General features: G+C 44.7%; 8 protein-coding genes and 1 pseudogene across 9 annotated transcripts in view; all 9 read right to left on the reverse strand.

The window, feature by feature from the left end:
- Positions 1-3,211: 3,211 nt before the first annotated feature.
- On the reverse strand, positions 3,212-15,779 carry LOC308167870 (uncharacterized protein; the record flags this gene model as incomplete). The annotated part of the gene is made up of 3 exons (XM_080542348.1): positions 3,212-3,259; positions 4,789-6,224; positions 14,147-15,779. The coding sequence occupies 3 exons, from the start codon at positions 15,777-15,779 to the stop codon at positions 3,212-3,214; spliced, it is 3,117 nt and encodes a 1,038-aa protein (XP_080398474.1).
- Positions 15,780-20,818: 5,039 nt separating this feature from the next.
- LOC308167871 (inverted formin-2-like) lies at positions 20,819-30,255 on the reverse strand (the record flags this gene model as incomplete). Its single annotated transcript, XM_080542349.1, has 3 exons — positions 20,819-20,866; positions 22,261-24,340; positions 30,242-30,255. 3 exons carry the CDS (start codon positions 30,253-30,255, stop codon positions 20,819-20,821), a joined length of 2,142 nt encoding a protein of 713 aa, XP_080398475.1.
- A 21-nt stretch (positions 30,256-30,276) lies between these two features.
- LOC308167872 (inverted formin-2-like) lies at positions 30,277-49,182 on the reverse strand (the record flags this gene model as incomplete). The annotated part of the gene is made up of 4 exons (XM_080542350.1): positions 30,277-30,324; positions 31,604-33,805; positions 42,908-43,265; positions 49,169-49,182. 4 exons carry the CDS (start codon positions 49,180-49,182, stop codon positions 30,277-30,279), a joined length of 2,622 nt encoding a protein of 873 aa, XP_080398476.1.
- A 21-nt stretch (positions 49,183-49,203) lies between these two features.
- Positions 49,204-58,645, reverse strand: LOC308167873 (inverted formin-2-like; the record flags this gene model as incomplete). The annotated part of the gene is made up of 3 exons (XM_080542351.1): positions 49,204-49,251; positions 50,646-52,725; positions 58,632-58,645. The coding sequence occupies 3 exons, from the start codon at positions 58,643-58,645 to the stop codon at positions 49,204-49,206; spliced, it is 2,142 nt and encodes a 713-aa protein (XP_080398477.1).
- Positions 58,646-58,666: 21 nt separating this feature from the next.
- LOC308167874 (inverted formin-2-like) lies at positions 58,667-61,773 on the reverse strand (annotated as a pseudogene). Its single transcript has 2 exons — positions 60,109-61,773; positions 58,667-58,714 (listed from the first exon to the last, which is right to left on the reverse strand). The product of its transcript is annotated as an inverted formin-2-like (transcript).
- Positions 61,774-68,127: 6,354 nt separating this feature from the next.
- LOC308167875 (inverted formin-2-like) lies at positions 68,128-71,645 on the reverse strand (the record flags this gene model as incomplete). Its single annotated transcript, XM_080542352.1, has 3 exons — positions 71,292-71,645; positions 69,453-71,213; positions 68,128-68,175 (listed from the first exon to the last, which is right to left on the reverse strand). The coding sequence occupies exons 1-3, from the start codon at positions 71,595-71,597 to the stop codon at positions 68,128-68,130; spliced, it is 2,115 nt and encodes a 704-aa protein (XP_080398478.1). The 5' UTR covers positions 71,598-71,645.
- Positions 71,646-77,590: 5,945 nt separating this feature from the next.
- Positions 77,591-81,108, reverse strand: LOC308167876 (inverted formin-2-like; the record flags this gene model as incomplete). The annotated part of the gene is made up of 2 exons (XM_080542353.1): positions 78,916-81,108; positions 77,591-77,638 (listed from the first exon to the last, which is right to left on the reverse strand). The coding sequence occupies exons 1-2, from the start codon at positions 81,058-81,060 to the stop codon at positions 77,591-77,593; spliced, it is 2,193 nt and encodes a 730-aa protein (XP_080398479.1). The 5' UTR covers positions 81,061-81,108.
- Positions 81,109-87,050: 5,942 nt separating this feature from the next.
- Positions 87,051-99,750, reverse strand: LOC308167877 (inverted formin-2-like; the record flags this gene model as incomplete). The annotated part of the gene is made up of 3 exons (XM_080542354.1): positions 87,051-87,098; positions 88,376-90,572; positions 99,737-99,750. 3 exons carry the CDS (start codon positions 99,748-99,750, stop codon positions 87,051-87,053), a joined length of 2,259 nt encoding a protein of 752 aa, XP_080398480.1.
- Positions 99,751-99,771: 21 nt separating this feature from the next.
- Positions 99,772-107,240, reverse strand: part of LOC308167879 (inverted formin-2-like) — a gene marked incomplete at both ends in the record, with an annotated part of 7,978 nt that continues 509 nt past the window's right edge. The window contains 2 exons of the mRNA XM_080542356.1: positions 99,772-99,819; positions 101,214-103,302. Coding sequence (XP_080398482.1) covers positions 99,772-99,819; positions 101,214-103,302 — 2,137 coding nt within the window. The remainder of the gene's footprint in view (positions 99,820-101,213; positions 103,303-107,240) is intronic.

Raw genomic sequence — 107,240 nt, forward strand, 5'->3', positions numbered from 1 at the left:
GGGGTCGGCAATAGGCGGCCCGTGGGCCATTGCTGGCCCGTCACCAATAATATTTGGCCCAGCAGATTATTTTGAGAATCCACTTTTTATTTTTTATTTTTTTTATTTTTTTATAATAATATCGGACCGACAGTCCCACATATAGCGCCTATAATGTCCGAATAGAGAATCGAACTCCACCTGAATAATGCTTATTGTACTTTTATCCATGTTGAGAGTGAATGACACAGGGACAGACAATCAGGCAGCAAGGTGCACCGAAGCGCACTGACGCTGAACCCCTCAGAGTGAATCATAAGCAGGTGGACAACGCGTCACGGTGCTGAAATAGCCGACATACCGTGTGTGGTTTGAACAAAATAACACGAGCTCAGTAAGCCATTCAAACGTAATGTTTACGTATATGTGACTGCAACACACATATGAACAGTAACAACGCAAATTCTGTTTAATTTTCTGAAAAACATTGAAAACAAAATCGGCGCAAACAAAAAGCATCTCCCATCGGTCAGTATTTGCTTGATATCTGGTGATATTGACGTCACTTTAATCCACAGGCAGTTCTCAAGGTTTTTATGCATCCATCGATTCCTCTCGTGCGTCTTTATCGCATTCATTGACGAAAAGGACGACTCGCGTATAGAAAGGGAACATTGTGAGCACGGAAAATGTCTCTCACAACGGCTTTGCATTGATGAAACCAGGTAGGATGAACGTATAGTTCGCTGTCCATTCCTCTTTAAATGCCCTGTTTCCACCGTCAACTTTCCTCTTTAGACCTTTGGAGAGTGACATTATGTTTCTCTTGCTAGCAGGTTAAATGTTTGGCTAACTTCACCCGGCACGCAAACAACCAATCCAATAATAATAATGTGACCTTGTCTGGGAGGAGGGGGGAATAATTATCAGAATGAAACTGTTACATAATTATTAGAATAAGTTAGGCTACGCTACATCGTCAGTCCACACATTTATTATTCAAAAATATGGAAAAGTGTGAAACTACGTTTCAACGTTGTTGAGAATCACAACACAAACTCGCTAATCAAGCCAAAATACTGCAACATAATGGATTGGACAGCTACCTAGTTAACTAGAACACTACTTTACATTGTTAGCAGGTTCACAAAACAAGCTGTGTTAGTTGACTAGCGATGTGTACAGTCGAAAGAAAAGTCAAAGCATTAGAACGTGTCACATTTTAAAACAATCAATTACTTAAATTAGCCTTTGATTATGTTCGGGCCCGCCATCTAGTGGCTCAAAAAAAAATTGGCCCGAGGCCAAACCTAATTGCCGACCCCTGCCTTAGGAGATGAGTATAGTAGTCTGATCCATGCAATAAAAGTGGGTCCAAAGCCAAAAGCTTTCAGACATTCAAATAAGTACGCCCACTCCACTCTGTCAAAAGCCTTCTCCGCATCCAGGGAGAGAACCACCTCAGGTACCTCCTCGGACGTAGGAGAATGTACGACATTTAGAAGGTTTCGGATGTTAGAGAATGAGTGGCGGCCCAGCATGAAGCCAGTTTGATCAGGGGAGATCACCTCGTCTGTGACGGACTCTAGACGCCGGGCGAGTGCTTTAGCTAATATCTTGACATCGCTGTTGAGCAGCGAGATGGGGCGATGTGAACCACACTCCGTTCTGTCTTTCCCTGGTTTCGGTAAAAGGGTTATGAATGCCTCTGTTAGCGTCTGTGGCAGGGCCTCATTATCCATTGAGTCATTGAACATTTCTAAGATGAGCGGAGTTAATTTGGTTGAGAATTTTTTGTAGAATTCGATGGGGTATCCATCAGGGCCCGGGGCCTTACTACTTTGCATAGCTGTGATTGCATTATAAATGTCGGTGTCTTGGAAGGGTAGTTCAAGTTCTGCTTTATGAACAGGGTTGATAACAGGGGCATTTAAATTTGTGAAGAAATGTTGCATATTGGTATCATCATTGGGTGCCTCAGAAGTGTACAATTTGGAATAAAATGCCCTAAAAGTCTCATTGATTTCGAGGGGGTCAGTTGTAAGCTCCCCATTTTCTCTTTTAATTTGTGGAATCTGTTGGTCAGAGGATTTACATTTTAATTGATGCGCTAACATTCTACCAGCCTTTTCCCCATGCTCATAAACAAAGCCTCGTGATTTCAGCAGCATACGTTCTGTCTTATCGGATGTTAATAACTCGTATTTGGCTTTGAGATTCAGCTTATTTTTGTAAAGCTCCGGGGTGGGAGAGTCAGAGTATTGATGATCTATGTCAATCATTGAGTTGAGAAGTTGCTCCTGTTCTTGCCTCCTAGCTTTGTTCAGCCTAGATGTGTATGCAATAATGTCCCCCCTTATTACTACTTTAAGGGTCTGCCAGAGCAGGGAGGGAGAAACAGTGTCGTCCCTATTGGTTTCCAAGAAATTGTCTATGGCAGTTGAAATCATTTGGCAGAATTCTTTATCTGTTAGTAGTGTGGTATCAAGTCTCCATGGAGCGCGGTCAGAGTAGTTAAGTGGGAAGGACAGATCCAATAGTACTGGGGCATGGTCAGATTCAATTATGGTTGAATATTCTACGTTTTTGACAAAGGGAAGTAGTGTTCTGTCTATAAAGAAGTAATCAATTCTGCTATACGAATGGTGGACGTGTGAAAAAAACGAGAATTTTTTATCGTGAGGAAATTGGAAGCGCCATGGATCGACACATCCAATTTGGTCCATGAACGCTGACAACATTTTAGCTAGGGATGTCCCGATCCCACTTTTTCACTACCGATACCGATACCGATACCTGGGCTTCGGGTATCGGCGATACCGATACCGATCCGATATTTGTATACATTTTTTGACCCCTGAATATTATATATATATATATATATTTTTTCTTCCTAACACCAGGGGAGCCACCCCTCCTAAATTTCGTTGTTTGGTACCTGTACTGTAGCAATGACAATAAAGACCATTCATTCATTCAAATACCTCCCCAGTATATAGTCCACACCAACAACAGTTAAATTAAAGACTGCCAGCCTTTATTAAAGCAACAAAAATAGTACTCTGCAGTACTCAGTGACCGTATGTCAATATTTTTTTTTAAATAATGTTACTTTTCATTTGCACCTGATGCTGGCCCATTAGGGGTAACTTATAACTAATGCCCTCGATATTTTGATGTTTTACTTTCAGACGAGCCTTGTCTGTGCCATCTTAAAGCCACTATTCTCTGTTCAACGATAGTAACCCCCTTGACGCTTGATCTGCACCTGATGCTGGCCCTAGAGGGCAGATTATGACGTCAGTTTTATTTTTTAACACTTTCTGTGTAACAAGCATACATTTCTCTACTCTTTCTCTTTTCTTGAACTGAATTGGTGCTTTGTGCTTCAGGTCCTGTGGAGACAACTTTCCCTGGTCATGCTTGCTGTGTCCCTAGGCACATCCATGACCATGTAGTGTCTAGTCTCGTGGTTCCAACCATGGAGGTAGAAAATCGGTGGACAGGCTTATTGTAATGCATGGAATCGAATGAGGAATATAAAAACACACGACGTCCTTCGATTTCTGCCTCAACCAGCCTCGGTGTGAACCCGTGCCAACCCCCTGCACGCTGGTCTCAACAAGTCTCTGTTGGCAGGAACTGGCAGGGGAGCTTTTTTGGCGCTTGTCAGTTTCACGTTTTAGTATATCCTCAATTTAAGCCCAATCCTTTCCACAGCCACAGGCTGCTCTCTCTACTTAACTCCTCAGAGAAGCTAAATCCTGCTCCACCACATTTACCAGTTGTCAAGGACATCGGCTACTTGAATCGTACATTAAATCTTTTGATCTGTGTTTTATTTCGGTAACTACAGTGGGGAGAACAAGTATTTGATACACTGCTGATTTTGCAGGTTTTCCCACTTAGAAAGAATGTAGAGGTCTGTAATTTTTATCATAGGTACACTTCAACTGTGAGAGACGGAATCTAAAACAAAAATCCAGAAAATCACATTGTATGACTTTTAAATAATTAATTTGCATTTTATTGTATGAAATAAGTATTTGATCACCTACCAACCAGTAATAATTCCAGCTCTCACAGACCTGTTAGTTTTTCTTTAAGAAGCCCTCCTATTCTCCACTCATTACCTGTATTAACTGCACCAGTTTGAACTCGTTACCTTTATAAAAGACACACTCCACACACTCAATCAATCAGACCCCAACCTCTCCACAATGGGCAAGACCAAAGAGCTTTTTTTTATTTTTATTATTTATTTTTTGGCTGTGAGAGTCAATTTATTTAAGCCCGCTGATTTAGGTGAATTTACCCTTGAACGTGTCACCTTAACCATCAACGCAACAATTGCCCCCCCTGAGAGATTTGGCAGGAGCCGCCACTGATGCCCTCATCTCTCTCTGAAGATCCCTCCTTGAGCAGGGGATCCAATCCAGGATTGAGGGGGGCGATGGTCTCTGATTAATCCAGTTTGAGTCCTGTTGGAAGGCCTGATGTGGACTCCCCTGTGTGTGGCAGTCTGTCCTGCGATCCTTGCTGAATGGTTGATGCCACCTTGTCCACTTCTATGCCATATTGGGTATCTACGGCTGATGATCGCTCAAGCTTGGCATGTTCAGGCTGGGTGCTATCCCTTTTCTTGTCATTAGAGGGCAGGCTGCCCCTGTCTGCCTGGGCCCTGGTGGTCTTCCTTAGTGCATTGCCCTTCATCATAGCCAACAGGTGGTCCAACATGATGCAGCCCTCCTCCTGGACTGGGGGGGCTTTACGAATTATTTTTCCGTTCTCCCCCCTCGGTCTCTTGGCGTCATCCTCCTCTTGCTGTTTCTTCCTCTTCTCTGCCTTGATGGCCTGCTCTCTCCAGGTCTGGTTTTCCTTGATTGCTTTAAGGAAGAGTCCTCTGAAGGTCTTGATGGTGTTGAACAGCTCCTCTAGTGAGAGGCGGGACGTGTCCTCACACAGATACTCTGCTAGCTCTTCCTTCTTCTTTTTGATGGAGGCAAAGAGCTCCTGCAGCTTCTCACAGGCCTCCAGGTTCCCCTTCATAGCAGTGAGATACTGCTGCTTGATATCCTCCTGAGAAGAAGAGGACACTTTTTTCTCAGAACCCTTCAACCGTTTGACCAGTGAGCTCGACTCTGCCTGAATAGAATCCACATTTATTCTAGCAGCCTTTTCACAGATCTCTAGATCATCCGGAAGGTTCAGCAAGTCAGCATGGGTTTTCTCCGCCTCCTCCAGGATGTGATGGAGCAATGTGATACGGGACTTGTTGGCTTTGGTATCTGTGAGCTTCAGCAAGGTGCTGATCTTGAAGCCATCTGCATTGCCTATGTGACTCCCATAGTTGAGGAAGTTTCCAATGTCAAGTATGAGCTTGCAGAAACTTGGAAGGCGGGTGCTCTCCTTCAAACTCTCACAGGCTGCGTCCAGCAGCTCAGCTTTGGGTTGCAGCATCTTTAACACAGAAGGGGTCTCCTCACAGAGAAGCATGCACTCGATCCTCATGGTGTAGCATGAAACTGATAGGAGCTCGAGGTAGAACCGATCCACACCGGCCAGCTTCTCTATCTCCCCTTGGTATGACTTGAGGTTCTCAATCTCATGTTTCTCCGGCAGTAACGTCTGCATCTGTTTCAGCACCTCGACGTCAAACTTGGAACGGTCCCCATTTTGGATCATAGCTACAAAGTCTTTATGTGAGCATCTGAACTGCTTCAAGAATATGTTCAAATCTAGATTTTTCTTGGCATCAATGAAGGATATCTCTTTGGGCTCTCGTTTGACCGTAGTGTTGGTACTTTTGGCCTTTGAGTCAGTCACTGGCAGACAGAAGAGCTCCTCAATGCTGGAGTAGTCAGGTTCCAGGGAATCAGACTGCACTGACGACCACATGGATTGGCTTTCAGACACCACTCTGGAGGGCAGCTTCTGCCAGTTGAGCTTCTTCATGCGCAGTGTGGGACAGCGGCTGGCCTTGGGGAGAGGAGCGTTCTGGGGCACAATAATACCTCCTCCAATACCTGGGGGAGGGGGTGGTGGGGGAGGGGGGCCCATACCAGGCAGGGGAGGGGGAGGTGGGGGGCCCATACCAGGCAGGGGAGGGGGAGGTGGGGGGCCCATACCAGGCAGGGGAGGGGGAGGAGGTGGACCTCCCTGCCCCATCCCTGGTAGAGGTGGTGGAGGAGGAGGTGGCATCCCAGGTAAAGGAGGAGGTGGTGGGGGTGCACCATAAGTGGTGCCTGGCAGGGGTGGGGGTGGGGGAGGAGGAGGGTTTGGGGTAGCAGCAGGAAGTGGAGGGGGAGGAGGGGGAGGAGGGGGAGTTACGGAAGCCATGTCTGATTGGTTGGTTGTGCTGCCGAGCAAGTCTGTCTGGATTGCCCTGTTGGTGGTCTTGGTCTTGGGACTGGCTGAGATCTGTTGTCTCTTGGAAGAGAGCAGGCGCTCCATCAAACGTTCAGCGGAGTCCATTTGTGAGTCGTGGGCCAGCAGAGTGGCACGGACAGCCAGGGCCTCCAGGGTCAGCCACACGTCTCCCCGTCCTGGAGCCACCAGCAGCAGAGCCTGCAGGATGGACAGCAGCTGGACAGAGGCTGGGGAGCTGCTCACTTTGGTGAGGAGGGAGGTGAAGACCTCCTGGTGACTGCTCATGTCGATGCCTCCGTACACCCTCTCCATCTCCTCCGCATCCTCGGCCATGGAATCCTCAAAGGCCTCACACTGGATGTTCAGGTCCAGGTCCTCAGTCTCCCTGTTACATAAACACACATGCACATATGCACGCACACGCACACACAACATAGGTATTGATGTTTGGGAAATCTTACAGAAAGTGACTGTGACTGTTGTTCCACCAACATTTGATTAGCATTTAATGCATCCCACACCTACCTCAGCATTGGCAGTATATCCAAAACTGGAAAATACATAATTAAGATGAATCCCAGTACTTTCAATATCTCAATATCTCTATATTATCTCAATGGCCAATGCACACAGTGTTTTTGTAGCACTGTCAAATGTTGCAAATGTTGTAATAGTTTCTTATTGCATCACAATGGGACAATTGGAAAAACTTCAACATTCTAAATTGCCTGACACAGAAGAGCTTGCCTTGAAAACGCCTTGTCTAATGGTTTCTATTTTATTTTTTAAAATAATTTTTTTACTTTCTTTTTATTGAGATGTTACAGATATACAAAAATAATACTTTTCAGTTTTGGTTTGTTTTTACACAAAACACAAACATGTCCCAACCCCCCCCCCCCCCCCCCCCCCCCACAAAATCCCAAGTGGTGCATCCCAGGACGAAGGATATAAATAAACAACAATAAATAATAATAATAATAATAATAACAGTGGTGATAGGTAATGAAGACAGTACAGGTAAGTAATCAAAGAGATAAAGAGAAATAAAGTGCAATTCATTTGTAAGTGAGGATAGATGAGATGGTCGTGTTGGTCTGTGATACCATGTCTGTTATGATTGTAATATGTCCCTCTCTAGAACGAGATGATGTATCTCTAGGGGTTTATCCTGATAAATAGATTCACAACATATGTCATCACTCAGCATCCAGCGCACTTGCATTGTCAGGGAGGGTTTTTAGTTTGTTGAAATAGGATATTATTGGGTTCCAGGTGAAATAAAAGCGGTCTTTGGACCCCCTAAGTGTATATTTAATCTTTTCAAGTTTCAAGTGAAGCATAAGGTCAGTCAACCATAAGGAGGAATTCGGTGGTTTGGGGGATGTCCAACAAAGCAAAATCCTCCGTCGAGCAAGTAGAGTGGCAAATGCCACAATGTCTTTATGCTTGTTAATAATCTGTTGGTCAGTTGGCGCTATGCCAAAGATAGCTGAGTAGGCGTTAGGTTGCAGGTTCAGATCTAGTGCCTGTGAGAGGGTCCTGAAAACTGCTGACCACTAATCAAATAATAAGGGACATGACCAAAACATGTGTGTTAGCGTTGCCGGAGCGTTATGACATCTGCTACAATTCTCATCCACGTCAGGATAGATTCTGGCTAGCCTAGATTTGGAAAGGTGAATTCGGTGCAAGACCTTAAATTGGATTACGCCTAGTCTAGCACATGATGTGCTCCCGTTAACTCTCGTCAGAGCCTCAGTCCAGGAGTCATCGGGTATTACGTCCCCTAGCTCCTCCTGCCATTTCTCTTTAATTTTGTGGAGGGAAGTGTCTCCGAGGGATGATATGCTAGAGTAAATACTTGATATTAGGCCTTTTAGATTGGGAGGAATTTGGAGGATATCATCTATAGCAGAAGGTTGTGGTGCATTTGGGAAGTTTGGATCCAAACTTTTAATGAAATGTCGGACCTGGAGGTATCGAAAATAACTTGAGCGGGGAAGGTTGAATTTTTGAGAGAGGTGATTAAAGGTCGAGAAGACGCCCTCAGTATAGAGATCTTTAAATTTGGAGAGACCGAGTCTTTTCCATAAGGCGAAAGCATTGTCTATTCTGGCGGGGACAAAAAGGTGGTTATTGCAGATAGGGGCTAGGTTGGAGAAATCTTTTAAACCAAAGTGGCGTCGAAATTGTGACCATATTCGTAATGTATTAACAACAACAGGGTTAGAGGTGTAGTGTGGGGGCAGATAGAGGGAGTTTGGAGGTAATCAAGGCGGAGAGGGATGTTGAAAGACATGACTCATTTTCTATTTCGCACCAAGACGGCTGTGGTGAATGGACCCAGTATATGATTTTCTGAATATTGGCAGCCCAGTGATAATAAAGCAAATTTGGTAGGCCCAGTCCGCCCTGGGACCGATGTCGCTGTAGAAGTCTTTTCTGTATTCTAGGGACTTTACCCCCCCCAAATGAAAGATGATATGGACTTATCTATGGACGAGAAGAAGGACTTTGGGAGGAATATAGGGAGACATTGGAAAAGGTAGAGGAATCGGGGTAGAACGTTCATCTTAATGCTTAATACAGTTGATCTTCCCTGCCAGTGATAAATTAATGGACCTCCATTTCTGTAAATCATCTTTTAATTTATTAACAAGGGGCGTGAAGTTTTTTTCATGTAGTTTAGAGAAGGACCGTGTAATATTAATTCCCAAATATTTGAAGCCAGATTTAGACAAATGGAAGGGCAAGTCACATTGTGGGATTGCGAGATCTAGGTTGTTCACTGGAAAACATTCGCTCTTAGTGAGGTTGATCTTGTATCCCGAAAAGCTACCAAATCTATGCAGCATCTGAACTATATGGGAAATGCATTGCACCGGTTCAGATACATACAACAGTAAGTCGTCGGCATATAGCGCCACCTTGTGTTCCTTCCCCCATCTAGAAATTCCATTTATTATTGGAGAAGATTTTAACATGATAGACAGAGGTTCGATGGCGAATGAGAATAGGAGTGGGCTCAGCGGGCACCCCTGGCGTGTCCCTCTCGACAATGAGAAAAATGTGGAGCGTTTCCCGTTCGTAACTACCGATGCCTTAGGACAGGGGTCGGCAATAGGCGGCCCGTGGGCCATTGCTGGCCCGTCACCAATAATATTTGGCCCAGCAGATTATTTTGAGAATCCACTTTTTATTTTTTATTTTTTTTATTTTTTTATAATAATATCGGACCGACAGTCCCACATATAGCGCCTATAATGTCCGAATAGAGAATCGAACTCCACCTGAATAATGCTTATTGTACTTTTATCCATGTTGAGAGTGAATGACACAGGGACAGACAATCAGGCAGCAAGGTGCACCGAAGCGCACTGACGCTGAACCCCTCAGAGTGAATCATAAGCAGGTGGACAACGCGTCACGGTGCTGAAATAGCCGACATACCGTGTGTGGTTTGAACAAAATAACACGAGCTCAGTAAGCCATTCAAACGTAATGTTTACGTATATGTGACTGCAACACACATATGAACAGTAACAACGCAAATTCTGTTTAATTTTCTGAAAAACATTGAAAACAAAATCGGCGCAAACAAAAAGCATCTCCCATCGGTCAGTATTTGCTTGATATCTGGTGATATTGACGTCACTTTAATCCACAGGCAGTTCTCAAGGTTTTTATGCATCCATCGATTCCTCTCGTGCGTCTTTATCGCATTCATTGACGAAAAGGACGACTCGCGTATAGAAAGGGAACATTGTGAGCACGGAAAATGTCTCTCACAACGGCTTTGCATTGATGAAACCAGGTAGGATGAACGTATAGTTCGCTGTCCATTCTTCTTTAAATGCCCTGTTTCCACCGTCAACTTTCCTCTTTAGACCTTTGGAGAGTGACATTATGTTTCTCTTGCTAGCAGGTTAAATGTTTGGCTAACTTCACCCGGCACGCAAACAACCAATCCAATAATAATAATGTGACCTTGTCTGGGAGGAGGGGGGAATAATTATCAGAATGAAACTGTTACATAATTATTAGAATAAGTTAGGCTACGCTACATCGTCAGTCCACACATTTATTATTCAAAAATATGGAAAAGTGTGAAACTACGTTTCAACGTTGTTGAGAATCACAACACAAACTCGCTAATCAAGCCAAAATACTGCAACATAATGGATTGGACAGCTACCTAGTTAACTAGAACACTACTTTACATTGTTAGCAGGTTCACAAAACAAGCTGTGTTAGTTGACTAGCGATGTGTACAGTCGAAAGAAAAGTCAAAGCATTAGAACGTGTCACATTTTAAAACAATCAATTACTTAAATTAGCCTTTGATTATGTTCGGGCCCGCCATCTAGTGGCTCAAAAAAAAATTGGCCCGAGGCCAAACCTAATTGCCGACCCCTGCCTTAGGAGATGAGTATAGTAGTCTGATCCATGCAATAAAAGTGGGTCCAAAGCCAAAAGCTTTCAGACATTCAAATAAGTACGCCCACTCCACTCTGTCAAAAGCCTTCTCCGCATCCAGGGAGAGAACCACCTCAGGTACCTCCTCGGACGTAGGAGAATGTACGACATTTAGAAGGTTTCGGATGTTAGAGAATGAGTGGCGGCCCAGCATGAAGCCAGTTTGATCAGGGGAGATCACCTCGTCTGTGACGGACTCTAGACGCCGGGCGAGTGCTTTAGCTAATATCTTGACATCGCTGTTGAGCAGCGAGATGGGGCGATGTGAACCACACTCCGTTCTGTCTTTCCCTGGTTTCGGTAAAAGGGTTATGAATGCCTCTGTTAGCGTCTGTGGCAGGGCCTCATTATCCATTGAGTCATTGAACATTTCTAAGATGAGCGGAGTTAATTTGGTTGAGAATTTTTTGTAGAATTCGATGGGGTATCCATCAGGGCCCGGGGCCTTACTACTTTGCATAGCTGTGATTGCATTATAAATGTCGGTGTCTTGGAAGGGTAGTTCAAGTTCTGCTTTATGAACAGGGTTGATAACAGGGGCATTTAAATTTGTGAAGAAATGTTGCATATTGGTATCATCATTGGGTGCCTCAGAAGTGTACAATTTGGAATAAAATGCCCTAAAAGTCTCATTGATTTCGAGGGGGTCAGTTGTAAGCTCCCCATTTTCTCTTTTAATTTGTGGAATCTGTTGGTCAGAGGATTTACATTTTAATTGATGCGCTAACATTCTACCAGCCTTTTCCCCATGCTCATAAACAAAGCCTCGTGATTTCAGCAGCATACGTTCTGTCTTATCGGATGTTAATAACTCGTATTTGGCTTTGAGATTCAGCTTATTTTTGTAAAGCTCCGGGGTGGGAGAGTCAGAGTATTGATGATCTATGTCAATCATTGAGTTGAGAAGTTGCTCCTGTTCTTGCCTCCTAGCTTTGTTCAGCCTAGATGTGTATGCAATAATGTCCCCCCTTATTACTACTTTAAGGGTCTGCCAGAGCAGGGAGGGAGAAACAGTGTCGTCCCTATTGGTTTCCAAGAAATTGTCTATGGCAGTTGAAATCATTTGGCAGAATTCTTTATCTGTTAGTAGTGTGGTATCAAGTCTCCATGGAGCGCGGTCAGAGTAGTTAAGTGGGAAGGACAGATCCAATAGTACTGGGGCATGGTCAGATTCAATTATGGTTGAATATTCTACGTTTTTGACAAAGGGAAGTAGTGTTCTGTCTATAAAGAAGTAATCAATTCTGCTATACGAATGGTGGACGTGTGAAAAAAACGAGAATTTTTTATCGTGAGGAAATTGGAAGCGCCATGGATCGACACATCCAATTTGGTCCATGAACGCTGACAACATTTTAGCTAGGGATGTCCCGATCCCACTTTTTCACTACCGATACCGATACCGATACCTGGGCTTCGGGTATCGGCGATACCGATACCGATCCGATATTTGTATACATTTTTTGACCCCTGAATATTATATATATATATATTTTTTTTTTCTTCCTAACACCAGGGGAGCCACCCCTCCTAAATTTCGTTGTTTGGTACCTGTACTGTAGCAATGACAATAAAGACCATTCATTCATTCAAATACCTCCCCAGTATATAGTCCACACCAACAACAGTTAAATTAAAGACTGCCAGCCTTTATTAAAGCAACAAAAATAGTACTCTGCAGTACTCAGTGACCGTATGTCAATATTTTTTTTTAAATAATGTTACTTTTCATTTGCACCTGATGCTGGCCCATTAGGGGTAACTTATAACTAATGCCCTCGATATTTTGATGTTTTACTTTCAGACGAGCCTTGTCTGTGCCATCTTAAAGCCACTATTCTCTGTTCAACGATAGTAACCCCCTTGACGCTTGATCTGCACCTGATGCTGGCCCTAGAGGGCAGATTATGACGTCAGTTTTATTTTTTAACACTTTCTGTGTAACAAGCATACATTTCTCTACTCTTTCTCTTTTCTTGAACTGAATTGGTGCTTTGTGCTTCAGGTCCTGTGGAGACAACTTTCCCTGGTCATGCTTGCTGTGTCCCTAGGCACATCCATGACCATGTAGTGTCTAGTCTCGTGGTTCCAACCATGGAGGTAGAAAATCGGTGGACAGGCTTATTGTAATGCATGGAATCGAATGAGGAATATAAAAACACACGACGTCCTTCGATTTCTGCCTCAACCAGCCTCGGTGTGAACCCGTGCCAACCCCCTGCACGCTGGTCTCAACAAGTCTCTGTTGGCAGGAACTGGCAGGGGAGCTTTTTTGGCGCTTGTCAGTTTCACGTTTTAGTGTATCCTCAATTTAAGCCCAATCCTTTCCACAGCCACAGGCTGCTCTCTCTACTTAACTCCTCAGAGAAGCTAAATCCTGCTCCACCACATTTACCAGTTGTCAAGGACATCGGCTACTTGAATCGTACATTAAATCTTTTGATCTGTGTTTTATTTCGGTAACTACAGTGGGGAGAACAAGTATTTGATACACTGCTGATTTTGCAGGTTTTCCCACTTAGAAAGAATGTAGAGGTCTGTAATTTTTATCATAGGTACACTTCAACTGTGAGAGACGGAATCTAAAACAAAAATCCAGAAAATCACATTGTATGACTTTTAAATAATTAATTTGCATTTTATTGTATGAAATAAGTATTTGATCACCTACCAACCAGTAATAATTCCAGCTCTCACAGACCTGTTAGTTTTTCTTTAAGAAGCCCTCCTATTCTCCACTCATTACCTGTATTAACTGCACCAGTTTGAACTCGTTACCTTTATAAAAGACACACTCCACACACTCAATCAATCAGACCCCAACCTCTCCACAATGGGCAAGACCAAAGAGCTTTTTTTTATTTTTATTATTTATTTTTTGGCTGTGAGAGTCAATTTATTTAAGCCCGCTGATTTAGGTGAATTTACCCTTGAACGTGTCACCTTAACCATCAACGCAACAATTGCCCCCCCTGAGAGATTTGGCAGGAGCCGCCACTGATGCCCTCATCTCTCTCTGAAGATCCCTCCTTGAGCAGGGGATCCAATCCAGGATTGAGGGGGGCGATGGTCTCTGATTAATCCAGTTTGAGTCCTGTTGGAAGGCCTGATGTGGACTCCCCTGTGTGTGGCAGTCTGTCCTGCGATCCTTGCTGAATGGTTGATGCCACCTTGTCCACTTCTATGCCATATTGGGTATCTACGGCTGATGATCGCTCAAGCTTGGCATGTTCAGGCTGGGTGCTATCCCTTTTCTTGTCATTAGAGGGCAGGCTGCCCCTGTCTGCCTGGGCCCTGGTGGTCTTCCTTAGTGCATTGCCCTTCATCATAGCCAACAGGTGGTCCAACATGATGCAGCCCTCCTCCTGGACTGGGGGGGCTTTACGAATTATTTTTCCGTTCTCCCCCCTCGGTCTCTTGGCGTCATCCTCCTCTTGCTGTTTCTTCCTCTTCTCTGCCTTGATGGCCTGCTCTCTCCAGGTCTGGTTTTCCTTGATTGCTTTAAGGAAGAGTCCTCTGAAGGTCTTGATGGTGTTGAACAGCTCCTCTAGTGAGAGGCGGGACGTGTCCTCACACAGATACTCTGCTAGCTCTTCCTTCTTCTTTTTGATGGAGGCAAAGAGCTCCTGCAGCTTCTCACAGGCCTCCAGGTTCCCCTTCATAGCAGTGAGATACTGCTGCTTGATATCCTCCTGAGAAGAAGAGGACACTTTTTTCTCAGAACCCTTCAACCGTTTGACCAGTGAGCTCGACTCTGCCTGAATAGAATCCACATTTATTCTAGCAGCCTTTTCACAGATCTCTAGATCATCCGGAAGGTTCAGCAAGTCAGCATGGGTTTTCTCCGCCTCCTCCAGGATGTGATGGAGCAATGTGATACGGGACTTGTTGGCTTTGGTATCTGTGAGCTTCAGCAAGGTGCTGATCTTGAAGCCATCTGCATTGCCTATGTGACTCCCATAGTTGAGGAAGTTTCCAATGTCAAGTATGAGCTTGCAGAAACTTGGAAGGCGGGTGCTCTCCTTCAAACTCTCACAGGCTGCGTCCAGCAGCTCAGCTTTGGGTTGCAGCATCTTTAACACAGAAGGGGTCTCCTCACAGAGAAGCATGCACTCGATCCTCATGGTGTAGCATGAAACTGATAGGAGCTCGAGGTAGAACCGATCCACACCGGCCAGCTTCTCTATCTCCCCTTGGTATGACTTGAGGTTCTCAATCTCATGTTTCTCCGGCAGTAACGTCTGCATCTGTTTCAGCACCTCGACGTCAAACTTGGAACGGTCCCCATTTTGGATCATAGCTACAAAGTCTTTATGTGAGCATCTGAACTGCTTCAAGAATATGTTCAAATCTAGATTTTTCTTGGCATCAATGAAGGATATCTCTTTGGGCTCTCGTTTGACCGTAGTGTTGGTACTTTTGGCCTTTGAGTCAGTCACTGGCAGACAGAAGAGCTCCTCAATGCTGGAGTAGTCAGGTTCCAGGGAATCAGACTGCACTGACGACCACATGGATTGGCTTTCAGACACCACTCTGGAGGGCAGCTTCTGCCAGTTGAGCTTCTTCATGCGCAGTGTGGGACAGCGGCTGGCCTTGGGGAGAGGAGCGTTCTGGGGCACAATAATACCTCCTCCAATACCTGGGGGAGGGGGTGGTGGGGGAGGGGGGCCCATACCAGGCAGGGGAGGGGGAGGTGGGGGGCCCATACCAGGCAGGGGAGGGGGAGGTGGGGGGCCCATACCAGGCAGGGGAGGGGGAGGAGGTGGACCTCCCTGCCCCATCCCTGGTAGAGGTGGTGGAGGAGGAGGTGGCATCCCAGGTAAAGGAGGAGGTGGTGGGGGTGCACCATAAGTGGTGCCTGGCAGGGGTGGGGGTGGGGGAGGAGGAGGGTTTGGGGTAGCAGCAGGAAGTGGAGGGGGAGGAGGGGGAGGAGGGGGAGTTACGGAAGCCATGTCTGATTGGTTGGTTGTGCTGCCGAGCAAGTCTGTCTGGATTGCCCTGTTGGTGGTCTTGGTCTTGGGACTGGCTGAGATCTGTTGTCTCTTGGAAGAGAGCAGGCGCTCCATCAAACGTTCAGCGGAGTCCATTTGTGAGTCGTGGGCCAGCAGAGTGGCACGGACAGCCAGGGCCTCCAGGGTCAGCCACACGTCTCCCCGTCCTGGAGCCACCAGCAGCAGAGCCTGCAGGATGGACAGCAGCTGGACAGAGGCTGGGGAGCTGCTCACTTTGGTGAGGAGGGAGGTGAAGACCTCCTGGTGACTGCTCATGTCGATGCCTCCGTACACCCTCTCCATCTCCTCCGCATCCTCGGCCATGGAATCCTCAAAGGCCTCACACTGGATGTTCAGGTCCAGGTCCTCAGTCTCCCTGTTACATAAACACACATGCACATATGCACGCACACGCACACACAACATAGGTATTGATGTTTGGGAAATCTTACAGAAAGTGACTGTGACTGTTGTTCCACCAACATTTGATTAGCATTTAATGCATCCCACACCTACCTCAGCATTGGCAGTATATCCAAAACTGGAAAATACATAATTAAGATGAATCCCAGTACTTTCAATATCTCAATATCTCTATATTATCTCAATGGCCAATGCACACAGTGTTTTTGTAGCACTGTCAAATGTTGCAAATGTTGTAATAGTTTCTTATTGCATCACAATGGGACAATTGGAAAAACTTCAACATTCTAAATTGCCTGACACAGAAGAGCTTGCCTTGAAAACGCCTTGTCTAATGGTTTCTATTTTATTTTTTTAAATAATTTTTTTACTTTCTTTTTATTGAGATGTTACAGATATACAAAAATAATACTTTTCAGTTTTGGTTTGTTTTTACACAAAACACAAACATGTCCCAACCCCCCCCCCCCCCCCCCCCCACAAAATCCCAAGTGGTGCATCCCAGGACGAAGGATATAAATAAACAACAATAAATAATAATAATAATAATAACAGTGGTGATAGGTAATGAAGACAGTACAGGTAAGTAATCAAAGAGATAAAGAGAAATAAAGTGCAATTCATTTGTAAGTGAGGATAGATGAGATGGTCGTGTTGGTCTGTGATACCATGTCTGTTATGATTGTAATATGTCCCTCTCTAGAACGAGATGATGTATCTCTAGGGGTTTATCCTGATAAATAGATTCACAACATATGTCATCACTCAGCATCCAGCGCACTTGCATTGTCAGGGAGGGTTTTTAGTTTGTTGAAATAGGATATTATTGGGTTCCAGGTGAAATAAAAGCGGTCTTTGGACCCCCTAAGTGTATATTTAATGTTTTCAAGTTTCAAGTGAAGCATAAGGTCAGTCAACCATAAGGAGGAATTCGGTGGTTTGGGGGATGTCCAACAAAGCAAAATCCTCCGTCGAGCAAGTAGAGTGGCAAATGCCACAATGTCTTTATGCTTGTTAATAATCTGTTGGTCAGTTGGCGCTATGCCAAAGATAGCTGAGTAGGCGTTAGGTTGCAGGTTCAGATCTAGTGCCTGTGAGAGGGTCCTGAAAACTGCTGACCAATAATCAAATAATAAGGGACATGACCAAAACATGTGTGTTAGCGTTGCCGGAGCGTTATGACATCTGCTACAATTCTCATCCACGTCAGGATAGATTCTGGCTAGCCTAGATTTGGAAAGGTGAATTCGGTGCAAGACCTTAAATTGGATTACGCCTAGTCTAGCACATGATGTGCTCCCGTTAACTCTCGTCAGAGCCTCAGTCCAGGAGTCATCGGGTATTACGTCCCCTAGCTCCTCCTGCCATTTCTCTTTAATTTTGTGGAGGGAAGTGTCTCCGAGGGATGATATGCTAGAGTAAATACTTGATATTAGGCCTTTTAGATTGGGAGGAATTTGGAGGATATCATCTATAGCAGAAGGTTGTGGTGCATTTGGGAAGTTTGGATCCAAACTTTTAATGAAATGTCGGACCTGGAGGTATCGAAAATAACTTGAGCGGGGAAGGTTGAATTTTTGAGAGAGGTGATTAAAGGTCGAGAAGACGCCCTCAGTATAGAGATCTTTAAATTTGGAGAGACCGAGTCTTTTCCATAAGGCGAAAGCATTGTCTATTCTGGCGGGGACAAAAAGGTGGTTATTGCAGATAGGGGCTAGGTTGGAGAAATCTTTTAAACCAAAGTGGCGTCGAAATTGTGACCATATTCGTAATGTATTAACAACAACAGGGTTAGAGGTGTAGTGTGGGGCAGATAGAGGGAGTTTGGAGGTAATCAAGGCGGAGAGGGATGTTGAAAGACATGACTCATTTTCTATTTCGCACCAAGACGGCTGTGGTGAATGGACCCAGTATATGATTTTCTGAATATTGGCAGCCCAGTGATAATAAAGCAAATTTGGTAGGCCCAGTCCGCCCTGGGACCGATGTCGCTGTAGAAGTCTTTTCTGTATTCTAGGGACTTTACCCCCCCCAAATGAAAGATGATATGGACTTATCTATGGACGAGAAGAAGGACTTTGGGAGGAATATAGGGAGACATTGGAAAAGGTAGAGGAATCGGGGTAGAACGTTCATCTTAATGCTTAATACAGTTGATCTTCCCTGCCAGTGATAAATTAATGGACCTCCATTTCTGTAAATCATCTTTTAATTTATTAACAAGGGGCGTGAAGTTTTTTTCATGTAGTTTAGAGAAGGACCGTGTAATATTAATTCCCAAATATTTGAAGCCAGATTTAGACAAATGGAAGGGCAAGTCACATTGTGGGATTGCGAGATCTAGGTTGTTCACTGGAAAACATTCGCTCTTAGTGAGGTTGATCTTGTATCCCGAAAAGCTACCAAATCTATGCAGCATCTGAACTATATGGGAAATGCATTGCACCGGTTCAGATACATACAACAGTAAGTCGTCGGCATATAGCGCCACCTTGTGTTCCTTCCCCCATCTAGAAATTCCATTTATTATTGGAGAAGATTTTAACATGATAGACAGAGGTTCGATGGCGAATGAGAATAGGAGTGGGCTCAGCGGGCACCCCTGGCGTGTCCCTCTCGACAATGAGAAAAATGTGGAGCGTTTCCCGTTCGTAACTACCGATGCCTTAGGAGATGAGTATAGTAGTCTGATCCATGCAATAAAAGTGGGTCCAAAGCCAAAAGCTTTCAGACATTCAAATAAGTACGCCCACTCCACTCTGTCAAAAGCCTTCTCCGCATCCAGGGAGAGAACCACCTCAGGTACCTCCTCGGACGTAGGAGAATGTACGACATTTAGAAGGTTTCGGATGTTAGAGAATGAGTGGCGGCCCAGCATGAAGCCAGTTTGATCAGGGGAGATCACCTCGTCTGTGACGGACTCTAGACGCCGGGCGAGTGCTTTAGCTAATATCTTGACATCGCTGTTGAGCAGCGAGATGGGGCGATGTGAACCACACTCCGTTCTGTCTTTCCCTGGTTTCGGTAAAAGGGTTATGAATGCCTCTGTTAGCGTCTGTGGCAGGGCCTCATTATCCATTGAGTCATTGAACATTTCTAAGATGAGCGGAGTTAATTTGGTTGAGAATTTTTTGTAGAATTCGATGGGGTATCCATCAGGGCCCGGGGCCTTACTACTTTGCATAGCTGTGATTGCATTATAAATGTCGGTGTCTTGGAAGGGTAGTTCAAGTTCTGCTTTATGAACAGGGTTGATAACAGGGGCATTTAAATTTGTGAAGAAATGTTGCATATTGGTATCATCATTGGGTGCCTCAGAAGTGTACAATTTGGAATAAAATGCCCTAAAAGTCTCATTGATTTCGAGGGGGTCAGTTGTAAGCTCCCCATTTTCTCTTTTAATTTGTGGAATCTGTTGGTCAGAGGATTTACATTTTAATTGATGCGCTAACATTCTACCAGCCTTTTCCCCATGCTCATAAACAAAGCCTCGTGATTTCAGCAGCATACGTTCTGTCTTATCGGATGTTAATAACTCGTATTTGGCTTTGAGATTCAGCTTATTTTTGTAAAGCTCCGGGGTGGGAGAGTCAGAGTATTGATGATCTATGTCAATCATTGAGTTGAGAAGTTGCTCCTGTTCTTGCCTCCTAGCTTTGTTCAGCCTAGATGTGTATGCAATAATGTCCCCCCTTATTACTACTTTAAGGGTCTGCCAGAGCAGGGAGGGAGAAACAGTGTCGTCCCTATTGGTTTCCAAGAAATTGTCTATGGCAGTTGAAATCATTTGGCAGAATTCTTTATCTGTTAGTAGTGTGGTATCAAGTCTCCATGGAGCGCGGTCAGAGTAGTTAAGTGGGAAGGACAGATCCAATAGTACTGGGGCATGGTCAGATTCAATTATGGTTGAATATTCTACGTTTTTGACAAAGGGAAGTAGTGTTCGGTCTATAAAGAAGTAATCAATTCTGCTATACGAATGGTGGACGTGTGAAAAAAACGAGAATTTTTTATCGTGAGGAAATTGGAAGCGCCATGGATCGACACATCCAATTTGGTCCATGAACGCTGACAACATTTTAGCTAGGGATGTCCCGATCCCACTTTTTCACTACCGATACCGATACCGATACCTGGGCTTCGGGTATCGGCGATACCGATACCGATCCGATATTTGTATACATTTTTTGACCCCTGAATATTATATATATATTTTTTTTTTTTTTCTTCCTAACACCAGGGGAGCCACCCCTCCTAAATTTCGTTGTTTGGTACCTGTACTGTAGCAATGACAATAAAGACCATTCATTCATTCATTCATTCAAATACCTCCCCAGTATATAGTCCACACCAACAACAGTTAAATTAAAGACTGCCAGCCTTTATTAAAGCAACAAAAATAGTACTCTGCAGTACTCAGTGACCGTATGTCAATATTTTTTTTAAAATAATGTTACTTTTCATTTGCACCTGATGCTGGCCCATTAGGGGTAACTTATAACTAATGCCCTCGATATTTTGATGTTTTACTTTCAGACGAGCCTTGTCTGTGCCATCTTAAAGCCACTATTCTCTGTTCAACGATAGTAACCCCCTTGACGCTTGATCTGCACCTGATGCTGGCCCTAGAGGGCAGATTATGACGTCAGTTTTATTTTTTAACACTTTCTGTGTAACAAGCATACATTTCTCTACTCTTTCTCTTTTCTTGAACTGAATTGGTGCTTTGTGCTTCAGGTCCTGTGGAGACAACTTTCCCTGGTCATGCTTGCTGTGTCCCTAGGCACATCCATGACCATGTAGTGTCTAGTCTCGTGGTTCCAACCATGGAGGTAGAAAATCGGTGGACAGGCTTATTGTAATGCATGGAATCGAATGAGGAATATAAAAACACACGACGTCCTTCGATTTCTGCCTCAACCAGCCTCGGTGTGAACCCGTGCCAACCCCCTGCACGCTGGTCTCAACAAGTCTCTGTTGGCAGGAACTGGCAGGGGAGCTTTTTTGGCGCTTGTCAGTTTCACGTTTTAGTGTATCCTCAATTTAAGCCCAATCCTTTCCACAGCCACAGGCTGCTCTCTCTACTTAACTCCTCAGAGAAGCTAAATCCTGCTCCACCACATTTACCAGTTGTCAAGGACATCGGCTACTTGAATCGTACATTAAATCTTTTGATCTGTGTTTTATTTCGGTAACTACAGTGGGGAGAACAAGTATTTGATACACTGCTGATTTTGCAGGTTTTCCCACTTAGAAAGAATGTAGAGGTCTGTAATTTTTATCATAGGTACACTTCAACTGTGAGAGACGGAATCTAAAACAAAAATCCAGAAAATCACATTGTATGACTTTTAAATAATTAATTTGCATTTTATTGTATGAAATAAGTATTTGATCACCTACCAACCAGTAATAATTCCAGCTCTCACAGACCTGTTAGTTTTTCTTTAAGAAGCCCTCCTATTCTCCACTCATTACCTGTATTAACTGCACCAGTTTGAACTCGTTACCTTTATAAAAGACACACTCCACACACTCAATCAATCAGACCCCAACCTCTCCACAATGGGCAAGACCAAAGAGCTTTTTTTTATTTTTATTATTTATTTTTTGGCTGTGAGAGTCAATTTATTTAAGCCCGCTGATTTAGGTGAATTTACCCTTGAACGTGTCACCTTAACCATCAACGCAACAATTGCCCCCCCTGAGAGATTTGGCAGGAGCCGCCACTGATGCCCTCATCTCTCTCTGAAGATCCCTCCTTGAGCAGGGGATCCAATCCAGGATTGAGGGGGGCGATGGTCTCTGATTAATCCAGTTTGAGTCCTGTTGGAAGGCCTGATGTGGACTCCCCTGTGTGTGGCAGTCTGTCCTGCGATCCTTGCTGAATGGTTGATGCCACCTTGTCCACTTCTATGCCATATTGGGTATCTACGGCTGATGATCGCTCAAGCTTGGCATGTTCAGGCTGGGTGCTATCCCTTTTCTTGTCATTAGAGGGCAGGCTGCCCCTGTCTGCCTGGGCCCTGGTGGTCTTCCTTAGTGCATTGCCCTTCATCATAGCCAACAGGTGGTCCAACATGATGCAGCCCTCCTCCTGGACTGGGGGGGCTTTACGAATTATTTTTCCGTTCTCCCCCCTCGGTCTCTTGGCGTCATCCTCCTCTTGCTGTTTCTTCCTCTTCTCTGCCTTGATGGCCTGCTCTCTCCAGGTCTGGTTTTCCTTGATTGCTTTAAGGAAGAGTCCTCTGAAGGTCTTGATGGTGTTGAACAGCTCCTCTAGTGAGAGGCGGGACGTGTCCTCACACAGATACTCTGCTAGCTCTTCCTTCTTCTTTTTGATGGAGGCAAAGAGCTCCTGCAGCTTCTCACAGGCCTCCAGGTTCCCCTTCATAGCAGTGAGATACTGCTGCTTGATATCCTCCTGAGAAGAAGAGGACACTTTTTTCTCAGAACCCTTCAACCGTTTGACCAGTGAGCTCGACTCTGCCTGAATAGAATCCACATTTATTCTAGCAGCCTTTTCACAGATCTCTAGATCATCCGGAAGGTTCAGCAAGTCAGCATGGGTTTTCTCCGCCTCCTCCAGGATGTGATGGAGCAATGTGATACGGGACTTGTTGGCTTTGGTATCTGTGAGCTTCAGCAAGGTGCTGATCTTGAAGCCATCTGCATTGCCTATGTGACTCCCATAGTTGAGGAAGTTTCCAATGTCAAGTATGAGCTTGCAGAAACTTGGAAGGCGGGTGCTCTCCTTCAAACTCTCACAGGCTGCGTCCAGCAGCTCAGCTTTGGGTTGCAGCATCTTTAACACAGAAGGGGTCTCCTCACAGAGAAGCATGCACTCGATCCTCATGGTGTAGCATGAAACTGATAGGAGCTCGAGGTAGAACCGATCCACACCGGCCAGCTTCTCTATCTCCCCTTGGTATGACTTGAGGTTCTCAATCTCATGTTTCTCCGGCAGTAACGTCTGCATCTGTTTCAGCACCTCGACGTCAAACTTGGAACGGTCCCCATTTTGGATCATAGCTACAAAGTCTTTATGTGAGCATCTGAACTGCTTCAAGAATATGTTCAAATCTAGATTTTTCTTGGCATCAATGAAGGATATCTCTTTGGGCTCTCGTTTGACCGTAGTGTTGGTACTTTTGGCCTTTGAGTCAGTCACTGGCAGACAGAAGAGCTCCTCAATGCTGGAGTAGTCAGGTTCCAGGGAATCAGACTGCACTGACGACCACATGGATTGGCTTTCAGACACCACTCTGGAGGGCAGCTTCTGCCAGTTGAGCTTCTTCATGCGCAGTGTGGGACAGCGGCTGGCCTTGGGGAGAGGAGCGTTCTGGGGCACAATAATACCTCCTCCAATACCTGGGGGAGGGGGTGGTGGGGGAGGGGGGCCCATACCAGGCAGGGGAGGGGGAGGTGGGGGGCCCATACCAGGCAGGGGAGGGGGAGGTGGGGGGCCCATACCAGGCAGGGGAGGGGGAGGAGGTGGACCTCCCTGCCCCATCCCTGGTAGAGGTGGTGGAGGAGGAGGTGGCATCCCAGGTAAAGGAGGAGGTGGTGGGGGTGCACCATAAGTGGTGCCTGGCAGGGGTGGGGGTGGGGGAGGAGGAGGGTTTGGGGTAGCAGCAGGAAGTGGAGGGGGAGGAGGGGGAGGAGGGGGAGTTACGGAAGCCATGTCTGATTGGTTGGTTGTGCTGCCGAGCAAGTCTGTCTGGATTGCCCTGTTGGTGGTCTTGGTCTTGGGACTGGCTGAGATCTGTTGTCTCTTGGAAGAGAGCAGGCGCTCCATCAAACGTTCAGCGGAGTCCATTTGTGAGTCGTGGGCCAGCAGAGTGGCACGGACAGCCAGGGCCTCCAGGGTCAGCCACACGTCTCCCCGTCCTGGAGCCACCAGCAGCAGAGCCTGCAGGATGGACAGCAGCTGGACAGAGGCTGGGGAGCTGCTCACTTTGGTGAGGAGGGAGGTGAAGACCTCCTGGTGACTGCTCATGTCGATGCCTCCGTACACCCTCTCCATCTCCTCCGCATCCTCGGCCATGGAATCCTCAAAGGCCTCACACTGGATGTTCAGGTCCAGGTCCTCAGTCTCCCTGTTACATAAACACACATGCACATATGCACGCACACGCACACACAACATAGGTATTGATGTTTGGGAAATCTTACAGAAAGTGACTGTGACTGTTGTTCCACCAACATTTGATTAGCATTTAATGCATCCCACACCTACCTCAGCATTGGCAGTATATCCAAAACTGGAAAATACATAATTAAGATGAATCCCAGTACTTTCAATATCTCAATATCTCTATATTATCTCAATGGCCAATGCACACAGTGTTTTTGTAGCACTGTCAAATGTTGCAAATGTTGTAATAGTTTCTTATTGCATCACAATGGGACAATTGGAAAAACTTCAACATTCTAAATTGCCTGACACAGAAGAGCTTGCCTTGAAAACGCCTTGTCTAATGGTTTCTATTTTATTTTTTTAAATATTTTTTTTACTTTCTTTTTATTGAGATGTTACAGATATACAAAAATAATACTTTTCAGTTTTGGTTTGTTTTTACACAAAACACAAACATGTCCCAACCCCCCCCCCCCCCCCCCCCCCACAAAATCCCAAGTGGTGCATCCCAGGACGAAGGATATAAATAAACAACAATAAATAATAATAATAATAATAATAACAGTGGTGATAGGTAATGAAGACAGTACAGGTAAGTAATCAAAGAGATAAAGAGAAATAAAGTGCAATTCATTTGTAAGTGAGGATAGATGAGATGGTCGTGTTGGTCTGTGATACCATGTCTGTTATGATTGTAATATGTCCCTCTCTAGAACGAGATGATGTATCTCTAGGGGTTTATCCTGATAAATAGATTCACAACATATGTCATCACTCAGCATCCAGCGCACTTGCATTGTCAGGGAGGGTTTTTAGTTTGTTGAAATAGGATATTATTGGGTTCCAGGTGAAATAAAAGCGGTCTTTGGACCCCCTAAGTGTATATTTAATCTTTTCAAGTTTCAAGTGAAGCATAAGGTCAGTCAACCATAAGGAGGAATTCGGTGGTTTGGGGGATGTCCAACAAAGCAAAATCCTCCGTCGAGCAAGTAGAGTGGCAAATGCCACAATGTCTTTATGCTTGTTAATAATCTGTTGGTCAGTTGGCGCTATGCCAAAGATAGCTGAGTAGGCGTTAGGTTGCAGGTTCAGATCTAGTGCCTGTGAGAGGGTCCTGAAAACTGCTGACCAATAATCAAATAATAAGGGACATGACCAAAACATGTGTGTTAGCGTTGCCGGAGCGTTATGACATCTGCTACAATTCTCATCCACGTCAGGATAGATTCTGGCTAGCCTAGATTTGGAAAGGTGAATTCGGTGCAAGACCTTAAATTGGATTACGCCTAGTCTAGCACATGATGTGCTCCCGTTAACTCTCGTCAGAGCCTCAGTCCAGGAGTCATCGGGTATTACGTCCCCTAGCTCCTCCTGCCATTTCTCTTTAATTTTGTGGAGGGAAGTGTCTCCGAGGGATGATATGCTAGAGTAAATACTTGATATTAGGCCTTTTAGATTGGGAGGAATTTGGAGGATATCATCTATAGCAGAAGGTTGTGGTGCATTTGGGAAGTTTGGATCCAAACTTTTAATGAAATGTCGGACCTGGAGGTATCGAAAATAACTTGAGCGGGGAAGGTTGAATTTTTGAGAGAGGTGATTAAAGGTCGAGAAGACGCCCTCAGTATAGAGATCTTTAAATTTGGAGAGACCGAGTCTTTTCCATAAGGCGAAAGCATTGTCTATTCTGGCGGGGACAAAAAGGTGGTTATTGCAGATAGGGGCTAGGTTGGAGAAATCTTTTAAACCAAAGTGGCGTCGAAATTGTGACCATATTCGTAATGTATTAACAACAACAGGGTTAGAGGTGTAGTGTGGGGCAGATAGAGGGAGTTTGGAGGTAATCAAGGCGGAGAGGGATGTTGAAAGACATGACTCATTTTCTATTTCGCACCAAGACGGCTGTGGTGAATGGACCCAGTATATGATTTTCTGAATATTGGCAGCCCAGTGATAATAAAGCAAATTTGGTAGGCCCAGTCCGCCCTGGGACCGATGTCGCTGTAGAAGTCTTTTCTGTATTCTAGGGACTTTACCCCCCCCAAATGAAAGATGATATGGACTTATCTATGGACGAGAAGAAGGACTTTGGGAGGAATATAGGGAGACATTGGAAAAGGTAGAGGAATCGGGGTAGAACGTTCATCTTAATGCTTAATACAGTTGATCTTCCCTGCCAGTGATAAATTAATGGACCTCCATTTCTGTAAATCATCTTTTAATTTATTAACAAGGGGCGTGAAGTTTTTTTCATGTAGTTTAGAGAAGGACCGTGTAATATTAATTCCCAAATATTTGAAGCCAGATTTAGACAAATGGAAGGTCAAGTCACATTGTGGGATTGCGAGATCTAGGTTGTTCACTGGAAAACATTCGCTCTTAGTGAGGTTGATCTTGTATCCCGAAAAGCTACCAAATCTATGCAGCATCTGAACTATATGGGAAATGCATTGCACCGGTTCAGATACATACAACAGTAAGTCGTCGGCATATAGCGCCACCTTGTGTTCCTTCCCCCATCTAGAAATTCCATTTATTATTGGAGAAGATTTTAACATGATAGACAGAGGTTCGATGGCGAATGAGAATAGGAGTGGGCTCAGCGGGCACCCCTGGCGTGTCCCTCTCGACAATGAGAAAAATGTGGAGCGTTTCCCGTTCGTAACTACCGATGCCTTAGGACAGGGGTCGGCAATAGGCGGCCCGTGGGCCATTGCTGGCCCGTCACCAATAATATTTGGCCCAGCAGATTATTTTGAGAATCCACTTTTTATTTTTTATATTTTTTATTTTTTTATAATAATATCGGACCGACAGTCCCACATATAGCGCCTATAATGTCCGAATAGAGAATCGAACTCCACCTGAATAATGCTTATTGTACTTTTATCCATGTTGAGAGTGAATGACACAGGGACAGACAATCAGGCAGCAAGGTGCACCGAAGCGCACTGACGCTGAACCCCTCAGAGTGAATCATAAGCAGGTGGACAACGCGTCACGGTGCTGAAATAGCCGACATACCGTGTGTGGTTTGAACAAAATAACACGAGCTCAGTAAGCCATTCAAACGTAATGTTTACGTATATGTGACTGCAACACACATATGAACAGTAACAACGCAAATTCTGTTTAATTTTCTGAAAAACATTGAAAACAAAATCGGCGCAAACAAAAAGCATCTCCCATCGGTCAGTATTTGCTTGATATCTGGTGATATTGACGTCACTTTAATCCACAGGCAGTTCTCAAGGTTTTTATGCATCCATCGATTCCTCTCGTGCGTCTTTATCGCATTCATTGACGAAAAGGACGACTCGCGTATAGAAAGGGAACATTGTGAGCACGGAAAATGTCTCTCACAACGGCTTTGCATTGATGAAACCAGGTAGGATGAACGTATAGTTCGCTGTCCATTCCTCTTTAAATGCCCTGTTTCCACCGTCAACTTTCCTCTTTAGACCTTTGGAGAGTGACATTATGTTTCTCTTGCTAGCAGGTTAAATGTTTGGCTAACTTCACCCGGCACGCAAACAACCAATCCAATAATAATAATGTGACCTTGTCTGGGAGGAGGGGGGAATAATTATCAGAATGAAACTGTTACATAATTATTAGAATAAGTTAGGCTACGCTACATCGTCAGTCCACACATTTATTATTCAAAAATATGGAAAAGTGTGAAACTACGTTTCAACGTTGTTGAGAATCACAACACAAACTCGCTAATCAAGCCAAAATACTGCAACATAATGGATTGGACAGCTACCTAGTTAACTAGAACACTACTTTACATTGTTAGCAGGTTCACAAAACAAGCTGTGTTAGTTGACTAGCGATGTGTACAGTCGAAAGAAAAGTCAAAGCATTAGAACGTGTCACATTTTAAAACAATCAATTACTTAAATTAGCCTTTGATTATGTTCGGGCCCGCCATCTAGTGGCTCAAAAAAAAATTGGCCCGAGGCCAAACCTAATTGCCGACCCCTGCCTTAGGAGATGAGTATAGTAGTCTGATCCATGCAATAAAAGTGGGTCCAAAGCCAAAAGCTTTCAGACATTCAAATAAGTACGCCCACTCCACTCTGTCAAAAGCCTTCTCCGCATCCAGGGAGAGAACCACCTCAGGTACCTCCTCGGACGTAGGAGAATGTACGACATTTAGAAGGTTTCGGATGTTAGAGAATGAGTGGCGGCCCAGCATGAAGCCAGTTTGATCAGGGGAGATCACCTCGTCTGTGACGGACTCTAGACGCCGGGCGAGTGCTTTAGCTAATATCTTGACATCGCTGTTGAGCAGCGAGATGGGGCGATGTGAACCACACTCCGTTCTGTCTTTCCCTGGTTTCGGTAAAAGGGTTATGAATGCCTCTGTTAGCGTCTGTGGCAGGGCCTCATTATCCATTGAGTCATTGAACATTTCTAAGATGAGCGGAGTTAATTTGGTTGAGAATTTTTTGTAGAATTCGATGGGGTATCCATCAGGGCCCGGGGCCTTACTACTTTGCATAGCTGTGATTGCATTATAAATGTCGGTGTCTTGGAAGGGTAGTTCAAGTTCTGCTTTATGAACAGGGTTGATAACAGGGGCATTTAAATTTGTGAAGAAATGTTGCATATTGGTATCATCATTGGGTGCCTCAGAAGTGTACAATTTGGAATAAAATGCCCTAAAAGTCTCATTGATTTCGAGGGGGTCAGTTGTAAGCTCCCCATTTTCTCTTTTAATTTGTGGAATCTGTTGGTCAGAGGATTTACATTTTAATTGATGCGCTAACATTCTACCAGCCTTTTCCCCATGCTCATAAACAAAGCCTCGTGATTTCAGCAGCATACGTTCTGTCTTATCGGATGTTAATAACTCGTATTTGGCTTTGAGATTCAGCTTATTTTTGTAAAGCTCCGGGGTGGGAGAGTCAGAGTATTGATGATCTATGTCAATCATTGAGTTGAGAAGTTGCTCCTGTTCTTGCCTCCTAGCTTTGTTCAGCCTAGATGTGTATGCAATAATGTCCCCCCTTATTACTACTTTAAGGGTCTGCCAGAGCAGGGAGGGAGAAACAGTGTCGTCCCTATTGGTTTCCAAGAAATTGTCTATGGCAGTTGAAATCATTTGGCAGAATTCTTTATCTGTTAGTAGTGTGGTATCAAGTCTCCATGGAGCGCGGTCAGAGTAGTTAAGTGGGAAGGACAGATCCAATAGTACTGGGGCATGGTCAGATTCAATTATGGTTGAATATTCTACGTTTTTGACAAAGGGAAGTAGTGTTCTGTCTATAAAGAAGTAATCAATTCTGCTATACGAATGGTGGACGTGTGAAAAAAACGAGAATTTTTTATCGTGAGGAAATTGGAAGCGCCATGGATCGACACATCCAATTTGGTCCATGAACGCTGACAACATTTTAGCTAGGGATGTCCCGATCCCACTTTTTCACTACCGATACCGATACCGATACCTGGGCTTCGGGTATCGGCGATACCGATACCGATCCGATATTTGTATACATTTTTTGACCCCTGAATATTATATATATATATATATTTTTTTTCTTCCTAACACCAGGGGAGCCACCCCTCCTAAATTTCGTTGTTTGGTACCTGTACTGTAGCAATGACAATAAAGACCATTCATTCATTCAAATACCTCCCCAGTATATAGTCCACACCAACAACAGTTAAATTAAAGACTGCCAGCCTTTATTAAAGCAACAAAAATAGTACTCTGCAGTACTCAGTGACCGTATGTCAATATTTTTTTTAAAATAATGTTACTTTTCATTTGCACCTGATGCTGGCCCATTAGGGGTAACTTATAACTAATGCCCTCGATATTTTGATGTTTTACTTTCAGACGAGCCTTGTCTGTGCCATCTTAAAGCCACTATTCTCTGTTCAACGATAGTAACCCCCTTGACGCTTGATCTGCACCTGATGCTGGCCCTAGAGGGCAGATTATGACGTCAGTTTTATTTTTTAACACTTTCTGTGTAACAAGCATACATTTCTCTACTCTTTCTCTTTTCTTGAACTGAATTGGTGCTTTGTGCTTCAGGTCCTGTGGAGACAACTTTCCCTGGTCATGCTTGCTGTGTCCCTAGGCACATCCATGACCATGTAGTGTCTAGTCTCGTGGTTCCAACCATGGAGGTAGAAAATCGGTGGACAGGCTTATTGTAATGCATGGAATCGAATGAGGAATATAAAAACACACGACGTCCTTCGATTTCTGCCTCAACCAGCCTCGGTGTGAACCCGTGCCAACCCCCTGCACGCTGGTCTCAACAAGTCTCTGTTGGCAGGAACTGGCAGGGGAGCTTTTTTGGCGCTTGTCAGTTTCACGTTTTAGTGTATCCTCAATTTAAGCCCAATCCTTTCCACAGCCACAGGCTGCTCTCTCTACTTAACTCCTCAGAGAAGCTAAATCCTGCTCCACCACATTTACCAGTTGTCAAGGACATCGGCTACTTGAATCGTACATTAAATCTTTTGATCTGTGTTTTATTTCGGTAACTACAGTGGGGAGAACAAGTATTTGATACACTGCTGATTTTGCAGGTTTTCCCACTTAGAAAGAATGTAGAGGTCTGTAATTTTTATCATAGGTACACTTCAACTGTGAGAGACGGAATCTAAAACAAAAATCCAGAAAATCACATTGTATGACTTTTAAATAATTAATTTGCATTTTATTGTATGAAATAAGTATTTGATCACCTACCAACCAGTAATAATTCCAGCTCTCACAGACCTGTTAGTTTTTCTTTAAGAAGCCCTCCTATTCTCCACTCATTACCTGTATTAACTGCACCAGTTTGAACTCGTTACCTTTATAAAAGACTAATACTCCACACACTCAATCAATCAGACCCCAACCTCTCCACAATGGGCAAGACCAAAGAGCTTTTTTTTATTTTTATTATTTATTTTTTGGCTGTGAGAGTCAATTTATTTAAGCCCGCTGATTTAGGTGAATTTACCCTTGAACGTGTCACCTTAACCATCAACGCAACAATTGCCCCCCCTGAGAGATTTGGCAGGAGCCGCCACTGATGCCCTCATCTCTCTCTGAAGATCCCTCCTTGAGCAGGGGATCCAATCCAGGATTGAGGGGGGCGATGGTCTCTGATTAATCCAGTTTGAGTCCTGTTGGAAGGCCTGATGTGGACTCCCCTGTGCGTGGCAGTCTGTCCTGCGATCCTTGCTGAATGGTTGATGCCACCTTGTCCACTTCTATGCCATATTGGGTATCTACGGCTGATGATCGCTCAAGCTTGGCATGTTCAGGCTGGGTGCTATCCCTTTTCTTGTCATTAGAGGGCAGGCTGCCCCTGTCTGCCTGGGCCCTGGTGGTCTTCCTTAGTGCATTGCCCTTCATCATAGCCAACAGGTGGTCCAACATGATGCAGCCCTCCTCCTGGACTGGGGGGGCTTTACGAATTATTTTTCCGTTCTCCCCCCTCGGTCTCTTGGCGTCATCCTCCTCTTGCTGTTTCTTCCTCTTCTCTGCCTTGATGGCCTGCTCTCTCCAGGTCTGGTTTTCCTTGATTGCTTTAAGGAAGAGTCCTCTGAAGGTCTTGATGGTGTTGAACAGCTCCTCTAGTGAGAGGCGGGACGTGTCCTCACACAGATACTCTGCTAGCTCTTCCTTCTTCTTTTTGATGGAGGCAAAGAGCTCCTGCAGCTTCTCACAGGCCTCCAGGTTCCCCTTCATAGCAGTGAGATACTGCTGCTTGATATCCTCCTGAGAAGAAGAGGACACTTTTTTCTCAGAACCCTTCAACCGTTTGACCAGTGAGCTCGACTCTGCCTGAATAGAATCCACATTTATTCTAGCAGCCTTTTCACAGATCTCTAGATCATCCGGAAGGTTCAGCAAGTCAGCATGGGTTTTCTCCGCCTCCTCCAGGATGTGATGGAGCAATGTGATACGGGACTTGTTGGCTTTGGTATCTGTGAGCTTCAGCAAGGTGCTGATCTTGAAGCCATCTGCATTGCCTATGTGACTCCCATAGTTGAGGAAGTTTCCAATGTCAAGTATGAGCTTGCAGAAACTTGGAAGGCGGGTGCTCTCCTTCAAACTCTCACAGGCTGCGTCCAGCAGCTCAGCTTTGGGTTGCAGCATCTTTAACACAGAAGGGGTCTCCTCACAGAGAAGCATGCACTCGATCCTCATGGTGTAGCATGAAACTGATAGGAGCTCGAGGTAGAACCGATCCACACCGGCCAGCTTCTCTATCTCCCCTTGGTATGACTTGAGGTTCTCAATCTCATGTTTCTCCGGCAGTAACGTCTGCATCTGTTTCAGCACCTCGACGTCAAACTTGGAACGGTCCCCATTTTGGATCATAGCTACAAAGTCTTTATGTGAGCATCTGAACTGCTTCAAGAATATGTTCAAATCTAGATTTTTCTTGGCATCAATGAAGGATATCTCTTTGGGCTCTCGTTTGACCGTAGTGTTGGTACTTTTGGCCTTTGAGTCAGTCACTGGCAGACAGAAGAGCTCCTCAATGCTGGAGTAGTCAGGTTCCAGGGAATCAGACTGCACTGACGACCACATGGATTGGCTTTCAGACACCACTCTGGAGGGCAGCTTCTGCCAGTTGAGCTTCTTCATGCGCAGTGTGGGACAGCGGCTGGCCTTGGGGAGAGGAGCGTTCTGGGGCACAATAATACCTCCTCCAATACCTGGGGGAGGGGGTGGTGGGGGAGGGGGGCCCATACCAGGCAGGGGAGGGGGAGGTGGGGGGCCCATACCAGGCAGGGGAGGGGGAGGTGGGGGGCCCATACCAGGCAGGGGAGGGGGAGGAGGTGGACCTCCCTGCCCCATCCCTGGTAGAGGTGGTGGAGGAGGAGGTGGCATCCCAGGTAAAGGAGGAGGTGGTGGGGGTGCACCATAAGTGGTGCCTGGCAGGGGTGGGGGTGGGGGAGGAGGAGGGTTTGGGGTAGCAGCAGGAAGTGGAGGGGGAGGAGGGGGAGGAGGGGGAGGAGGGGGAGTTACGGAAGCCATGTCTGATTGGTTGGTTGTGCTGCCGAGCAAGTCTGTCTGGATTGCCCTGTTGGTGGTCTTGGTCTTGGGACTGGCTGAGATCTGTTGTCTCTTGGAAGAGAGCAGGCGCTCCATCAAACGTTCAGCGGAGTCCATTTGTGAGTCGTGGGCCAGCAGAGTGGCACGGACAGCCAGGGCCTCCAGGGTCAGCCACACGTCTCCCCGTCCTGGAGCCACCAGCAGCAGAGCCTGCAGGATGGACAGCAGCTGGACAGAGGCTGGGGAGCTGCTCACTTTGGTGAGGAGGGAGGTGAAGACCTCCTGGTGACTGCTCATGTCGATGCCTCCGTACACCCTCTCCATCTCCTCCGCATCCTCGGCCATGGAATCCTCAAAGGCCTCACACTGGATGTTCAGGTCCAGGTCCTCAGTCTCCCTGTTACATAAACACACATGCACATATGCACGCACACGCACACACAACATAGGTATTGATGTTTGGGAAATCTTACAGAAAGTGACTGTGACTGTTGTTCCACCAACATTTGATTAGCATTTAATGCATCCCACACCTACCTCAGCATTGGCAGTATATCCAAAACTGGAAAATACATAATTAAGATGAATCCCAGTACTTTCAATATCTCAATATCTCTATATTATCTCAATGGCCAATGCACACAGTGTTTTTGTAGCACTGTCAAATGTTGCAAATGTTGTAATAGTTTCTTATTGCATCACAATGGGACAATTGGAAAAACTTCAACATTCTAAATTGCCTGACACAGAAGAGCTTGCCTTGAAAACGCCTTGTCTAATGGTTTCTATTTTATTTTTTTAAATAATTTTTTTACTTTCTTTTTATTGAGATGTTACAGATATACAAAAATAATACTTTTCAGTTTTGGTTTGTTTTTACACAAAACACAAACATGTCCCAACCCCCCCCCCCCCCCCCCCCCCACAAAATCCCAAGTGGTGCATCCCAGGACGAAGGATATAAATAAACAACAATAAATAATAATAATAATAATAACAGTGGTGATAGGTAATGAAGACAGTACAGGTAAGTAATCAAAGAGATAAAGAGAAATAAAGTGCAATTCATTTGTAAGTGAGGATAGATGAGATGGTCGTGTTGGTCTGTGATACCATGTCTGTTATGATTGTAATATGTCCCTCTCTAGAACGAGATGATGTATCTCTAGGGGTTTATCCTGATAAATAGATTCACAACATATGTCATCACTCAGCATCCAGCGCACTTGCATTGTCAGGGAGGGTTTTTAGTTTGTTGAAATAGGATATTATTGGGTTCCAGGTGAAATAAAAGCGGTCTTTGGACCCCCTAAGTGTATATTTAATCTTTTCAAGTTTCAAGTGAAGCATAAGGTCAGTCAACCATAAGGAGGAATTCGGTGGTTTGGGGGATGTCCAACAAAGCAAAATCCTCCGTCGAGCAAGTAGAGTGGCAAATGCCACAATGTCTTTATGCTTGTTAATAATCTGTTGGTCAGTTGGCGCTATGCCAAAGATAGCTGAGTAGGCGTTAGGTTGCAGGTTCAGATCTAGTGCCTGTGAGAGGGTCCTGAAAACTGCTGACCAATAATCAAATAATAAGGGACATGACCAAAACATGTGTGTTAGCGTTGCCGGAGCGTTATGACATCTGCTACAATTCTCATCCACGTCAGGATAGATTCTGGCTAGCCTAGATTTGGAAAGGTGAATTCGGTGCAAGACCTTAAATTGGATTACGCCTAGTCTAGCACATGATGTGCTCCCGTTAACTCTCGTCAGAGCCTCAGTCCAGGAGTCATCGGGTATTACGTCCCCTAGCTCCTCCTGCCATTTCTCTTTAATTTTGTGGAGGGAAGTGTCTCCGAGGGATGATATGCTAGAGTAAATACTTGATATTAGGCCTTTTAGATTGGGAGGAATTTGGAGGATATCATCTATAGCAGAAGGTTGTGGTGCATTTGGGAAGTTTGGATCCAAACTTTTAATGAAATGTCGGACCTGGAGGTATCGAAAATAACTTGAGCGGGGAAGGTTGAATTTTTGAGAGAGGTGATTAAAGGTCGAGAAGACGCCCTCAGTATAGAGATCTTTAAATTTGGAGAGACCGAGTCTTTTCCATAAGGCGAAAGCATTGTCTATTCTGGCGGGGACAAAAAGGTGGTTATTGCAGATAGGGGCTAGGTTGGAGAAATCTTTTAAACCAAAGTGGCGTCGAAATTGTGACCATATTCGTAATGTATTAACAACAACAGGGTTAGAGGTGTAGTGTGGGGCAGATAGAGGGAGTTTGGAGGTAATCAAGGCGGAGAGGGATGTTGAAAGACATGACTCATTTTCTATTTCGCACCAAGACGGCTGTGGTGAATGGACCCAGTATATGATTTTCTGAATATTGGCAGCCCAGTGATAATAAAGCAAATTTGGTAGGCCCAGTCCGCCCTGGGACCGATGTCGCTGTAGAAGTCTTTTCTGTATTCTAGGGACTTTACCCCCCCCAAATGAAAGATGATATGGACTTATCTATGGACGAGAAGAAGGACTTTGGGAGGAATATAGGGAGACATTGGAAAAGGTAGAGGAATCGGGGTAGAACGTTCATCTTAATGCTTAATACAGTTGATCTTCCCTGCCAGTGATAAATTAATGGACCTCCATTTCTGTAAATCATCTTTTAATTTATTAACAAGGGGCGTGAAGTTTTTTTCATGTAGTTTAGAGAAGGACCGTGTAATATTAATTCCCAAATATTTGAAGCCAGATTTAGACAAATGGAAGGGCAAGTCACATTGTGGGATTGCGAGATCTAGGTTGTTCACTGGAAAACATTCGCTCTTAGTGAGGTTGATCTTGTATCCCGAAAAGCTACCAAATCTATGCAGCATCTGAACTATATGGGAAATGCATTGCACCGGTTCAGATACATACAACAGTAAGTCGTCGGCATATAGCGCCACCTTGTGTTCCTTCCCCCATCTAGAAATTCCATTTATTATTGGAGAAGATTTTAACATGATAGACAGAGGTTCGATGGCGAATGAGAATAGGAGTGGGCTCAGCGGGCACCCCTGGCGTGTCCCTCTCGACAATGAGAAAAATGTGGAGCGTTTCCCGTTCGTAACTACCGATGCCTTAGGACAGGGGTCGGCAATAGGCGGCCCGTGGGCCATTGCTGGCCCGTCACCAATAATATTTGGCCCAGCAGATTATTTTGAGAATCCACTTTTTATTTTTTATTTTTTTTATTTTTTTATAATAATATCGGACCGACAGTCCCACATATAGCGCCTATAATGTCCGAATAGAGAATCGAACTCCACCTGAATAATGCTTATTGTACTTTTATCCATGTTGAGAGTGAATGACACAGGGACAGACAATCAGGCAGCAAGGTGCACCGAAGCGCACTGACGCTGAACCCCTCAGAGTGAATCATAAGCAGGTGGACAACGCGTCACGGTGCTGAAATAGCCGACATACCGTGTGTGGTTTGAACAAAATAACACGAGCTCAGTAAGCCATTCAAACGTAATGTTTACGTATATGTGACTGCAACACACATATGAACAGTAACAACGCAAATTCTGTTTAATTTTCTGAAAAACATTGAAAACAAAATCGGCGCAAACAAAAAGCATCTCCCATCGGTCAGTATTTGCTTGATATCTGGTGATATTGACGTCACTTTAATCCACAGGCAGTTCTCAAGGTTTTTATGCATCCATCGATTCCTCTCGTGCGTCTTTATCGCATTCATTGACGAAAAGGACGACTCGCGTATAGAAAGGGAACATTGTGAGCACGGAAAATGTCTCTCACAACGGCTTTGCATTGATGAAACCAGGTAGGATGAACGTATAGTTCGCTGTCCATTCCTCTTTAAATGCCCTGTTTCCACCGTCAACTTTCCTCTTTAGACCTTTGGAGAGTGACATTATGTTTCTCTTGCTAGCAGGTTAAATGTTTGGCTAACTTCACCCGGCACGCAAACAACCAATCCAATAATAATAATGTGACCTTGTCTGGGAGGAGGGGGGAATAATTATCAGAATGAAACTGTTACATAATTATTAGAATAAGTTAGGCTACGCTACATCGTCAGTCCACACATTTATTATTCAAAAATATGGAAAAGTGTGAAACTACGTTTCAACGTTGTTGAGAATCACAACACAAACTCGCTAATCAAGCCAAAATACTGCAACATAATGGATTGGACAGCTACCTAGTTAACTAGAACACTACTTTACATTGTTAGCAGGTTCACAAAGCAAGCTGTGTTAGTTGACTAGCGATGTGTACAGTCGAAAGAAAAGTCAAAGCATTAGAACGTGTCACATTTTAAAACAATCAATTACTTAAATTAGCCTTTGATTATGTTCGGGCCCGCCATCTAGTGGCTCAAAAAAAAATTGGCCCGAGGCCAAACCTAATTGCCGACCCCTGCCTTAGGAGATGAGTATAGTAGTCTGATCCATGCAATAAAAGTGGGTCCAAAGCCAAAAGCTTTCAGACATTCAAATAAGTACGCCCACTCCACTCTGTCAAAAGCCTTCTCCGCATCCAGGGAGAGAACCACCTCAGGTACCTCCTCGGACGTAGGAGAATGTACGACATTTAGAAGGTTTCGGATGTTAGAGAATGAGTGGCGGCCCAGCATGAAGCCAGTTTGATCAGGGGAGATCACCTCGTCTGTGACGGACTCTAGACGCCGGGCGAGTGCTTTAGCTAATATCTTGACATCGCTGTTGAGCAGCGAGATGGGGCGATGTGAACCACACTCCGTTCTGTCTTTCCCTGGTTTCGGTAAAAGGGTTATGAATACCTCTGTAAGCGTCTGTGGCAGGGCCTCATTATCCATTGAGTCATTGAACATTTCTAAGATGAGCGGAGTTAATTTGGTTGAGAATTTTTTGTAGAATTCGATGGGGTATCCATCAGGGCCCGGGGCCTTACTACTTTGCATAGCTGTGATTGCATTATAAATGTCGGTGTCTTGGAAGGGTAGTTCAAGTTCTGCTTTATGAACAGGGTTGATAACAGGGGCATTTAAATTTGTGAAGAAATGTTGCATATTGGTATCATCATTGGGTGCCTCAGAAGTGTACAATTTGGAATAAAATGCCCTAAAAGTCTCATTGATTTCGAGGGGGTCAGTTGTAAGCTCCCCATTTTCTCTTTTAATTTGTGGAATCTGTTGGTCAGAGGATTTACATTTTAATTGATGCGCTAACATTCTACCAGCCTTTTCCCCATGCTCATAAACAAAGCCTCGTGATTTCAGCAGCATACGTTCTGTCTTATCGGATGTTAATAACTCGTATTTGGCTTTGAGATTCAGCTTATTTTTGTAAAGCTCCGGGGTGGGAGAGTCAGAGTATTGATGATCTATGTCAATCATTGAGTTGAGAAGTTGCTCCTGTTCTTGCCTCCTAGCTTTGTTCAGCCTAGATGTGTATGCAATAATGTCCCCCCTTATTACTACTTTAAGGGTCTGCCAGAGCAGGGAGGGAGAAACAGTGTCGTCCCTATTGGTTTCCAAGAAATTGTCTATGGCAGTTGAAATCATTTGGCAGAATTCTTTATCTGTTAGTAGTGTGGTATCAAGTCTCCATGGAGCGCGGTCAGAGTAGTTAAGTGGGAAGGACAGATCCAATAGTACTGGGGCATGGTCAGATTCAATTATGGTTGAATATTCTACGTTTTTGACAAAGGGAAGTAGTGTTCTGTCTATAAAGAAGTAATCAATTCTGCTATACGAATGGTGGACGTGTGAAAAAAACGAGAATTTTTTATCGTGAGGAAATTGGAAGCGCCATGGATCGACACATCCAATTTGGTCCATGAACGCTGACAACATTTTAGCTAGGGATGTCCCGATCCCACTTTTTCACTACCGATACCGATACCTGGGCTTCGGGTATCGGCGATACCGATACCGATCCGATATTTGTATACATTTTTTGACCCCTGAATATTATATATATATATATTTTTTTTTTTTCCTAACACCAGGGGAGCCACCCCTCCTAAATTTCGTTGTTTGGTACCTGTACTGTAGCAATGACAATAAAGACCATTCATTCATTCATTCATTCAAATACCTCCCCAGTATATAGTCCACACCAACAACAGTTAAATTAAAGACTGCCAGCCTTTATTAAAGCAACAAAAATAGTACTCTGCAGTACTCAGTGACCGTATGTCAATATTTTTTTTAAAATAATGTTACTTTTCATTTGCACCTGATGCTGGCCCATTAGGGGTAACTTATAACTAATGCCCTCGATATTTTGATGTTTTACTTTCAGACGAGCCTTGTCTGTGCCATCTTAAAGCCACTATTCTCTGTTCAACGATAGTAACCCCCTTGACGCTTGATCTGCACCTGATGCTGGCCCTAGAGGGCAGATTATGACGTCAGTTTTATTTTTTAACACTTTCTGTGTAACAAGCATACATTTCTCTACTCTTTCTCTTTTCTTGAACTGAATTGGTGCTTTGTGCTTCAGGTCCTGTGGAGACAACTTTCCCTGGTCATGCTTGCTGTGTCCCTAGGCACATCCATGACCATGTAGTGTCTAGTCTCGTGGTTCCAACCATGGAGGTAGAAAATCGGTGGACAGGCTTATTGTAATGCATGGAATCGAATGAGGAATATAAAAACACACGACGTCCTTCGATTTCTGCCTCAACCAGCCTCGGTGTGAACCCGTGCCAACCCCCTGCACGCTGGTCTCAACAAGTCTCTGTTGGCAGGAACTGGCAGGGGAGCTTTTTTGGCGCTTGTCAGTTTCACGTTTTAGTGTATCCTCAATTTAAGCCCAATCCTTTCCACAGCCACAGGCTGCTCTCTCTACTTAACTCCTCAGAGAAGCTAAATCCTGCTCCACCACATTTACCAGTTGTCAAGGACATCGGCTACTTGAATCGTACATTAAATCTTTTGATCTGTGTTTTATTTCGGTAACTACAGTGGGGAGAACAAGTATTTGATACACTGCTGATTTTGCAGGTTTTCCCACTTAGAAAGAATGTAGAGGTCTGTAATTTTTATCATAGGTACACTTCAACTGTGAGAGACGGAATCTAAAACAAAAATCCAGAAAATCACATTGTATGACTTTTAAATAATTAATTTGCATTTTATTGTATGAAATAAGTATTTGATCACCTACCAACCAGTAATAATTCCAGCTCTCACAGACCTGTTAGTTTTTCTTTAAGAAGCCCTCCTATTCTCCACTCATTACCTGTATTAACTGCACCAGTTTGAACTCGTTACCTTTATAAAAGACACACTCCACACACTCAATCAATCAGACCCCAACCTCTCCACAATGGGCAAGACCAAAGAGCTTTTTTTTATTTTTATTATTTATTTTTTGGCTGTGAGAGTCAATTTATTTAAGCCCGCTGATTTAGGTGAATTTACCCTTGAACGTGTCACCTTAACCATCAACGCAACAATTGCCCCCCCTGAGAGATTTGGCAGGAGCCGCCACTGATGCCCTCATCTCTCTCTGAAGATCCCTCCTTGAGCAGGGGATCCAATCCAGGATTGAGGGGGGCGATGGTCTCTGATTAATCCAGTTTGAGTCCTGTTGGAAGGCCTGATGTGGACTCCCCTGTGTGTGGCAGTCTGTCCTGCGATCCTTGCTGAATGGTTGATGCCACCTTGTCCACTTCTATGCCATATTGGGTATCTACGGCTGATGATCGCTCAAGCTTGGCATGTTCAGGCTGGGTGCTATCCCTTTTCTTGTCATTAGAGGGCAGGCTGCCCCTGTCTGCCTGGGCCCTGGTGGTCTTCCTTAGTGCATTGCCCTTCATCATAGCCAACAGGTGGTCCAACATGATGCAGCCCTCCTCCTGGACTGGGGGGGCTTTACGAATTATTTTTCTGTTCTCCCCCCTCGGTCTCTTGGCGTCATCCTCCTCTTGCTGTTTCTTCCTCTTCTCTGCCTTGATGGCCTGCTCTCTCCAGGTCTGGTTTTCCTTGATTGCTTTAAGGAAGAGTCCTCTGAAGGTCTTGATGGTGTTGAACAGCTCCTCTAGTGAGAGGCGGGACGTGTCCTCACACAGATACTCTGCTAGCTCTTCCTTCTTCTTTTTGATGGAGGCAAAGAGCTCCTGCAGCTTCTCACAGGCCTCCAGGTTCCCCTTCATAGCAGTGAGATACTGCTGCTTGATATCCTCCTGAGAAGAAGAGGACACTTTTTTCTCAGAACCCTTCAACCGTTTGACCAGTGAGCTCGACTCTGCCTGAATAGAATCCACATTTATTCTAGCAGCCTTTTCACAGATCTCTAGATCATCCGGAAGGTTCAGCAAGTCAGCATGGGTTTTCTCCGCCTCCTCCAGGATGTGATGGAGCAATGTGATACGGGACTTGTTGGCTTTGGTATCTGTGAGCTTCAGCAAGGTGCTGATCTTGAAGCCATCTGCATTGCCTATGTGACTCCCATAGTTGAGGAAGTTTCCAATGTCAAGTATGAGCTTGCAGAAACTTGGAAGGCGGGTGCTCTCCTTCAAACTCTCACAGGCTGCGTCCAGCAGCTCAGCTTTGGGTTGCAGCATCTTTAACACAGAAGGGGTCTCCTCACAGAGAAGCATGCACTCGATCCTCATGGTGTAGCATGAAACTGATAGGAGCTCGAGGTAGAACCGATCCACACCGGCCAGCTTCTCTATCTCCCCTTGGTATGACTTGAGGTTCTCAATCTCATGTTTCTCCGGCAGTAACGTCTGCATCTGTTTCAGCACCTCGACGTCAAACTTGGAACGGTCCCCATTTTGGATCATAGCTACAAAGTCTTTATGTGAGCATCTGAACTGCTTCAAGAATATGTTCAAATCTAGATTTTTCTTGGCATCAATGAAGGATATCTCTTTGGGCTCTCGTTTGACCGTAGTGTTGGTACTTTTGGCCTTTGAGTCAGTCACTGGCAGACAGAAGAGCTCCTCAATGCTGGAGTAGTCAGGTTCCAGGGAATCAGACTGCACTGACGACCACATGGATTGGCTTTCAGACACCACTCTGGAGGGCAGCTTCTGCCAGTTGAGCTTCTTCATGCGCAGTGTGGGACAGCGGCTGGCCTTGGGGAGAGGAGCGTTCTGGGGCACAATAATACCTCCTCCAATACCTGGGGGAGGGGGTGGTGGGGGAGGGGGGCCCATACCAGGCAGGGGAGGGGGAGGTGGGGGGCCCATACCAGGCAGGGGAGGGGGAGGTGGGGGGCCCATACCAGGCAGGGGAGGGGGAGGAGGTGGACCTCCCTGCCCCATCCCTGGTAGAGGTGGTGGAGGAGGAGGTGGCATCCCAGGTAAAGGAGGAGGTGGTGGGGGTGCACCATAAGTGGTGCCTGGCAGGGGTGGGGGTGGGGGAGGAGGAGGGTTTGGGGTAGCAGCAGGAAGTGGAGGGGGAGGAGGGGGAGGAGGGGGAGTTACGGAAGCCATGTCTGATTGGTTGGTTGTGCTGCCGAGCAAGTCTGTCTGGATTGCCCTGTTGGTGGTCTTGGTCTTGGGACTGGCTGAGATCTGTTGTCTCTTGGAAGAGAGCAGGCGCTCCATCAAACGTTCAGCGGAGTCCATTTGTGAGTCGTGGGCCAGCAGAGTGGCACGGACAGCCAGGGCCTCCAGGGTCAGCCACACGTCTCCCCGTCCTGGAGCCACCAGCAGCAGAGCCTGCAGGATGGACAGCAGCTGGACAGAGGCTGGGGAGCTGCTCACTTTGGTGAGGAGGGAGGTGAAGACCTCCTGGTGACTGCTCATGTCGATGCCTCCGTACACCCTCTCCATCTCCTCCGCATCCTCGGCCATGGAATCCTCAAAGGCCTCACACTGGATGTTCAGGTCCAGGTCCTCAGTCTCCCTGTTACATAAACACACATGCACATATGCACGCACACGCACACACAACATAGGTATTGATGTTTGGGAAATCTTACAGAAAGTGACTGTGACTGTTGTTCCACCAACATTTGATTAGCATTTAATGCATCCCACACCTACCTCAGCATTGGCAGTATATCCAAAACTGGAAAATACATAATTAAGATGAATCCCAGTACTTTCAATATCTCAATATCTCTATATTATCTCAATGGCCAATGCACACAGTGTTTTTGTAGCACTGTCAAATGTTGCAAATGTTGTAATAGTTTCTTATTGCATCACAATGGGACAATTGGAAAAACTTCAACATTCTAAATTGCCTGACACAGAAGAGCTTGCCTTGAAAACGCCTTGTCTAATGGTTTCTATTTTATTTTTTTAAATATTTTTTTTACTTTCTTTTTATTGAGATGTTACAGATATACAAAAATAATACTTTTCAGTTTTGGTTTGTTTTTACACAAAACACAAACATGTCCCAACCCCCCCCCCCCCCCCCCCCCACAAAATCCCAAGTGGTGCATCCCAGGACGAAGGATATAAATAAACAACAATAAATAATAATAATAATAATAATAATAACAGTGGTGATAGGTAATGAAGACAGTACAGGTAAGTAATCAAAGAGATAAAGAGAAATAAAGTGCAATTCATTTGTAAGTGAGGATAGATGAGATGGTCGTGTTGGTCTGTGATACCATGTCTGTTATGATTGTAATATGTCCCTCTCTAGAACGAGATGATGTATCTCTAGGGGTTTATCCTGATAAATAGATTCACAACATATGTCATCACTCAGCATCCAGCGCACTTGCATTGTCAGGGAGGGTTTTTAGTTTGTTGAAATAGGATATTATTGGGTTCCAGGTGAAATAAAAGCGGTCTTTGGACCCCCTAAGTGTATATTTAATCTTTTCAAGTTTCAAGTGAAGCATAAGGTCAGTCAACCATAAGGAGGAATTCGGTGGTTTGGGGGATGTCCAACAAAGCAAAATCCTCCGTCGAGCAAGTAGAGTGGCAAATGCCACAATGTCTTTATGCTTGTTAATAATCTGTTGGTCAGTTGGCGCTATGCCAAAGATAGCTGAGTAGGCGTTAGGTTGCAGGTTCAGATCTAGTGCCTGTGAGAGGGTCCTGAAAACTGCTGACCAATAATCAAATAATAAGGGACATGACCAAAACATGTGTGTTAGCGTTGCCGGAGCGTTATGACATCTGCTACAATTCTCATCCACGTCAGGATAGATTCTGGCTAGCCTAGATTTGGAAAGGTGAATTCGGTGCAAGACCTTAAATTGGATTACGCCTAGTCTAGCACATGATGTGCTCCCGTTAACTCTCGTCAGAGCCTCAGTCCAGGAGTCATCGGGTATTACGTCCCCTAGCTCCTCCTGCCATTTCTCTTTAATTTTGTGGAGGGAAGTGTCTCCGAGGGATGATATGCTAGAGTAAATACTTGATATTAGGCCTTTTAGATTGGGAGGAATTTGGAGGATATCATCTATAGCAGAAGGTTGTGGTGCATTTGGGAAGTTTGGATCCAAACTTTTAATGAAATGTCGGACCTGGAGGTATCGAAAATAACTTGAGCGGGGAAGGTTGAATTTTTGAGAGAGGTGATTAAAGGTCGAGAAGACGCCCTCAGTATAGAGATCTTTAAATTTGGAGAGACCGAGTCTTTTCCATAAGGCGAAAGCATTGTCTATTCTGGCGGGGACAAAAAGGTGGTTATTGCAGATAGGGGCTAGGTTGGAGAAATCTTTTAAACCAAAGTGGCGTCGAAATTGTGACCATATTCGTAATGTATTAACAACAACAGGGTTAGAGGTGTAGTGTGGGGCAGATAGAGGGAGTTTGGAGGTAATCAAGGCGGAGAGGGATGTTGAAAGACATGACTCATTTTCTATTTCGCACCAAGACGGCTGTGGTGAATGGACCCAGTATATGATTTTCTGAATATTGGCAGCCCAGTGATAATAAAGCAAATTTGGTAGGCCCAGTCCGCCCTGGGACCGATGTCGCTGTAGAAGTCTTTTCTGTATTCTAGGGACTTTACCCCCCCCAAATGAAAGATGATATGGACTTATCTATGGACGAGAAGAAGGACTTTGGGAGGAATATAGGGAGACATTGGAAAAGGTAGAGGAATCGGGGTAGAACGTTCATCTTAATGCTTAATACAGTTGATCTTCCCTGCCAGTGATAAATTAATGGACCTCCATTTCTGTAAATCATCTTTTAATTTATTAACAAGGGGCGTGAAGTTTTTTTCATGTAGTTTAGAGAAGGACCGTGTAATATTAATTCCCAAATATTTGAAGCCAGATTTAGACAAATGGAAGGTCAAGTCACATTGTGGGATTGCGAGATCTAGGTTGTTCACTGGAAAACATTCGCTCTTAGTGAGGTTGATCTTGTATCCCGAAAAGCTACCAAATCTATGCAGCATCTGAACTATATGGGAAATGCATTGCACCGGTTCAGATACATACAACAGTAAGTCGTCGGCATATAGCGCCACCTTGTGTTCCTTCCCCCATCTAGAAATTCCATTTATTATTGGAGAAGATTTTAACATGATAGACAGAGGTTCGATGGCGAATGAGAATAGGAGTGGGCTCAGCGGGCACCCCTGGCGTGTCCCTCTCGACAATGAGAAAAATGTGGAGCGTTTCCCGTTCGTAACTACCGATGCCTTAGGACAGGGGTCGGCAATAGGCGGCCCGTGGGCCATTGCTGGCCCGTCACCAATAATATTTGGCCCAGCAGATTATTTTGAGAATCCACTTTTTATTTTTTATTTTTTTTATTTTTTTATAATAATATCGGACCGACAGTCCCACATATAGCGCCTATAATGTCCGAATAGAGAATCGAACTCCACCTGAATAATGCTTATTGTACTTTTATCCATGTTGAGAGTGAATGACACAGGGACAGACAATCAGGCAGCAAGGTGCACCGAAGCGCACTGACGCTGAACCCCTCAGAGTGAATCATAAGCAGGTGGACAACGCGTCACGGTGCTGAAATAGCCGACATACCGTGTGTGGTTTGAACAAAATAACACGAGCTCAGTAAGCCATTCAAACGTAATGTTTACGTATATGTGACTGCAACACACATATGAACAGTAACAACGCAAATTCTGTTTAATTTTCTGAAAAACATTGAAAACAAAATCGGCGCAAACAAAAAGCATCTCCCATCGGTCAGTATTTGCTTGATATCTGGTGATATTGACGTCACTTTAATCCACAGGCAGTTCTCAAGGTTTTTATGCATCCATCGATTCCTCTCGTGCGTCTTTATCGCATTCATTGACGAAAAGGACGACTCGCGTATAGAAAGGGAACATTGTGAGCACGGAAAATGTCTCTCACAACGGCTTTGCATTGATGAAACCAGGTAGGATGAACGTATAGTTCGCTGTCCATTCCTCTTTAAATGCCCTGTTTCCACCGTCAACTTTCCTCTTTAGACCTTTGGAGAGTGACATTATGTTTCTCTTGCTAGCAGGTTAAATGTTTGGCTAACTTCACCCGGCACGCAAACAACCAATCCAATAATAATAATGTGACCTTGTCTGGGAGGAGGGGGGAATAATTATCAGAATGAAACTGTTACATAATTATTAGAATAAGTTAGGCTACGCTACATCGTCAGTCCACACATTTATTATTCAAAAATATGGAAAAGTGTGAAACTACGTTTCAACGTTGTTGAGAATCACAACACAAACTCGCTAATCAAGCCAAAATACTGCAACATAATGGATTGGACAGCTACCTAGTTAACTAGAACACTACTTTACATTGTTAGCAGGTTCACAAAACAAGCTGTGTTAGTTGACTAGCGATGTGTACAGTCGAAAGAAAAGTCAAAGCATTAGAACGTGTCACATTTTAAAACAATCAATTACTTAAATTAGCCTTTGATTATGTTCGGGCCCGCCATCTAGTGGCTCAAAAAAAAATTGGCCCGAGGCCAAACCTAATTGCCGACCCCTGCCTTAGGAGATGAGTATAGTAGTCTGATCCATGCAATAAAAGTGGGTCCAAAGCCAAAAGCTTTCAGACATTCAAATAAGTACGCCCACTCCACTCTGTCAAAAGCCTTCTCCGCATCCAGGGAGAGAACCACCTCAGGTACCTCCTCGGACGTAGGAGAATGTACGACATTTAGAAGGTTTCGGATGTTAGAGAATGAGTGGCGGCCCAGCATGAAGCCAGTTTGATCAGGGGAGATCACCTCGTCTGTGACGGACTCTAGACGCCGGGCGAGTGCTTTAGCTAATATCTTGACATCGCTGTTGAGCAGCGAGATGGGGCGATGTGAACCACACTCCGTTCTGTCTTTCCCTGGTTTCGGTAAAAGGGTTATGAATGCCTCTGTTAGCGTCTGTGGCAGGGCCTCATTATCCATTGAGTCATTGAACATTTCTAAGATGAGCGGAGTTAATTTGGTTGAGAATTTTTTGTAGAATTCGATGGGGTATCCATCAGGGCCCGGGGCCTTACTACTTTGCATAGCTGTGATTGCATTATAAATGTCGGTGTCTTGGAAGGGTAGTTCAAGTTCTGCTTTATGAACAGGGTTGATAACAGGGGCATTTAAATTTGTGAAGAAATGTTGCATATTGGTATCATCATTGGGTGCCTCAGAAGTGTACAATTTGGAATAAAATGCCCTAAAAGTCTCATTGATTTCGAGGGGGTCAGTTGTAAGCTCCCCATTTTCTCTTTTAATTTGTGGAATCTGTTGGTCAGAGGATTTACATTTTAATTGATGCGCTAACATTCTACCAGCCTTTTCCCCATGCTCATAAACAAAGCCTCGTGATTTCAGCAGCATACGTTCTGTCTTATCGGATGTTAATAACTCGTATTTGGCTTTGAGATTCAGCTTATTTTTGTAAAGCTCCGGGGTGGGAGAGTCAGAGTATTGATGATCTATGTCAATCATTGAGTTGAGAAGTTGCTCCTGTTCTTGCCTCCTAGCTTTGTTCAGCCTAGATGTGTATGCAATAATGTCCCCCCTTATTACTACTTTAAGGGTCTGCCAGAGCAGGGAGGGAGAAACAGTGTCGTCCCTATTGGTTTCCAAGAAATTGTCTATGGCAGTTGAAATCATTTGGCAGAATTCTTTATCTGTTAGTAGTGTGGTATCAAGTCTCCATGGAGCGCGGTCAGAGTAGTTAAGTGGGAAGGACAGATCCAATAGTACTGGGGCATGGTCAGATTCAATTATGGTTGAATATTCTACGTTTTTGACAAAGGGAAGTAGTGTTCTGTCTATAAAGAAGTAATCAATTCTGCTATACGAATGGTGGACGTGTGAAAAAAACGAGAATTTTTTATCGTGAGGAAATTGGAAGCGCCATGGATCGACACATCCAATTTGGTCCATGAACGCTGACAACATTTTAGCTAGGGATGTCCCGATCCCACTTTTTCACTACCGATACCGATACCGATACCTGGGCTTCGGGTATCGGCGATACCGATACCGATCCGATATTTGTATACATTTTTTGACCCCTGAATATTATATATATATATATATTTTTTTTCTTCCTAACACCAGGGGAGCCACCCCTCCTAAATTTCGTTGTTTGGTACCTGTACTGTAGCAATGACAATAAAGACCATTCATTCATTCAAATACCTCCCCAGTATATAGTCCACACCAACAACAGTTAAATTAAAGACTGCCAGCCTTTATTAAAGCAACAAAAATAGTACTCTGCAGTACTCAGTGACCGTATGTCAATATTTTTTTTTAAATAATGTTACTTTTCATTTGCACCTGATGCTGGCCCATTAGGGGTAACTTATAACTAATGCCCTCGATATTTTGATGTTTTACTTTCAGACGAGCCTTGTCTGTGCCATCTTAAAGCCACTATTCTCTGTTCAACGATAGTAACCCCCTTGACGCTTGATCTGCACCTGATGCTGGCCCTAGAGGGCAGATTATGACGTCAGTTTTATTTTTTAACACTTTCTGTGTAACAAGCATACATTTCTCTACTCTTTCTCTTTTCTTGAACTGAATTGGTGCTTTGTGCTTCAGGTCCTGTGGAGACAACTTTCCCTGGTCATGCTTGCTGTGTCCCTAGGCACATCCATGACCATGTAGTGTCTAGTCTCGTGGTTCCAACCATGGAGGTAGAAAATCGGTGGACAGGCTTATTGTAATGCATGGAATCGAATGAGGAATATAAAAACACACGACGTCCTTCGATTTCTGCCTCAACCAGCCTCGGTGTGAACCCGTGCCAACCCCCTGCACGCTGGTCTCAACAAGTCTCTGTTGGCAGGAACTGGCAGGGGAGCTTTTTTGGCGCTTGTCAGTTTCACGTTTTAGTATATCCTCAATTTAAGCCCAATCTATTCCACAGCCACAGGCTGCTCTCTCTACTTAACTCCTCAGAGAAGCTAAATCCTGCTCCACCACATTTACCAGTTGTCAAGGACATCGGCTACTTGAATCGTACATTAAATCTTTTGATCTGTGTTTTATTTCGGTAACTACAGTGGGGAGAACAAGTATTTGATACACTGCTGATTTTGCAGGTTTTCCCACTTAGAAAGAATGTAGAGGTCTGTAATTTTTATCATAGGTACACTTCAACTGTGAGAGACGGAATCTAAAACAAAAATCCAGAAAATCACATTGTATGACTTTTAAATAATTAATTTGCATTTTATTGTATGAAATAAGTATTTGATCACCTACCAACCAGTAATAATTCCAGCTCTCACAGACCTGTTAGTTTTTCTTTAAGAAGCCCTCCTATTCTCCACTCATTACCTGTATTAACTGCACCAGTTTGAACTCGTTACCTTTATAAAAGACACACTCCACACACTCAATCAATCAGACCCCAACCTCTCCACAATGGGCAAGACCAAAGAGCTTTTTTTTATTTTTATTATTTATTTTTTGGCTGTGAGAGTCAATTTATTTAAGCCCGCTGATTTAGGTGAATTTACCCTTGAACGTGTCACCTTAACCATCAACGCAACAATTGCCCCCCCTGAGAGATTTGGCAGGAGCCGCCACTGATGCCCTCATCTCTCTCTGAAGATCCCTCCTTGAGCAGGGGATCCAATCCAGGATTGAGGGGGGCGATGGTCTCTGATTAATCCAGTTTGAGTCCTGTTGGAAGGCCTGATGTGGACTCCCCTGTGTGTGGCAGTCTGTCCTGCGATCCTTGCTGAATGGTTGATGCCACCTTGTCCACTTCTATGCCATATTGGGTATCTACGGCTGATGATCGCTCAAGCTTGGCATGTTCAGGCTGGGTGCTATCCCTTTTCTTGTCATTAGAGGGCAGGCTGCCCCTGTCTGCCTGGGCCCTGGTGGTCTTCCTTAGTGCATTGCCCTTCATCATAGCCAACAGGTGGTCCAACATGATGCAGCCCTCCTCCTGGACTGGGGGGGCTTTACGAATTATTTTTCCGTTCTCCCCCCTCGGTCTCTTGGCGTCATCCTCCTCTTGCTGTTTCTTCCTCTTCTCTGCCTTGATGGCCTGCTCTCTCCAGGTCTGGTTTTCCTTGATTGCTTTAAGGAAGAGTCCTCTGAAGGTCTTGATGGTGTTGAACAGCTCCTCTAGTGAGAGGCGGGACGTGTCCTCACACAGATACTCTGCTAGCTCTTCCTTCTTCTTTTTGATGGAGGCAAAGAGCTCCTGCAGCTTCTCACAGGCCTCCAGGTTCCCCTTCATAGCAGTGAGATACTGCTGCTTGATATCCTCCTGAGAAGAAGAGGACACTTTTTTCTCAGAACCCTTCAACCGTTTGACCAGTGAGCTCGACTCTGCCTGAATAGAATCCACATTTATTCTAGCAGCCTTTTCACAGATCTCTAGATCATCCGGAAGGTTCAGCAAGTCAGCATGGGTTTTCTCCGCCTCCTCCAGGATGTGATGGAGCAATGTGATACGGGACTTGTTGGCTTTGGTATCTGTGAGCTTCAGCAAGGTGCTGATCTTGAAGCCATCTGCATTGCCTATGTGACTCCCATAGTTGAGGAAGTTTCCAATGTCAAGTATGAGCTTGCAGAAACTTGGAAGGCGGGTGCTCTCCTTCAAACTCTCACAGGCTGCGTCCAGCAGCTCAGCTTTGGGTTGCAGCATCTTTAACACAGAAGGGGTCTCCTCACAGAGAAGCATGCACTCGATCCTCATGGTGTAGCATGAAACTGATAGGAGCTCGAGGTAGAACCGATCCACACCGGCCAGCTTCTCTATCTCCCCTTGGTATGACTTGAGGTTCTCAATCTCATGTTTCTCCGGCAGTAACGTCTGCATCTGTTTCAGCACCTCGACGTCAAACTTGGAACGGTCCCCATTTTGGATCATAGCTACAAAGTCTTTATGTGAGCATCTGAACTGCTTCAAGAATATGTTCAAATCTAGATTTTTCTTGGCATCAATGAAGGATATCTCTTTGGGCTCTCGTTTGACCGTAGTGTTGGTACTTTTGGCCTTTGAGTCAGTCACTGGCAGACAGAAGAGCTCCTCAATGCTGGAGTAGTCAGGTTCCAGGGAATCAGACTGCACTGACGACCACATGGATTGGCTTTCAGACACCACTCTGGAGGGCAGCTTCTGCCAGTTGAGCTTCTTCATGCGCAGTGTGGGACAGCGGCTGGCCTTGGGGAGAGGAGCGTTCTGGGGCACAATAATACCTCCTCCAATACCTGGGGGAGGGGGTGGTGGGGGAGGGGGGCCCATACCAGGCAGGGGAGGGGGAGGTGGGGGGCCCATACCAGGCAGGGGAGGGGGAGGTGGGGGGCCCATACCAGGCAGGGGAGGGGGAGGAGGTGGACCTCCCTGCCCCATCCCTGGTAGAGGTGGTGGAGGAGGAGGTGGCATCCCAGGTAAAGGAGGAGGTGGTGGGGGTGCACCATAAGTGGTGCCTGGCAGGGGTGGGGGTGGGGGAGGAGGAGGGTTTGGGGTAGCAGCAGGAAGTGGAGGGGGAGGAGGGGGAGGAGGGGGAGTTACGGAAGCCATGTCTGATTGGTTGGTTGTGCTGCCGAGCAAGTCTGTCTGGATTGCCCTGTTGGTGGTCTTGGTCTTGGGACTGGCTGAGATCTGTTGTCTCTTGGAAGAGAGCAGGCGCTCCATCAAACGTTCAGCGGAGTCCATTTGTGAGTCGTGGGCCAGCAGAGTGGCACGGACAGCCAGGGCCTCCAGGGTCAGCCACACGTCTCCCCGTCCTGGAGCCACCAGCAGCAGAGCCTGCAGGATGGACAGCAGCTGGACAGAGGCTGGGGAGCTGCTCACTTTGGTGAGGAGGGAGGTGAAGACCTCCTGGTGACTGCTCATGTCGATGCCTCCGTACACCCTCTCCATCTCCTCCGCATCCTCGGCCATGGAATCCTCAAAGGCCTCACACTGGATGTTCAGGTCCAGGTCCTCAGTCTCCCTGTTACATAAACACACATGCACATATGCACGCACACGCACACACAACATAGGTATTGATGTTTGGGAAATCTTACAGAAAGTGACTGTGACTGTTGTTCCACCAACATTTGATTAGCATTTAATGCATCCCACACCTACCTCAGCATTGGCAGTATATCCAAAACTGGAAAATACATAATTAAGATGAATCCCAGTACTTTCAATATCTCAATATCTCTATATTATCTCAATGGCCAATGCACACAGTGTTTTTGTAGCACTGTCAAATGTTGCAAATGTTGTAATAGTTTCTTATTGCATCACAATGGGACAATTGGAAAAACTTCAACATTCTAAATTGCCTGACACAGAAGAGCTTGCCTTGAAAACGCCTTGTCTAATGGTTTCTATTTTATTTTTTAAAATAATTTTTTTACTTTCTTTTTATTGAGATGTTACAGATATACAAAAATAATACTTTTCAGTTTTGGTTTGTTTTTACACAAAACACAAACATGTCCCAACCCCCCCCCCCCCCCCCCCCCCCCACAAAATCCCAAGTGGTGCATCCCAGGACGAAGGATATAAATAAACAACAATAAATAATAATAATAATAATAATAATAACAGTGGTGATAGGTAATGAAGACAGTACAGGTAAGTAATCAAAGAGATAAAGAGAAATAAAGTGCAATTCATTTGTAAGTGAGGATAGATGAGATGGTCGTGTTGGTCTGTGATACCATGTCTGTTATGATTGTAATATGTCCCTCTCTAGAACGAGATGATGTATCTCTAGGGGTTTATCCTGATAAATAGATTCACAACATATGTCATCACTCAGCATCCAGCGCACTTGCATTGTCAGGGAGGGTTTTTAGTTTGTTGAAATAGGATATTATTGGGTTCCAGGTGAAATAAAAGCGGTCTTTGGACCCCCTAAGTGTATATTTAATCTTTTCAAGTTTCAAGTGAAGCATAAGGTCAGTCAACCATAAGGAGGAATTCGGTGGTTTGGGGGATGTCCAACAAAGCAAAATCCTCCGTCGAGCAAGTAGAGTGGCAAATGCCACAATGTCTTTATGCTTGTTAATAATCTGTTGGTCAGTTGGCGCTATGCCAAAGATAGCTGAGTAGGCGTTAGGTTGCAGGTTCAGATCTAGTGCCTGTGAGAGGGTCCTGAAAACTGCTGACCACTAATCAAATAATAAGGGACATGACCAAAACATGTGTGTTAGCGTTGCCGGAGCGTTATGACATCTGCTACAATTCTCATCCACGTCAGGATAGATTCTGGCTAGCCTAGATTTGGAAAGGTGAATTCGGTGCAAGACCTTAAATTGGATTACGCCTAGTCTAGCACATGATGTGCTCCCGTTAACTCTCGTCAGAGCCTCAGTCCAGGAGTCATCGGGTATTACGTCCCCTAGCTCCTCCTGCCATTTCTCTTTAATTTTGTGGAGGGAAGTGTCTCCGAGGGATGATATGCTAGAGTAAATACTTGATATTAGGCCTTTTAGATTGGGAGGAATTTGGAGGATATCATCTATAGCAGAAGGTTGTGGTGCATTTGGGAAGTTTGGATCCAAACTTTTAATGAAATGTCGGACCTGGAGGTATCGAAAATAACTTGAGCGGGGAAGGTTGAATTTTTGAGAGAGGTGATTAAAGGTCGAGAAGACGCCCTCAGTATAGAGATCTTTAAATTTGGAGAGACCGAGTCTTTTCCATAAGGCGAAAGCATTGTCTATTCTGGCGGGGACAAAAAGGTGGTTATTGCAGATAGGGGCTAGGTTGGAGAAATCTTTTAAACCAAAGTGGCGTCGAAATTGTGACCATATTCGTAATGTATTAACAACAACAGGGTTAGAGGTGTAGTGTGGGGGCAGATAGAGGGAGTTTGGAGGTAATCAAGGCGGAGAGGGATGTTGAAAGACATGACTCATTTTCTATTTCGCACCAAGACGGCTGTGGTGAATGGACCCAGTATATGATTTTCTGAATATTGGCAGCCCAGTGATAATAAAGCAAATTTGGTAGGCCCAGTCCGCCCTGGGACCGATGTCGCTGTAGAAGTCTTTTCTGTATTCTAGGGACTTTACCCCCCCCAAATGAAAGATGATATGGACTTATCTATGGACGAGAAGAAGGACTTTGGGAGGAATATAGGGAGACATTGGAAAAGGTAGAGGAATCGGGGTAGAACGTTCATCTTAATGCTTAATACAGTTGATCTTCCCTGCCAGTGATAAATTAATGGACCTCCATTTCTGTAAATCATCTTTTAATTTATTAACAAGGGGCGTGAAGTTTTTTTCATGTAGTTTAGAGAAGGACCGTGTAATATTAATTCCCAAATATTTGAAGCCAGATTTAGACAAATGGAAGGGCAAGTCACATTGTGGGATTGCGAGATCTAGGTTGTTCACTGGAAAACATTCGCTCTTAGTGAGGTTGATCTTGTATCCCGAAAAGCTACCAAATCTATGCAGCATCTGAACTATATGGGAAATGCATTGCACCGGTTCAGATACATACAACAGTAAGTCGTCGGCATATAGCGCCACCTTGTGTTCCTTCCCCCATCTAGAAATTCCATTTATTATTGGAGAAGATTTTAACATGATAGACAGAGGTTCGATGGCGAATGAGAATAGGAGTGGGCTCAGCGGGCACCCCTGGCGTGTCCCTCTCGACAATGAGAAAAATGTGGAGCGTTTCCCGTTCGTAACTACCGATGCCTTAGGACAGGGGTCGGCAATAGGCGGCCCGTGGGCCATTGCTGGCCCGTCACCAATAATATTTGGCCCAGCAGATTATTTTGAGAATCCACTTTTTATTTTTTATTTTTTTTATTTTTTTATAATAATATCGGACCGACAGTCCCACATATAGCGCCTATAATGTCCGAATAGAGAATCGAACTCCACCTGAATAATGCTTATTGTACTTTTATCCATGTTGAGAGTGAATGACACAGGGACAGACAATCAGGCAGCAAGGTGCACCGAAGCGCACTGACGCTGAACCCCTCAGAGTGAATCATAAGCAGGTGGACAACGCGTCACGGTGCTGAAATAGCCGACATACCGTGTGTGGTTTGAACAAAATAACACGAGCTCAGTAAGCCATTCAAACGTAATGTTTACGTATATGTGACTGCAACACACATATGAACAGTAACAACGCAAATTCTGTTTAATTTTCTGAAAAACATTGAAAACAAAATCGGCGCAAACAAAAAGCATCTCCCATCGGTCAGTATTTGCTTGATATCTGGTGATATTGACGTCACTTTAATCCACAGGCAGTTCTCAAGGTTTTTATGCATCCATCGATTCCTCTCGTGCGTCTTTATCGCATTCATTGACGAAAAGGACGACTCGCGTATAGAAAGGGAACATTGTGAGCACGGAAAATGTCTCTCACAACGGCTTTGCATTGATGAAACCAGGTAGGATGAACGTATAGTTCGCTGTCCATTCCTCTTTAAATGCCCTGTTTCCACCGTCAACTTTCCTCTTTAGACCTTTGGAGAGTGACATTATGTTTCTCTTGCTAGCAGGTTAAATGTTTGGCTAACTTCACCCGGCACGCAAACAACCAATCCAATAATAATAATGTGACCTTGTCTGGGAGGAGGGGGGAATAATTATCAGAATGAAACTGTTACATAATTATTAGAATAAGTTAGGCTACGCTACATCGTCAGTCCACACATTTATTATTCAAAAATATGGAAAAGTGTGAAACTACGTTTCAACGTTGTTGAGAATCACAACACAAACTCGCTAATCAAGCCAAAATACTGCAACATAATGGATTGGACAGCTACCTAGTTAACTAGAACACTACTTTACATTGTTAGCAGGTTCACAAAACAAGCTGTGTTAGTTGACTAGCGATGTGTACAGTCGAAAGAAAAGTCAAAGCATTAGAACGTGTCACATTTTAAAACAATCAATTACTTAAATTAGCCTTTGATTATGTTCGGGCCCGCCATCTAGTGGCTCAAAAAAAAATTGGCCCGAGGCCAAACCTAATTGCCGACCCCTGCCTTAGGAGATGAGTATAGTAGTCTGATCCATGCAATAAAAGTGGGTCCAAAGCCAAAAGCTTTCAGACATTCAAATAAGTACGCCCACTCCACTCTGTCAAAAGCCTTCTCACATCCAGGGAGAGAACCACCTCAGGTACCTCCTCGGACGTAGGAGAATGTACGACATTTAGAAGGTTTCGGATGTTAGAGAATGAGTGGCGGCCCAGCATGAAGCCAGTTTGATCAGGGGAGATCACCTCGTCTGTGACGGACTCTAGACGCCGGGCGAGTGCTTTAGCTAATATCTTGACATCGCTGTTGAGCAGCGAGATGGGGCGATGTGAACCACACTCCGTTCTGTCTTTCCCTGGTTTCGGTAAAAGGGTTATGAATGCCTCTGTTAGCGTCTGTGGCAGGGCCTCATTATCCATTGAGTCATTGAACATTTCTAAGATGAGCGGAGTTAATTTGGTTGAGAATTTTTTGTAGAATTCGATGGGGTATCCATCAGGGCCCGGGGCCTTACTACTTTGCATAGCTGTGATTGCATTATAAATGTCGGTGTCTTGGAAGGGTAGTTCAAGTTCTGCTTTATGAACAGGGTTGATAACAGGGGCATTTAAATTTGTGAAGAAATGTTGCATATTGGTATCATCATTGGGTGCCTCAGAAGTGTACAATTTGGAATAAAATGCCCTAAAAGTCTCATTGATTTCGAGGGGGTCAGTTGTAAGCTCCCCATTTTCTCTTTTAATTTGTGGAATCTGTTGGTCAGAGGATTTACATTTTAATTGATGCGCTAACATTCTACCAGCCTTTTCCCCATGCTCATAAACAAAGCCTCGTGATTTCAGCAGCATACGTTCTGTCTTATCGGATGTTAATAACTCGTATTTGGCTTTGAGATTCAGCTTATTTTTGTAAAGCTCCGGGGTGGGAGAGTCAGAGTATTGATGATCTATGTCAATCATTGAGTTGAGAAGTTGCTCCTGTTCTTGCCTCCTAGCTTTGTTCAGCCTAGATGTGTATGCAATAATGTCCCCCCTTATTACTACTTTAAGGGTCTGCCAGAGCAGGGAGGGAGAAACAGTGTCGTCCCTATTGGTTTCCAAGAAATTGTCTATGGCAGTTGAAATCATTTGGCAGAATTCTTTATCTGTTAGTAGTGTGGTATCAAGTCTCCATGGAGCGCGGTCAGAGTAGTTAAGTGGGAAGGACAGATCCAATAGTACTGGGGCATGGTCAGATTCAATTATGGTTGAATATTCTACGTTTTTGACAAAGGGAAGTAGTGTTCTGTCTATAAAGAAGTAATCAATTCTGCTATACGAATGGTGGACGTGTGAAAAAAACGAGAATTTTTTATCGTGAGGAAATTGGAAGCGCCATGGATCGACACATCCAATTTGGTCCATGAACGCTGACAACATTTTAGCTAGGGATGTCCCGATCCCACTTTTTCACTACCGATACCGATACCGATACCTGGGCTTCGGGTATCGGCGATACCGATACCGATCCGATATTTGTATACATTTTTTGACCCCTGAATATTATATATATATATATATATTTTTTCTTCCTAACACCAGGGGAGCCACCCCTCCTAAATTTCGTTGTTTGGTACCTGTACTGTAGCAATGACAATAAAGACCATTCATTCATTCAAATACCTCCCCAGTATATAGTCCACACCAACAACAGTTAAATTAAAGACTGCCAGCCTTTATTAAAGCAACAAAAATAGTACTCTGCAGTACTCAGTGACCGTATGTCAATATTTTTTTTTAAATAATGTTACTTTTCATTTGCACCTGATGCTGGCCCATTAGGGGTAACTTATAACTAATGCCCTCGATATTTTGATGTTTTACTTTCAGACGAGCCTTGTCTGTGCCATCTTAAAGCCACTATTCTCTGTTCAACGATAGTAACCCCCTTGACGCTTGATCTGCACCTGATGCTGGCCCTAGAGGGCAGATTATGACGTCAGTTTTATTTTTTAACACTTTCTGTGTAACAAGCATACATTTCTCTACTCTTTCTCTTTTCTTGAACTGAATTGGTGCTTTGTGCTTCAGGTCCTGTGGAGACAACTTTCCCTGGTCATGCTTGCTGTGTCCCTAGGCACATCCATGACCATGTAGTGTCTAGTCTCGTGGTTCCAACCATGGAGGTAGAAAATCGGTGGACAGGCTTATTGTAATGCATGGAATCGAATGAGGAATATAAAAACACACGACGTCCTTCGATTTCTGCCTCAACCAGCCTCGGTGTGAACCCGTGCCAACCCCCTGCACGCTGGTCTCAACAAGTCTCTGTTGGCAGGAACTGGCAGGGGAGCTTTTTTGGCGCTTGTCAGTTTCACGTTTTAGTGTATCCTCAATTTAAGCCCAATCCTTTCCACAGCCACAGGCTGCTCTCTCTACTTAACTCCTCAGAGAAGCTAAATCCTGCTCCACCACATTTACCAGTTGTCAAGGACATCGGCTACTTGAATCGTACATTAAATCTTTTGATCTGTGTTTTATTTCGGTAACTACAGTGGGGAGAACAAGTATTTGATACACTGCTGATTTTGCAGGTTTTCCCACTTAGAAAGAATGTAGAGGTCTGTAATTTTTATCATAGGTACACTTCAACTGTGAGAGACAGAATCTAAAACAAAAATCCAGAAAATCACATTGTATGACTTTTAAATAATTAATTTGCATTTTATTGTATGAAATAAGTATTTGATCACCTACCAACCAGTAATAATTCCAGCTCTCACAGACCTGTTAGTTTTTCTTTAAGAAGCCCTCCTATTCTCCACTCATTACCTGTATTAACTGCACCAGTTTGAACTCGTTACCTTTATAAAAGACACACTCCACACACTCAATCAATCAGACCCCAACCTCTCCACAATGGGCAAGACCAAAGAGCTTTTTTTTATTTTTATTATTTATTTTTTGGCTGTGAGAGTCAATTTATTTAAGCCCGCTGATTTAGGTGAATTTACCCTTGAACGTGTCACCTTAACCATCAACGCAACAATTGCCCCCCCTGAGAGATTTGGCAGGAGCCGCCACTGATGCCCTCATCTCTCTCTGAAGATCCCTCCTTGAGCAGGGGATCCAATCCAGGATTGAGGGGGGCGATGGTCTCTGATTAATCCAGTTTGAGTCCTGTTGGAAGGCCTGATGTGGACTCCCCTGTGTGTGGCAGTCTGTCCTGCGATCCTTGCTGAATGGTTGATGCCACCTTGTCCACTTCTATGCCATATTGGGTATCTACGGCTGATGATCGCTCAAGCTTGGCATGTTCAGGCTGGGTGCTATCCCTTTTCTTGTCATTAGAGGGCAGGCTGCCCCTGTCTGCCTGGGCCCTGGTGGTCTTCCTTAGTGCATTGCCCTTCATCATAGCCAACAGGTGGTCCAACATGATGCAGCCCTCCTCCTGGACTGGGGGGGCTTTACGAATTATTTTTCCGTTCTCCCCCCTCGGTCTCTTGGCGTCATCCTCCTCTTGCTGTTTCTTCCTCTTCTCTGCCTTGATGGCCTGCTCTCTCCAGGTCTGGTTTTCCTTGATTGCTTTAAGGAAGAGTCCTCTGAAGGTCTTGATGGTGTTGAACAGCTCCTCTAGTGAGAGGCGGGACGTGTCCTCACACAGATACTCTGCTAGCTCTTCCTTCTTCTTTTTGATGGAGGCAAAGAGCTCCTGCAGCTTCTCACAGGCCTCCAGGTTCCCCTTCATAGCAGTGAGATACTGCTACTTGATATCCTCCTGAGAAGAAGAGGACACTTTTTTCTCAGAACCCTTCAACCGTTTGACCAGTGAGCTCGACTCTGCCTGAATAGAATCCACATTTATTCTAGCAGCCTTTTCACAGATCTCTAGATCATCCGGAAGGTTCAGCAAGTCAGCATGGGTTTTCTCCGCCTCCTCCAGGATGTGATGGAGCAATGTGATACGGGACTTGTTGGCTTTGGTATCTGTGAGCTTCAGCAAGGTGCTGATCTTGAAGCCATCTGCATTGCCTATGTGACTCCCATAGTTGAGGAAGTTTCCAATGTCAAGTATGAGCTTGCAGAAACTTGGAAGGCGGGTGCTCTCCTTCAAACTCTCACAGGCTGCGTCCAGCAGCTCAGCTTTGGGTTGCAGCATCTTTAACACAGAAGGGGTCTCCTCACAGAGAAGCATGCACTCGATCCTCATGGTGTAGCATGAAACTGATAGGAGCTCGAGGTAGAACCGATCCACACCGGCCAGCTTCTCTATCTCCCCTTGGTATGACTTGAGGTTCTCAATCTCATGTTTCTCCGGCAGTAACGTCTGCATCTGTTTCAGCACCTCGACGTCAAACTTGGAACGGTCCCCATTTTGGATCATAGCTACAAAGTCTTTATGTGAGCATCTGAACTGCTTCAAGAATATGTTCAAATCTAGATTTTTCTTGGCATCAATGAAGGATATCTCTTTGGGCTCTCGTTTGACCGTAGTGTTGGTACTTTTGGCCTTTGAGTCAGTCACTGGCAGACAGAAGAGCTCCTCAATGCTGGAGTAGTCAGGTTCCAGGGAATCAGACTGCACTGACGACCACATGGATTGGCTTTCAGACACCACTCTGGAGGGCAGCTTCTGCCAGTTGAGCTTCTTCATGCGCAGTGTGGGACAGCGGCTGGCCTTGGGGAGAGGAGCGTTCTGGGGCACAATAATACCTCCTCCAATACCTGGGGGAGGGGGTGGTGGGGGAGGGGGGCCCATACCAGGCAGGGGAGGGGGAGGTGGGGGGCCCATACCAGGCAGGGGAGGGGGAGGTGGGGGGCCCATACCAGGCAGGGGAGGGGGAGGAGGTGGACCTCCCTGCCCCATCCCTGGTAGAGGTGGTGGAGGAGGAGGTGGCATCCCAGGTAAAGGAGGAGGTGGTGGGGGTGCACCATAAGTGGTGCCTGGCAGGGGTGGGGGTGGGGGAGGAGGAGGGTTTGGGGTAGCAGCAGGAAGTGGAGGGGGAGGAGGGGGAGGAGGGGGAGTTACGGAAGCCATGTCTGATTGGTTGGTTGTGCTGCCGAGCAAGTCTGTCTGGATTGCCCTGTTGGTGGTCTTGGTCTTGGGACTGGCTGAGATCTGTTGTCTCTTGGAAGAGAGCAGGCGCTCCATCAAACGTTCAGCGGAGTCCATTTGTGAGTCGTGGGCCAGCAGAGTGGCACGGACAGCCAGGGCCTCCAGGGTCAGCCACACGTCTCCCCGTCCTGGAGCCACCAGCAGCAGAGCCTGCAGGATGGACAGCAGCTGGACAGAGGCTGGGGAGCTGCTCACTTTGGTGAGGAGGGAGGTGAAGACCTCCTGGTGACTGCTCATGTCGATGCCTCCGTACACCCTCTCCATCTCCTCCGCATCCTCGGCCATGGAATCCTCAAAGGCCTCACACTGGATGTTCAGGTCCAGGTCCTCAGTCTCCCTGTTACATAAACACACATGCACATATGCACGCACACGCACACACAACATAGGTATTGATGTTTGGGAAATCTTACAGAAAGTGACTGTGACTGTTGTTCCACCAACATTTGATTAGCATTTAATGCATCCCACACCTACCTCAGCATTGGCAGTATATCCAAAACTGGAAAATACATAATTAAGATGAATCCCAGTACTTTCAATATCTCAATATCTCTATATTATCTCAATGGCCAATGCACACAGTGTTTTTGTAGCACTGTCAAATGTTGCAAATGTTGTAATAGTTTCTTATTGCATCACAATGGGACAATTGGAAAAACTTCAACATTCTAAATTGCCTGACACAGAAGAGCTTGCCTTGAAAACGCCTTGTCTAATGGTTTCTATTTTATTTTTTAAAATAATTTTTTTACTTTCTTTTTATTGAGATGTTACAGATATACAAAAATAATACTTTTCAGTTTTGGTTTGTTTTTACACAAAACACAAACATGTCCCAACCCCCCCCCCCCCCCCCCCCCCCCCCCACAAAATCCCAAGTGGTGCATCCCAGGACGAAGGATATAAATAAACAACAATAAATAATAATAATAATAATAACAGTGGTGATAGGTAATGAAGACAGTACAGGTAAGTAATCAAAGAGATAAAGAGAAATAAAGTGCAATTCATTTGTAAGTGAGGATAGATGAGATGGTCGTGTTGGTCTGTGATACCATGTCTGTTATGATTGTAATATGTCCCTCTCTAGAACGAGATGATGTATCTCTAGGGGTTTATCCTGATAAATAGATTCACAACATATGTCATCACTCAGCATCCAGCGCACTTGCATTGTCAGGGAGGGTTTTTAGTTTGTTGAAATAGGATATTATTGGGTTCCAGGTGAAATAAAAGCGGTCTTTGGACCCCCTAAGTGTATATTTAATCTTTTCAAGTTTCAAGTGAAGCATAAGGTCAGTCAACCATAAGGAGGAATTCGGTGGTTTGGGGGATGTCCAACAAAGCAAAATCCTCCGTCGAGCAAGTAGAGTGGCAAATGCCACAATGTCTTTATGCTTGTTAATAATCTGTTGGTCAGTTGGCGCTATGCCAAAGATAGCTGAGTAGGCGTTAGGTTGCAGGTTCAGATCTAGTGCCTGTGAGAGGGTCCTGAAAACTGCTGACCACTAATCAAATAATAAGGGACATGACCAAAACATGTGTGTTAGCGTTGCCGGAGCGTTATGACATCTGCTACAATTCTCATCCACGTCAGGATAGATTCTGGCTAGCCTAGATTTGGAAAGGTGAATTCGGTGCAAGACCTTAAATTGGATTACGCCTAGTCTAGCACATGATGTGCTCCCGTTAACTCTCGTCAGAGCCTCAGTCCAGGAGTCATCGGGTATTACGTCCCCTAGCTCCTCCTGCCATTTCTCTTTAATTTTGTGGAGGGAAGTGTCTCCGAGGGATGATATGCTAGAGTAAATACTTGATATTAGGCCTTTTAGATTGGGAGGAATTTGGAGGATATCATCTATAGCAGAAGGTTGTGGTGCATTTGGGAAGTTTGGATCCAAACTTTTAATGAAATGTCGGACCTGGAGGTATCGAAAATAACTTGAGCGGGGAAGGTTGAATTTTTGAGAGAGGTGATTAAAGGTCGAGAAGACGCCCTCAGTATAGAGATCTTTAAATTTGGAGAGACCGAGTCTTTTCCATAAGGCGAAAGCATTGTCTATTCTGGCGGGGACAAAAAGGTGGTTATTGCAGATAGGGGCTAGGTTGGAGAAATCTTTTAAACCAAAGTGGCGTCGAAATTGTGACCATATTCGTAATGTATTAACAACAACAGGGTTAGAGGTGTAGTGTGGGGGCAGATAGAGGGAGTTTGGAGGTAATCAAGGCGGAGAGGGATGTTGAAAGACATGACTCATTTTCTATTTCGCACCAAGACGGCTGTGGTGAATGGACCCAGTATATGATTTTCTGAATATTGGCAGCCCAGTGATAATAAAGCAAATTTGGTAGGCCCAGTCCGCCCTGGGACCGATGTCGCTGTAGAAGTCTTTTCTGTATTCTAGGGACTTTACCCCCCCCAAATGAAAGATGATATGGACTTATCTATGGACGAGAAGAAGGACTTTGGGAGGAATATAGGGAGACATTGGAAAAGGTAGAGGAATCGGGGTAGAACGTTCATCTTAATGCTTAATACAGTTGATCTTCCCTGCCAGTGATAAATTAATGGACCTCCATTTCTGTAAATCATCTTTTAATTTATTAACAAGGGGCGTGAAGTTTTTTTCATGTAGTTTAGAGAAGGACCGTGTAATATTAATTCCCAAATATTTGAAGCCAGATTTAGACAAATGGAAGGGCAAGTCACATTGTGGGATTGCGAGATCTAGGTTGTTCACTGGAAAACATTCGCTCTTAGTGAGGTTGATCTTGTATCCCGAAAAGCTACCAAATCTATGCAGCATCTGAACTATATGGGAAATGCATTGCACCGGTTCAGATACATACAACAGTAAGTCGTCGGCATATAGCGCCACCTTGTGTTCCTTCCCCCATCTAGAAATTCCATTTATTATTGGAGAAGATTTTAACATGATAGACAGAGGTTCGATGGCGAATGAGAATAGGAGTGGGCTCAGCGGGCACCCCTGGCGTGTCCCTCTCGACAATGAGAAAAATGTGGAGCGTTTCCCGTTCGTAACTACCGATGCCTTAGGACAGGGGTCGGCAATAGGCGGCCCGTGGGCCATTGCTGGCCCGTCACCAATAATATTTGGCCCAGCAGATTATTTTGAGAATCCACTTTTTATTTTTTATTTTTTTTATTTTTTTATAATAATATCGGACCGACAGTCCCACATATAGCGCCTATAATGTCCGAATAGAGAATCGAACTCCACCTGAATAATGCTTATTGTACTTTTATCCATGTTGAGAGTGAATGACACAGGGACAGACAATCAGGCAGCAAGGTGCACCGAAGCGCACTGACGCTGAACCCCTCAGAGTGAATCATAAGCAGGTGGACAACGCGTCACGGTGCTGAAATAGCCGACATACCGTGTGTGGTTTGAACAAAATAACACGAGCTCAGTAAGCCATTCAAACGTAATGTTTACGTATATGTGACTGCAACACACATATGAACAGTAACAACGCAAATTCTGTTTAATTTTCTGAAAAACATTGAAAACAAAATCGGCGCAAACAAAAAGCATCTCCCATCGGTCAGTATTTGCTTGATATCTGGTGATATTGACGTCACTTTAATCCACAGGCAGTTCTCAAGGTTTTTATGCATCCATCGATTCCTCTCGTGCGTCTTTATCGCATTCATTGACGAAAAGGACGACTCGCGTATAGAAAGGGAACATTGTGAGCACGGAAAATGTCTCTCACAACGGCTTTGCATTGATGAAACCAGGTAGGATGAACGTATAGTTCGCTGTCCATTCCTCTTTAAATGCCCTGTTTCCACCGTCAACTTTCCTCTTTAGACCTTTGGAGAGTGACATTATGTTTCTCTTGCTAGCAGGTTAAATGTTTGGCTAACTTCACCCGGCACGCAAACAACCAATCCAATAATAATAATGTGACCTTGTCTGGGAGGAGGGGGGAATAATTATCAGAATGAAACTGTTACATAATTATTAGAATAAGTTAGGCTACGCTACATCGTCAGTCCACACATTTATTATTCAAAAATATGGAAAAGTGTGAAACTACGTTTCAACGTTGTTGAGAATCACAACACAAACTCGCTAATCAAGCCAAAATACTGCAACATAATGGATTGGACAGCTACCTAGTTAACTAGAACACTACTTTACATTGTTAGCAGGTTCACAAAACAAGCTGTGTTAGTTGACTAGCGATGTGTACAGTCGAAAGAAAAGTCAAAGCATTAGAACGTGTCACATTTTAAAACAATCAATTACTTAAATTAGCCTTTGATTATGTTCGGGCCCGCCATCTAGTGGCTCAAAAAAAAATTGGCCCGAGGCCAAACCTAATTGCCGACCCCTGCCTTAGGAGATGAGTATAGTAGTCTGATCCATGCAATTAAAGTGGGTCCAAAGCCAAAAGCTTTCAGACATTCAAATAAGTACGCCCACTCCACTCTGTCAAAAGCCTTCTCCGCATCCAGGGAGAGAACCACCTCAGGTACCTCCTCGGACGTAGGAGAATGTACGACATTTAGAAGGTTTCGGATGTTAGAGAATGAGTGGCGGCCCAGCATGAAGCCAGTTTGATCAGGGGAGATCACCTCGTCTGTGACGGACTCTAGACGCCGGGCGAGTGCTTTAGCTAATATCTTGACATCGCTGTTGAGCAGCGAGATGGGGCGATGTGAACCACACTCCGTTCTGTCTTTCCCTGGTTTCGGTAAAAGGGTTATGAATGCCTCTGTTAGCGTCTGTGGCAGGGCCTCATTATCCATTGAGTCATTGAACATTTCTAAGATGAGCGGAGTTAATTTGGTTGAGAATTATTTGTAGAATTCGATGGGGTATCCATCAGGGCCCGGGGCCTTACTACTTTGCATAGCTGTGATTGCATTATAAATGTCGGTGTCTTGGAAGGGTAGTTCAAGTTCTGCTTTATGAACAGGGTTGATAACAGGGGCATTTAAATTTGTGAAGAAATGTTGCATATTGGTATCATCATTGGGTGCCTCAGAAGTGTACAATTTGGAATAAAATGCCCTAAAAGTCTCATTGATTTCGAGGGGGTCAGTTGTAAGCTCCCCATTTTCTCTTTTAATTTGTGGAATCTGTTGGTCAGAGGATTTACATTTTAATTGATGCGCTAACATTCTACCAGCCTTTTCCCCATGCTCATAAACAAAGCCTCGTGATTTCAGCAGCATACGTTCTGTCTTATCGGATGTTAATAACTCGTATTTGGCTTTGAGATTCAGCTTATTTTTGTAAAGCTCCGGGGTGGGAGAGTCAGAGTATTGATGATCTATGTCAATCATTGAGTTGAGAAGTTGCTCCTGTTCTTGCCTCCTAGCTTTGTTCAGCCTAGATGTGTATGCAATAATGTCCCCCCTTATTACTACTTTAAGGGTCTGCCAGAGCAGGGAGGGAGAAACAGTGTCGTCCCTATTGGTTTCCAAGAAATTGTCTATGGCAGTTGAAATCATTTGGCAGAATTCTTTATCTGTTAGTAGTGTGGTATCAAGTCTCCATGGAGCGCGGTCAGAGTAGTTAAGTGGGAAGGACAGATCCAATAGTACTGGGGCATGGTCAGATTCAATTATGGTTGAATATTCTACGTTTTTGACAAAGGGAAGTAGTGTTCTGTCTATAAAGAAGTAATCAATTCTGCTATACGAATGGTGGACGTGTGAAAAAAACGAGAATTTTTTATCGTGAGGAAATTGGAAGCGCCATGGATCGACACATCCAATTTGGTCCATGAACGCTGACAACATTTTAGCTAGGGATGTCCCGATCCCACTTTTTCACTACCGATACCGATACCGATACCTGGGCTTCGGGTATCGGCGATACCGATACCGATCCGATATTTGTATACATTTTTTGACCCCTGAATATTATATATATTTTTTTTTTTTTTTTCTTCCTAACACCAGGGGAGCCACCCCTCCTAAATTTCGTTGTTTGGTACCTGTACTGTAGCAATGACAATAAAGACCATTCATTCATTCAAATACCTCCCCAGTATATAGTCCACACCAACAACAGTTAAATTAAAGACTGCCAGCCTTTATTAAAGCAACAAAAATAGTACTCTGCAGTACTCAGTGACCGTATGTCAATATTTTTTTTAAAATAATGTTACTTTTCATTTGCACCTGATGCTGGCCCATTAGGGGTAACTTATAACTAATGCCCTCGATATTTTGATGTTTTACTTTCAGACGAGCCTTGTCTGTGCCATCTTAAAGCCACTATTCTCTGTTCAACGATAGTAACCCCCTTGACGCTTGATCTGCACCTGATGCTGGCCCTAGAGGGCAGATTATGACGTCAGTTTTATTTTTTAACACTTTCTGTGTAACAAGCATACATTTCTCTACTCTTTCTCTTTTCTTGAACTGAATTGGTGCTTTGTGCTTCAGGTCCTGTGGAGACAACTTTCCCTGGTCATGCTTGCTGTGTCCCTAGGCACATCCATGACCATGTAGTGTCTAGTCTCGTGGTTCCAACCATGGAGGTAGAAAATCGGTGGACAGGCTTATTGTAATGCATGGAATCGAATGAGGAATATAAAAACACACGACGTCCTTCGATTTCTGCCTCAACCAGCCTCGGTGTGAACCCGTGCCAACCCCCTGCACGCTGGTCTCAACAAGTCTCTGTTGGCAGGAACTGGCAGGGGAGCTTTTTTGGCGCTTGTCAGTTTCACGTTTTAGTGTATCCTCAATTTAAGCCCAATCCTTTCCACAGCCACAGGCTGCTCTCTCTACTTAACTCCTCAGAGAAGCTAAATCCTGCTCCACCACATTTACCAGTTGTCAAGGACATCGGCTACTTGAATCGTACATTAAATCTTTTGATCTGTGTTTTATTTCGGTAACTACAGTGGGGAGAACAAGTATTTGATACACTGCTGATTTTGCAGGTTTTCCCACTTAGAAGGAATGTAGAGGTCTGTAATTTTTATCATAGGTACACTTCAACTGTGAGAGACGGAATCTAAAACAAAAATCCAGAAAATCACATTGTATGACTTTTAAATAATTAATTTGCATTTTATTGTATGAAATAAGTATTTGATCACCTACCAACCAGTAATAATTCCAGCTCTCACAGACCTGTTAGTTTTTCTTTAAGAAGCCCTCCTATTCTCCACTCATTACCTGTATTAACTGCACCAGTTTGAACTCGTTACCTTTATAAAAGACACACTCCACACACTCAATCAATCAGACCCCAACCTCTCCACAATGGGCAAGACCAAAGAGCTTTTTTTTATTTTTATTATTTATTTTTTGGCTGTGAGAGTCAATTTATTTAAGCCCGCTGATTTAGGTGAATTTACCCTTGAACGTGTCACCTTAACCATCAACGCAACAATTGCCCCCCCTGAGAGATTTGGCAGGAGCCGCCACTGATGCCCTCATCTCTCTCTGAAGATCCCTCCTTGAGCAGGGGATCCAATCCAGGATTGAGGGGGGCGATGGTCTCTGATTAATCCAGTTTGAGTCCTGTTGGAAGGCCTGATGTGGACTCCCCTGTGTGTGGCAGTCTGTCCTGCGATCCTTGCTGAATGGTTGATGCCACCTTGTCCACTTCTATGCCATATTGGGTATCTACGGCTGATGATCGCTCAAGCTTGGCATGTTCAGGCTGGGTGCTATCCCTTTTCTTGTCATTAGAGGGCAGGCTGCCCCTGTCTGCCTGGGCCCTGGTGGTCTTCCTTAGTGCATTGCCCTTCATCATAGCCAACAGGTGGTCCAACATGATGCAGCCCTCCTCCTGGACTGGGGGGGCTTTACGAATTATTTTTCCGTTCTCCCCCCTCGGTCTCTTGGCGTCATCCTCCTCTTGCTGTTTCTTCCTCTTCTCTGCCTTGATGGCCTGCTCTCTCCAGGTCTGGTTTTCCTTGATTGCTTTAAGGAAGAGTCCTCTGAAGGTCTTGATGGTGTTGAACAGCTCCTCTAGTGAGAGGCGGGACGTGTCCTCACACAGATACTCTGCTAGCTCTTCCTTCTTCTTTTTGATGGAGGCAAAGAGCTCCTGCAGCTTCTCACAGGCCTCCAGGTTCCCCTTCATAGCAGTGAGATACTGCTGCTTGATATCCTCCTGAGAAGAAGAGGACACTTTTTTCTCAGAACCCTTCAACCGTTTGACCAGTGAGCTCGACTCTGCCTGAATAGAATCCACATTTATTCTAGCAGCCTTTTCACAGATCTCTAGATCATCCGGAAGGTTCAGCAAGTCAGCATGGGTTTTCTCCGCCTCCTCCAGGATGTGATGGAGCAATGTGATACGGGACTTGTTGGCTTTGGTATCTGTGAGCTTCAGCAAGGTGCTGATCTTGAAGCCATCTGCATTGCCTATGTGACTCCCATAGTTGAGGAAGTTTCCAATGTCAAGTATGAGCTTGCAGAAACTTGGAAGGCGGGTGCTCTCCTTCAAACTCTCACAGGCTGCGTCCAGCAGCTCAGCTTTGGGTTGCAGCATCTTTAACACAGAAGGGGTCTCCTCACAGAGAAGCATGCACTCGATCCTCATGGTGTAGCATGAAACTGATAGGAGCTCGAGGTAGAACCGATCCACACCGGCCAGCTTCTCTATCTCCCCTTGGTATGACTTGAGGTTCTCAATCTCATGTTTCTCCGGCAGTAACGTCTGCATCTGTTTCAGCACCTCGACGTCAAACTTGGAACGGTCCCCATTTTGGATCATAGCTACAAAGTCTTTATGTGAGCATCTGAACTGCTTCAAGAATATGTTCAAATCTAGATTTTTCTTGGCATCAATGAAGGATATCTCTTTGGGCTCTCGTTTGACCGTAGTGTTGGTACTTTTGGCCTTTGAGTCAGTCACTGGCAGACAGAAGAGCTCCTCAATGCTGGAGTAGTCAGGTTCCAGGGAATCAGACTGCACTGACGACCACATGGATTGGCTTTCAGACACCACTCTGGAGGGCAGCTTCTGCCAGTTGAGCTTCTTCATGCGCAGTGTGGGACAGCGGCTGGCCTTGGGGAGAGGAGCGTTCTGGGGCACAATAATACCTCCTCCAATACCTGGGGGAGGGGGTGGTGGGGGAGGGGGGCCCATACCAGGCAGGGGAGGGGGAGGTGGGGGGCCCATACCAGGCAGGGGAGGGGGAGGTGGGGGGCCCATACCAGGCAGGGGAGGGGGAGGAGGTGGACCTCCCTGCCCCATCCCTGGTAGAGGTGGTGGAGGAGGAGGTGGCATCCCAGGTAAAGGAGGAGGTGGTGGGGGTGCACCATAAGTGGTGCCTGGCAGGGGTGGGGGTGGGGGAGGAGGAGGGTTTGGGGTAGCAGCAGGAAGTGGAGGGGGAGGAGGGGGAGGAGGGGGAGTTACGGAAGCCATGTCTGATTGGTTGGTTGTGCTGCCGAGCAAGTCTGTCTGGATTGCCCTGTTGGTGGTCTTGGTCTTGGGACTGGCTGAGATCTGTTGTCTCTTGGAAGAGAGCAGGCGCTCCATCAAACGTTCAGCGGAGTCCATTTGTGAGTCGTGGGCCAGCAGAGTGGCACGGACAGCCAGGGCCTCCAGGGTCAGCCACACGTCTCCCCGTCCTGGAGCCACCAGCAGCAGAGCCTGCAGGATGGACAGCAGCTGGACAGAGGCTGGGGAGCTGCTCACTTTGGTGAGGAGGGAGGTGAAGACCTCCTGGTGACTGCTCATGTCGATGCCTCCGTACACCCTCTCCATCTCCTCCGCATCCTCGGCCATGGAATCCTCAAAGGCCTCACACTGGATGTTCAGGTCCAGGTCCTCAGTCTCCCTGTTACATAAACACACATGCACATATGCACGCACACGCACACACAACATAGGTATTGATGTTTGGGAAATCTTACAGAAAGTGACTGTGACTGTTGTTCCACCAACATTTGATTAGCATTTAATGCATCCCACACCTACCTCAGCATTGGCAGTATATCCAAAACTGGAAAATACATAATTAAGATGAATCCCAGTACTTTCAATATCTCAATATCTCTATATTATCTCAATGGCCAATGCACACAGTGTTTTTGTAGCACTGTCAAATGTTGCAAATGTTGTAATAGTTTCTTATTGCATCACAATGGGACAATTGGAAAAACTTCAACATTCTAAATTGCCTGACACAGAAGAGCTTGCCTTGAAAACGCCTTGTCTAATGGTTTCTATTTTATTTTTTTAAATAATTTTTTTACTTTCTTTTTATTGAGATGTTACAGATATACAAAAATAATACTTTTCAGTTTTGGTTTGTTTTTACACAAAACACAAACATGTCCCAACCCCCCCCCCCCCCCCCCCCCCACAAAATCCCAAGTGGTGCATCCCAGGACGAAGGATATAAATAAACAACAATAAATAATAATAATAATAATAACAGTGGTGATAGGTAATGAAGACAGTACAGGTAAGTAATCAAAGAGATAAAGAGAAATAAAGTGCAATTCATTTGTAAGTGAGGATAGATGAGATGGTCGTGTTGGTCTGTGATACCATGTCTGTTATGATTGTAATATGTCCCTCTCTAGAACGAGATGATGTATCTCTAGGGGTTTATCCTGATAAATAGATTCACAACATATGTCATCACTCAGCATCCAGCGCACTTGCATTGTCAGGGAGGGTTTTTAGTTTGTTGAAATAGGATATTATTGGGTTCCAGGTGAAATAAAAGCGGTCTTTGGACCCCCTAAGTGTATATTTAATCTTTTCAAGTTTCAAGTGAAGCATAAGGTCAGTCAACCATAAGGAGGAATTCGGTGGTTTGGGGGATGTCCAACAAAGCAAAATCCTCCGTCGAGCAAGTAGAGTGGCAAATGCCACAATGTCTTTATGCTTGTTAATAATCTGTTGGTCAGTTGGCGCTATGCCAAAGATAGCTGAGTAGGCGTTAGGTTGCAGGTTCAGATCTAGTGCCTGTGAGAGGGTCCTGAAAACTGCTGACCAATAATCAAATAATAAGGGACATGACCAAAACATGTGTGTTAGCGTTGCCGGAGCGTTATGACATCTGCTACAATTCTCATCCACGTCAGGATAGATTCTGGCTAGCCTAGATTTGGAAAGGTGAATTCGGTGCAAGACCTTAAATTGGATTACGCCTAGTCTAGCACATGATGTGCTCCCGTTAACTCTCGTCAGAGCCTCAGTCCAGGAGTCATCGGGTATTACGTCCCCTAGCTCCTCCTGCCATTTCTCTTTAATTTTGTGGAGGGAAGTGTCTCCGAGGGATGATATGCTAGAGTAAATACTTGATATTAGGCCTTTTAGATTGGGAGGAATTTGGAGGATATCATCTATAGCAGAAGGTTGTGGTGCATTTGGGAAGTTTGGATCCAAACTTTTAATGAAATGTCGGACCTGGAGGTATCGAAAATAACTTGAGCGGGGAAGGTTGAATTTTTGAGAGAGGTGATTAAAGGTCGAGAAGACGCCCTCAGTATAGAGATCTTTAAATTTGGAGAGACCGAGTCTTTTCCATAAGGCGAAAGCATTGTCTATTCTGGCGGGGACAAAAAGGTGGTTATTGCAGATAGGGGCTAGGTTGGAGAAATCTTTTAAACCAAAGTGGCGTCGAAATTGTGACCATATTCGTAATGTATTAACAACAACAGGGTTAGAGGTGTAGTGTGGGGCAGATAGAGGGAGTTTGGAGGTAATCAAGGCGGAGAGGGATGTTGAAAGACATGACTCATTTTCTATTTCGCACCAAGACGGCTGTGGTGAATGGACCCAGTATATGATTTTCTGAATATTGGCAGCCCAGTGATAATAAAGCAAATTTGGTAGGCCCAGTCCGCCCTGGGACCGATGTCGCTGTAGAAGTCTTTTCTGTATTCTAGGGACTTTACCCCCCCCAAATGAAAGATGATATGGACTTATCTATGGACGAGAAGAAGGACTTTGGGAGGAATATAGGGAGACATTGGAAAAGGTAGAGGAATCGGGGTAGAACGTTCATCTTAATGCTTAATACAGTTGATCTTCCCTGCCAGTGATAAATTAATGGACCTCCATTTCTGTAAATCATCTTTTAATTTATTAACAAGGGGCGTGAAGTTTTTTTCATGTAGTTTAGAGAAGGACCGTGTAATATTAATTCCCAAATATTTGAAGCCAGATTTAGACAAATGGAAGGGCAAGTCACATTGTGGGATTGCGAGATCTAGGTTGTTCACTGGAAAACATTCGCTCTTAGTGAGGTTGATCTTGTATCCCGAAAAGCTACCAAATCTATGCAGCATCTGAACTATATGGGAAATGCATTGCACCGGTTCAGATACATACAACAGTAAGTCGTCGGCATATAGCGCCACCTTGTGTTCCTTCCCCCATCTAGAAATTCCATTTATTATTGGAGAAGATTTTAACATGATAGACAGAGGTTCGATGGCGAATGAGAATAGGAGTGGGCTCAGCGGGCACCCCTGGCGTGTCCCTCTCGACAATGAGAAAAATGTGGAGCGTTTCCCGTTCGTAACTACCGATGCCTTAGGACAGGGGTCGGCAATAGGCGGCCCGTGGGCCATTGCTGGCCCGTCACCAATAATATTTGGCCCAGCAGATTATTTTGAGAATCCACTTTTTATTTTTTATTTTTTTTATTTTTTTATAATAATATCGGACCGACAGTCCCACATATAGCGCCTATAATGTCCGAATAGAGAATCGAACTCCACCTGAATAATGCTTATTGTACTTTTATCCATGTTGAGAGTGAATGACACAGGGACAGACAATCAGGCAGCAAGGTGCACCGAAGCGCACTGACGCTGAACCCCTCAGAGTGAATCATAAGCAGGTGGACAACGCGTCACGGTGCTGAAATAGCCGACATACCGTGTGTGGTTTGAACAAAATAACACGAGCTCAGTAAGCCATTCAAACGTAATGTTTACGTATATGTGACTGCAACACACATATGAACAGTAACAACGCAAATTCTGTTTAATTTTCTGAAAAACATTGAAAACAAAATCGGCGCAAACAAAAAGCATCTCCCATCGGTCAGTATTTGCTTGATATCTGGTGATATTGACGTCACTTTAATCCACAGGCAGTTCTCAAGGTTTTTATGCATCCATCGATTCCTCTCGTGCGTCTTTATCGCATTCATTGACGAAAAGGACGACTCGCGTATAGAAAGGGAACATTGTGAGCACGGAAAATGTCTCTCACAACGGCTTTGCATTGATGAAACCAGGTAGGATGAACGTATAGTTCGCTGTCCATTCCTCTTTAAATGCCCTGTTTCCACCGTCAACTTTCCTCTTTAGACCTTTGGAGAGTGACATTATGTTTCTCTTGCTAGCAGGTTAAATGTTTGGCTAACTTCACCCGGCACGCAAACAACCAATCCAATAATAATAATGTGACCTTGTCTGGGAGGAGGGGGGAATAATTATCAGAATGAAACTGTTACATAATTATTAGAATAAGTTAGGCTACGCTACATCGTCAGTCCACACATTTATTATTCAAAAATATGGAAAAGTGTGAAACTACGTTTCAACGTTGTTGAGAATCACAACACAAACTCGCTAATCAAGCCAAAATACTGCAACATAATGGATTGGACAGCTACCTAGTTAACTAGAACACTACTTTACATTGTTAGCAGGTTCACAAAACAAGCTGTGTTAGTTGACTAGCGATGTGTACAGTCGAAAGAAAAGTCAAAGCATTAGAACGTGTCACATTTTAAAACAATCAATTACTTAAATTAGCCTTTGATTATGTTCGGGCCCGCCATCTAGTGGCTCAAAAAAAAATTGGCCCGAGGCCAAACCTAATTGCCGACCCCTGCCTTAGGAGATGAGTATAGTAGTCTGATCCATGCAATAAAAGTGGGTCCAAAGCCAAAAGCTTTCAGACATTCAAATAAGTACGCCCACTCCACTCTGTCAAAAGCCTTCTCCGCATCCAGGGAGAGAACCACCTCAGGTACCTCCTCGGACGTAGGAGAATGTACGACATTTAGAAGGTTTCGGATGTTAGAGAATGAGTGGCGGCCCAGCATGAAGCCAGTTTGATCAGGGGAGATCACCTCGTCTGTGACGGACTCTAGACGCCGGGCGAGTGCTTTAGCTAATATCTTGACATCGCTGTTGAGCAGCGAGATGGGGCGATGTGAACCACACTCCGTTCTGTCTTTCCCTGGTTTCGGTAAAAGGGTTATGAATGCCTCTGTTAGCGTCTGTGGCAGGGCCTCATTATCCATTGAGTCATTGAACATTTCTAAGATGAGCGGAGTTAATTTGGTTGAGAATTTTTTGTAGAATTCGATGGGGTATCCATCAGGGCCCGGGGCCTTACTACTTTGCATAGCTGTGATTGCATTATAAATGTCGGTGTCTTGGAAGGGTAGTTCAAGTTCTGCTTTATGAACAGGGTTGATAACAGGGGCATTTAAATTTGTGAAGAAATGTTGCATATTGGTATCATCATTGGGTGCCTCAGAAGTGTACAATTTGGAATAAAATGCCCTAAAAGTCTCATTGATTTCGAGGGGGTCAGTTGTAAGCTCCCCATTTTCTCTTTTAATTTGTGGAATCTGTTGGTCAGAGGATTTACATTTTAATTGATGCGCTAACATTCTACCAGCCTTTTCCCCATGCTCATAAACAAAGCCTCGTGATTTCAGCAGCATACGTTCTGTCTTATCGGATGTTAATAACTCGTATTTGGCTTTGAGATTCAGCTTATTTTTGTAAAGCTCCGGGGTGGGAGAGTCAGAGTATTGATGATCTATGTCAATCATTGAGTTGAGAAGTTGCTCCTGTTCTTGCCTCCTAGCTTTGTTCAGCCTAGATGTGTATGCAATAATGTCCCCCCTTATTACTACTTTAAGGGTCTGCCAGAGCAGGGAGGGAGAAACAGTGTCGTCCCTATTGGTTTCCAAGAAATTGTCTATGGCAGTTGAAATCATTTGGCAGAATTCTTTATCTGTTAGTAGTGTGGTATCAAGTCTCCATGGAGCGCGGTCAGAGTAGTTAAGTGGGAAGGACAGATCCAATAGTACTGGGGCATGGTCAGATTCAATTATGGTTGAATATTCTACGTTTTTGACAAAGGGAAGTAGTGTTCTGTCTATAAAGAAGTAATCAATTCTGCTATACGAATGGTGGACGTGTGAAAAAAACGAGAATTTTTTATCGTGAGGAAATTGGAAGCGCCATGGATCGACACATCCAATTTGGTCCATGAACGCTGACAACATTTTAGCTAGGGATGTCCCGATCCCACTTTTTCACTACCGATACCGATACCGATACCTGGGCTTCGGGTATCGGCGATACCGATACCGATCCGATATTTGTATACATTTTTTGACCCCTGAATATTATATATATATATTTTTTTTTTTTCTTCCTAACACCAGGGGAGCCACCCCTCCTAAATTTCGTTGTTTGGTACCTGTACTGTAGCAATGACAATAAAGACCATTCATTCATTCATTCATTCAAATACCTCCCCAGTATATAGTCCACACCAACAACAGTTAAATTAAAGACTGCCAGCCTTTATTAAAGCAACAAAAATAGTACTCTGCAGTACTCAGTGACCGTATGTCAATATTTTTTTTAAAATAATGTTACTTTTCATTTGCACCTGATGCTGGCCCATTAGGGGTAACTTATAACTAATGCCCTCGATATTTTGATGTTTTACTTTCAGACGAGCCTTGTCTGTGCCATCTTAAAGCCACTATTCTCTGTTCAACGATAGTAACCCCCTTGACGCTTGATCTGCACCTGATGCTGGCCCTAGAGGGCAGATTATGACGTCAGTTTTATTTTTTAACACTTTCTGTGTAACAAGCATACATTTCTCTACTCTTTCTCTTTTCTTGAACTGAATTGGTGCTTTGTGCTTCAGGTCCTGTGGAGACAACTTTCCCTGGTCATGCTTGCTGTGTCCCTAGGCACATCCATGACCATGTAGTGTCTAGTCTCGTGGTTCCAACCATGGAGGTAGAAAATCGGTGGACAGGCTTATTGTAATGCATGGAATCGAATGAGGAATATAAAAACACACGACGTCCTTCGATTTCTGCCTCAACCAGCCTCGGTGTGAACCCGTGCCAACCCCCTGCACGCTGGTCTCAACAAGTCTCTGTTGGCAGGAACTGGCAGGGGAGCTTTTTTGGCGCTTGTCAGTTTCACGTTTTAGTGTATCCTCAATTTAAGCCCAATCCTTTCCACAGCCACAGGCTGCTCTCTCTACTTAACTCCTCAGAGAAGCTAAATCCTGCTCCACCACATTTACCAGTTGTCAAGGACATCGGCTACTTGAATCGTACATTAAATCTTTTGATCTGTGTTTTATTTCGGTAACTACAGTGGGGAGAACAAGTATTTGATACACTGCTGATTTTGCAGGTTTTCCCACTTAGAAAGAATGTAGAGGTCTGTAATTTTTATCATAGGTACACTTCAACTGTGAGAGACGGAATCTAAAACAAAAATCCAGAAAATCACATTGTATGACTTTTAAATAATTAATTTGCATTTTATTGTATGAAATAAGTATTTGATCACCTACCAACCAGTAATAATTCCAGCTCTCACAGACCTGTTAGTTTTTCTTTAAGAAGCCCTCCTATTCTCCACTCATTACCTGTATTAACTGCACCAGTTTGAACTCGTTACCTTTATAAAAGACACACTCCACACACTCAATCAATCAGACCCCAACCTCTCCACAATGGGCAAGACCAAAGAGCTTTTTTTTATTTTTATTATTTATTTTTTGGCTGTGAGAGTCAATTTATTTAAGCCCGCTGATTTAGGTGAATTTACCCTTGAACGTGTCACCTTAACCATCAACGCAACAATTGCCCCCCCTGAGAGATTTGGCAGGAGCCGCCACTGATGCCCTCATCTCTCTCTGAAGATCCCTCCTTGAGCAGGGGATCCAATCCAGGATTGAGGGGGGCGATGGTCTCTGATTAATCCAGTTTGAGTCCTGTTGGAAGGCCTGATGTGGACTCCCCTGTGTGTGGCAGTCTGTCCTGCGATCCTTGCTGAATGGTTGATGCCACCTTGTCCACTTCTATGCCATATTGGGTATCTACGGCTGATGATCGCTCAAGCTTGGCATGTTCAGGCTGGGTGCTATCCCTTTTCTTGTCATTAGAGGGCAGGCTGCCCCTGTCTGCCTGGGCCCTGGTGGTCTTCCTTAGTGCATTGCCCTTCATCATAGCCAACAGGTGGTCCAACATGATGCAGCCCTCCTCCTGGACTGGGGGGGCTTTACGAATTATTTTTCCGTTCTCCCCCCTCGGTCTCTTGGCGTCATCCTCCTCTTGCTGTTTCTTCCTCTTCTCTGCCTTGATGGCCTGCTCTCTCCAGGTCTGGTTTTCCTTGATTGCTTTAAGGAAGAGTCCTCTGAAGGTCTTGATGGTGTTGAACAGCTCCTCTAGTGAGAGGCGGGACGTGTCCTCACACAGATACTCTGCTAGCTCTTCCTTCTTCTTTTTGATGGAGGCAAAGAGCTCCTGCAGCTTCTCACAGGCCTCCAGGTTCCCCTTCATAGCAGTGAGATACTGCTGCTTGATATCCTCCTGAGAAGAAGAGGACACTTTTTTCTCAGAACCCTTCAACCGTTTGACCAGTGAGCTCGACTCTGCCTGAATAGAATCCACATTTATTCTAGCAGCCTTTTCACAGATCTCTAGATCATCCGGAAGGTTCAGCAAGTCAGCATGGGTTTTCTCCGCCTCCTCCAGGATGTGATGGAGCAATGTGATACGGGACTTGTTGGCTTTGGTATCTGTGAGCTTCAGCAAGGTGCTGATCTTGAAGCCATCTGCATTGCCTATGTGACTCCCATAGTTGAGGAAGTTTCCAATGTCAAGTATGAGCTTGCAGAAACTTGGAAGGCGGGTGCTCTCCTTCAAACTCTCACAGGCTGCGTCCAGCAGCTCAGCTTTGGGTTGCAGCATCTTTAACACAGAAGGGGTCTCCTCACAGAGAAGCATGCACTCGATCCTCATGGTGTAGCATGAAACTGATAGGAGCTCGAGGTAGAACCGATCCACACCGGCCAGCTTCTCTATCTCCCCTTGGTATGACTTGAGGTTCTCAATCTCATGTTTCTCCGGCAGTAACGTCTGCATCTGTTTCAGCACCTCGACGTCAAACTTGGAACGGTCCCCATTTTGGATCATAGCTACAAAGTCTTTATGTGAGCATCTGAACTGCTTCAAGAATATGTTCAAATCTAGATTTTTCTTGGCATCAATGAAGGATATCTCTTTGGGCTCTCGTTTGACCGTAGTGTTGGTACTTTTGGCCTTTGAGTCAGTCACTGGCAGACAGAAGAGCTCCTCAATGCTGGAGTAGTCAGGTTCCAGGGAATCAGACTGCACTGACGACCACATGGATTGGCTTTCAGACACCACTCTGGAGGGCAGCTTCTGCCAGTTGAGCTTCTTCATGCGCAGTGTGGGACAGCGGCTGGCCTTGGGGAGAGGAGCGTTCTGGGGCACAATAATACCTCCTCCAATACCTGGGGGAGGGGGTGGTGGGGGAGGGGGGCCCATACCAGGCAGGGGAGGGGGAGGTGGGGGGCCCATACCAGGCAGGGGAGGGGGAGGTGGGGGGCCCATACCAGGCAGGGGAGGGGGAGGAGGTGGACCTCCCTGCCCCATCCCTGGTAGAGGTGGTGGAGGAGGAGGTGGCATCCCAGGTAAAGGAGGAGGTGGTGGGGGTGCACCATAAGTGGTGCCTGGCAGGGGTGGGGGTGGGGGAGGAGGAGGGTTTGGGGTAGCAGCAGGAAGTGGAGGGGGAGGAGGGGGAGGAGGGGGAGTTACGGAAGCCATGTCTGATTGGTTGGTTGTGCTGCCGAGCAAGTCTGTCTGGATTGCCCTGTTGGTGGTCTTGGTCTTGGGACTGGCTGAGATCTGTTGTCTCTTGGAAGAGAGCAGGCGCTCCATCAAACGTTCAGCGGAGTCCATTTGTGAGTCGTGGGCCAGCAGAGTGGCACGGACAGCCAGGGCCTCCAGGGTCAGCCACACGTCTCCCCGTCCTGGAGCCACCAGCAGCAGAGCCTGCAGGATGGACAGCAGCTGGACAGAGGCTGGGGAGCTGCTCACTTTGGTGAGGAGGGAGGTGAAGACCTCCTGGTGACTGCTCATGTCGATGCCTCCGTACACCCTCTCCATCTCCTCCGCATCCTCGGCCATGGAATCCTCAAAGGCCTCACACTGGATGTTCAGGTCCAGGTCCTCAGTCTCCCTGTTACATAAACACACATGCACATATGCACGCACACGCACACACAACATAGGTATTGATGTTTGGGAAATCTTACAGAAAGTGACTGTGACTGTTGTTCCACCAACATTTGATTAGCATTTAATGCATCCCACACCTACCTCAGCATTGGCAGTATATCCAAAACTGGAAAATACATAATTAAGATGAATCCCAGTACTTTCAATATCTCAATATCTCTATATTATCTCAATGGCCAATGCACACAGTGTTTTTGTAGCACTGTCAAATGTTGCAAATGTTGTAATAGTTTCTTATTGCATCACAATGGGACAATTGGAAAAACTTCAACATTCTAAATTGCCTGACACAGAAGAGCTTGCCTTGAAAACGCCTTGTCTAATGGTTTCTATTTTATTTTTTTAAATATTTTTTTTACTTTCTTTTTATTGAGATGTTACAGATATACAAAAATAATACTTTTCAGTTTTGGTTTGTTTTTACACAAAACACAAACATGTCCCAACCCCCCCCCCCCCCCCCCCCCACAAAATCCCAAGTGGTGCATCCCAGGACGAAGGATATAAATAAACAACAATAAATAATAATAATAATAATAATAATAACAGTGGTGATAGGTAATGAAGACAGTACAGGTAAGTAATCAAAGAGATAAAGAGAAATAAAGTGCAATTCATTTGTAAGTGAGGATAGATGAGATGGTCGTGTTGGTCTGTGATACCATGTCTGTTATGATTGTAATATGTCCCTCTCTAGAACGAGATGATGTATCTCTAGGGGTTTATCCTGATAAATAGATTCACAACATATGTCATCACTCAGCATCCAGCGCACTTGCATTGTCAGGGAGGGTTTTTAGTTTGTTGAAATAGGATATTATTGGGTTCCAGGTGAAATAAAAGCGGTCTTTGGACCCCCTAAGTGTATATTTAATCTTTTCAAGTTTCAAGTGAAGCATAAGGTCAGTCAACCATAAGGAGGAATTCGGTGGTTTGGGGGATGTCCAACAAAGCAAAATCCTCCGTCGAGCAAGTAGAGTGGCAAATGCCACAATGTCTTTATGCTTGTTAATAATCTGTTGGTCAGTTGGCGCTATGCCAAAGATAGCTGAGTAGGCGTTAGGTTGCAGGTTCAGATCTAGTGCCTGTGAGAGGGTCCTGAAAACTGCTGACCAATAATCAAATAATAAGGGACATGACCAAAACATGTGTGTTAGCGTTGCCGGAGCGTTATGACATCTGCTACAATTCTCATCCACGTCAGGATAGATTCTGGCTAGCCTAGATTTGGAAAGGTGAATTCGGTGCAAGACCTTAAATTGGATTACGCCTAGTCTAGCACATGATGTGCTCCCGTTAACTCTCGTCAGAGCCTCAGTCCAGGAGTCATCGGGTATTACGTCCCCTAGCTCCTCCTGCCATTTCTCTTTAATTTTGTGGAGGGAAGTGTCTCCGAGGGATGATATGCTAGAGTAAATACTTGATATTAGGCCTTTTAGATTGGGAGGAATTTGGAGGATATCATCTATAGCAGAAGGTTGTGGTGCATTTGGGAAGTTTGGATCCAAACTTTTAATGAAATGTCGGACCTGGAGGTATCGAAAATAACTTGAGCGGGGAAGGTTGAATTTTTGAGAGAGGTGATTAAAGGTCGAGAAGACGCCCTCAGTATAGAGATCTTTAAATTTGGAGAGACCGAGTCTTTTCCATAAGGCGAAAGCATTGTCTATTCTGGCGGGGACAAAAAGGTGGTTATTGCAGATAGGGGCTAGGTTGGAGAAATCTTTTAAACCAAAGTGGCGTCGAAATTGTGACCATATTCGTAATGTATTAACAACAACAGGGTTAGAGGTGTAGTGTGGGGCAGATAGAGGGAGTTTGGAGGTAATCAAGGCGGAGAGGGATGTTGAAAGACATGACTCATTTTCTATTTCGCACCAAGACGGCTGTGGTGAATGGACCCAGTATATGATTTTCTGAATATTGGCAGCCCAGTGATAATAAAGCAAATTTGGTAGGCCCAGTCCGCCCTGGGACCGATGTCGCTGTAGAAGTCTTTTCTGTATTCTAGGGACTTTACCCCCCCCAAATGAAAGATGATATGGACTTATCTATGGACGAGAAGAAGGACTTTGGGAGGAATATAGGGAGACATTGGAAAAGGTAGAGGAATCGGGGTAGAACGTTCATCTTAATGCTTAATACAGTTGATCTTCCCTGCCAGTGATAAATTAATGGACCTCCATTTCTGTAAATCATCTTTTAATTTATTAACAAGGGGCGTGAAGTTTTTTTCATGTAGTTTAGAGAAGGACCGTGTAATATTAATTCCCAAATATTTGAAGCCAGATTTAGACAAATGGAAGGTCAAGTCACATTGTGGGATTGCGAGATCTAGGTTGTTCACTGGAAAACATTCGCTCTTAGTGAGGTTGATCTTGTATCCCGAAAAGCTACCAAATCTATGCAGCATCTGAACTATATGGGAAATGCATTGCACCGGTTCAGATACATACAACAGTAAGTCGTCGGCATATAGCGCCACCTTGTGTTCCTTCCCCCATCTAGAAATTCCATTTATTATTGGAGAAGATTTTAACATGATAGACAGAGGTTCGATGGCGAATGAGAATAGGAGTGGGCTCAGCGGGCACCCCTGGCGTGTCCCTCTCGACAATGAGAAAAATGTGGAGCGTTTCCCGTTCGTAACTACCGATGCCTTAGGACAGGGGTCGGCAATAGGCGGCCCGTGGGCCATTGCTGGCCCGTCACCAATAATATTTGGCCCAGCAGATTATTTTGAGAATCCACTTTTTATTTTTTATTTTTTTTATTTTTTTATAATAATATCGGACCGACAGTCCCACATATAGCGCCTATAATGTCCGAATAGAGAATCGAACTCCACCTGAATAATGCTTATTGTACTTTTATCCATGTTGAGAGTGAATGACACAGGGACAGACAATCAGGCAGCAAGGTGCACCGAAGCGCACTGACGCTGAACCCCTCAGAGTGAATCATAAGCAGGTGGACAACGCGTCACGGTGCTGAAATAGCCGACATACCGTGTGTGGTTTGAACAAAATAACACGAGCTCAGTAAGCCATTCAAACGTAATGTTTACGTATATGTGACTGCAACACACATATGAACAGTAACAACGCAAATTCTGTTTAATTTTCTGAAAAACATTGAAAACAAAATCGGCGCAAACAAAAAGCATCTCCCATCGGTCAGTATTTGCTTGATATCTGGTGATATTGACGTCACTTTAATCCACAGGCAGTTCTCAAGGTTTTTATGCATCCATCGATTCCTCTCGTGCGTCTTTATCGCATTCATTGACGAAAAGGACGACTCGCGTATAGAAAGGGAACATTGTGAGCACGGAAAATGTCTCTCACAACGGCTTTGCATTGATGAAACCAGGTAGGATGAACGTATAGTTCGCTGTCCATTCCTCTTTAAATGCCCTGTTTCCACCGTCAACTTTCCTCTTTAGACCTTTGGAGAGTGACATTATGTTTCTCTTGCTAGCAGGTTAAATGTTTGGCTAACTTCACCCGGCACGCAAACAACCAATCCAATAATAATAATGTGACCTTGTCTGGGAGGAGGGGGGAATAATTATCAGAATGAAACTGTTACATAATTATTAGAATAAGTTAGGCTACGCTACATCGTCAGTCCACACATTTATTATTCAAAAATATGGAAAAGTGTGAAACTACGTTTCAACGTTGTTGAGAATCACAACACAAACTCGCTAATCAAGCCAAAATACTGCAACATAATGGATTGGACAGCTACCTAGTTAACTAGAACACTACTTTACATTGTTAGCAGGTTCACAAAACAAGCTGTGTTAGTTGACTAGCGATGTGTACAGTCGAAAGAAAAGTCAAAGCATTAGAACGTGTCACATTTTAAAACAATCAATTACTTAAATTAGCCTTTGATTATGTTCGGGCCCGCCATCTAGTGGCTCAAAAAAAAATTGGCCCGAGGCCAAACCTAATTGCCGACCCCTGCCTTAGGAGATGAGTATAGTAGTCTGATCCATGCAATAAAAGTGGGTCCAAAGCCAAAAGCTTTCAGACATTCAAATAAGTACGCCCACTCCACTCTGTCAAAAGCCTTCTCCGCATCCAGGGAGAGAACCACCTCAGGTACCTCCTCGGACGTAGGAGAATGTACGACATTTAGAAGGTTTCGGATGTTAGAGAATGAGTGGCGGCCCAGCATGAAGCCAGTTTGATCAGGGGAGATCACCTCGTCTGTGACGGACTCTAGACGCCGGGCGAGTGCTTTAGCTAATATCTTGACATCGCTGTTGAGCAGCGAGATGGGGCGATGTGAACCACACTCCGTTCTGTCTTTCCCTGGTTTCGGTAAAAGGGTTATGAATGCCTCTGTTAGCGTCTGTGGCAGGGCCTCATTATCCATTGAGTCATTGAACATTTCTAAGATGAGCGGAGTTAATTTGGTTGAGAATTTTTTGTAGAATTCGATGGGGTATCCATCAGGGCCCGGGGCCTTACTACTTTGCATAGCTGTGATTGCATTATAAATGTCGGTGTCTTGGAAGGGTAGTTCAAGTTCTGCTTTATGAACAGGGTTGATAACAGGGGCATTTAAATTTGTGAAGAAATGTTGCATATTGGTATCATCATTGGGTGCCTCAGAAGTGTACAATTTGGAATAAAATGCCCTAAAAGTCTCATTGATTTCGAGGGGGTCAGTTGTAAGCTCCCCATTTTCTCTTTTAATTTGTGGAATCTGTTGGTCAGAGGATTTACATTTTAATTGATGCGCTAACATTCTACCAGCCTTTTCCCCATGCTCATAAACAAAGCCTCGTGATTTCAGCAGCATACGTTCTGTCTTATCGGATGTTAATAACTCGTATTTGGCTTTGAGATTCAGCTTATTTTTGTAAAGCTCCGGGGTGGGAGAGTCAGAGTATTGATGATCTATGTCAATCATTGAGTTGAGAAGTTGCTCCTGTTCTTGCCTCCTAGCTTTGTTCAGCCTAGATGTGTATGCAATAATGTCCCCCCTTATTACTACTTTAAGGGTCTGCCAGAGCAGGGAGGGAGAAACAGTGTCGTCCCTATTGGTTTCCAAGAAATTGTCTATGGCAGTTGAAATCATTTGGCAGAATTCTTTATCTGTTAGTAGTGTGGTATCAAGTCTCCATGGAGCGCGGTCAGAGTAGTTAAGTGGGAAGGACAGATCCAATAGTACTGGGGCATGGTCAGATTCAATTATGGTTGAATATTCTACGTTTTTGACAAAGGGAAGTAGTGTTCTGTCTATAAAGAAGTAATCAATTCTGCTATACGAATGGTGGACGTGTGAAAAAAACGAGAATTTTTTATCGTGAGGAAATTGGAAGCGCCATGGATCGACACATCCAATTTGGTCCATGAACGCTGACAACATTTTAGCTAGGGATGTCCCGATCCCACTTTTTCACTACCGATACCGATACCGATACCTGGGCTTCGGGTATCGGCGATACCGATACCGATCCGATATTTGTATACATTTTTTGACCCCTGAATATTATATATATATATATTTTTTTTTTCTTCCTAACACCAGGGGAGCCACCCCTCCTAAATTTCGTTGTTTGGTACCTGTACTGTAGCAATGACAATAAAGACCATTCATTCATTCAAATACCTCCCCAGTATATAGTCCACACCAACAACAGTTAAATTAAAGACTGCCAGCCTTTATTAAAGCAACAAAAATAGTACTCTGCAGTACTCAGTGACCGTATGTCAATATTTTTTTTAAAATAATGTTACTTTTCATTTGCACCTGATGCTGGCCCATTAGGGGTAACTTATAACTAATGCCCTCGATATTTTGATGTTTTACTTTCAGACGAGCCTTGTCTGTGCCATCTTAAAGCCACTATTCTCTGTTCAACGATAGTAACCCCCTTGACGCTTGATCTGCACCTGATGCTGGCCCTAGAGGGCAGATTATGACGTCAGTTTTATTTTTTAACACTTTCTGTGTAACAAGCATACATTTCTCTACTCTTTCTCTTTTCTTGAACTGAATTGGTGCTTTGTGCTTCAGGTCCTGTGGAGACAACTTTCCCTGGTCATGCTTGCTGTGTCCCTAGGCACATCCATGACCATGTAGTGTCTAGTCTCGTGGTTCCAACCATGGAGGTAGAAAATCGGTGGACAGGCTTATTGTAATGCATGGAATCGAATGAGGAATATAAAAACACACGACGTCCTTCGATTTCTGCCTCAACCAGCCTCGGTGTGAACCCGTGCCAACCCCCTGCACGCTGGTCTCAACAAGTCTCTGTTGGCAGGAACTGGCAGGGGAGCTTTTTTGGCGCTTGTCAGTTTCACGTTTTAGTGTATCCTCAATTTAAGCCCAATCCTTTCCACAGCCACAGGCTGCTCTCTCTACTTAACTCCTCAGAGAAGCTAAATCCTGCTCCACCACATTTACCAGTTGTCAAGGACATCGGCTACTTGAATCGTACATTAAATCTTTTGATCTGTGTTTTATTTCGGTAACTACAGTGGGGAGAACAAGTATTTGATACACTGCTGATTTTGCAGGTTTTCCCACTTAGAAAGAATGTAGAGGTCTGTAATTTTTATCATAGGTACACTTCAACTGTGAGAGACGGAATCTAAAACAAAAATCCAGAAAATCACATTGTATGACTTTTAAATAATTAATTTGCATTTTATTGTATGAAATAAGTATTTGATCACCTACCAACCAGTAATAATTCCAGCTCTCACAGACCTGTTAGTTTTTCTTTAAGAAGCCCTCCTATTCTCCACTCATTACCTGTATTAACTGCACCAGTTTGAACTCGTTACCTTTATAAAAGACACACTCCACACACTCAATCAATCAGACCCCAACCTCTCCACAATGGGCAAGACCAAAGAGCTTTTTTTTATTTTTATTATTTATTTTTTGGCTGTGAGAGTCAATTTATTTAAGCCCGCTGATTTAGGTGAATTTACCCTTGAACGTGTCACCTTAACCATCAACGCAACAATTGCCCCCCCTGAGAGATTTGGCAGGAGCCGCCACTGATGCCCTCATCTCTCTCTGAAGATCCCTCCTTGAGCAGGGGATCCAATCCAGGATTGAGGGGGGCGATGGTCTCTGATTAATCCAGTTTGAGTCCTGTTGGAAGGCCTGATGTGGACTCCCCTGTGTGTGGCAGTCTGTCCTGCGATCCTTGCTGAATGGTTGATGCCACCTTGTCCACTTCTATGCCATATTGGGTATCTACGGCTGATGATCGCTCAAGCTTGGCATGTTCAGGCTGGGTGCTATCCCTTTTCTTGTCATTAGAGGGCAGGCTGCCCCTGTCTGCCTGGGCCCTGGTGGTCTTCCTTAGTGCATTGCCCTTCATCATAGCCAACAGGTGGTCCAACATGATGCAGCCCTCCTCCTGGACTGGGGGGGCTTTACGAATTATTTTTCCGTTCTCCCCCCTCGGTCTCTTGGCGTCATCCTCCTCTTGCTGTTTCTTCCTCTTCTCTGCCTTGATGGCCTGCTCTCTCCAGGTCTGGTTTTCCTTGATTGCTTTAAGGAAGAGTCCTCTGAAGGTCTTGATGGTGTTGAACAGCTCCTCTAGTGAGAGGCGGGACGTGTCCTCACACAGATACTCTGCTAGCTCTTCCTTCTTCTTTTTGATGGAGGCAAAGAGCTCCTGCAGCTTCTCACAGGCCTCCAGGTTCCCCTTCATAGCAGTGAGATACTGCTGCTTGATATCCTCCTGAGAAGAAGAGGACACTTTTTTCTCAGAACCCTTCAACCGTTTGACCAGTGAGCTCGACTCTGCCTGAATAGAATCCACATTTATTCTAGCAGCCTTTTCACAGATCTCTAGATCATCCGGAAGGTTCAGCAAGTCAGCATGGGTTTTCTCCGCCTCCTCCAGGATGTGATGGAGCAATGTGATACGGGACTTGTTGGCTTTGGTATCTGTGAGCTTCAGCAAGGTGCTGATCTTGAAGCCATCTGCATTGCCTATGTGACTCCCATAGTTGAGGAAGTTTCCAATGTCAAGTATGAGCTTGCAGAAACTTGGAAGGCGGGTGCTCTCCTTCAAACTCTCACAGGCTGCGTCCAGCAGCTCAGCTTTGGGTTGCAGCATCTTTAACACAGAAGGGGTCTCCTCACAGAGAAGCATGCACTCGATCCTCATGGTGTAGCATGAAACTGATAGGAGCTCGAGGTAGAACCGATCCACACCGGCCAGCTTCTCTATCTCCCCTTGGTATGACTTGAGGTTCTCAATCTCATGTTTCTCCGGCAGTAACGTCTGCATCTGTTTCAGCACCTCGACGTCAAACTTGGAACGGTCCCCATTTTGGATCATAGCTACAAAGTCTTTATGTGAGCATCTGAACTGCTTCAAGAATATGTTCAAATCTAGATTTTTCTTGGCATCAATGAAGGATATCTCTTTGGGCTCTCGTTTGACCGTAGTGTTGGTACTTTTGGCCTTTGAGTCAGTCACTGGCAGACAGAAGAGCTCCTCAATGCTGGAGTAGTCAGGTTCCAGGGAATCAGACTGCACTGACGACCACATGGATTGGCTTTCAGACACCACTCTGGAGGGCAGCTTCTGCCAGTTGAGCTTCTTCATGCGCAGTGTGGGACAGCGGCTGGCCTTGGGGAGAGGAGCGTTCTGGGGCACAATAATACCTCCTCCAATACCTGGGGGAGGGGGTGGTGGGGGAGGGGGGCCCATACCAGGCAGGGGAGGGGGAGGTGGGGGGCCCATACCAGGCAGGGGAGGGGGAGGTGGGGGGCCCATACCAGGCAGGGGAGGGGGAGGAGGTGGACCTCCCTGCCCCATCCCTGGTAGAGGTGGTGGAGGAGGAGGTGGCATCCCAGGTAAAGGAGGAGGTGGTGGGGGTGCACCATAAGTGGTGCCTGGCAGGGGTGGGGGTGGGGGAGGAGGAGGGTTTGGGGTAGCAGCAGGAAGTGGAGGGGGAGGAGGGGGAGGAGGGGGAGTTACGGAAGCCATGTCTGATTGGTTGGTTGTGCTGCCGAGCAAGTCTGTCTGGATTGCCCTGTTGGTGGTCTTGGTCTTGGGACTGGCTGAGATCTGTTGTCTCTTGGAAGAGAGCAGGCGCTCCATCAAACGTTCAGCGGAGTCCATTTGTGAGTCGTGGGCCAGCAGAGTGGCACGGACAGCCAGGGCCTCCAGGGTCAGCCACACGTCTCCCCGTCCTGGAGCCACCAGCAGCAGAGCCTGCAGGATGGACAGCAGCTGGACAGAGGCTGGGGAGCTGCTCACTTTGGTGAGGAGGGAGGTGAAGACCTCCTGGTGACTGCTCATGTCGATGCCTCCGTACACCCTCTCCATCTCCTCCGCATCCTCGGCCATGGAATCCTCAAAGGCCTCACACTGGATGTTCAGGTCCAGGTCCTCAGTCTCCCTGTTACATAAACACACATGCACATATGCACGCACACGCACACACAACATAGGTATTGATGTTTGGGAAATCTTACAGAAAGTGACTGTGACTGTTGTTCCACCAACATTTGATTAGCATTTAATGCATCCCACACCTACCTCAGCATTGGCAGTATATCCAAAACTGGAAAATACATAATTAAGATGAATCCCAGTACTTTCAATATCTCAATATCTCTATATTATCTCAATGGCCAATGCACACAGTGTTTTTGTAGCACTGTCAAATGTTGCAAATGTTGTAATAGTTTCTTATTGCATCACAATGGGACAATTGGAAAAACTTCAACATTCTAAATTGCCTGACACAGAAGAGCTTGCCTTGAAAACGCCTTGTCTAATGGTTTCTATTTTATTTTTTTAAATAATTTTTTTACTTTCTTTTTATTGAGATGTTACAGATATACAAAAATAATACTTTTCAGTTTTGGTTTGTTTTTACACAAAACACAAACATGTCCCAACCCCCCCCCCCCCCCCCCCCCCCCACAAAATCCCAAGTGGTGCATCCCAGGACGAAGGATATAAATAAACAACAATAAATAATAATAATAATAATAACAGTGGTGATAGGTAATGAAGACAGTACAGGTAAGTAATCAAAGAGATAAAGAGAAATAAAGTGCAATTCATTTGTAAGTGAGGATAGATGAGATGGTCGTGTTGGTCTGTGATACCATGTCTGTTATGATTGTAATATGTCCCTCTCTAGAACGAGATGATGTATCTCTAGGGGTTTATCCTGATAAATAGATTCACAACATATGTCATCACTCAGCATCCAGCGCACTTGCATTGTCAGGGAGGGTTTTTAGTTTGTTGAAATAGGATATTATTGGGTTCCAGGTGAAATAAAAGCGGTCTTTGGACCCCCTAAGTGTATATTTAATCTTTTCAAGTTTCAAGTGAAGCATAAGGTCAGTCAACCATAAGGAGGAATTCGGTGGTTTGGGGGATGTCCAACAAAGCAAAATCCTCCGTCGAGCAAGTAGAGTGGCAAATGCCACAATGTCTTTATGCTTGTTAATAATCTGTTGGTCAGTTGGCGCTATGCCAAAGATAGCTGAGTAGGCGTTAGGTTGCAGGTTCAGATCTAGTGCCTGTGAGAGGGTCCTGAAAACTGCTGACCAATAATCAAATAATAAGGGACATGACCAAAACATGTGTGTTAGCGTTGCCGGAGCGTTATGACATCTGCTACAATTCTCATCCACGTCAGGATAGATTCTGGCTAGCCTAGATTTGGAAAGGTGAATTCGGTGCAAGACCTTAAATTGGATTACGCCTAGTCTAGCACATGATGTGCTCCCGTTAACTCTCGTCAGAGCCTCAGTCCAGGAGTCATCGGGTATTACGTCCCCTAGCTCCTCCTGCCATTTCTCTTTAATTTTGTGGAGGGAAGTGTCTCCGAGGGATGATATGCTAGAGTAAATACTTGATATTAGGCCTTTTAGATTGGGAGGAATTTGGAGGATATCATCTATAGCAGAAGGTTGTGGTGCATTTGGGAAGTTTGGATCCAAACTTTTAATGAAATGTCGGACCTGGAGGTATCGAAAATAACTTGAGCGGGGAAGGTTGAATTTTTGAGAGAGGTGATTAAAGGTCGAGAAGACGCCCTCAGTATAGAGATCTTTAAATTTGGAGAGACCGAGTCTTTTCCATAAGGCGAAAGCATTGTCTATTCTGGCGGGGACAAAAAGGTGGTTATTGCAGATAGGGGCTAGGTTGGAGAAATCTTTTAAACCAAAGTGGCGTCGAAATTGTGACCATATTCGTAATGTATTAACAACAACAGGGTTAGAGGTGTAGTGTGGGGCAGATAGAGGGAGTTTGGAGGTAATCAAGGCGGAGAGGGATGTTGAAAGACATGACTCATTTTCTATTTCGCACCAAGACGGCTGTGGTGAATGGACCCAGTATATGATTTTCTGAATATTGGCAGCCCAGTGATAATAAAGCAAATTTGGTAGGCCCAGTCCGCCCTGGGACCGATGTCGCTGTAGAAGTCTTTTCTGTATTCTAGGGACTTTACCCCCCCCAAATGAAAGATGATATGGACTTATCTATGGACGAGAAGAAGGACTTTGGGAGGAATATAGGGAGACATTGGAAAAGGTAGAGGAATCGGGGTAGAACGTTCATCTTAATGCTTAATACAGTTGATCTTCCCTGCCAGTGATAAATTAATGGACCTCCATTTCTGTAAATCATCTTTTAATTTATTAACAAGGGGCGTGAAGTTTTTTTCATGTAGTTTAGAGAAGGACCGTGTAATATTAATTCCCAAATATTTGAAGCCAGATTTAGACAAATGGAAGGGCAAGTCACATTGTGGGATTGCGAGATCTAGGTTGTTCACTGGAAAACATTCGCTCTTAGTGAGGTTGATCTTGTATCCCGAAAAGCTACCAAATCTATGCAGCATCTGAACTATATGGGAAATGCATTGCACCGGTTCAGATACATACAACAGTAAGTCGTCGGCATATAGCGCCACCTTGTGTTCCTTCCCCCATCTAGAAATTCCATTTATTATTGGAGAAGATTTTAACATGATAGACAGAGGTTCGATGGCGAATGAGAATAGGAGTGGGCTCAGCGGGCACCCCTGGCGTGTCCCTCTCGACAATGAGAAAAATGTGGAGCGTTTCCCGTTCGTAACTACCGATGCCTTAGGACAGGGGTCGGCAATAGGCGGCCCGTGGGCCATTGCTGGCCCGTCACCAATAATATTTGGCCCAGCAGATTATTTTGAGAATCCACTTTTTATTTTTTATTTTTTTTATTTTTTTATAATAATATCGGACCGACAGTCCCACATATAGCGCCTATAATGTCCGAATAGAGAATCGAACTCCACCTGAATAATGCTTATTGTACTTTTATCCATGTTGAGAGTGAATGACACAGGGACAGACAATCAGGCAGCAAGGTGCACCGAAGCGCACTGACGCTGAACCCCTCAGAGTGAATCATAAGCAGGTGGACAACGCGTCACGGTGCTGAAATAGCCGACATACCGTGTGTGGTTTGAACAAAATAACACGAGCTCAGTAAGCCATTCAAACGTAATGTTTACGTATATGTGACTGCAACACACATATGAACAGTAACAACGCAAATTCTGTTTAATTTTCTGAAAAACATTGAAAACAAAATCGGCGCAAACAAAAAGCATCTCCCATCGGTCAGTATTTGCTTGATATCTGGTGATATTGACGTCACTTTAATCCACAGGCAGTTCTCAAGGTTTTTATGCATCCATCGATTCCTCTCGTGCGTCTTTATCGCATTCATTGACGAAAAGGACGACTCGCGTATAGAAAGGGAACATTGTGAGCACGGAAAATGTCTCTCACAACGGCTTTGCATTGATGAAACCAGGTAGGATGAACGTATAGTTCGCTGTCCATTCCTCTTTAAATGCCCTGTTTCCACCGTCAACTTTCCTCTTTAGACCTTTGGAGAGTGACATGCTATGTTTCTCTTGCTAGCAGGTTAAATGTTTGGCTAACTTCACCCGGCACGCAAACAACCAATCCAATAATAATAATGTGACCTTGTCTGGGAGGAGGGGGGAATAATTATCAGAATGAAACTGTTACATAATTATTAGAATAAGTTAGGCTACGCTACATCGTCAGTCCACACATTTATTATTCAAAAATATGGAAAAGTGTGAAACTACGTTTCAACGTTGTTGAGAATCACAACACAAACTCGCTAATCAAGCCAAAATACTGCAACATAATGGATTGGACAGCTACCTAGTTAACTAGAACACTACTTTACATTGTTAGCAGGTTCACAAAACAAGCTGTGTTAGTTGACTAGCGATGTGTACAGTCGAAAGAAAAGTCAAAGCATTAGAACGTGTCACATTTTAAAACAATCAATTACTTAAATTAGCCTTTGATTATGTTCGGGCCCGCCATCTAGTGGCTCAAAAAAAAATTGGCCCGAGGCCAAACCTAATTGCCGACCCCTGCTCTAGGGGTTTATCCTGATAAATAGATTCACAACATATGTCATCACTCAGCATCCAGCGCACTTGCATTGTCAGGGAGGGTTTTTAGTTTGTTGAAATAGGATATTATTGGGTTCCAGGTGAAATAAAAGCGGTCTTTGGACCCCCTAAGTGTATATTTAATCTTTTCAAGTTTCAAGTGAAGCATAAGGTCAGTCAACCATAAGGAGGAATTCGGTGGTTTGGGGGATGTCCAACAAAGCAAAATCCTCCGTCGAGCAAGTAGAGTGGCAAATGCCACAATGTCTTTATGCTTGTTAATAATCTGTTGGTCAGTTGGCGCTATGCCAAAGATAGCTGAGTAGGCGTTAGGTTGCAGGTTCAGATCTAGTGCCTGTGAGAGGGTCCTGAAAACTGCTGACCAATAATCAAATAATAAGGGACATGACCAAAACATGTGTGTTAGCGGTGCCGGAGCGTTATGACATCTGCTACAATTCTCATCCACGTCAGGATAGATTCTGGCTAGCCTAGATTTGGAAAGGTGAATTCGGTGCAAGACCTTAAATTGGATTACGCCTAGTCTAGCACATGATGTGCTCCCGTTAACTCTCGTCAGAGCCTCAGTCCAGGAGTCATCGGGTATTACGTCCCCTAGCTCCTCCTGCCATTTCTCTTTAATTTTGTGGAGGGAAGTGTCTCCGAGGGATGATATGCTAGAGTAAATACTTGATATTAGGCCTTTTAGATTGGGAGGAATTTGGAGGATATCATCTATAGCAGAAGGTTGTGGTGCATTTGGGAAGTTTGGATCCAAACTTTTAATGAAATGTCGGACCTGGAGGTATCGAAAATAACTTGAGCGGGGAAGGTTGAATTTTTGAGAGAGGTGATTAAAGGTCGAGAAGACGCCCTCAGTATAGAGATCTTTAAATTTGGAGAGACCGAGTCTTTTCCATAAGGCGAAAGCATTGTCTATTCTGGCGGGGACAAAAAGGTGGTTATTGCAGATAGGGGCTAGGTTGGAGAAATCTTTTAAACCAAAGTGGCGTCGAAATTGTGACCATATTCGTAATGTATTAACAACAACAGGGTTAGAGGTGTAGTGTGGGGCAGATAGAGGGAGTTTGGAGGTAATCAAGGCGGAGAGGGATGTTGAAAGACATGACTCATTTTCTATTTCGCACCAAGACGGCTGTGGTGAATGGACCCAGTATATGATTTTCTGAATATTGGCAGCCCAGTGATAATAAAGCAAATTTGGTAGGCCCAGTCCGCCCTGGGACCGATGTCGCTGTAGAAGTCTTTTCTGTATTCTAGGGACTTTACCCCCCCCAAATGAAAGATGATATGGACTTATCTATGGACGAGAAGAAGGACTTTGGGAGGAATATAGGGAGACATTGGAAAAGGTAGAGGAATCGGGGTAGAACGTTCATCTTAATGCTTAATACAGTTGATCTTCCCTGCCAGTGATAAATTAATGGACCTCCATTTCTGTAAATCATCTTTTAATTTATTAACAAGGGGCGTGAAGTTTTTTTCATGTAGTTTAGAGAAGGACCGTGTAATATTAATTCCCAAATATTTGAAGCCAGATTTAGACAAATGGAAGGGCAAGTCACATTGTGGGATTGCGAGATCTAGGTTGTTCACTGGAAAACATTCGCTCTTAGTGAGGTTGATCTTGTATCCCGAAAAGCTACCAAATCTATGCAGCATCTGAACTATATGGGAAATGCATTGCACCGGTTCAGATACATACAACAGTAAGTCGTCGGCATATAGCGCCACCTTGTGTTCCTTCCCCCATCTAGAAATTCCATTTATTATTGGAGAAGATTTTAACATGATAGACAGAGGTTCGATGGCGAATGAGAATAGGAGTGGGCTCAGCGGGCACCCCTGGCGTGTCCCTCTCGACAATGAGAAAAATGTGGAGCGTTTCCCGTTCGTAACTACCGATGCCTTAGGACAGGGGTCGGCAATAGGCGGCCCGTGGGCCATTGCTGGCCCGTCACCAATAATATTTGGCCCAGCAGATTATTTTGAGAATCCACTTTTTATTTTTTATTTTTTTTATTTTTTTATAATAATATCGGACCGACAGTCCCACATATAGCGCCTATAATGTCCGAATAGAGAATCGAACTCCACCTGAATAATGCTTATTGTACTTTTATCCATGTTGAGAGTGAATGACACAGGGACAGACAATCAGGCAGCAAGGTGCACCGAAGCGCACTGACGCTGAACCCCTCAGAGTGAATCATAAGCAGGTGGACAACGCGTCACGGTGCTGAAATAGCCGACATACCGTGTGTGGTTTGAACAAAATAACACGAGCTCAGTAAGCCATTCAAACGTAATGTTTACGTATATGTGACTGCAACACACATATGAACAGTAACAACGCAAATTCTGTTTAATTTTCTGAAAAACATTGAAAACAAAATCGGCGCAAACAAAAAGCATCTCCCATCGGTCAGTATTTGCTTGATATCTGGTGATATTGACGTCACTTTAATCCACAGGCAGTTCTCAAGGTTTTTATGCATCCATCGATTCCTCTCGTGCGTCTTTATCGCATTCATTGACGAAAAGGACGACTCGCGTATAGAAAGGGAACATTGTGAGCACGGAAAATGTCTCTCACAACGGCTTTGCATTGATGAAACCAGGTAGGATGAACGTATAGTTCGCTGTCCATTCCTCTTTAAATGCCCTGTTTCCACCGTCAACTTTCCTCTTTAGACCTTTGGAGAGTGACATTATGTTTCTCTTGCTAGCAGGTTAAATGTTTGGCTAACTTCACCCGGCACGCAAACAACCAATCCAATAATAATAATGTGACCTTGTCTGGGAGGAGGGGGGAATAATTATCAGAATGAAACTGTTACATAATTATTAGAATAAGTTAGGCTACGCTACATCGTCAGTCCACACATTTATTATTCAAAAATATGGAAAAGTGTGAAACTACGTTTCAACGTTGTTGAGAATCACAACACAAACTCGCTAATCAAGCCAAAATACTGCAACATAATGGATTGGACAGCTACCTAGTTAACTAGAACACTACTTTACATTGTTAGCAGGTTCACAAAACAAGCTGTGTTAGTTGACTAGCGATGTGTACAGTCGAAAGAAAAGTCAAAGCATTAGAACGTGTCACATTTTAAAACAATCAATTACTTAAATTAGCCTTTGATTATGTTCGGGCCCGCCATCTAGTGGCTCAAAAAAAAATTGGCCCGAGGCCAAACCTAATTGCCGACCCCTGCCTTAGGAGATGAGTATAGTAGTCTGATCCATGCAATAAAAGTGGGTCCAAAGCCAAAAGCTTTCAGACATTCAAATAAGTACGCCCACTCCACTCTGTCAAAAGCCTTCTCCGCATCCAGGGAGAGAACCACCTCAGGTACCTCCTCGGACGTAGGAGAATGTACGACATTTAGAAGGTTTCGGATGTTAGAGAATGAGTGGCGGCCCAGCATGAAGCCAGTTTGATCAGGGGAGATCACCTCGTCTGTGACGGACTCTAGACGCCGGGCGAGTGCTTTAGCTAATATCTTGACATCGCTGTTGAGCAGCGAGATGGGGCGATGTGAACCACACTCCGTTCTGTCTTTCCCTGGTTTCGGTAAAAGGGTTATGAATGCCTCTGTTAGCGTCTGTGGCAGGGCCTCATTATCCATTGAGTCATTGAACATTTCTAAGATGAGCGGAGTTAATTTGGTTGAGAATTTTTTGTAGAATTCGATGGGGTATCCATCAGGGCCCGGGGCCTTACTACTTTGCATAGCTGTGATTGCATTATAAATGTCGGTGTCTTGGAAGGGTAGTTCAAGTTCTGCTTTATGAACAGGGTTGATAACAGGGGCATTTAAATTTGTGAAGAAATGTTGCATATTGGTATCATCATTGGGTGCCTCAGAAGTGTACAATTTGGAATAAAATGCCCTAAAAGTCTCATTGATTTCGAGGGGGTCAGTTGTAAGCTCCCCATTTTCTCTTTTAATTTGTGGAATCTGTTGGTCAGAGGATTTACATTTTAATTGATGCGCTAACATTCTACCAGCCTTTTCCCCATGCTCATAAACAAAGCCTCGTGATTTCAGCAGCATACGTTCTGTCTTATCGGATGTTAATAACTCGTATTTGGCTTTGAGATTCAGCTTATTTTTGTAAAGCTCCGGGGTGGGAGAGTCAGAGTATTGATGATCTATGTCAATCATTGAGTTGAGAAGTTGCTCCTGTTCTTGCCTCCTAGCTTTGTTCAGCCTAGATGTGTATGCAATAATGTCCCCCCTTATTACTACTTTAAGGGTCTGCCAGAGCAGGGAGGGAGAAACAGTGTCGTCCCTATTGGTTTCCAAGAAATTGTCTATGGCAGTTGAAATCATTTGGCAGAATTCTTTATCTGTTAGTAGTGTGGTATCAAGTCTCCATGGAGCGCGGTCAGAGTAGTTAAGTGGGAAGGACAGATCCAATAGTACTGGGGCATGGTCAGATTCAATTATGGTTGAATATTCTACGTTTTTGACAAAGGGAAGTAGTGTTCTGTCTATAAAGAAGTAATCAATTCTGCTATACGAATGGTGGACGTGTGAAAAAAACGAGAATTTTTTATCGTGAGGAAATTGGAAGCGCCATGGATCGACACATCCAATTTGGTCCATGAACGCTGACAACATTTTAGCTAGGGATGTCCCGATCCCACTTTTTCACTACCGATACCGATACCGATACCTGGGCTTCGGGTATCGGCGATACCGATACCGATCCGATATTTGTATACATTTTTTGACCCCTGAATATTATATATATATATATATTTTTTTTCTTCCTAACACCAGGGGAGCCACCCCTCCTAAATTTCGTTGTTTGGTACCTGTACTGTAGCAATGACAATAAAGACCATTCATTCATTCAAATACCTCCCCAGTATATAGTCCACACCAACAACAGTTAAATTAAAGACTGCCAGCCTTTATTAAAGCAACAAAAATAGTACTCTGCAGTACTCAGTGACCGTATGTCAATATTTTTTTTAAAATAATGTTACTTTTCATTTGCACCTGATGCTGGCCCATTAGGGGTAACTTATAACTAATGCCCTCGATATTTTGATGTTTTACTTTCAGACGAGCCTTGTCTGTGCCATCTTAAAGCCACTATTCTCTGTTCAACGATAGTAACCCCCTTGACGCTTGATCTGCACCTGATGCTGGCCCTAGAGGGCAGATTATGACGTCAGTTTTATTTTTTAACACTTTCTGTGTAACAAGCATACATTTCTCTACTCTTTCTCTTTTCTTGAACTGAATTGGTGCTTTGTGCTTCAGGTCCTGTGGAGACAACTTTCCCTGGTCATGCTTGCTGTGTCCCTAGGCACATCCATGACCATGTAGTGTCTAGTCTCGTGGTTCCAACCATGGAGGTAGAAAATCGGTGGACAGGCTTATTGTAATGCATGGAATCGAATGAGGAATATAAAAACACACGACGTCCTTCGATTTCTGCCTCAACCAGCCTCGGTGTGAACCCGTGCCAACCCCCTGCACGCTGGTCTCAACAAGTCTCTGTTGGCAGGAACTGGCAGGGGAGCTTTTTTGGCGCTTGTCAGTTTCACGTTTTAGTGTATCCTCAATTTAAGCCCAATCCTTTCCACAGCCACAGGCTGCTCTCTCTACTTAACTCCTCAGAGAAGCTAAATCCTGCTCCACCACATTTACCAGTTGTCAAGGACATCGGCTACTTGAATCGTACATTAAATCTTTTGATCTGTGTTTTATTTCGGTAACTACAGTGGGGAGAACAAGTATTTGATACACTGCTGATTTTGCAGGTTTTCCCACTTAGAAAGAATGTAGAGGTCTGTAATTTTTATCATAGGTACACTTCAACTGTGAGAGACGGAATCTAAAACAAAAATCCAGAAAATCACATTGTATGACTTTTAAATAATTAATTTGCATTTTATTGTATGAAATAAGTATTTGATCACCTACCAACCAGTAATAATTCCAGCTCTCACAGACCTGTTAGTTTTTCTTTAAGAAGCCCTCCTATTCTCCACTCATTACCTGTATTAACTGCACCAGTTTGAACTCGTTACCTTTATAAAAGACACACTCCACACACTCAATCAATCAGACCCCAACCTCTCCACAATGGGCAAGACCAAAGAGCTTTTTTTTATTTTTATTATTTATTTTTTGGCTGTGAGAGTCAATTTATTTAAGCCCGCTGATTTAGGTGAATTTACCCTTGAACGTGTCACCTTAACCATCAACGCAACAATTGCCCCCCCTGAGAGATTTGGCAGGAGCCGCCACTGATGCCCTCATCTCTCTCTGAAGATCCCTCCTTGAGCAGGGGATCCAATCCAGGATTGAGGGGGGCGATGGTCTCTGATTAATCCAGTTTGAGTCCTGTTGGAAGGCCTGATGTGGACTCCCCTGTGTGTGGCAGTCTGTCCTGCGATCCTTGCTGAATGGTTGATGCCACCTTGTCCACTTCTATGCCATATTGGGTATCTACGGCTGATGATCGCTCAAGCTTGGCATGTTCAGGCTGGGTGCTATCCCTTTTCTTGTCATTAGAGGGCAGGCTGCCCCTGTCTGCCTGGGCCCTGGTGGTCTTCCTTAGTGCATTGCCCTTCATCATAGCCAACAGGTGGTCCAACATGATGCAGCCCTCCTCCTGGACTGGGGGGGCTTTACGAATTATTTTTCCGTTCTCCCCCCTCGGTCTCTTGGCGTCATCCTCCTCTTGCTGTTTCTTCCTCTTCTCTGCCTTGATGGCCTGCTCTCTCCAGGTCTGGTTTTCCTTGATTGCTTTAAGGAAGAGTCCTCTGAAGGTCTTGATGGTGTTGAACAGCTCCTCTAGTGAGAGGCGGGACGTGTCCTCACACAGATACTCTGCTAGCTCTTCCTTCTTCTTTTTGATGGAGGCAAAGAGCTCCTGCAGCTTCTCACAGGCCTCCAGGTTCCCCTTCATAGCAGTGAGATACTGCTGCTTGATATCCTCCTGAGAAGAAGAGGACACTTTTTTCTCAGAACCCTTCAACCGTTTGACCAGTGAGCTCGACTCTGCCTGAATAGAATCCACATTTATTCTAGCAGCCTTTTCACAGATCTCTAGATCATCCGGAAGGTTCAGCAAGTCAGCATGGGTTTTCTCCGCCTCCTCCAGGATGTGATGGAGCAATGTGATACGGGACTTGTTGGCTTTGGTATCTGTGAGCTTCAGCAAGGTGCTGATCTTGAAGCCATCTGCATTGCCTATGTGACTCCCATAGTTGAGGAAGTTTCCAATGTCAAGTATGAGCTTGCAGAAACTTGGAAGGCGGGTGCTCTCCTTCAAACTCTCACAGGCTGCGTCCAGCAGCTCAGCTTTGGGTTGCAGCATCTTTAACACAGAAGGGGTCTCCTCACAGAGAAGCATGCACTCGATCCTCATGGTGTAGCATGAAACTGATAGGAGCTCGAGGTAGAACCGATCCACACCGGCCAGCTTCTCTATCTCCCCTTGGTATGACTTGAGGTTCTCAATCTCATGTTTCTCCGGCAGTAACGTCTGCATCTGTTTCAGCACCTCGACGTCAAACTTGGAACGGTCCCCATTTTGGATCATAGCTACAAAGTCTTTATGTGAGCATCTGAACTGCTTCAAGAATATGTTCAAATCTAGATTTTTCTTGGCATCAATGAAGGATATCTCTTTGGGCTCTCGTTTGACCGTAGTGTTGGTACTTTTGGCCTTTGAGTCAGTCACTGGCAGACAGAAGAGCTCCTCAATGCTGGAGTAGTCAGGTTCCAGGGAATCAGACTGCACTGACGACCACATGGATTGGCTTTCAGACACCACTCTGGAGGGCAGCTTCTGCCAGTTGAGCTTCTTCATGCGCAGTGTGGGACAGCGGCTGGCCTTGGGGAGAGGAGCGTTCTGGGGCACAATAATACCTCCTCCAATACCTGGGGGAGGGGGTGGTGGGGGAGGGGGGCCCATACCAGGCAGGGGAGGGGGAGGTGGGGGGCCCATACCAGGCAGGGGAGGGGGAGGTGGGGGGCCCATACCAGGCAGGGGAGGGGGAGGAGGTGGACCTCCCTGCCCCATCCCTGGTAGAGGTGGTGGAGGAGGAGGTGGCATCCCAGGTAAAGGAGGAGGTGGTGGGGGTGCACCATAAGTGGTGCCTGGCAGGGGTGGGGGTGGGGGAGGAGGAGGGTTTGGGGTAGCAGCAGGAAGTGGAGGGGGAGGAGGGGGAGGAGGGGGAGGAGGGGGAGTTACGGAAGCCATGTCTGATTGGTTGGTTGTGCTGCCGAGCAAGTCTGTCTGGATTGCCCTGTTGGTGGTCTTGGTCTTGGGACTGGCTGAGATCTGTTGTCTCTTGGAAGAGAGCAGGCGCTCCATCAAACGTTCAGCGGAGTCCATTTGTGAGTCGTGGGCCAGCAGAGTGGCACGGACAGCCAGGGCCTCCAGGGTCAGCCACACGTCTCCCCGTCCTGGAGCCACCAGCAGCAGAGCCTGCAGGATGGACAGCAGCTGGACAGAGGCTGGGGAGCTGCTCACTTTGGTGAGGAGGGAGGTGAAGACCTCCTGGTGACTGCTCATGTCGATGCCTCCGTACACCCTCTCCATCTCCTCCGCATCCTCGGCCATGGAATCCTCAAAGGCCTCACACTGGATGTTCAGGTCCAGGTCCTCAGTCTCCCTGTTACATAAACACACATGCACATATGCACGCACACGCACACACAACATAGGTATTGATGTTTGGGAAATCTTACAGAAAGTGACTGTGACTGTTGTTCCACCAACATTTGATTAGCATTTAATGCATCCCACACCTACCTCAGCATTGGCAGTATATCCAAAACTGGAAAATACATAATTAAGATGAATCCCAGTACTTTCAATATCTCAATATCTCTATATTATCTCAATGGCCAATGCACACAGTGTTTTTGTAGCACTGTCAAATGTTGCAAATGTTGTAATAGTTTCTTATTGCATCACAATGGGACAATTGGAAAAACTTCAACATTCTAAATTGCCTGACACAGAAGAGCTTGCCTTGAAAACGCCTTGTCTAATGGTTTCTATTTTATTTTTTTAAATAATTTTTTTACTTTCTTTTTATTGAGATGTTACAGATATACAAAAATAATACTTTTCAGTTTTGGTTTGTTTTTACACAAAACACAAACATGTCCCAACCCCCCCCCCCCCCCCCCCCCCCCACAAAATCCCAAGTGGTGCATCCCAGGACGAAGGATATAAATAAACAACAATAAATAATAATAATAATAATAACAGTGGTGATAGGTAATGAAGACAGTACAGGTAAGTAATCAAAGAGATAAAGAGAAATAAAGTGCAATTCATTTGTAAGTGAGGATAGATGAGATGGTCGTGTTGGTCTGTGATACCATGTCTGTTATGATTGTAATATGTCCCTCTCTAGAACGAGATGATGTATCTCTAGGGGTTTATCCTGATAAATAGATTCACAACATATGTCATCACTCAGCATCCAGCATCCACTTGCATTGTCAGGGAGGGTTTTTAGTTTGTTGAAATAGGATATTATTGGGTTCCAGGTGAAATAAAAGCGGTCTTTGGACCCCCTAAGTGTATATTTAATCTTTTCAAGTTTCAAGTGAAGCATAAGGTCAGTCAACCATAAGGAGGAATTCGGTGGTTTGGGGGATGTCCAACAAAGCAAAATCCTCCGTCGAGCAAGTAGAGTGGCAAATGCCACAATGTCTTTATGCTTGTTAATAATCTGTTGGTCAGTTGGCGCTATGCCAAAGATAGCTGAGTAGGCGTTAGGTTGCAGGTTCAGATCTAGTGCCTGTGAGAGGGTCCTGAAAACTGCTGACCAATAATCAAATAATAAGGGACATGACCAAAACATGTGTGTTAGCGTTGCCGGAGCGTTATGACATCTGCTACAATTCTCATCCACGTCAGGATAGATTCTGGCTAGCCTAGATTTGGAAAGGTGAATTCGGTGCAAGACCTTAAATTGGATTACGCCTAGTCTAGCACATGATGTGCTCCCGTTAACTCTCGTCAGAGCCTCAGTCCAGGAGTCATCGGGTATTACGTCCCCTAGCTCCTCCTGCCATTTCTCTTTAATTTTGTGGAGGGAAGTGTCTCCGAGGGATGATATGCTAGAGTAAATACTTGATATTAGGCCTTTTAGATTGGGAGGAATTTGGAGGATATCATCTATAGCAGAAGGTTGTGGTGCATTTGGGAAGTTTGGATCCAAACTTTTAATGAAATGTCGGACCTGGAGGTATCGAAAATAACTTGAGCGGGGAAGGTTGAATTTTTGAGAGAGGTGATTAAAGGTCGAGAAGACGCCCTCAGTATAGAGATCTTTAAATTTGGAGAGACCGAGTCTTTTCCATAAGGCGAAAGCATTGTCTATTCTGGCGGGGACAAAAAGGTGGTTATTGCAGATAGGGGCTAGGTTGGAGAAATCTTTTAAACCAAAGTGGCGTCGAAATTGTGACCATATTCGTAATGTATTAACAACAACAGGGTTAGAGGTGTAGTGTGGGGCAGATAGAGGGAGTTTGGAGGTAATCAAGGCGGAGAGGGATGTTGAAAGACATGACTCATTTTCTATTTCGCACCAAGACGGCTGTGGTGAATGGACCCAGTATATGATTTTCTGAATATTGGCAGCCCAGTGATAATAAAGCAAATTTGGTAGGCCCAGTCCGCCCTGGGACCGATGTCGCTGTAGAAGTCTTTTCTGTATTCTAGGGACTTTACCCCCCCCAAATGAAAGATGATATGGACTTATCTATGGACGAGAAGAAGGACTTTGGGAGGAATATAGGGAGACATTGGAAAAGGTAGAGGAATCGGGGTAGAACGTTCATCTTAATGCTTAATACAGTTGATCTTCCCTGCCAGTGATAAATTAATGGACCTCCATTTCTGTAAATCATCTTTTAATTTATTAACAAGGGGCGTGAAGTTTTTTTCATGTAGTTTAGAGAAGGACCGTGTAATATTAATTCCCAAATATTTGAAGCCAGATTTAGACAAATGGAAGGGCAAGTCACATTGTGGGATTGCGAGATCTAGGTTGTTCACTGGAAAACATTCGCTCTTAGTGAGGTTGATCTTGTATCCCGAAAAGCTACCAAATCTATGCAGCATCTGAACTATATGGGAAATGCATTGCACCGGTTCAGATACATACAACAGTAAGTCGTCGGCATATAGCGCCACCTTGTGTTCCTTCCCCCATCTAGAAATTCCATTTATTATTGGAGAAGATTTTAACATGATAGACAGAGGTTCGATGGCGAATGAGAATAGGAGTGGGCTCAGCGGGCACCCCTGGCGTGTCCCTCTCGACAATGAGAAAAATGTGGAGCGTTTCCCGTTCGTAACTACCGATGCCTTAGGACAGGGGTCGGCAATAGGCGGCCCGTGGGCCATTGCTGGCCCGTCACCAATAATATTTGGCCCAGCAGATTATTTTGAGAATCCACTTTTTATTTTTTATTTTTTTTATTTTTTTATAATAATATCGGACCGACAGTCCCACATATAGCGCCTATAATGTCCGAATAGAGAATCGAACTCCACCTGAATAATGCTTATTGTACTTTTATCCATGTTGAGAGTGAATGACACAGGGACAGACAATCAGGCAGCAAGGTGCACCGAAGCGCACTGACGCTGAACCCCTCAGAGTGAATCATAAGCAGGTGGACAACGCGTCACGGTGCTGAAATAGCCGACATACCGTGTGTGGTTTGAACAAAATAACACGAGCTCAGTAAGCCATTCAAACGTAATGTTTACGTATATGTGACTGCAACACACATATGAACAGTAACAACGCAAATTCTGTTTAATTTTCTGAAAAACATTGAAAACAAAATCGGCGCAAACAAAAAGCATCTCCCATCGGTCAGTATTTGCTTGATATCTGGTGATATTGACGTCACTTTAATCCACAGGCAGTTCTCAAGGTTTTTATGCATCCATCGATTCCTCTCGTGCGTCTTTATCGCATTCATTGACGAAAAGGACGACTCGCGTATAGAAAGGGAACATTGTGAGCACGGAAAATGTCTCTCACAACGGCTTTGCATTGATGAAACCAGGTAGGATGAACGTATAGTTCGCTGTCCATTCCTCTTTAAATGCCCTGTTTCCACCGTCAACTTTCCTCTTTAGACCTTTGGAGAGTGACATTATGTTTCTCTTGCTAGCAGGTTAAATGTTTGGCTAACTTCACCCGGCACGCAAACAACCAATCCAATAATAATAATGTGACCTTGTCTGGGAGGAGGGGGGAATAATTATCAGAATGAAACTGTTACATAATTATTAGAATAAGTTAGGCTACGCTACATCGTCAGTCCACACATTTATTATTCAAAAATATGGAAAAGTGTGAAACTACGTTTCAACGTTGTTGAGAATCACAACACAAACTCGCTAATCAAGCCAAAATACTGCAACATAATGGATTGGACAGCTACCTAGTTAACTAGAACACTACTTTACATTGTTAGCAGGTTCACAAAGCAAGCTGTGTTAGTTGACTAGCGATGTGTACAGTCGAAAGAAAAGTCAAAGCATTAGAACGTGTCACATTTTAAAACAATC

The sequence above is a fragment of the Nansenia antarctica genome, assembly GCF_963989245.1.
Source record: "Nansenia antarctica genome assembly, chromosome: 11".
Lineage (NCBI taxonomy): Eukaryota > Metazoa > Chordata > Actinopteri > Argentiniformes > Microstomatidae > Nansenia > Nansenia antarctica.